The sequence below is a fragment of the Ctenopharyngodon idella genome, chromosome 1 (genome assembly GCF_019924925.1).
Source record: "Ctenopharyngodon idella isolate HZGC_01 chromosome 1, HZGC01, whole genome shotgun sequence".
In the NCBI taxonomy this organism is placed as follows: Eukaryota; Metazoa; Chordata; class Actinopteri; order Cypriniformes; family Xenocyprididae; genus Ctenopharyngodon; species Ctenopharyngodon idella.
Window position 1 is genome coordinate 28,107,203 of NC_067220.1, and position 144,179 is coordinate 28,251,381.

The 144,179-nt window shown below is 37.1% G+C and overlaps 1 protein-coding gene and 1 long non-coding RNA gene across 3 annotated transcripts; one reads left to right on the forward strand and one right to left on the reverse strand.

Moving 5' to 3' along the window:
• The first annotated feature begins 11,284 nt into the window (after nt 1–11,284).
• On the forward strand, nt 11,285–121,588 carry nlgn4xa (neuroligin 4 X-linked a). 2 transcript variants are annotated; one of them, XM_051908443.1, is made up of 7 exons: nt 11,285–11,647; nt 18,259–19,009; nt 39,377–39,436; nt 53,869–54,021; nt 103,921–104,106; nt 108,542–109,331; nt 119,016–121,588. In XM_051908443.1, the coding sequence occupies exons 2-7, from the start codon at nt 18,547–18,549 to the stop codon at nt 119,902–119,904; spliced, it is 2,541 nt and encodes an 846-aa protein (XP_051764403.1). In that variant the 5' UTR covers nt 11,285–11,647; nt 18,259–18,546; the 3' UTR covers nt 119,905–121,588. The 2 variants fall into 2 exon arrangements, with proteins under 2 accessions (XP_051764403.1, XP_051764411.1); XM_051908451.1 differs by lacking the exon at nt 39,377–39,436 and having other exon boundaries at nt 11,286–11,647.
• Nucleotides 45,796–61,065, reverse strand: LOC127520457 (uncharacterized). Its single transcript, XR_007932125.1, has 3 exons — nt 59,439–61,065; nt 58,878–58,981; nt 45,796–46,189 (listed from the first exon to the last, which is right to left on the reverse strand). It is a non-coding gene; the product is annotated as an uncharacterized LOC127520457 (long non-coding RNA).
• Nucleotides 121,589–144,179: the final 22,591 nt, after the last annotated feature.

The window sequence follows — 144,179 nt, forward strand, 5'->3', positions numbered from 1 at the left end:
CAAGAAAATGTCCCATGGATTCAGAATCCTGGACAGCACGTCCCTCCCTCCTTTAACTGATGAGTCTGTCCCATCCTTTTGGAGGCCGAAGATGCAGTCTAACATTCCCTGATGTGTCTTAATCAGATGCTAATTTTTTTTACATCTGACAGACTGGCCCTGAATTGACCCTTCACTCGAAAACATTACTGAGCAATCCTACTTTAACATATGTTGCCATCCACCATTTTTTAGACAAGCTTTAGCTCTTTTCTAATGTAAGTCTATGAGGGATCTGTATGTTTTGATTGTGTTAAACGCAATTTTATGAAAATTATAAATGATAAAACTCTTAAATGTGGTAAATAAATCTTTAGAAGTACATGCTGCGAATTAATCAGCTCTTTTCCAAATAAACATATAGAACATCAGTAGGGCACTACATTGTCTCCAATGTAAATTAATGTTAATAATTAAACACCATTTCATTTACTTATTTATTTAGGTCATTGTAATGTCAATAGTGACTGAGTAGCAAAGTTTACAGTACTATAGTAAATGTGTTGTAGAAAAAGTTCTGTTGTTACCTTACACTAATGTTATCACTTGCAATCACTTTGAAATGTGGCTTTTATCTTTTCAGTTGACTGTGAGAAGCATTTGCTTCTATTCTGATTTGTAGCAAAGTCCCTTTAAGACAAGTCATTTCACTCGGCGGCCATCTTTGAAACGCCTCTCGGGCATGCAAGTGCAGCTCCTATCTCTTTGAATGGGGAAACATCAAATTCTCCAAAGCTGTTTGCCAAGCTTTCAATTAAATTTCATATTTGAAATCACGAATGAAATCAGACAACAACTGTCTCACAAATTTTGTTTCTAAAGGCTCGAATCATGACAAAAAAAAAAAAAAAAAAAACGGTATTTTTCAGGCTGGGTCAAGCTAATGCGCATGTGCATGTGTAAAGTGCGTGTCTCTTGCGTCTCATTTCAGAGGCGCGCGTTTGACTGTTTCTATAGAAACCGGAGCTTCTAACGGCCGCTGCAGTGACGCGATGACTTTACCAATTGGCAGTTGGCTCTTATTTAGAAGGCGGGACTTATTCCGCCATTTTGCGTGTTGCACTTTTCTCCCATTCAAAACAGTATGAGTGACGCGTCTTGTGTTATTCTATAGTCTTTGTTTGTAGTCACTGCAGACATTCTATAAAGCTTGTTTCTATTAGCAACAGTAGCCAAGGGAGGTGGAGCTTACTGAAGGATCAATTCTCTTTAGATGGTCTGATACATGGGAGGTTGGCATGTAGTTAGTCTTTTAATAATGTGATCTCTGTAATACTTAATTTTAAAGTGTTCTTGTTACAAGTTACATGTACTAACTATAGTAATAACAGTAAATTAGTTACAAGCAACTGACACTAAAGCAAACCCTAACCCTATAGTAAATGCATGTTAATATTTAATATTACTCAGTGCTTAAAATAATTACACTGTACAGTGAAATAAAAATAAAAAATGTAAGATTAACTTTGAAACAATTTCCACTCAGACCTTGTTACACATTACATGTAATCCAGTAAATACTAAATTGTGCATAATTATGTGGGACTAACCAAACCCTAGTCCTTACCATTAAGTAAGTAAAACTTTCTACATTTTTACATTTTCAAAAAAAAAACAAAAACAAAAAAACATAATTTTGTATGATTGATACGCTGTTTTCTTCATGGGGACCAAAAAATGTCCCCACAAGGACAAGGATTTCAGATATTGCTATCTTTGTGGGGACATTTCGTCCCCATAATACAGGGTATACAGGGACCCTATAAACATAAACACACACACACACACACACAGACACAGACACAGACACACACACACACACACACACACACACACACACACACACACACACACACTTGCCCCAGCAAGCAAGCTTGTCAGATTTAGTTCTATCCCCTCCACACTGTGAGATGGAAGGGAAACAGAATGTGAGTCAGAGTGCTGTGTATTGCACCACAGACCTTCCCCTCAACTTTCTGTCCTTCAAAGGGCAGATTAGAAGATCCATACTGTGCACATTTGGAATTATTCCTGAACCCCTAAGACCTCAGCGTGTAAATCCAAACCCTGGCACTTGTACGGGTCAAAATGACACTCTCTGAGCATGTGTCACATTTTTCTGTCTGTTATGATGTTTGGTCCATGGGGTTTCAGCAGTAGCTGCCCCATTGTGCTGATCTGAGACCAGTTTTTTAAGCGCATTAATAACCTTTCAGTCTGGAATCCTCAAGAAACGAGGAGGAGAAGGATGGTCCTGGATAAGATGAAAGGGCAAATTGTTCCTAGAGCAACAAAAGACTATGGTCAGTCATGTTCATGAGAGGATATATATCATGAATTCAACATCAGTGGAAGCCTCACAGACCTTTTCATTTCCACTGTGGCAGAATTAATTTACTGTATAAACTTATACCTGGTATGGCTACCCAGTCTGGCATAAGACCAGTATAGGTTAAAGACCATCGGGGTTCTGATGAATGAGCATTATTGTATTTGTGGAATTCTGGTTCGGCCAAGGTTGATCAGTGCACAGATGACAACAGAATTGCATTTTAAGTCAGCTCTGACTTGTCCAGTTTCTCTCTTATTTGTCCAGACTTAGTGCATTTAGGTTAGGCATTTATGTTAAGTCTGAGTGTGTATGGTGCAAATACTAATTCAGCTTTAGGGACATCCATCCATCCATCATCTATCTATCTATCTATCTATCTCTCTGTCTGTCTGTGTCTAAAGACGGGGGTCAGTATATATGAAGAGTTCAGATGCAAAAGATATGAAGAGTTCAGATGCAAAAGCCTCTAAGTGCCGTCTGAAATTTTCTTCTAAAATGAACATTTTTATCAAGCTTGTATGTTTATGTTAAGTTATTTAACTTTAATGGCAAAGAAAGGGACCTATTAATTGCCATTAAAGTGAAATTACTGAACCTAAACATACAAGCTTGATAAAAATGTTCATTTTAGAAGAAAATTTCAGACGGCACTTCAGATGGAACTCTTCATATGTTGTATTTTTTTTTTTTTTCTTACGAAATTCAGAAAGGACAATTAACAGTTCATAATATTACAAAAGATTTTTATTACAAATAATAGTTGTTTTTAATTGTATACTCTAAAAAATGCTGTGTTGTTTCAATCCATGGTTGGGTCAAATATGGACAAACCCAACCGTTTGACCCAAATATGGGTATAAACAACCCAGCATTTTTTAGAGTGTATTCCTGACTTTCAAACTTTTAACTTGCATCCTGTTTTAATACAACATGATAAATAAAAGGTATATCCATAGAGAAAGTGAGAGCAAGAGAGTGAGACAGAGAGAAGAGAGAGTGAGAGATTGATTAAGATGCTTTACCTTGGATTTGCTGAAACCATTTTTCTAGCTGGTGTGTCACAGCCCTGAGAGCACCTGTCACCCCCGAACAACCTTGTGTTTGACCTGCCACATTTTTCTAGCTCCTCCTTCACTGCCTGGCTCATCTGCCTTGTTGTATTCATCACTTTGTACGGAGCTTCCCATTTAGACTTCAGGCTGTTTTCCACATACTTTCTTGTTGACCTCTTTGTTTCTAATCAGTGAATGCAGTTAATGTTGCATTAGGAGCTGGAGGCCTCCTTGCACAGTCTGCACTTTCGGTCTTATTCTCCATTGATTTTCTTTCATGAATGTATCCGTGATGCATTAATAGATGCTTTGCATTTCATCCTTTACTGGCCTTGACACCATTAATCCTGTCACTTGTACTTTTCAACTTGTATGCAGCTTCTTGATACCGGACTTCAGGTGCAATGCACATTTCTTTCTGCTAGGCAGGATTTCTTTGTCTTAATGTCGACTGCTTTCAGTTATTCTCTTGTTCAACTTACTATGGTAAGATTACTGGCAGGGCATATGAATTGTTACTGTAGCTCAAAAAGTAGAGCATTGTGTTAGCAACATCAGGGGTTTGACTCCCAGGGAATGCATAAACTGATAAAATTTAAAGGTGTACCTCAAATTGCAATGGATAAAATGACTTGCCATGTTTTCTTGAGCATATATCCATTAGTGAAGTTTGCCTGAAGGGTTTCATGTCTATCCAGATCAGAATCGGCTTGGTATCCCTAACACCTCGTGAAGTCACCATTATGATGATCTTGATTTGGCCTTCAGGGTCATCCTCCATGAGTTCCTGATGAAGGTCCGAAGTGTTTTCTTAACCTTAGTGCCAGGCCTTTAAGTATCTGTTTGGCATGAATCACTTGCTTTCCTTCAGTTAATCTGGCCTGAGCTTAATTTGGTTTGTCTGGTTTTGGGGACTTGAGTTCCTGCTCTTCATACCATTAGCTGGTGCTTCGAGTCATGTGGTGTCTTTCCCAATTCTCTTCAAATCCATTGTTCTTGTGCATTCAAAGCAAAATCAATAGTACTGTTCCTGTTATCAAACCAAAATTTTTTTTCTCCATCCCAAAAATAGTTTTCCATGGTTTTTTTTTTTTTTTCTTTATTATTAACATCATTTGCAGTTATTGCAGTGAGAAAGGGTGCTTCTGAGTAAAAATAGTTGTAGAGTTGATCTGCATCTTCTGTAAAATATTTTGTGAGATCAATAACAGGAGTAACAGAACAGAAAACATATGATTTAACTTTCCATTTCTGTATTAATGCTTGCTCTGAACCATTAACAATAAAATTATATTTTACTGTATATAGGCCTACTAATTTTTAACTTGAACCAATGTTTAAGCAGAGATAGTCATAATAAATAATATAAATAGCTTTGTAAATTTTATATATTTAAAGTTTCTGTATGAATTTGTAGTTGCATTATTTTATTTGCAGCTGTCTAAAGCTACAGCTATATATACAAAAAGGATTCTGTAAATTACTTTTATGAAGGGTATTTTTATGAAATCATAACACATTTTGAACATTTGTTAGAGTTAATTCTTTTAAAAACGTTTCTATAAATACTTTTTTTTACACTTGAATTAAAATGATCACTGTGAGAAATAAAATTACGTAAATATTTTCTGCTTTGAGGCTCAGCTGTGTTAAACAGCTACAGAATAATTTTGCCGTGAAGCACTGGATGAAAACCTATTTTATGTTCACATGCAATCGTGTATGCATATGTCTTAATACCTATGAGCGTATATGTGTGACTACCATGTGCAGATAAATGTGTTTTTGCCTGGGAGAATATTTGCCTGAATAATTTTGCATTCAAGATAGTGTGTTTATGCTTTTGGTATGAGTGCATTTGTCTCTGTGAGTGTCTTTGTCAGGTATGGGGAGCCAGAATCACCACATCTGTAAGCAGGTCAGTCTTTTGAAGCTCCTCTGATCCAGCACCGTTTTCCAAGAAAGTAGAACATACTCTCCTGACCTTAAAAATAAGAAGCACATACAAAATCTCAATTATAGAACTGACACACAATACTATATATTCCTTAAAATCAGTCAATAATATCAAAATCAATGCTATTACCAAAATAGTATTTGCATCATTTTTTTGGTTATGAAAAAGTAGATGCGTTCAATAGTCTGTTAGCCATCTCATTTGCCAATGGAAGTTAATATTGTTGTTGCATATTTGGCTGAAGGCAGAGAATTATGCACCCAGGTGAAATGAGAATAGCAAATATTAATGCTTCACTGTGAAAGTGTTACACAAAAAATGTTTTATTTATTTTCATCTGATATGCCTGATTGAACTGTGTCAACAAATTCACACGAGAGTCAGTGAATAAAAATTTCATGTCAAAATTGTTAAACATGCAAATTATGATACACAGTCAAATAAGCATGGAGTTACTTTCTTTTTCCTTTCTGAATTTATAGCTCATTCACTGACCATCTTTCAATATCTTATTAAATCCTTAATAAGGGGACAGGCAGACTATCCATTATAAGGAAAGAGGCACTCTTGAACACAAATAATATCAGTCTATAAATTATTAATGGCTCAGGTCAAACCACATCATCCTTATCCATCAACACGTTCCGTTTTGACATTGATCTTTTCCCCCCTTTGCCTTCCATATCTGTTGCCTCTGAAGGACAGCAACACTCCAGTGCTTATTTTAGCTGCTCTCTGAATATGGAGATCCTTTAGAATTGGACCACTCAATCTGTCCATCAGCCCTTGAGAGACTGGCAGATGTCACGGAGGATTCATATCAAAGATTGTGCATGGAAGTGCAATGTGGAGTGCTTCTGTCTGATCTGGGATGATTTAGACCCTGTGGTCAGTATTTGGGCAAGGATGTTTGGTGTGGGAAAGATCGTATCCTCTTTGTCATTGTGCACCTATAGCATTGACCTTTTTTTTAACTCCTTATGTCCATGTGAGTGACTGTGAGGTGAGCTATATATCACAGTCACTCATACAGTATATATTTTACTTATTTATTTATTTATTAATGCACATGTGTTGTTATAAAGTTGACATATTTGAACCTGAACTTTGATGGTATTATATTAATTATAATGCAGTTTCCAGTAAAACAACTGGTGCTAAGTAAATATAAAAGTAATCAATCAATCAATCAATCAATCAAATTTTTCAGTTACCCTGAGAGCTGTTGAAACATTATATAATGTTGAATGGTGAACAGGACAAAGGTACAAATGACAACCAATGTGATCTTTCATAATAAGGCTGTGACATTTCATCAAATTACGTTCTGCTCAGTCTCATTTTACAATAATGGAATTTTCTTGAAATTTGAATTTGACAATCATCTAATCAAGGCATATCAATGAATTGTCACACGGTTTTACCTCTAGTTAAATTCATAAAGGAAATTGTTGAGGAATTAATTCTCAGAAAATAAATCTTGTAGAAATGTATCAGGTCAGAGGAAGTTAATAAATGACTATTTATTCATGCATACATCAATATTTAACTGCCATATTAATATTCATTGAGACTAAGAATCCATATTTATTCTATAAATATAAGTGTATTAGAGATAGGGGACTAATTTCTCTTGAAATCTCATACTCAAGCACATACAGTGCTCAGCGTAAATGAGTACACCCCTTTTGAAAAGTAACATTTTAAACAATATCTCAATGAACACAAAAACTATTTCCAAAATGTTGACAAGACTAAGTTTTATATAACATCTGTTTAACTTATAACATGAAAGTAAGGTTAATAATATAACTTAGAGAACAATATTTTCAGTTTTACTCAAATTAGGTTAATGAGTACACCCCACTGAAAGTCTCTGGAGCAAAGCTAAATTTTAGACTACAAATGTCTAATTTAACAAGAATTCAACCATAGGTGAGTCTAATTATTCATTACACAGGTGTCCAGCAGACAGTTGACTATAAAAGGGTGTTAAAACCCCTTCTTGTTTCATGCTGTCAGCAATGGCACCACATGGAAGAGAAATGTCACAAGACCTGAAAAAGAAAATAATTTCTTTACACCAGAAAGGTGAAGGCTACAAGAAGATCAGCAAAGCTTTACTTATCAGTCAGAATACTGTAGCAAAAGTGGTACAAAAATTTAAAAAACATGGAACTGCAACCATCTCACAGAGACGTCCAGGTCGTCCACGGAAGTTAACACTTCGACAGGAGCGTCTTCTGATGAGAAGGGTTGAAGAAAATCGGCATGCAAGTTCACTGCAGTTACCTAAAGAAGTAGAAAGCCAAACTGGGGTGATTATTTCCCGTGACACAATTCAGCGTACACTGCAGAGGAATGGCATGCATGGGTGCCGTCCACGAAAGAAGCCTTTCCTAAAGCCCAGGCACAAAAAAGCCCACCTAGAGTTTGCCAGGGCCCATGCTGACAAAGATGAAGACTACTGGGACTCTATTGATAAGACCTAGATAAATGTTTTTGGACCTGATGGCTTCAAAACTGCATGGCGTCACAAAGGTGAGGAATACAAAGAAAAATGCATGGTGCCTACAGTGAAACATGGTGGTGTTAGTGTCCTTATGTGGGGCTGCATGAGTGCTGCTGGTGTCGGGGAGCTGCATTTCATTGATGGCATCATGAATTCACAGATGTACTGCTCTATACTGAAAGAGAAGATGCTACCATCACTCCGTGCCCTTGGTCGTCGTGCACTTTTCCAACATGACAATGATCCTAAACACACATCTAAGGCCACTGTTGGATTTCTGAAGAAGAACAGGGTGAAAGTGATTCAGTGGCTCCTGATCTGAACCCAATCGAACACCTATGGGGAATTCTGAAGAGACAAGTTGAGCATCACTCTCCATCCAGCATCCAGTCTCTAAAAGAAACTTGCTCAATCATCTTTGAAAAAAAAAAAAAAAAAAAAATCTTGAATATAAATACAATAAGTTTTTGAATTCTACCTATTTTCTTACTTAAACTAAACAAGGATGTTGTGTATTTAAACTCTCACTCTAAAGATGAACCTTTCATGGTTGGATGCACTCTAACACTGCACCTTTTTTCTCTACACCACAGCCAAATGTAATACGTAATATCAAATCAATACATACAGTGCTATATGTCAAATACAGAACATAAATTATTAAAGAACATTCGTCTCAGTCTCTCTTTTACGCTCATTCCTTCTGACAGGCACACTTCAGGTGTAAAAGCTGATATGCTATTCCATACTGCCCATAGCACTTGGCCAGTTCTCAGCAGCCATTGATGCGGGTGTCATGTCGGATACATCACGGGCTTTCCGCTAGACACGTAGCAATTGTTACGTGACTGCAGGATGCGGCCAGATTAAATGTGTAACTACATTTGGGGTCAGCAGGCACTAGACAGATCCCTGCTATTAGACTGAGAGGAGGGAGACAGTGTGGCAAAATGAGCTGCATTGACTCAGTTGCTGCACGAGAAGTGAGAAAATCTGAGAAATGAGAGAGGTGGAAAAGTTTCTCAGAAGGCAAGAAGCTAAATGCTGTTGCTGGGTTACTCAAATATAATAGTCAGTGAGTGAAAGAATGAGCTGGAGCCTCAGCATTGACTTGAAAACTACTAAGAACATTGTATCATTACTGAAATAACTTTTAACATCACATTTACTCCTACAACTCCTCATCAGATTTGTCTTACCCAAAAAACAAAAAACAAAAAAACAAACAAACAACAACAACAAAACCATAATCTTTATCCAGTGAAGTTTTTTACTGGTTGTTGTATTGGCACAATCTCTTTGAAAAGTCGTTTTCAGTCTCAGCCAGAGGCTGGAAATATTTATTTCCTCAGGCTTTCGCTGGGGAGACAAAACTATAAAGTATCTGGTATATGATTATGTTTTAAAAGTATTGTTTTTTAACAGATATGAAGAATAGGGAGTAAACAGTGGCAGGGATCTACTCACATTACACTCGCGTGGGCCCTCGGCTGCCATATGAATCCATTTGCTGCCCTGAGGCAACAAGCTTCATCTGTGCCGGGAGTTTGAACGCCTGGAGAAATGAGCGCCCATGGTCTTTGATCTAAGTCTCTCGTGCGTGATTGTATCTTTGCAATCTGAAGCACTTAGGCATGCTCGGTAATTTCCACTATAGCCCCAGCACCAAAGTGCATCAGCCACTGTTGGTAATTGCACCTTCATAGCTGCACAAATTACATAACAGATTCCCTTTTTAATCTAAATATCCAATTACAGCCGCATTCAGTAATAATAATAATAATATCATAAAACAAACTAGTTGATAAATGACAGAAGGTTTTCAAATAGAGATAGCCCTTCAGAAAAGGACAGTGTTCCTTGTCATCCTAAAAGTTTAATGCCAAACTCACAATATGAAGTCTGGTCATAGTAAATGTAATGTTCAGTGTCTGTACGTATGCCAGAAAAAGTAATATTTTCTGTATGTAGAGGGATTTTGTGTTTGTGTATGTTTAAAATACTCACTATGTGAAGTTTCTAAATGTAATTTAGGGAGGAGCGAGCCCATCTAATCTTCCAATCAACAGCCAGAGTACATAAGCAGCTGCTTACCTCTCTTCAGTCTCAGCTGTGCCAGCATCCGTCCACCTCCCCAAACTCCACCTCCATCTCAGGTACCTTGCCCTATGAAATCATATCTTATATTTATTTATTGTGGGGGTATATCAGAGCTCGAGTTGAAGCTGCTTCATCAAGCCCCTCATCAGTGGACAGCAAGCCAAATAAGCTAACCTAATACCTTAAAGATTATATAGGCAAACAAACTTGTTAAATATATATATTATATATATTTGCTTGTATTCAGCCTACCAGACAGGAGTATGCGAACATGCGGGGAGCACGTATTCAGAAAGTTGCAGAGTTAACCCCTTAGCACTGTAAAATTAGCCTAAACACCTAAAAAAAGGCATACCCTAAGTAAATTGCATGCTGTTCTTGAACCATTTGGAGTATATGCGTGGTTTTGGTCTCTTTTGAAAGGTATGTGTATCGCGGGTGGTAGTGGAACACTAACAGGTTAAGTATGATCACATTAGAAAAATTACAGAACAATTTAGCAGGCAAAATTGTCTACTGTCAGCAGTAGTGCAGGATTGTATGATGGACAGCTCACAAAGAAACCACTTTCAAACCAAGCAGTTTTCCATTGGTCAACATGGCAAATTTGTGTGACATGAACCTGATGTGAAATCTACATTGGGAAACTGTCACCCTGTGATTGCACCTTTAGAGTTTTCTCATGGAGAGAATTGTTGCATTTGAGTAGGACGTTGAAAATCAGAGCATCTGTAGGCTATATTTTTTCATTTCATGAGCGCTTGGAGTGGGGTTTCTCTCTACAGGAAGAGGAACATAGAAAACCTGGAGCGGAGCTCGAGCTTAGTAATTACAGAACAGTTTGAGTGAAGGGAAAATCTCTGTAACTCTGCTCCACTAATAAAGTATACACTGTACCAGACTGGTTTTCAATCTGTACATTGCTTGCTGATATGTAATTTTAATGTTTGGCTTCTTTTGTAACTATTTCCACTGGCAAATGAGAAATATACAAAATAAATGGCAATTTTTTGTTTGAAAATTAAACTACTTGATATTAACTGATTAAGATATTAACTGATGACCATACTGCCATGTTGGAATTCAGTACATCACTCATACTCATGTGATATTGCTTAAATCATGTCCAGCTGTAATCTGGAACATCTTAACCACAAATACTCAGCGATTATAAAGGTAATAGCAGCTGGTTAAAGGGTGACGGAGTGAATGCGGCAATCTATTGGTTGTAGGCATTGCAAATTTCACTCAGTGCAGTCCAATGGCAACTAGAGAGAGAGAGAGAGAGAGAGAGAGAGAGAGAGAGAGAGAGGCGCCTGATACAGCCTCAGTCTCTTTTCCTTTAATCTCTTTTTTTCAGTCAGTGCTGCCTCTTTCTATGGAGACAATCAGATTCTCCACAATTTACTGTTCCTCCGCAGTGATTTCAACGAATTACCTTAATCTATGTGGGTCATTTACATCAGATATGTTACCGCGTCTCTGTTGAACAGTCTCCGGTGTGCCACCTCTCTTTCGGACGGCAGCATCACGTTGGATTTTAACAGGGGCAGGACGGAGTTTGATTTTTTTCCCTTGTGTGGCACATACATTTTGACCGTACCTCAGGAAGTCGGGCGGCAGGACAGAAGCCGTACAATGCAGATACTGCAAAGGTAAGACAGGCGAGCAGTCGTGGAAGTTAAAGTATCTCTATTTTGTGCTTATACACAGTTGAACTGTTTGTCTGACGCCGCGTACACGCTTATTTCCAGCTGGTTCACAGGATTTTTTCCTCTTTCTCTTGCTCTCTGAAAGCTTAATCCATCCGGACGATGCAACGATTTTGCTTTGAGTGTTTAATTCGCGCCGGCTACACGCGCTGATTTGCATGAAAAAGGCTGACCGTACAACCTGTTTCAGTAGTTTTCGGGCAATACATTTTGTGTTTCGATTTCTTCGTCATCGAAATTATTAGTATGTTCTATAAAATCTTTTTCAGCTGTCCAATATTTGTGTTATTATCCACATTTAGAGTTTAAAAGCAAGTACACTGCATGAAAGAGTCTTTCATACGAGTCACAGTAAATAGGCAAAATGTACGCACTTAAACACTCAGCATAGGCTATACCTAAGAGGAAATGGCTTTAGATGGGGAATCGTTTGGCAGAACTAAATGTTTCAGGATAGCACTACTTACCTGTGGCTAACCAAAGCTCGGTACAGTGAGATGTGCTTCATGATTGTTTTCCTCATAGTACGTTTATAGCGGTGCACATCCATAGCCTATGCGTATTAATCAGTCACTCGGCTCTTAAATATGTGGCGGCGATAAATCTTTCGAGATTTCGTTTCTCGAAAGCCATAATATTGGATCAGGCTTTGAAAAAGGCGAGGTTACAGTATATTACTTAAAACACATAATATAGTCTCGATAAAATACAACATCAGTATGTGATGGGACACTTAGAAGGTGCGCTCAGATTGAAGAAGATCTGGTTTAGCGATATCGCTTGTTTTGTAACTTAACTCTCGCCTAGCTTTGCTGTTGGCTACAGACGAACTACATTCTCCCCAAAAGATGCGGTGACTCTGGACTTTCATCACTAGGACCACTGTTTCAGCCCAAGCTATCCCGCTTATGCAGCGGTGAGCCACAAGGTGGTACTGTGGACATCTCTTGCATGTGCGTGTTTTTGGGATGGAGTGAGGAGGGGAACTTGGGCCGCCTCTCGAACATTCGCACTGTACAACATTTTAACCTTGACTTCTGTCAGGATGCGCGGCAACTGCTTGATTGTCAGATTAAGTGGTGAAATAAGGTTCATAATTAGGAAGTGCAAACAGCTTCAGTCACTCAATAATACAGATCCCGAAATACATTAATTAGCAGTACTTTCAGAGTATGAAGTGAATTAGAAGAACTTATTGATGAAATGTTCTTTAGGTAGGCCTATGTAATTGTGTCCCCAAAGCTGAATATACTTGGACCTGTAACTTACTAACAAAAATGTGAACATTTTGAAATTGCTGTATATGCCTTATTGTAGGCCTATACAGCAATTTCAAAATGTTCAGATTTTAATTATGTGGGCAACTTTTTTATATATATATATATACCTATAGCAGGCCTACATGCACTTAAAAATCAAGTGTCCAGTCATTTCTACAATTTTTCGGCTACTTGGCTTCTGTGGTATTGTGGAATAGCAGATGCAGTATTGTACTTCATCTTGGTATTATGTTTTATTCCGTTTTTTCCCCCCTCTTCTTTTTCTTCAATGTAGCAAGTATAGATATTCTGACACTTGGAGTGTCTCCAAACTCTGAAAAAAGGAAGGAAATTTTGTTGTAGGTTTTGGTAGTATAATAGTATGTTGATAGGAAGAGGCCTGGGCGACGTTTCCCAAAAGCATCATAAGCCTAAGTTGATCGTAGCTCCATTGGTGGCAATGGTTCTACGATCAACTTAGGCTTATGATGCTTTTGGGAAACGCAGCCCTGGACTGATCATGAGCTTGAAAACATTTTGTTGGATAGACAATAGCAAACATACATTTTTGGCCTTTTTTACTGTTGATTTAAATAAGCCATATACAAATACTGAATGTGATGAAGCTACTTTTGAGTGCTTAAGCACAGAAATAATATATTCGAATTAAAAATAGGCATTGTGCTTTTTAAGAGCAATAGGCCTATTAATTCTGGTCTTACTTGCTGCAGTTTAGAGGTGCAGTTCAGTATACATTTCTCTTTCCTTCTCTCTCACTAGCTCATAGGATCAGTGGTTGGCTGTTGGTGTCAGAATTGAATAAATTTTCACTCTCTCTCTTTGCTTTCTGGAGTTCCTGTCCACACTCAGTCAACTGAGAGAAAGATAGAAGGAGAGAATACAGCTAGAGAAAACAAATTCCAGCTGACTTGCCAGCCCAGACGCCATGTTGAATAAGTCATAGCAGGTGCATTTGCAGCGGAATCGCACCACGTTTATCCGAAGTTCACTCAAAGGTCAAAGCGGTTTCTGTGCTTTATTTCTTGGTCTTTTGTCTATCGTTTGGACCGAATCGATACTATCTCCTTTGCGTCATGAGTCACTCTTTGAACAGTGCAATTGTTAGAGCCTCCTTCAAGTAGATCATTTATTATAATTAAAATGCAGAGAGAGACCCGGCACCTTCATTGAGATTCACGTGAGTTATCTTCAGCGATCACACAGGCAGTGATTCTATTTTCTCTCCTTTTATTCTCCTTAGTCTCATTTCTCCCTTCTTTTTATTTGTCACACTCACTCAAAATACGAGGGTGCATTTAAGAGAAGCGTGTGTGGTACATTTACAATGAAAATTCCAACCAATCACCTTTATCTAAATTTAACTGAGACAGACTTGGGGACAGTGCCACAGCTAAATACACAAATGCACATCCAAACACACATTTAACACTTTTTTATGCATTTACTACTAGAAAATGGCATAGATTTTTTTTTTATAATTAATCAATTGAGAGCATCACTAAACTGGTATGATATTTTTAAACTTTGTTTACTGTATTTATCCATTTACACATTTAAAATAAAATGTATCACAGTTACCTGTACTTGATGGCACTGAAGAAACTGTTAATTCCAAATGATTATATTTATTCATGCTCCAAAATTGTATGATTTTCTTTATTCTGTGGAGCGCAATATAAGACATTTTTAAATATGTCGCATTGAGTGTTTTTTCCCCAGACAATGAGGTCCAATGTTGTTTTGGACCCCGATGACTCTTTCATTGTGTGGACAAAAACACTTGGAAGATTTTTCAAAAAACCCTTAATACAGGTTTTGAGCAATATGAGGGTGAGTAAATTAAGGAACTTTCCTTTTTGGGTGAACTATCCCTTTGGGTGATAGCCAGTATGGACAACTTTATTCTTTGTTCTTGTTTGTTGCAATAGGGTATTTTGGCAGAAAGTGCTTCCATACTGAGCCTCTTGAATTTAAGCATTGCTTGAGGATGTAGCAATATTGGCATAATGTTATTGAATAAATCCCTCTTGGCTGGTCTAGCTGGACACCAGACGAAGAGCGCATATAAACTGGTGGATGTTACATAGCTTTTTGACTGCATTGGAAATTAAATTGCCAGCCAGACATTCAGACCCATCTGCTTCAGAGGACAAATATGTACGTGAAAGGTTTTCTGAAATGCCCATCTCAGTGTCAGGATATTTGATGATCAATGACAAAGAGAGAACTAATATATAATAACTAATAAAAACTAGGGCTTAGAAATTAGTAGGTCTATCACTTAAATCAACAAACACCTGATGGATAATGCTGTCTTAATTCTTAATCGTTTAAAATGTGATTTATTTTAAGTTTTCTCACTTTCTTTTTTTGTATCTCTTAAAAATGAAGCCATTGCAGCATGTACAACACAAGCCTTGATGTCTGGGCTAAATGATGGTTTTAATTAAAAAAGGGGGGGAAAAGAATAAAAAAAAAAAGTGGACTTAAAACTCGAAGGTGTCATGGGATGGGTCTTTCTCAGACTACCAATAAAGATCTTTTAAAGCATGTATTCTGTACAGGGACTCGATCCTTATTATATTCTTACTCCTTCATTAGATTCTGCCTTAGAGGAATATCACCTTTCAAATGCTCTTAAATCCCCGTAAATATTTAGCAGAATAATATTTTACAGTCATTTGCCATATCAGGGGATGTTTTCTACGTTGTATAAAAGAGATAATGCTTCCTTGTTGTTTGTTTTCTTGTGCTTTCATGTTTTCTCTTGTGACTGTCAGTGCTTAAAACATCCTGCTGTTGTAAAGCGTTCTGTTATGAAGTGGAGAAGTGGAGATAACCCTAATCCTTTTGTAATTTAGCATTGCTCAACACCAATTTAAGTTAATGTGACTGACTCAATGAGTCTATTATATCATCACTGCTTTGTTCGCACAATTAACTTTCCATGGGTTATGCTATCTACCATCTGATCTCTGCTGAAATTGCTTTTTGATATGAGGAAATGAAAAAGTTATATCAATCAATCTTAGATTCTTGAAGAATTATTTAGAAAGGCTTTAGAAATTACAATGTAGATAAGTGAGTGTGACATCTGTTAAAGACATCATATTTTGAAGCAGTTGGCAGAATGATGCCCTTTTATGACTTTGATTTTAGTTTAAATAAGAGGTACCGATTCAAGAACAGTCTCATAAGAAGCTTCCCCACTCTGCTTTCATTGACAGAGCTATTAATGGAGGGATCAGAGCGAACGAAAGAGTTCATCACTTGTAGATTTACTCAGGACTCAAGTCATTAAACTTTCCCTCCAGAGGCTCCAAGGAGTCCAGTTCAGTAATTTGAGGCAAATGTGCATGAACAATCCATGTGATGATCTTGTTTAAATGAATTTAAACAAATCAGAGCTGTGGTTTGTGCCGTACAACTGCGTTGAAGTTCAAGAGTATCAAAAGCACCAACTGATGAGGATCTTCTCAGTTCTTGTTTTCACGCCCACTCTCTTCCTCCTCTTTCTTGTATGTGGATGAAATGCATGGAGCCTTCATTATTCAAATTCACACGCAGGGTAGCATTTCTTGTGCATAATCTGCTCTCAGCTTTGTGCGCTTCTTCTGTTTGTTCATTCAGGTGGAAAGATTATCATTTGCTCAGACAATAAATGTGATGCAGACATACCATTTTACAATTCACATATATTTAAATCAGTGGCAAATTTGTATTCACATCTACTCCAATATATATCTCTAAGGAAATTTCTTTTGAATGCTTTTTGATTTATTCCAGAGGATCTTCCTGGAAAGATTCCTAGAAACACTGTGACCTTTAGTGTTTCCACAGCGAAAGACATTATCAAACCAATGCCTTTTGTGTCATTCATTCTTTTGTAATCCAGCGAATAGTTTCCTATTGCTAAATTCCCAAATTTGTACGTGAACAACAGACCAGAGTCAAAAGATAATGTATAAATCTGTTTGGATTTGTGTAGATGACTCAGTCAGAAACATGATGAATTCTACTCTCTCAACATGCTCATTGCCTTCATAATTTAGGCTATAATTGAATATGATTCTGAAGAGTATTCTGTAGCTCAAACAGCTGAGCATGGTGGTAGAGCAATGCCAAGGTTTTGGGTTCAAATCCCAGGAAATGCCTGAACTGTTAAAATATTTACTTTGAATGCATTGTAAGTTGCTTTGGATAAATGTTCCTTCCAAATACATAAATGTAAAATGTAAAAAAACAAACAAAACAAAAAACAAAACACATACATAGTTCAGAATTTGAAATTTCACAATGATAACTAATAGTCACAATGATAACTGATAACTTTCATTACTGTATCAAGCCATCAAAACACTTCAAAGTGTTAGATTGTTTTTTTTTTTTTGTTTTGTTTTTTTCCACATTAAGTGATGAGAAAGAGAATAATGTGTAGATTTGAATGATTTGTAGTTCTAAAATCATAACTGCTCAATCATAGAGCATGTTTCAGTCATAAATAGGAGGTACCAATTCAAGAACAGTCTGGTGGTAGAGCAATGCCAATGTTATGAGTTCAAATCCCAGGAAATGCCTGAACTGTTAAAATGTTTACTTTGAATGCAATATAAGTTGCTTTGAATAAATGTTCCTTCCAAATACATAAATGTAAAATGTAAAAAAAAAAAAAAAAAAAACACATCCATAGTTCAGAATTTGGATAACTGATAGTCACAATGAGCCATCAAAACACTTCAAAGTCTTAGATTATTTTTTTTTTTTTCTACATTAAGTGATGAGAAAGATAATAATGTGTAGATTTGACTGATTTGTAATTCTAAAAACATAACTGCTCAATCATAGAGCATGTTTCAGTCATAGACAGACAGTTTTCAGGCAAACAAATAGATCAATATATTCTAAGCATATGTTTTCAGTACAACTAACCTCATAAATGGATATACTATATTTTGTGTATACCCAACAATGCTATGCTAACAGTTATTTGAGCCTATCAATTTACCAGACCACTTACTTTATAAATCATGGCCCAGTGAATGGAAACGTAGAGTCATATTTCATTGTTTGAATCTAGAGTATAATGATGTCTAAGTGTTAGCATTTATTTGTTATTTGAGTCTATTCTTGTATGTTTTCTCTTTCAGTGCAAGGTTACCTTGGCATTCCCGATGCTTAATGCAAATCATGCATATTAATAAAGGAAATGGAATTCCTCTGTTTTTGTTTATGACAGTGAATGAAAATTTACAGGCTGTTCTTTCTTTCCCACAGGCAAACCAATAAAGGAGGAATTGAAAGGAGGGAATAATTACACCAGAGATCAGCTCAGGGAAAAAGTTTCTCGTCAGAAGGATAGCAGTTAAGAACGACAAAAATACAACTGAGATCCAGAATCTCCCTCATGGCTCGGGGGAATGCCATGATCGTTGATTTAATTGGTGGGAGTGCTGTCAATCATCTGTCCGTTGCAGCCTGAGGGCGGGTTTTAACCTTGGCTGTGGGAGAAGGGAGGAGTGGAGGACTGTGAATTCAACTAACTCTGCCAACCGCAGCTGGACCATGTCACGGCTCGGAGGAACTCCATGGATAACGCTCACCATGGTTCGTCCGCTGGCTACTCTACGCCTTTTTACCTGGATTGTGCTTGCGGCTGCTTGGCTAGCCATTACACAGGCCCAGCAGCACCCTATTGTCACGACAAACTACGGCAAGCTAAGAGGCTTGAAAACAGCTCTGCCCAATGAGATTTTAGGGCCTGTGGAACAGTATCTGGGGATTCCCTATGCCCTGCCGCCCACGGGGGAGAGAAGGTTTCAACCCCCCGAGCCCCCCATGTCCTGGCCTGGGATTCGAAATGCCACACAGTTTGCTCCCGTTTGTCCTCAGTTTCTGGAAGATCGTTTTTTACTCAATGATATGTTACCCGTATGGTTCACCGCCAACTTGGATACCGTTGTAACCTACGTACAAGATCAAAGTGAAGACTGCCTATACTTAAACATTTATGTTCCCACCGAGGATGGTATGTAATTTCATTTCTAACATAATGTTATGTATGTCTTTAATGTTTTCTTTTCAACAGATTTCATCATTGTTTGTTTGCTAATTAGGTTGTAGAAATGAGATCTTTTTTGTTGAGATAGATCATCTCAGTTGTTTTACAGCACAGTCTGTTTAGTTAGAATCATCACAACGTGACCTATGAAGATTTTTCAAGCTCAGCCAACTGAGAATTTCCAAATGGCTTTTTGCGTGTTTGTTGCTGACACTTGTTGCTGAAATTAGATTACTTTTTTTTTTTTTTGGCAAGATACCCCATCACATTTAGGTCATTGATCAAGCTCAAGATTATCAATTCAGTGTATACTAGTCCCCTATACTTTTTTTTTTTTTTGATTATTGTTAGCATCTCAAAATCTGGCTAGTATAAAATTTTCTTTCTTTTGGGAATAATTTTGACCTTGAATATTTTGGCTGGTGTATATCATCTTATGTATTTTTTTTTAATTGCTGTTAGGCCTATTTAAATTTAAACTATTTTAATAATTTGCAGATACAGTAGCACTCAACAAAGTTACTTCTTGGAGAAATCTCTCACAGAGGTTAAGTAGCCATGTTTGTATCTTCAAATTATTTTGTTTCATTATTATAACATCATAATGTTAAGATATTTTGCCATGGATGTCATTAGTCAACCAATTGGGGATAAATAGGGAAGCTACGAATCTTGCTCTTTATTACACAATGCTTTGTTACTTTATTTATAAATATAACATTTGGTAAATAGATTTATGTAGAGTGAATTCGGGGTTATTGGGACACTTTTTGTGATGACTGGGGAATGATTGGAGAAAAGATGACTGGGAAAAGTGTCACAATCAACCTGAATTCACCCTATTGGAACCTGAATTCTGGAATCTATATTGGAATTTGGAATAACTGGAATAGTAGTATATATATTCCATGATTCTTACCTGAAATCAATGTTACTCTATTCCCATGCATTCACGACTTTTGCTATGTGCAGTAAATTTCCAACAGAATGCGTCAGAATATTGTGACACCTCACAGTTGTGCTTTAAAAAAACCCTCCTGTGATGTTGAAATTCAATCCTCTTTTGTGTCGTACTGAAGATGGTCATCCCCTGTTAGCTTTCAAATGCCCATCATGCCTTGGCTCTCCAAATTGCCCTTTTCAAAGTCCTGTGTAATATGGGAACATCCTGGCATTTTTGACTCAAAGAGGGACTTGCTCTGCAGTTGTGCCGCTGTTGAAAGAGGATGACAGATATAAAAAAGCCCTTTCGTGCCATATCAAAAGAAAAAGCATGATGTTCAGGGCTTGAATGGAAAACCTGGATCACCTCTTCGTGATCTATAGAAAACAGGTTAGAGACACATAAATTCTCTGTTTTAGTTTCCTGCATCTTTTGTTAGCTAGATGCACAAAAGAGACTGCAGTCTGTTAGTGACGGAGTCAGCTTTATCTCTCAGTGCAGTTACGAGTGAAGGCTGTGGAGGTGGCATCCTGTTTTGTTGTGAATTAATCACAATGAATGCCTCAGCCTGAAGGGACGGTCTGGGTGAAGAGACAATGCAGGCTCCCTTCCACTCTTTAATTGGGAAAGCTAACCAATTTAATTTCTATTGAACTATTCAAAAAACCCATTCAGAGAAAAAGAAAGACATTGAAAAGAGGCAGTCACGACAAATCAGTGCTTGTTACCCTCATTGTTTATCTCAATGGGTGGACTTCTTTAACCTAACATCTGAAATCCAGTCTTGTTTTAAAGATAATTGAGATCTGCACGTAGAGTGCAAGTGGGGAACTGACACTTAAGATCATGTACTGTAATTAATCCCACTCCCTGCTGTTCCACAACCTGTCAGCCTATATATATATATATATATATATATATATATATATATATATATATATATATATATATTAAATATGTGTCCGGACTAGTTGACACACTATTTACTCTAGCGAATACTTATTTATTATTTATTTCTTGTAATTAATTTATTTTGGGATTTTTAGAAAAAAAAACAAAAAAACAAGAATAGCAATATATAGCCACAGTGATAGCGGTAAAATGTCTGCATATTCAAATATTCCTAATATTTCAAGACATAACATTTCTTAGTATTTATTCTTAGTATGTTACTAGAAATACTAGTCATAGTACTTATTAGTCTTAGTCTTATGTCCTACTTCACAAGTATGTGCAAAACTTGATTCCATCATTTGAGAATGTTCCAAATAACTTCAATGGAAGCAACAAAGTCTGTCCTTTTCTACCAAAGAGTTCAAATAATGTCAAATGTGCTTATTTGATAAGTGATCAAAAAGTGCAGAATCATAAGTATTTCTAATTTATATTAAGCCGTATTTCTTTTTTTTTTTCTTTTTTTTCTTTTTTTTTAACCGTAAAACTTTTTCACCTTGAAGTTGTTTTTTGAAACCCAGACTTTCAATGTCATCTCAAACTCCATGCCACTAAATATATCTCAGAATACATCTCAGAAACTGCTGATCTCCTGGGATTGTGACACACAACAGTGTCTAGAGTTTGCAGAGTACGAAAAAGAAAGAAAGAAAGAAAGAAATGAGATGAGTTGAGATCAGTTGGTGGTGATGCTGGTGAAATTGCTTGGTTTGGAGGAGAATGGCTAGAATGGTTCGAGCTGTCAGGAAGGTGGCAATAACTAAAATAACAATGTATTACAACAGTGCTATTCCGAAAAATATCTCTGAATGCTCACCTTGAACCTTTAAGTGGTTGGCTGCAACAGCTAGCAAACACAGCAGGTTCCTCTGTCAGCTAAGAACAGGAGGCTGAAGCTACAGTGGGCATATGCTCGCCAAACTGGACATTAGATGAGTGAAAAAAAAAACATCCTTTTGTCTGACGGATCATGATTTCTGATGCGATGCAGATGGTAGGATCAGAATTTGGTGTTAACCATATGAATTCATGGATCCATCCTGGTTTTTATCAACTGCTGCTGGTGGTTAAATGATGCAGGGAATATTTTCTTGGCACACATGAGGTCCTTAATGCCATTTGAGCATCATTTAAATTCCACATCCAAACTGCTGTGATCTGCAACCTTGTTGACCGTGTGCATCTCTTTATGGCAAGAGTCTACCCATTTTCTGATAGTTAATTCCAGTAGGATAACATGCCATGTCACAAAGACTGCATGTCATTGAGTTTAGTGTACAATGGTCTCCTGGGAACGGCATGAATGTGAATCAGCTGATGAATTTAGAGCGAATGCGTGATGCTCTCATGTCAGTTTGGACCATAATCTCCAAGGATCGTTTCTATAACCTTGTTGAATCCATTCCATGAAAATTTCAAGCCATTTTAGGGGCAAATTTGTGTTCTACAGAGTATTAGAAAGGTTTACCTAATAATGTGGCCAATGTGCATAATATAATTAATATGCCTCTAATTGTGATTGCTGTCTTATTTGAAATTTGCTGAGGATTTAAAACATAAAAGAAATTACATTTATCAACATGGTTTTTGTAAGGTGAGTCTTTGAGGTATCTGTAATACAATCACATATGATCATCTCTCATTTTGCACCCCCTCTGTGGCTATTAATTTGTTGCTGTCAATCGCCTCTGAATAATTGGCTATTTCTTTTGGTTAATGTGTTTTGTGTGAAACCTTTATTTGAGCTGTGGGGATAGTATCGACCGCTGGGTAATTAGATGTCCTTTAATGTTCAGCCAAAAAAAAAAAAAAAAAAAAAAAGTGTTCAAAGCTAGTGTAACTTAGTTCTTCATATTCTTCAGGTTGAATTATTAATGAATATAATGTAATGAGCTTCTGAACTAAGGGATTAATAAATGTGCTTCGTACATGCTAAAAATACAGATTCAACCTGTGTTGAGGAGAAAAAGAAAAAGTAGATTAATATACTATTGGGTGACTGGATTTTTTTAAGTGTCAAAATCTGGGCATTACAGGTGTAAAGGGTATCCCTGTGAATTTTTGTGGTATGCATTCATGCATATGCTCTTCCTCAACACATTCCTGTTTTATTAATGTTAATTTTTAACAAAGTTTTTTTTTTTTTTGTACTCTAAAAGGTTACTGCATTGAATTTAAATACACTATATTGCCAAAAGTTTTGGGACGTCTGCCTTTATGGGCACATGAACTTTAATGACATCCCATTCTTAATCCGTAGGGTTTAATATGGAGTTGGCCCACCCATTGCAGCTATAACAGCCTCAACTCTCCTGGGAAGGCTTTCCACAAGGTTTAGGAATGTGTTTATGGGAATTTTTGACCATTCTTCTAGAAGCGCATTTGTGAGGTCAGGCAGTGATGTTGGCGAGAAGGCCTGGCTCACAGTCTCCGCTCTAATTCATCCCAAAGGTGTTCTATCGGGTTGAGGTCAGGTTCCTCCACACCAAACTCACTCATCCATGTCTTTATGGACCTTGCTTTGTGCACTGGTGCGCAGTCATGTTGGAACAGGAAGGGGCCATCCCCAAACTGTTCCCACAAAGTTGGGAGCATGAAATTGTCCAAAATGTCCTGGTATGCTTAAGCATTAAGAGTTCCTTTCACTGGAACTAAGGGGCCAAGCCCGACCCCTGAAAAACAACCCCACACCATGATCCCCCCTCCACCAAACTTTACACTTGGCACAATGCAGTCAAGCAAGTATCGTTCTCCTGGCAACCGCCAAACCCAGACTCGTCCATCGGATTGCCAGACAGAAAAGCGTGATTCGTCACTCCAGAGAACACGTCTCCACTGCTCTAGAGTCCAGTGGCGGAGTGCTTTACACCACTGCATCCGACGCTTTGCATTGCACTTGGTGATGTAAGGCTTGGATGCAGCTGCTCGACATGGAAACCCATTCCATGAAGCTCTCTATGCACTGTTCTTGAGCTAATCTGAAGGCCACACGAAGTTTGGAGGTCTGTAGCTATGGACTCTGCAGAAAGTTGCCGACTTCTGCGCACTGTGCGCCTCAGCATGCGCTGACCCCGCTCTGTGATCTTACGTGGCCTACCACTTTGTGGCTGAGTTGCTGTTGTTCCCAATTGCTTCCACTTTGTTATGATACCACTAACAGTTGACCGTGGAATATTTAGTAATGAGGAAATTTCACGAATGGATTTATTGCACAGGTGACAGCCTATCACTGTACCACGCTTGAATTCACTGAGCTCCTGAGAGCGACCCATTCTTTCACAAATGTTTGTAGAAGCAGTCTGCATGCCTAGGTGCTTGATTTTATACACCTGTGGCCATGGAAGTGATTGGAACACCTGAATTCAATGATTTGGAGGGGTGTCCCAATACTTTTGACAATATAGTGTATATAGTTACATAGAATAGAAGTAGACAAAAAGTTACAAAGTATATAAACAATTACAATTTATGCAAAAGTATTTTTTTAATTAATAATCAATTCTGAACAATCAAATGTAAATAACATAAAATAAATAAATGCATTTTTTTCCCTGTATATTATGACAGTTACATGTTATTACATTTAATTCATTTTAATAATATTGTATTATCAAACTAAGAATATGGGTAAACTGTGGCCATAAAGTGAAGCACACGGTCAGCAAGGTTGCAGACCACAGCAGGTTGGATGTGGAATTTAATTGATGCTCAAATGGCATTAACACTTAGAAAAGTGAGAGAGAGCAGCAGTAAGTGTGTAATGTTATTATCATGGCAACCAAATACATTGCAAGCTGATTTGAAAAGATATTCTATGAGTGAAAAAATGTGCAAATCACCTTGCAATGACAAACATGACTTTCCTTCTCTGTTATTTCATCCTACTGCAGCAGGCATAGGGATTCCAACATTTCAGGTTGGAAGAATGGACACCTCTAACTATTTTACAGGCCATAGGTTTTTTGTAGGTTCACCATTTGAAACATTCTGTTGGCATTGGTAGACCTATTCAGTGAAATCTTGAATAGCACTGAAAATCCTTCTGTGACATTAAACAAAAGTAGGATTTCCAGTTATGAAATAGGATGTCTTGTTTTGTGTCGAATCTTGCATTCGGTTGACAGCTCTACAAAATCATAGATATGAACATTTAGCTGTTAAAATTGCTTTTGCGACCTCTGAATGAATTTCTCCTCAGTCTTGACATTAATTACATAATTTTATGTAAGCACATCAAGCTAATCTGTCTAAGCCAATGTAACCATAACATCACTTATGCAGTCAGTTATGTAATGCTAATGCTGAAATACTCTAGGATAGTGAATAAACATTTCTAGAATAGTTTGTGTACTTTAAGCACTAGTTAGAGTCACCTTTGGGTAATTTTCTGTACACCTTTATTTTTTAAGGTATTATTAAGATATTTCAAGGTATTATGTCTTTGTCCCAACTCATATTTTAACGTTCATTCATTCATTCATTCATTTTTTTTTTTAAATTTTTTTTTGTGTAGGAATGTTTTTTTTTAGTATTAGTTTTAGAATTAGAATAGTAGGATGACATGTGATACAGTGTAGAAACTGTGGTGCTTTGAAAACAGCATGTCTACTTATTTATTTATTATTTATTTATTTATTTATTTATTTTTTACGTGGTCCAGTGTCTCAACTTTTGGCTTAACCAATGGCATGAGTTTTACTGGACACTGGTCGACAGGAGCTGGGCTTAAGGCACAGTAGAAGTGTTTAGGAAACTTTTTTGATAACTCATTATTTTTGCAGTTCCCTTTTGAGGAAACTTCTATGCTGCGTCAGCTTCTGACGCTATAGGGGAACCTGGTGTCTGAGGAATGTGTACAGACATGCCGTTCAATGGCCGACGCAGTGCGATGGCATTGTAAGGTGCGCCCCAGCATTAAATAAGGGGCGTCTGAGTTAATTGTATTGTGTGCTAACCGTTTTATAAAAGCAATAAGCCCTGTGAAGCTGTGGTTTACAATTAATTAATAACAGCTAAGGGGCATTGTTAGGCATGACGTGGAGGACACAATACAAATATTAATTGATATGTATCAATGCAACTTTAATGAAGAAAAATCATTAAAGGCCTTCCTTACGCTGAAGAAAAAAAAAAAAGTCCCTGGCCATGAACAGCAACAGAAGTTACATTTATTACGGCATTAGATGGCGGCAAAGATTGTCTTTATGAGCGAGTCACTCAGGCACAAAGACTTTTATATTGAAACACGGAACAAGATGCAAATGACAAATGCTTTGACTAGTGCTGTCAGTGTCAGCAGGGCATGGGAAAACCCATTAAATGTTAAAAGGACAAGATCGCAGCTGATATTCAAACAGATTTTTTATTATGAACATAGGACTAACCTGAAGGAAAATGCTAAATCTGAATGCAGGTAATACACTTGGTCACTCGATATCTCTCTCACAACACTCTTCTACATAATGCAGTAAGCTTCAATGAACAAAATGAACTGAGAACAGACATATGTTTACGTTGCTAAGAGTGGTTGCTAAGACAGACGCAGCAACATACACACTCAATGGCGCATCGTGTATTATGTAATGCGGTCAGCTGTATGTTTTCGGGAATTTTACAACGGCTTCGAACACGGCTCAGAATCAAGGGCCGGAACTATCCATTTTATAACATGTCATTAGCTTCTTTGTCTTCAGGAAGCTGCTTGTTTGTGTGCTGTGTGAAGATAGGAGTGTGTGTAAAAGAAAGGATAGAAGGTAAGCAGAATATTGTGACCAGACAGTTCAAACACTGTGTTCCTCCATGCCTTCTTTTTTTAACATCTGCTGATGGTCACGAGCTGTGTGTTATATGTCTGGGAGTGGAGCATGCACGTTTAGCCCTCGAGGGGGGTGGATGCATTCATTGTGATGATTTGCCATCGAGGAAACTGTGATCCCAGCTGGCTCTCTTGACGAGAGAAGAGAGTCAAGCAGCTGAACCCCGCAGCTCTAGCCTTGCTTTGCTGAGGCACCGCATAGGCTGTGATCATGGGAATCTCAGATGTAGCTGGTAGAGGAGCGTGAGGGAGCTCCCCTCACCTCTCCCATCCACTTCATTGTTACCCATTCTTATGTCAGAAGCTCAGCAGCTTCTTCCGCGGAAAACAAGGACCCATTGCTCGCCTTATTGCTCTGATAAAATAGACGTGGTGTCGCTTATAACTCGTGCCACAGCCTGACTAGGCTTGAACTGCTCCGGCTCAAAACGTGACACTGCAGAAGGTCGTTTAGATGACCAATATCGGTGAAGTCATAAGTGTGCAGCTCCGTTGAGTTTTCCTTTTCTCCCAGACCTGCACATTGAATTTAGCATCCTCATCACTGAAGGCTCCTGTTTTCCCATTTTGCCCTCTAAACCATGTCAGATGACATTGAGGTTGGTGGGCAGAGCGTATGCGGCAGCTGGGCAAACTAGTGGCAGTACTGCAAGCTTATCAGACAGATCTGCTCAAAGACCTGGATCAAGGGGAGGGCTTATCCCCTAAGGCAGTCTCTGAACTGTGTATAGCCACAGATCTAGCTCTCCGTGCCACCAAGCACTTGACGCCCGTCTCTCTCGGGACTGTTTGGCACTGTCATTGGGGAGGTGATGGACAGGTTTAGAGGGGCGAGAATGCAATTGGCTGCCTATGGGATGTGTATCCCTTGCCGGGTTCAGGCCCCTCCTATATGGTCTATGTCCTTTCCAGGAACGAGTACCTAAGTTCCTCCTCTGAGGAGTGGGGGGAAAGGCACCATAATAGGAGAAAGCCACACCCAGATCGGCGAGCTATAGAGGGGAAGCAGTGAAAGAGGAGAGTGATTGAGTGGGGCTGAGGCCCCCTTTTCCATTCCTTTCAGCTCATCCTAATCATATGTGCCCTGGGAAGAAGAGCAAAATGCAAGCGTGGCTAAAGCGAGCTGTTCCTCTGAAACCCTCCACCGCCCCCAGCTCCACCTGCCTAGATCAGCTATGGGATGTCTATTTATGCAACAGCAGCATATATTACATATCTTTTAGCATGTCTATCTATTAGCAGTAGCAAATGCATACTTGCTCTGCAGTAGCAACAATCAACAGCAGCAATAACAGCGTAAAGCAGATCTAGTCCGCTAAGACCAGATACATTGACATTGCCATATTCAATAACATGCTAAAACTATTCCAAGTGTTTTCAGGACTGAACTTCATTTTTAAGCAAATAACTTTTCAGTCTTGCTGTGGAGTTCTGGTTAATGTGTAAAATATCTGTGAAAGGAACCTTGGTGCTCCAATTTTAGGTAAGAGCACAAAACTACAACATAAGGTGGTGGAACGTGTCAGAGCGATTACACAGCAGTGTGTAGGGCAGTGGATCTCCCTCCTCTGATAGGAAGTCAGATGAGAGGAAAGACAGGGGTAAGTGTCTTAGAGCCGGTCAACCATAGAACTTCACCGCTGGGTGACACAACATTTGGGGTCATGTGTTCATAGACACATTCATACACACTCACACAGACAAAATCAATCACATACACATATAATTTATTGCCCAATTATACATATACTGTATAGTGTATATGCACATGTGCATGTGACCACACAGTTTGTTGCACCCTACATTTCTGGGTCTTAAATCATTATGAATTTTCAAGTAGCCAGCACTAGTCAGTATGGAAGATTAGATGCAGATACATATGTATTGATCTGCAAGTAAGAAAATTTAAGTTTTATTTTATTACCAAAACTTGTCCTACACTATCAAAAACAAAATATATTGTGTGTTGACAGAATATAAAAACAGACATCACATAGGACTAAATGCGTAACATTTTAAGAAGAAAGAAAAAAAAAAAAAAACGCTATACAAAATACTAGTTTTATATAATTTGAACTGATACGGCACCTGGAAAGATGCATGGGCATTAGTTTGCGTTATTTTAATGTTATGCTTTTTTCTTTTTCTTTTTTGTTTTTTTACCTAAAACCTACCCCATTGAGACGGTGGTGTGGACATGTCCAAATCTAAGCTTTACATTGGGCTTAAACAGCTCGCCCTTTTACATCAGATTATTTTTACAAAAACTGACATTTGTGACCTAAAGATGAGTTTCATTTACAATAATAAATCCTAAAATTCCGCATTTGTAACTTGCTTTTCACACCATCAATCACGTACGCACTCAAGTTCCAATGATCTCCCATTCTTTGCTGATTTTGAGTCAGACTAGTGAATTCAGTGAATTGTTAATTGGAGACTCGCCCTGGTCAGCGTTTCCCAAAAGCATCGTAAGCCTTGCTTTTGGGAAACGCAGCCCTGACCAAATCATTTGAATCAGTGAGTTTAAGAACAGCTGCAATCGGATCAGTTCAATTCGCAAATGAATCATTTGGTGCAATTTGCGAACTGAATTCATTAAAAAGAATGTAGTGGAAAGTAAAAAGTACGATATTATGCTTTAGAATGTAGTGAAGTAAAAGTTTCTCCAAATAAAAATACTCTGGTAAAATACAGATACTTGAAAAATGTACTTAAGTAGTACAGTAAAAATATTTTATTACTGTCCACCAGTGGCTAAATTACTTGTACAGTCAGACAGATTGTGTGTAAGCTTTATGGACATATTGCTGGTGATGTTCTAAGAATAACCGCACACAAAGCCAAATGTGCAAATAAATTAGACTTATAATAAAAGAAGAATTTTGCATGCAGTAATACCAAAAGTCATCAATGCAGCTCACTTTCGAGTTTTGAGTATGACAAATGTTATGATTTATACATACATGCCAAAAAATGACTGGAATACTTGTATATAACAATCTTGAATCAGTTTCAGAAAGGTTGTGGAGTGGAAGACAATATCACCTGAATTCACAAATAACAAACTGGAATGACCTGTGGTCTTGCAGGGGTGCAATTTAATGTATTTGCATGGACACCTTTCTGTATTTTGGCCTATTTATAAAGAAATGTTAAAGATTACATTTTAAGTATGCATGAAAATGCTGTATTACTGATGTAAAACTGTTCTGGGTAGACTATATTAGTAGATGGGCTTTGGGATATTTTGCAAGCAATCAAGGTTTTACAAGTTCTTATACAGAAAAACTTTAATAATTCAGGGCTTGTATTGGGAGCAAAGGCATTTCTGTGGACCTTTTCATAATGCATTAAATCAGTTTAATTAGCAAATCTTTAATTATTTATCCTTTGATTCACATCATTAATAAGCATGGCCCATCTTTTTTTTTTTTTTTTTTTTCACCAGGTCCGTATTGGCATAGACAGTTAGCCTTCAACTTAATTACTGAGACACCAGGGCACTACAGGTGTAAAACCCTTGGGCTTGCTTTATTAAAAATCTGCCATTTCTCATAATTTTATAAGGAGATTATAAACAAAAAAATTAGAGAGATTTGTCTTATTCAAGGTACAGTCCTGGGCTGTAAAGATGAGGTGACATATCTCACCCAATATTTTTTTAGATTTAATAAATAATGTGGGTTTTATAATGATAGATTTTTCTTCTTTAACATTTCATCTCCTGGAATCTTGTATATTTGGCTATGTCCTTGACACAATCCCTTGTCACCAGAAATTGCAAGTCATTTCAAGTTGTGTAGCACAAAGAAACTGCCTCCCTTCTATTTAACATGCCAATTAAATTGCCTGAGGACCTGAAGTTGACGAAAATGTCCTAGTTAGCAATGTCATGCTTGGTTTGATATTTCAGTGTGTTAAAATAAGAAGTATAATTATTATTATTATTAATTCCAATCAGTAATACTTTAGCCCATGATACCTAGCCAGAAGTCACAACAAGATTATACCACTTCATAATATTTATGTTTAGTAATTCATGAACAAACTTTTATATGATGCTGATTTACAGATCATTATAAAACAGTTAGTTCCTGTCCTTGATTCTGTTTGGTCAATAGCTGTGTTTTATTCACAATAAAATACGGCTATGACCGCTTCACCCAATGGTTCTGACAACACCCTTAGCAACCACTCTTAGCAACGTAAACTGTATGTTCTCAATTGATATTGTTCATTGAAGCTTACTGTATTATGTAGAAGAGTATTGTGAGAAAAAGATTGAGTGAGCGAGTTTATTACCTGCATTCAGATTTAGCATTTTCCTTCAGGTCAGTCCTATGTTCTTAATAAAAAATCTGTTTAAATGTCTAATGTATTATCCTGTCCTTTTAACAGTTAAGGGGTTTTCCCGTGACTGACGGCGCTAGTCAAAGCATTTGTCAGTTGCGTCTTGTTCCGTGTTCACAACAATTCAGTCTTTTCAATGTAAAAGTCTTCACTACTGACTGACACACTCATAAAGACAGTCGTTGCAGCTATCTAATGGCGTAATAATGTAACTTCTGTTGCTGTTCACAGTCAGGGACTATTTTTTCCGGCGGAAGGAATGCTTTAGTGAAAGTTTACTTCATGAAAGTGCCATTGATACATATTTTTGGCTTTAATATTTGTATTGTGTGGTAACCGTTTTAAAAGGTAAAAGTTTGGCTGTGCTGTGCTGTATCGTGAATAAGTCACGGCTGAATGGGTTGCAGGCACTCCACTTCGCGTCGTGCCTAAGAACGCCCTTCAGCCGTGACTTATTCATGATACAGCACAGCCTCTCGTACCTTATTGCTTATGTAGTTCATGTATGTCACAGTATGATATGAAAATGTATTAATCAAAGCATTAATATAGATTAAATGAAGTAATGATCTTGTCTTAGTAAGTATTATAATGATATTGTTAATTTGTTGTTTGTTTAGTTAAGTGTTGCCAAATTACAGTTGCCAATTATAGAATAAATAATGCCATTTACAGGCTTGAAATGATTGAACTCTCTGTGTAAATCAAATGAAAAATCATTGGTGAATTTGACAGAATTAAAAATGTTATGCTGAACATTTTTGCATTGCCAATATACTTTACAATTTTGCATTTAACAGATTGTTTTCAACTTCGATATTCGGCAGGATTTAGGCACCACTGCATTAAATTTATTCTCATTTTACTGAATTAAAAAAACAAAACAAAACAAAAATAAATAAATAAATAAAAACAGTAAAAACTGTATATTTCTAAGCATTAAATCTCAAAACTATTTGTTAGTGTGGCATTTTTAGGGCCCGAGCACTGATGGTGTGAGGACCCTATTGGAATTGTTCCGTTTCTTATTATTATTCTTCCGCTTCTGGCAAATGAATTGCTTTTTTTAGGGCCTAAACATGCTCAAAAACTCATGATACTTGCGTATACTTGCGCATGCATCAGAAGTGGTGAAAATTTACATCTGTTATGGGCTTCAGAATTAGGTGTGGCAAAATGGCTCGATAGCGCCACCTACAAAATTCAACGAAGTGCCACTTACGCTATGTTTCACATACAGGTATGAAATTCGGTACACACATGTAACAGCCCAATCCCTACAAAAAAGTCTCTTGGTATGAAATCTGAAAACCAACAGGAAGTGAGATATTTTGAATTTTCTCTGCAAAATTTGTGCAGTTTTTGCCATTTCCATATGTTGTACTTTAACAAACTCCTCCTACAGCTTTAATCAGATCAACATCATATTTGGACAATCTAATCTAAAGGCCTTTTTTTGTAACGTTAAATTGCGAAGATCTAGACCTTACACTGGAGGGCGTGTCCATGGCGGCCTGACAAAGTTCGACGTTTCACCATGAAACAGGAAGTTGTTGTAACTCGGGCATACAGTACAATGTCCGATCTGCCCCAATCTTCATATGTTTTATTAGAGTCCTGGCCTGAAGACATCTACATGCCAATATTTAATTACAGTCAGGAAATCAGGCAACAGGAAATGTCATGTTTTACACTGTGATTAACTCCTTGTAGATATTTAACCAGATCAACATCATATGTTGTCAGTCTAATCTTAAGACCATAGCGATAATAAATATCAAAGATCTTGAGTTTTCGTTGAAAGGCGTGTCCGTGGCGGCCTGACAAAGTCTGATGTTTCGCCATGAAAGAGGAAGCTGTTGTAACTCAGGCATATAGTGTCCGATCTGCCCCAAAACTTCACATGTGTGATGAGAGTCTTGGCCTAAAGACATCTATATGCCAATATTTAGTTAGTCATAGCGCCACCTGCTGGCAACAGGAAATGGCATGCTTTGCATTGTAATTCACTCGCAGAAACACATTTCAATATGCCACGAAGTACTAAACATTCTAGAAACACATTAAATTATGCAACACTTGGCTAAGTGCTAATGTTTGCGATTAATGCCACGAAAGAGGAAGTTGTTTTAACTCAGGCATAAAAACTTAAAAACATAAAAACCCAAACTTTACATGTTTGATAATAGTCCTATCCTGAAGACATCAACACGCCAATATTCAGCTATAGTCAAAGCGCCACCTGCTGGCAGCATGAACTGTGGTGCATCAAAATGACTTTGCCATATTTCTCCTCTATTTATCTGCTTAAATGAATATCGGCCACTGTTTACAGTTTACCTAAGGCCACCGGGTGGCGGTGAGCCCGGGTGTGAAAAAGCTGCTTGCAGCTTTAATTTTTTCTTTTTTCTTAAAAAAATTAATGCACACAGTTAATGGTTTAGCACTAAACATGTATGACAAACCAATATGGGAAAGAGTATAAATTAATTTAGGTAAAGTTTTTGGATTATGCATTTGGTTATTTTCGTTCATTGTTGGTGTAAGTTTTAAGGTTGTATCTTAAAACCCCCTGAGCAAAAAAAGAAGAAATAACAGTGACAATAAGAGGCCAAATTCAACATATAACAGATGTTTACTCCATGATCAGTGGTTTACTCAAAGACAGGCATTATTAAGCAGCACTATGAGATCCAGTGGCATGGCAAACAGAAGAAGAGTTAGAAGACTTTTCAATCCACAAAAATCACTGACATTTACGATTTACTTTAATAAAAATAACTGTTAAATTATTATATTATATGTTATGTTATATTTTGGCAGGGATGAGGTATATTTAATAATGCAATTTATATTGAACAAAGTGTATTTATTTATTTGAATAAATAAACTTACTTTTTTAGCTTGGTAGTGAGGAACCATACATGGTTTTAGCTTCCATGATCCACATGATTCATGTGTGTGTGTGTGTATGTATGTACACCTTGTGTAGAATTATTAGGCAAGTTGATTTTCTAATCATATTTTTTTTTCCAAGCACATTTTACTAATTCCAAACCACATAAATCTTAATAACTACTATTAATTATTATTTAATCATTTATAAGTGATATATAATTGTTCATGAAGGATGGAAATGAAAAATGCCTTATATTCAGGTGTGCATAATTATTAGGCAGGTTTTCTTTTACAGGCAAATGAGCCAAAAGAAAGAAAGAAAGAAAAAAAAAAAAAGATTTAACTCAGACTGAGAAGTCAAAAATTATTAGATGCTCATGAGAAAGATGCAGTACTAAAAATTGCAAAGTTAAGGCATGACCAATGGACAGCAAAACGCTCATTGGGTCAGCAGGGTCAAACAAAAACACAAAAACAGGTGAAGAAGAAAAGACACATGTTAACTGCAAAATAATTAAGAATTAATTTGAAGAATTAAGTGTGAAACCATCAGGAACTCTTTAGGCTCCAGTGCCACCATTTTCCAGAACTACCTGGAGTCTCCAGAAGTGCAAGGTGTCAGGATCTTAGAGACTTAGGTTAGGTAAAGAATCCTAAAAAATTATCCCCACTTAATAAGAATCACAAGCTGAAGTGTTGTAAAATACATGAATACTGTTTTTTTTTGTAAAGGCTTTATAGACAGACAGATTGAGAGTGACTCTTGAAGGACCAGCACCACATCCTCCTCAGTAAGTTTTTGAAGATCATTTTTATTCCACATCTGTAAGATGGACTTTTCAGGATAGGAGATGGACTAAAAATGAACTCCCACACCTTACTGCCAGATTCTAGAAGATAAATTCTGTGCCCTGCGGTTCGGGTCCTGCTCTTGCTGAGGCGAACAGGAGACTGAGATCATGGGGATCTCAGATGGAGCTCGCTGAAGAGTTTGAGAGAGGTATAATCTCTTGCGTGCTTCAGCAGCTGACGAGAGTGAGCTGCTGGAAGAAGATGTGTTGTCTCTTACATCTTCTGATCCAGCAGCCAATGCTCTGCTGGCATCAAGCCAGAATGAGCAGGAGGAAGTTGAGATGACTGAGCCTTCTCAGCCTCCCTGCCCCATGTATGTTGAGCTATTGGAGGTTATGAAATGCGCTACGGCCAGACTTGAGCTGCCGTCAAGGCGCGAGAAGGAGCCCCTTAAGACAACATCTCACTTGAATAGCAGGGCATATGTGGCATCAGGTCATTCTGGGGCTGCATTGCTCACTATGGCAGTGCTTCAGGCTTATCAGGCTGACTTGCTGAAAGACTTGGACCAAGGTCAGGGTCTTTCCCCTGAGGCAGTTGCCAAGCTGCGCCACAGATGTGAGCTTTGTCAGGTCTCCTCTCATTTTCAAGAGTCATTTTGCAGAGATCTCCATTCCCCGTAGCCCGGACACAGAGTGTAGCTTGGAGTTGTAAGGCTCTCCTTTGGGCCTCCTCTATCTAGTTAGTCTTCAGGTGTGGTATGGCTGCTCCTCTTTTTGGGGAACTCTTAAGGCCTCCGCTCCTTGGAGCTCCTTTGAAAGGTTTCTCTGTGATTTCTTTGTCTATGAGTAGTTTTAGTGCACTGGACCTCCTCTCACTGGGAGAGTCGTTTTGCTGAGGTCTGAGTGGCGCTATTAGGCGATACTTGGAGTTGCAGGCCTCCTTATGGCCTCCACAGTTACTGCCCTAGGGTTGAGCCAGGATTCCTCTTGGTTCAGAGAGTCATCCTGCTGAGTCCCTTGCTCCCCAGAGCTCTAGGCATGTTTACTTCTGCAAAGATTGGTAGTTCTGGATGGACGTACCTCAGGTTGAGCTAGTTTATAGTAACTAACGGCTCCCTAAAACTCTGCAATTTGGTATCAGGTTGTAAAGCTCTTCAGGAGCCTCCTAGATAAATTGTCCCAGAGCTTGGCCAGCACTTCCCCATGGTTGAGGTTTTGCTATATAGAGTGCTCCGCTTCTCTAGCATTTCAAGAACTGTCCTTGCGGTCAAGCATTTCTTAGTTCTCCCCTCAAAGCCTCCTTGATAGTCCTACTTTAGTAGAGCTGTTAAGTACTCCCCTCTTTGAGGGTCTCTACATAGAGTACTCGGCTTCCCCAGAGAGATTTTATGCTCTGTAGGTTTTGGAGTTCCATCTTTGGGATGAACAGTGTCACTCCCCTTGCTTGGAGGGTCATTATGTTGAGTCTTGCTCCCCAGGACGCCCATCTCAGGAATCCGATGTGTTGTGGTTATTGCCTTCATTGGAGGCCTCTGGTATGAGGTTTAGAGATTCTCTTAAGCAGGCAGGTTGTAGGCTGACTAGATTAAGATGGAACGAAGTTGGCCTCCCTGGAGGGTTTAAGGGTTGATGCTTAGATCCCCTTGAAAGTGACAGGCTAGGAAACCTTTTCATCCCTGGCCATACTCCCTTAAAGGAATCTTTCTAGAATCATGATTCCAAGCCATTGTGCTCTGCCTGGGGTCAAGTCCTTCCGTTTGGCCTTGAGATTAAATGGTGAATGGTGAGACTGTACTTCCTCATTGTGGCATGTAGCTTGGGCGGTGGCCGTAGGAAGTACTGTCACCGACATTGAATTACTGGTGTGCACCTTTGGGGAATTCAACTCTGGCAATCAGGACATTTGAGTTATTTTTCTTTTGCTTAGTCACAGCCAATATAGAATGCATTCCCCTCAACATGGCAAAGCGGGCATTTGTTCCCCATTAGCGTCCTAAGACGCAGTGTGAGCTCCCATTCGGAAGGGAATGTTTCAGGTTACAAATGTAACCTTTGTTCCCTGAGAAGGGGGACGAGACACTGTGTCTCGTTGCCATGCTTCTGGGCTGCCTGCATGGTCCCTTCAGATGAAGAATGGATGACATGTTCTCTAGGCGTATTTTTATACATCATGGTCACACTAGTAGTGACGTCAAAGGCTGTTGCCAGCCAATACGATTGCCGTGTTTCAACACGTGCTTCAGACATCGGTCACACTGAGGTGTTCCCCATTAGCATCCTAGGACGCAGTGTCTCGTTCCCCTTCTCAGGGATCCAAGGTTACATTTGTAACCCGAGACGTTATAGGGTTTTACCAACAGTTTGAGGTTGCAATGAAGTTAAAAGATATATATATATATACACACACACACACACACACATATATATATATATATATATAAATATATGGAAACACTGAGTTTCTGCCTGTTAACAACTAAATACAAAGTAGAATCAAGGGTTGTAGAGTATTACAGAATATTTAAATGTTTACCTGTTAAAAATATGTTTTTTTTTTAAACATTTTACAGATGTCACTGTTGTTGTTTATGTAAGTGAATTTATATATACTCATATTAACCTATTCCCAACCCCTATCTGTGTAGAACTTGGCACAGCTAGCACAGCTGTCCTTTGTTAGTCTGAAGCCATACAACGTTCACTTTTGTGGCTGGGAACACATAAAGCTGTACCATAGCAGAGCTTTATATAATACAAGCCTCTTTAGGAGGGTGGTACAAAAGAAGTCATTACTCAGAAAGAACCATGTAAAAGGATCTGTGGTGTTTGCCAAAATTCATAACAGTGATGCAGTGGTGATGGGAAAGATTTAGAGTCCAGGACAGAGCTGTTTAGCAAGAAGTCAAATATATCTGTGTGGTGCAAACCTAACAATACACACTACATCTGCAATGAAATATGGTGGTGGAAACATCATGCTGTAGGGCTACTTTTCATCAGCAGGAACAAAACATCTTATTACAAGAAGGAAGAATGGAAGGCACAATGCAGAGAAATAATGCAAGAGAATATTATTCAATTTGATATAAAACTGAATCATGGTGGTTCATCTCTGAGCAGAACAATGAATCCAATACGATGTCACATAACCTAAATAAAATATCTAATTGAGGGGATTGACATATGCTAATACATTTTGAGTACCAAAATACAGTTTTACTGTAGGATTTGTAATTTTGTAAAATCACAGACTTTGTGAACTGGTATCTCTGCAGGAAAGCCACTCTCTCTCTTAATACTTGACATTTACTGTTAGGGTCATCATTCACAGAGGAAAGGAGAGTGAAAATGCAGACTAGCAAGTTAGCTAATCATTGCGCATCCAACTGTATCATGCCAGCAAATCCTGTTTTTAAATTCAGCACAAAATTGCACAGGTTTTATTTATTCATAATTTTTGTGCTAAAAATATAAATAATAATAATAAATCCAATCAGCTGAAAAAGTCTAGCCTTTAGGCTGAGACTACTGTGATGCATTATTAAAATCATATTTTGTGCTAAACCAAGAAAATAAAGAAAGAAAGAAAAAAAAAAAAAAAATGACAGAAGAAGTGTATAATTATTCAGTATCTGTTCCGTAATCACCTCTTGGCAAAGTTATTACATATGTTGTTCTACAGTCCAACCTCATAATCCCTGTGGTGCAGTGCTTATGACCTGGTATGGTGGGTGTGTTGTTCACACTCTAGTGATTTACATGCTACTTGCTTTTGTTTATACAGCTTGACATCCCACAATCCTCTGTTAACTGAAGAAATATTGGAACCTGCCTGATCTCTCAGTGTGAGCCAATGTTAACACAGTGCTGTATATTTAATGAGCCAAGGTCATTTACAGAAAGAACTGATGCTTATTTTGCATTTGATAAGTGTTTTTTTTTCTTTTGTTTTATATTTTTTGTGACATAGATACTTTATTCTTCCCCCTCATTTACAGAACAAAATGCAAAACTAATCAGCATTGTTTTTATTTTATAGTAGAAAAAAATAATGTAATTATCTTAAAAAAAATACAGTATTTATTAATTTAGAAAGCCCTAATAATTGATACCCAATGTGTTAGAATAATGGTTCTACCTGATTTATTTACATTTACATTTAGTCATTTAGCAGACGCTTTTCTCCAAAGCGACTTACAAATGAGAATAGTAGAAGCAATCAAATCAACATGAGTACAACAGTATGTAAGTGCTGTGTCATGTCACAGTTTCATCAGTAAAGTGCTCGTAGCAAGGTTGGGGTTTTTGTTTTTGTTTTTTTTTTTTGGTTTTTGTTTTTTTAAATATATAAGCAAATGTATGGAGAAAGAATAAAAAAATCGAGAAAAGAAAGCAAAATATAAATTTAAAAAAAGTGCTATATTACTGGGTCAAGTGTTGACGAAAAAGATATGTCTTTAGCAGTTTTTTGAAAATGGCTAAATTTATATAATAATGATTTTGATTTAATATTTAAGCTGCTGTTTTAAAATCTGTTCCCCCATTTATCCTCTTTACTTTTCCCCTGTTGTTGACAGTAGGAGCCAACACAGTCAAAGGCGATGAGTTCACCAATAATGAGGGTGGCGAAAATAAAGGTATTTTTTCCCATCTTTTTTCCATTTTTTTAAAATAAAAAAATTGAGATTCCAGCCTGAAACTTGCATGAAAGCATTTTTTTTTTTTTTTTTTTTTCTGTAATGAATTCTAATTTTGTTTTTAACTTTTTTGGCCATTGAAGCGCACCATCATAAAGCATATCTTGGACCCCTTTTTGACACCTCTTTCCTCTTTGGAGATTCCTAGCACAGAGCTGAAGGGCTTTGTGAAAAGGCTAAAGTTGCCTGTGCAGAAAATTCAATAACAACCATAAAATAACACTTGTTCTCACATAGACATTACCTTCTCCCAGTGCTGCAAAGTGAAAGACGGTTGACGAAAGTCTGCATGCTTTTTTTCTTCTTCTCCGCAAAGAAATTATTAAACAGTCATGTTTCCCTCCTTTTTTCTCAGTTTTGCTATTGTTTTTCCTTCATTGCCCGGTGAAGCATGAGCACTAACCTGTGTTGTTTTGACAGTGGAAATCTGTTCATTTGTAACTCCTGTCAGATGCTGGGTTGAAGAAACTCTTCTTACTTTAATATTAATGGCTTGCTCTTTTGCATCCCATTAGACTTGGACAAATAGCACTTTGTAAGACATGATTCATTATAAGGTGCTGAGAAAGGGTAGAGCCGTGTGAATGAAAGCAGTGAAGTATGTTGTATACGTCTCAAAGCAACATAGAACATATGGTAATTTAATTGATCTATATTGGGCACAGGATGTGGTGTTGACTTCAGGTTGTTCTTGACACATCTGATAAATTGCTGCAGTGGATCTCACTGTGGTTTGTGGCTGGCGAGGAGTCAGCTGTCATGATCTCTGAATGATGTGTGTGATCATTGATTGCTGCTGTCCAGACTTGTTGTTCTTTTTGATTGCCCTCTGATACCTGTATCAGTATGGAAGAGAGCAAACATGTGTCTGTAGCTAGCTGGGGAAATACTACAAAAAACATTTTCGAAGATCTTATTTTTGCTCTTTTTCCAGGTTCAGTAGGGCAATAATCTGAATACTATTGCTATATATATATATATATATGTTACAGATTTTGTTGAAATAGCTCTTACTCTTCCTGTGAACTGTGTAATCACATTATGTTAACAGCATAATCTAAGTGACGGTTTTGAGATATATTTTTCACAGGCCCTCCAAATAGGATGATAGGGTTCCACAGAAAATAAAATTATAAAATGTACTTTTTGGGCTGTGCAAGTTAAAAGTTACCTCAACGGAATAGTTCAGCCAAAAATTTAATTTCTGTCATAACTGTGATATTTCTCAAAATATCTTTTATACAGGTTTGGAATAACATAAATTTGAGTAAATGAATGATCAAACTTCAGGAATGAGCAATCCTTTTAACTCAGCTTTCTAAAGATTATAATGTAGTCATGTGCTGTATAGCTTAAACGTGTTACAATGTTTCGTTTTTTTTTTTAGGGAATGATGCTAACTTTTATCTAGGGCTGTCCTCGACTAAAGATTTTTCTGGTTGACTAGTAGTCGTTCATTTTAAGTGATACTCGACTAATCACATGTTTATTAATAAACCATATAAATCGTAATAAAGAGCCTTTAATGCCTTTATAGCCTAATCAGCACTCAAGTGCATGCATCAAGCTTGGCACAGCTCACCGGCAGACTTTTCGTCGACTAACTTCGACTATTAGGGGGCATCCCTACTTTTATCTGATTGCATTATCCTAAAATATCATACCTGACTATTAAAGAAAAACAAAAAAACAAAAAACAAACATAAAACATAAACATGTAACCGTGGGCCACTGACAGATTCTGAACGTTTAGCTAATACAAAACACTGTGATATTCAAGCTTGTTTCCGACACTGAATAAAAAAAATAAAAAGGTGACTACTTTTTATCTTACATTTTTTTCCAAGTTAAAAAGTCAGAATTGTGAGATATAAATTCGCAATTGCGAGTTATAATGTCCAAATTGCGAGATATAATCTCAGAATTGTGATTTATAAAGTCTGAATTGTGTGATATAAAGTTGCAATATCGCAATTCTGACTTTTTTTCTCAGAATTACTAATTTATATCTTATATCAATTCTGAGAAAAATGTCAGTCCCCCCCCCACCCCAAAAATTGGACTTTACAACTCACAATTGTGAGAAAAAAAGTCAGAATTGTGATATCTCACACTTCTGACTTTAATTCTCGTAATTGCAAGTTTATATCCCGCAGTTCTGACTTTATAACTTGTATGTAAACTCACAATTTCAAGAAAAAAGTCAGAATTGTGAGATAAAAAGTCACAATTATATTTTAAATTGTTTTATTTCGTGGTGGAAACAAGCTTCCATACTTTGAGGTGTTTTCTACCTGCCAGTCATTTGTGCTACTTTTCTCCTGACCACACGGTGGTACAATGGTATAGGGTGGGGTTGTGAAAGAAGGCGCTTATCTAATTCACCCTTCACCGGGAGTTTGATTGACAGGCGATCTGACCAATCATAACTCTGAATCCGCCATTTTGTACTACAAACAAACCAAACAGAGTTATTAGATTAACGTCGGTCGACTCATACTGTGTACTGTTTATTGACGTTTTTCCATGGTTGAAACAACATACCTTCCGATGTTCATTCATGTTTATCTCGTGTTGTAACTAGTGGGAAGAGATGATCGATTCATGTGCCGCTTCAACTGAGGCGCTACAGCGATCTGTCACGACACATTAAAGAGCCACAAAACGGTATTTATTGTTTACATTTCTTCAAAAATGACAAAATTTGAAAGTTGAGACTTTCATATCAAGAGTAACCTGCTCTGTCTTGTTTGTCGGCGTGTTGTCAGTGTCCCCTTTGCTCCGCAATGCATTTTTCACTGCCTGAGAACATGATGTGTGGCATGAGAGTGCCCATGGCTTGTTGGACATAGCAACAGTAACTAAAGGGGACTGGTCTTTGCGAACACTCAGTTAAGTGTAATTTAAAAGATAGCTTACAGCACATTTAATATAAACTTAAAAAATACATTTAGAAAAAAAAAAAAGTTTCTCATCTTCTGACAAATATTGAACTAGTTATTAAAGAAAAATGTAGAATAAAAATATCTGTTATATTATAAATAGCCTTGGACTTTAGACTGGGTGATCCAGATGGGATATTGACATACGCCTAGATAATCTCTGCATTTTTAAATCAGGCTACTTTAAAAAAGTCTTGAGTCTTGTAAGTACCTCCACCAAACGCTTCTTGTGCTGAAGAGACGAAGATGGTGTTTTCAGAAGGGCAGGATCGATGCTCTCTGTCTGTGTGAACATCTGCAGTGGCGATGAATTACTCTTCCTGGCTCCCTTGAGGTTGTACCTATGCCATAAGACTCCCCTGCAAAATCACCCTACAGCAATGCACCAGCCTCCGCAATTTCCTGCCACCTTTAAAACTCACCCAGAAAGACTCTTTAAATGCATAGAAATGAAAGAGAAAGCTAGTCTGTCTGTCTGTAGTTCCGTTAAAAGGATGATGCTCTTTAGACTCAGTCTGTACAAAGAAAAAAAAAAAAAAAGCTTTCGCTTGAAAATGAATGAGTGAAAGAATATCACTTGTCAACCATGCCTTAATTGGTTAACATGGGTTCTGAATGGAGGGCCTACGGCTTTACTTTAAACAGCTTTATTAAAGGTTGATGTTGAAAGCTTACATTTGAGACCCAGTAGCAGTACATGAATATCAAATACGTTACATGTCCAGAAGCCACAGTTGACTTCAGCTTGATGTGAGGCCAATAATTGTCATGCAATTGTCTTTAATGATATATTACAGCAATGTTTTTGCTTGCCTGCCACTGTATTGCTGTGCATTACAAATCTGTGTTACAGCTGAACAGACTAACTGAATAGCTCAGCATTGTACAGACTGCATGGCCATTAACAGCCATCTTTCCCTACTAACACTTGAACAGATTATCCAGAAATAAAGATTCTGTCGTTATTTTCTTACCTTTCGAAACCTGTATGACTTTGTTTCTTCATTTTTTTTTAAAACGTTAAGAAAGTAATGTGTGAATATATTTTATTATATTTTATGTATGTATGTATGTGTATATACAGTCAAACCAAAAATTATTCTGACATTTTTGATATTTTTACTTGTGGGTAAGGACACTATAGTTAATTTATGTAAGTGAGGATAGCAAAATAAACTGTGACATATTATACTCAACTGGTTTCAACATTGATGATAATAATAAGAAATGTGACTTGATCACCAAATCAGCATATTAGAATGGTTTCTGAATTGTAACACTAAAAAAAATGTAATGGCTGCTAAAAAAACAGCTTTGCCATCACAGGAGTAAATTATATCTGAAAATATTTTAAAATAGAAACCAGTTGTTTTAAATTGTATTAATGATTTCAAAAATATTACCATTTCACTGTTCTTTTGATCATAAAAATGCAGTCTCGGTGAACATAAAAAAGAAAAATCTTCTTACAAAAACATGGAGAAAAAAAAAAAAAAATCTTACTTTTGAAAGGTACTGTATATATAGTGCTTTTGTGTCCATTTTGAAGCCTGAAAGCTCTGTAGAAGCTTTAAAAGAGTGGATAGAGCAAGCAGTATCTCCTTATGTGTTGCACAGAAGTCATACGGGTTTAGGAAGACATGAGGGCGAGTAAATGATGACAGAATTTTCATTTTTGGGTGAACTATTTCTTTAATAAGAACTGTTGAGTCTAATGAAGAATTCAGCTCTTTCTCTCTCTCTTTCTTGCTCTGTATAAAGATGAGTAATGTGTGCAGTGCCGTGCAGCACATGAGGGAATATATTATCCTCCTCGGCCTGTCCTGGCAATGATGAATGTCCAGGGTGTGTGCACTGCGGAGTCACCCCCACTCACTCTCTCCTTTCGTTCCTTCCTCCCTCGCTTTTTTCTCTATCTCTCTGACACTATCGCTCTCTCTCTCTATCTTTCCCTTTTATTTTATTTCTGTCTTTCATGTTCTCTCATCCTCTTTACTGACCTCTCCTATCCAGTTCCATGGATAAAACAAGAAAGTGAACTTTTATAATGTCTAAGCTGTGAAACTCTGGCCAGGATGGTGTCAGAGTGCATGCCTAAAGGGCCGATCACATAGGAAATGTTCTTGCATTTACTAGGGCTGTTCTTCTATGTAAACATAGAAGCAGGGCCGTGCACAGACATTTTGGGGGGCAGGTGCTCCTCTTATAATTTATTGATGAAAAGTAAAGTTACATATTGTTGATCGTCTTTTAATTACACTATACACTGTTATACCAATTAATTGAAATCAGTATAAAAAATCCATCTTACAATTTATTAAAATCCATTTACACTGCAATTGCCTAAATAATGTTATGAGATTAATGTTCTAAATATAACATCTTGAATATAGAAATATAAATTGTTGGGGGGGATGAATACTATTAATTGTTTTTTTGGGGCAGTCGTGGCCTAATGGTTCGAGAGTCGGACTTGTACCCCGAAGGCTGTGGGTTCGAGTCTCAGTACCAGCAAGAATTGTCGGTGGGGGGAGTGAATGTAAAGCATTCTCTTCCATCCTCAATACAAACGACTGAGGTGAGACCCTTGAGCAAGGCACCAAACCCTCAACTGCTCCCCAGGCACCGCAGCAAAAATGGCTGCCCACTGTGTGTGTGTGTGTGTGTGTGTGTTCACAGCTCACTGCTGTGTGTGTGCACTTGGATGGGATAAATGCAGAGCACAAATTCCAAATAAGGGAAACCATACTTGGCTACATGTCACGTCACTTTAACTTTCACTTTCACTTTCATTAGGCCTATATATGAAACTAAAACCGCCAGTAGGTGGCGGCAAGTCTTAATAAGTGAATCATAGAATCATTCATTCAACCGATTTGTTACCATGCAAACTATGCATCCTAAATAGTATGTGACATTAGTCATTTTCAATACTATTTAGGAGGGATAGGGTGGATAGTATGCACATTGGGATGCAGGGTTAGTGTCCATTGACTTTATGAATGGATCATTGAATCCTTGACTCGCCCAGTCTGTTCAAAAATGGTGAATCATTTAAGAACGAAAAACCACTGTGTGTTTCTAGGAGACGCAACTTTTCGTCTTCGTTTAAAACTATTTTTGTTGGCAAAATTGAACAAAAACAGCCATGCGATATTCTACCAATATCTGCATGAGAACCGTTTCACCGTTTCAATCACTCCACTGTCAGCATTCTCACAGCCAGTGTCATGGCGGATGAGCAAACCCACCATATTTTTATAGATACTACTGTTATTTTATAATAAAATGTAGTTTTAAAAGTTTTTTAGGCGAGAACATAGTTGTTTAGACCTCAGATATTCAATTCAGTTCCATTCACATTTATTTGTGTAGGGCTTTTCACAATACATATCGTTTCAAAGCAGCTTTACAGAGAATGCATGTCAACATTGCAATTTAGAGTAATCTGTTATCAGAGTTGGCTGTGTCCAAATTATGTAATTTCAGAAATGTACAAATACAAATCACGCAGTTAGCTAACAATGTATTAATTTACGCAATGTATTAATTTAAGGCAGAAACAATCAGCTCATGGAAGTAATGAATACATGTTAACAATGATTAGGATATATAGGAAGATTTGGAATGGTGCATGTTAATCCAGAGTCGCAGGGGTTGGCGCCGTCTCTTCACAGGTGTTGGTCATCTGAAGTCTTCATAAAAGGCTGGATCCAAGCTGATGTACTCTAGTGACCTCGGGACAGGCATCCTGAGATAAAACAGAAAAGAAAATGTAGAATAATTAGCGTAGCTGCTGTTCTTAACATTAAGCAAAGATAGTCATAGAAATGCGATTAATATGTAAACATTGCTCCTAATTGAATATTAGTTTAGACGCTTTCGGAGATGCGAGCTCCAGGCCGTCAGCGACCGTTCAGTGCTCATGTACCCGCAGAGAACAGCTTCATCTCAGCCAGTCCTTCGGGAATTTGCTGCTGGCCCTTATGTAGATAGTTTTAAACAGGAGGATAATTCGTTTTGGGTTTATCAAACTGGCAATCTTTGGTCTTATTAATCTATTACTTGTTCCAGAGCTAATAGATTTAGCTTAAGGGCTATATTAAGTTTCATAACTTTGTATTTACAGTCCTGTACTAACTAGAGTGCTGCTTTTGTATGTTTTACTGAACAGTTTGCTTGTGTTTATTTCCTATTTTACTTTTTATACTGTTATAATGGCTATTGTTGTTAATTTAAATATTATTGAGTCAGGCAGTCGCAAAGCCTTTTATATTGAAATGGACTAAAACAAGGAAACAAGGACATTGTTTTTACTTTATACATCTTACGAGACACAACTGACAAATCCATTGACTAGTGCTGTCATGGGAATGTCTTAAAAGTAAAAAAAATAAAAAATAAATATATATATATATATATATATATATATACCGCTATCCTCAGTGGACATTCAAACTGATTTTGTGAATATAACAATAAGATTGACCTGAAGAATATCAGGTAGATGCAGGTAATACACTTACTCAGGTGATCTCTCTCTCTCATAATACTCTACATATTACAATGTGTTTCAATGAAGCGACTCAAAGTTTCTTCGTTACTAGTTCTAAAGTGACGTTTCAGAATTGGTAACAGAGGCTTGGAATCAACTGTTAAACTGTCAACTTGAGATTTGAATCCGTGGCAGAAGGAAGTAGTTCTTCACAGAAGAGGGTTTTTAAAGACACTACTTTGTTGTTCTTATTTATTTACACACTTGTTCCATCAAACTGTTGTATAAATGCAATGCCACACTCGTAGCCATGCAATATGGCTGTATATCAGCACGCTGTGATTGCCTACGGCCGAATCACAGCCGTGCTGATATACAGCCATATTGCACGGCTACTCGTGCGATATTGCTCATATATATAACATACAAATTTTGCATGGACTTGCAATAGGGAAAAAAAAATAAATAAATACTATAAAATCTGTACACTTTCATTCAGTAAAAGTTGTATAAAATTAACAGCTTTTCATTAGACATCTCATATAGATTGTCATGAGAACGTACAAGCTAAAAGTTAGCTCAAAATGTAGAGCACTGCATTAACAACCTGAAATTCATGGGTTCAGTTCGAAGGTTGAACTGAAAAAAAATGTACACCTTGATGTACTGTAAGCTTCTGCCAAATGCATACATAAATGAAATAATTGAATTGAAGTTCAACTTTTAAAAACAATGTTTAGTTCCATTCCACTGCGTCTGCAGTAGCTGTTTTTTAATGCAAGAACTCGCTCTGTGTGAATGGCCTGTAACTCTGTCCCCTCCATCATTCCCAAGAGCCCAAATGTTTGCCAACTTTGCAAATTTCCAATACCAGTTGTGTTTCAACACACCTGGGATGCAAAATATGCATAGATGTGCTGTCATCTCAACTAACAGCCCATCCAATGAGTTTTGCTGTGAAGAGCCTTAAGATCGGCATCTACTCTAGACAAGTTCATGGCAGCACTCCATTCTCATAATGTGTTTCTGGATTGTTCTCCTTCCAATAGCTGGGGCGATGTAATTGTTTTCTTGGAAAGAGCCCATAAAATCAGTACCTAAACAACTTCTACTGGGTCAAGTTTGTCAGTTAAGATTCTCCATAATAGAGGTTTCCAATTTTTGTGGGTGGTATGCTTTTACCAGCGTTGGTCATAATGGGTACGCTTGCTATTTTGGGTCAGGTAATCCTAGACCAGTGTAAAAGGGTAAAACATCAACACAATGCTTGTGTAACATCTCCACTAAACTAGAAGCCCTTGCGCAGCTATTAGTCTGCCTGGTTGAGAGGCAGAGTGTTAGACAGGAGGTTCTGGCCTTGCTGATGGTCCAGTGCAATAAAGGCGCTGCAACGCTGAAAGTTGTACACCAGCAAAGAGCTGCAAAATAGATGCACTCGCATTAGTACACTGCCTGGCGCCCACTCAGAACCCGACCGAGATTAATCACCTGTCACGACGGGTTGTTTTCCACCTCTCCCTCTCTTTCTCTCTCTCTCACTGTTTTCCTCTCTCTCGTTCTCTCTGTTTTCCTTTGCGGGGGAGAACGATACACAGACTTGCCGTTAATTCTGCTCGCCTGCCCACAGGCGCTGTAGGATTGTGCCAGCAATGCAGCAGACCACGCTGTGTGTGTGTGTGTGTGTGTGTTTGTGTCTATGTGTTTGTGCACCACATCTATGCAGTTAATGAAGCCATATGCAACAGAAACCAATAATCAAAGTACAGTGAGGTGGCTTTGGCTGAATACCAATTACTCAGGGTCTTACGCTGTCCCCTGTTGGACTCCACTCCAGTCTGAGAAGCCAACAAGGGCGTTTCTAATGCAGGTATACCACTCCCACTGAGAGGAGGCTGTTTGCAGTGAGTATGTTTCTGGAGGTGGATGCAAACAAGCACACATACTGAATGTCATAACCCCTTTTTGATGCCATTAGCTCTCATTCCATCAGCTGTTTTGAGCGGGCTGAGGAAGCTATTTGAATAAATATTAGTACACATTGCTCTACTAACCAACAGTGCAAACCACAGAGCATTAAAACACACTTAATTAAAGATGCACACTGATTATTCACCCCCAAAAAACTCTGTTAAGGCTTGTTTGTAACCAGTAATTTTATTCTTTGAGGAAGCTTTGAATAATTTTTCAGTTGTTAAGTATATAAATGGTTGTTTCTTCAAATGTGTTCGCTTTTGGTCAGGCGAACTATTATAAAAAGTTTTCTTTTCTTTTTTCTTTTCTTTTTTTTCCTCATTGACATGATTATCTCCTAGTACACTAAAGTTTGAAAAAAATGATCAGGGGTAAAATGGAAATTGGGCAACAACTGTGGAGAAAATTAATAATATATATATCAATCACTTGAGTAGTGCCATAATCACAGCGTGCTGATATACAGCCATATTGCATGGCTACGAGTGTGATATTGCATTTATACTACAGTTCAACATCACAACTGTGTAAATAAATAAGAACAACAATGGAGTGTCTTTAAAAACCCTCTTTTGTGCAGAACTACTTCCTTCCGCCATGGATTCACATCTCAAGTTGACAGTGTAAAAGTTAAGCCCAAGCCTCCGTTACTAATTCTAAAACGCCACTTTAGAACTAGCAATGAAGGAAAGCTGAGTGGCTTCATTGAAGCTTATTGTATTATGTAGATAGAGTATTCGACGTATTGAGAGATAGAGATTGACTAAATAAGTGTATTACCTGCATCTGATAGCATTCTTCAGGTCAATGTCCAGAATATTACATCCATTATAGAAAAGTTTGGAGTTTGAATGTCCACTCCAAAGCGATCTTTGTCTTTGTCTTTGTCTTTGTCGTTTTAAAGTTAACATGATCAACAATAGCCATTATAAAAGACATAAATACAAGCAAGCACACAATTAAATAAATTAAAAAAAAAACACAAGCAAACAATTCAGTCAAACAAAGTAAAAAAGTAGCACTCTAGTACAGGATTGAAGTTAAATATAGCCTAACTATAAAGTCATGAAACTTAATTTTCCCCTTAAACCAAATCGTTTTGCTCTGGAACAAGTAATAGATTAACAAGACCAAAGATTGCCCGTTTGATATACCCCAAATTAATCTCATGCACTATCTACATAAGAGTTAGCGGCAAATTCCTGAAGGACTGGCCGTGATGAAGCTGTTCTCTGCGGGTACATGAGCGCAGAATGGCCCCTGACGGATGGCCTGGAGCTTGCATCTGCGAAAGCGTCAAAACAATCAAAACGACAATTGTAAAATAGGTGCTATGATTATATATGAGTCACCTGAGGTCTAAATAACTATATTATTTTCTAAAAAACTCTTAAAACTACATTTCGTGACATGACAACAGTAGCATTTATAAAAAGATATGATGGATTTGCTCGACTCCCATGACAGTCGCCGCAAGCGGAGTGATACAAATGATGAAACGGTTTCCAGTGCTGTTACTGGGGGAATATTGCACGGCTCTCAGCCTATCAGATTCGAGAACCAGAAAGAACTGTTGTGTATATATATATATGTATATATATATATATATATATATATATATATATATATATATACACAGTATCTCACAGAAGTGAGTACACCCCTCACATTTTTGTAAATATTTTATTATATCTTTTTATGTGACAACACTGAAGAAATGACACTTTGCTACAATGTAAAGTAGTGAGTGTACAGCTTGTATAACAGTGTAAATTTGCTGTCTTCTTAAAATAACTCAACACACAGCCACTAATGTCTAAACCGCTGGCCACAAAAGTGAATACACCCCTAAGTGAAAATGTCCAAATTGGGCCCAATTAGCCATTTTCTCTCCCCGGTGTCATGCAACTCGTTAGTGTTACAAGGTCTCAGGTGTGAATGGGGAGCAGGTGTGTTACATTTGGTGATATCGCTCTCACTCTCTCATACTGGTCACTGGAAGTTCAACATGGCACCCCATGGCAAAGAACTCTCTGAGGATCTGAAAAAAAGAATTGTTGCTCTACATAAAGATGGCGTAGGCTATAAGAAGATTGCCAAGACCCTGAAACTGAGCTGCAGCACGGTGGCCAAGACCATACAGCAGTTTAACAGGACAGGTTCCACTCAGAACAGGCCTCGCCATGGTCAACCAAAGAAGTTGAGTGCACGTGCTCAGCGTCATATCCAGAGGTTGTGTTTGGGAAATAGACGTATGAGTGCTGTCAGCATTGCTGCAGAGGTTGAAGGGGTGGGGGGTCAGCCTGTCAGTGCTCAGACCATACGCCGCACACTGCATCAAATTGGTCTGCATGGCTATCGTCCCAGAAGGAAGCCTCTTCTAAAGATGTTGCACAAGAAAGCCCGCAAACAGTTTGCTGAAGACAAGCAGACTAAGGACATGGATTACTGGAACCATGTCCTGTGGTCTGATGAGACCAAGATAAACTTATTTGGTTCAGATGGTGTCAAGCGTGTGTGGCAGCAACCAGGTGAGGAGTACAAAGACAAGTGTGTCTTGCCTACAGTCAAGAATGGTGGTGGGAGTGTCATGGTCTGGGGCTGCATGAGTGCTGCCGGCACTGGGGAGCTACAGTTCACTGAGGGAACCATGAATGCCAACATCTACTGTGACATACTGAAGCAGAACATGATCCCCTCCCTTCGGAGATTGGGCCGCAGGGCAGTATTCCAAAATGATAACGACCCCAAACACACCTCCAAGACAACCACTGCCTTGCTAAAGAAGCTGAGGGTACCTAAACCCTATTGAGCATCTGTGGGGCATCCTCAAACAGAAGGTGGAAGAGCGCAAGGTCTCTAACATCCACCAGCTCCGTGATGTCGTCATGGAGGAGTGGAAGAGGACTCCAGTGGCAACCTGTGAAGCTCTGGTGAACTCCATGCCCAAGAGGGTTAAGGCAGTGCTGGAAATAATGGTGGCCACACAAAATATTGACACTTTGGGCCCAATTTGGACATTTTCACTTAGGGGTGTACTCACTTTTGTGGCCAGCGGTTTAGACATTAATGGCTGTGTGTTGAGTTATTTTGAGGGGACAGCAAATTTACACTGTTATACAAGCTGTACACTCACTACTTTATACATATATATATATATATATATATATATATATATATATATCAGTATATATATATATATATATATATATATATATATATACATACAGGGTCTAAAACTAACTTTTTGCCACACCTGCCAATGGCCAGTGAATTTACCAGCCAAAACTATTTTTTACTAGAAACAAAACAAAAACAGGCATTAGGCAGTAGTAGATGGTGTTCTTCTGCTTATAAGCTTTGCAGCTTTGCCGAATGCCACTCTTGACCAAGAGGAACATAAAAGGCTGACTTGAATATGCTTAAATTCATTTGGATATACCTGTGGAGGAATGTTTTATGGAGGGATGTGACCAAACTGGAACGTTTTAAGACCAGGATACACTGCACAATTTTTGCAGTCCTATAAGATCATTACAAATCACACTGTGCGACATGGATCTATTAAACTTTGGTACGACATGCATGTAGACTGTACGATGATGAAACCTAGTGAATCATAGGCTACGATGCAAGTTTCTATAGAAGAATAAAACACTAGTGGTAAACAAAAAGACCATGTTGAATCACACTTTGGCAGTTGTACTTTTTATGTTTGCTGAAAAAAAAAAAAAAAAAAAGCAGCGAAAGAATAAGGGAAAAGAGCTTGAGGTAAGCAGTTTAAGTTTTAGCGCCATGTCGCCTTGATTTCAAGTCGCATTTTTATTGACTGGTCAGTAGACGTAGGTCGTAGCAGCAAACGCACTGTGCGCTGATCATGCTGAATTTCTGACACTGTCAGAAAATTATCATAGGTTTGGTCGCAAGACCGGGAAAACAGCCGATTTTGAACCTCTCTCGCTGTAAGACATAGGACCACCATCTCCATGGTCAAATATGGAGGTGGTTCAGTCTTGTTATGGGGGTTCTTTGCTGCTGCAGGAAGTAGAACAATTTTGTACACATATGTTTAGAGACAGTTTTATTTTTTTCATTTTTCATCAACTTTACATTCTTGGAATCACTCAAATGTGTATTAATAAACTTTGTATTATAGTTTACTGATGCCTTTGATGAATTGTTTTCATAAAATTTTGCTCTCAGCAGCAAAATGTCTTGCAGGTTAAGGGGGTTGAATAATTTTGATTGCACCTGTATATGTGTTTTACATCAGCATCAACCCCTGGGACATAACATTTGAAAAGAAACATGTGTATCTTTTGTTGTTTACAGCTTATATATTCATTAGTATTAATGTTCAGCCTATGAAGTAAGCACACTCGTCTAGAAACGCTCAGTGTGTTTTTATTGTGACTAAACACAGGGACACATCTGCATCTATATTAGATGTCCTGTTCAAGACCATTAAATATCTGAGGTGAAAAATCTATAGTCTGGTAAGCCTGCCTGCAATTTGTGAATTGCTATCAAAGACTTCCTCATCCTAGGGCTTCATGTCTCCTGTTTTATAATCAGCCTCCTACACGTGTACTAATCAGAGGCTTTAATCAGAACAAGAGAACCCCACAAATAACCAACTCATCTGCAGCAATTACGGACTTCCCTGTGAATGAGCCACATCTTGAGGTGAATCTTGCTGAGGTGGGATTAGTTTCAATGAAAATGCAGCTTGGTAATGGTATAAAGAAGCAATTTAATTTGAGATATTTGTCTGAACTTGCCATTTGGGATTGTACTATTGGATTTTCTTGTCAAAGTGTAAAGCCTAATGTGTTCTACTGTTTTCTGATAAAAACTGTCAGTACTTTTGTCAGGCCACTATTAGTTGGACAAAAAAAAAAATTGTTCAGTCATCCAACAGATATAAAATGTTTTCGGATAATTTTAATTTTTTCTTCTTGCAGACATCCATGATGAGAATGGGCTGAGACCTGTTATGGTGTACATCCATGGTGGGTCCTACATGGAAGGAACAGGGAATATGATTGACGGCAGCATTCTGGCCAGCTATGGAAATGTCATCGTGGTGACCCTGAATTATAGGCTGGGAGTGCTGGGTAAGTCATTCGTTTTTCATTAAATGGTGGATGGTTTTGATTACAGAATATCTTGCTGACCCCTGTTTTATATTCAGCCTCCTACACATGTAATAAAGATATACACATGTATTAAAGAGGCTCATGATCTTGTGAAGCTGAGGGTCATAGGCTTAAAAGTCACAGAATTTAAAATGAAGATTTCAAGAAGATCTGGAATGTTGTGTAATAGTTTTAGTTTTTAGTTTTTCAATCCTTCAGTTACGGTCATAAAATGCAAACATAACATTTATGATTTACTTATGACTCTTTTTCCTGTTGGAGCTGCACGATTCTGTATAAATTGAGAATCACGATTTTTTGGTTTCAAATAGAGATTGCAATTTTCTTACGATTCTGAACAAAATAACATACACTGTATAATTTACTAGAGGTTCTGACGAAATTTTAATTGCTGCAGTCAATTTAATGTTTAATTAATTTGAATGAATTATATAAAAAAAAAAAATGGGTTGAATGAATGATTCAATGACTCACTGATAAGACTTGTTTCAGTACACTGGATGAATCAGCGTTTTTGAACAAATCTATTGAATGAATGATTCGATGACAAATACTGTACATTTTTTAACAGTCACTTGTCTCCACTTATTGTTGTAACAATGTAATCAATACAAACGCTATTTAAAGTGCCAAGTTACTTTCAAAGGGTGATTTACTCTATTTCGATCGCTTCCGTAGACATCAGTGTTTATATCTGAACTATAACCTTTTATCCTGGTACTTCTTGATAATTTGAATATTTGAAACACAGAAATAATGATACTGTGTGGTTGAAAAGATTTGTGAATCTATTTATACCTATACATGATAAATACTTTCTCTGGGTCAGCTGCAGCACCACGGCAGATTTGAACGTTCCGGTGTGATTTTGTCAAAGGTTTAATAGACATAGGCGAATCGCTGTCATTTAGGAATAAGATCGCATAGGTGTTTGAATCGAGATCATGATCTTTTAACAATTAATCTTGCAGCTCTAGTTGGAGTTGAGTTGAGTTTCTATTTTCAGTTTAGTTGCAGTTTAATATTATAGTATTTATTAATATTTTGAATTAGCTTTTATTTTTATATTTTCAGTTCTCTTTTAAATTGTAGTTTAAGTTCTTGTACATTTTGTGTTTTTGTAATTTTTATTTTTTTTAATTGTTATTTCTGTTTAGCTTTAATTTATTTTATTTCAATTTAGTTTTAGTAAATTCAGTACTGCTACTTAAACACTTTTTATCACATTTGAATACAAATAACTGAAATAACATTTTATTTAAGTTATACATTCAGGCAACATTTCAACTTTTCAATTAAGTTTTTCATCTAATATTTATATTTTATGTAATTCCAGTTTTATTTTAATTAACAGAAATTATTTTTAATAATTGACCTCATTAAACAATGATTATTTCCCAAATGTGGGGAGGTCAAATTTAGTGCTTTTTTAAAAGCGAGAGGTGAATGTTGCTACGCTGCTGATCATCAAATTCAGAATTTGTGCTGTATAATAGATTTTAAATAATAATAAGTTTGGATTTCATATTCCTCTTTCATCTTTCATTGCTGGACAGTTATGGCTCAGTAGGATGTAGGATGGTTACATTTCATTTATGAATCTCAAGTCTTTATGACTGTTACTTCTCTTATTGGCTGCTGTGGGTAGATATTAAAAAGGGATCATTCACAGTCTTCCACTTCAGCTGTTCTTTCAACTCGTTATCAGCTACAGCTCTATGTGAGGCTGGTTATATTTAGATGTGTTGGAGCCAAGGGGAAAAGGTATAGTTCTACTTGGAAAAGTATCCTCTGCAGGAAAAAGACTGTTGGGGGAAGTGAGGAAAGTGGCAGAGAGACCGAGGACAGGAGTGAGAGAGTGTAAGTGAGGCCTTTGTTAAACGTGTTTCTGCTTCTCTGCCTGACATCACTCAGCATGAAGGTGATGGAGATAGTCTAAAGTGTCTGGGCTGTCTCAATCTTTATGGAGAGCAGTTTGAAGCATGGTGGCAGTGAAAAGCAGAGCCCTAGATGGAGGGCAAAGTGAGATTGGAACACATTCCCAAGCATATAAAATTGCAGGATCGTGTCCCTTTTGTACCCCCACTTCAGAGATCGAGGCAAAAGTAATATTTTAATACCTCTGAGGTATCTTGGTGGCAGCATATGTGTGTGTGTGGCACTGCACAGACTGCTGTCTAGTTGGCCCATGCCCAGTCCGCCACCAGTGAGACACATTTCGTCTCAGCTGTTTTTAGACCTGGTGTTGTAATGGCTTTATCCAGCTTTTAGACACATGCTCACTGATTAGCCAAGGATGAGAGGTACATTCCGGTGTGAAAATACTGTTTGCAGAAAGCCATGCACTGCTCTCTAGAATTAGCTAGTTGGACAGTAAAAATTGCTGCTGAACATATGTAGACATATTTGAAATAGATATAGTGACAATGTGGTATGCATAACAGGGTTGTTAGTGGGATAATCATGTGGGAATTATTACGACTGCATGGCTATTCATTTATAATCATTTTGAATAGGCTACATGGGCATGCATGTGTACGGATGTGCATTTTCCTGTCAAATTTGCATCTGTATTTGTGTGTGTGTGTGTGTGCTTTCATAGTAATTGCACCATCTGCATTGGGGCACATGTGGCCTGCCAATGATCCAGTGGAGGCTGTTAGATTGAACTGAGATGTCTCACTGGCACATGACTCTCTCTCTCTCTCTCTTACATGGCAACGTGAGCAGACTGCTGATGTGTTTCATAACACAGCAGAATGGGTCTGTTTCTGCACTTAACATGTTATCACAGCGCATTATGGAAAACTTAGTTCTAATTTGGCATAATGAGGTATGTATGTATGCAGCATTAAATGTAGAATCACAATGGCTGTGTTTACACAGCAGCATAAAACAGTTGTCAGTCCAGTTTTCAAGTGCTAAACAGTTATGAATGAGAGTGTCAAATGCATTCAAATAGACTCTCTGATGACAGAATTTTCAGTTTGGTGAACTAATCCTATAGTTCAACCAAATAAATAAATAAATAAAATATCATCATTTACTCACCCTCATGTTGATACAACCTGTATGACTGTATGACCTCTGACAAAAGAAGATATTTTGAAGAATGCTGGTAACAGTTTTTGTGAAGATCATTGCATAAAAAACGTGCTGAGACATTTTTCAAAATATCTTCTTTTATGTCCCACTTGTAACCGAGTGATACCCAGTGTTGGGTGTAACACATTACTAAGTAACGCGTTACTGTAATTAAATTACTTATCTACTGAAAAAGTAAAGTAAGGGATTATTGTTCCTTTTTAGGTAATTTAATTACAGTTCCTTATAATGTACTTGCATTACATACTGTAAATTAGTTCAACAGTTCTGTTTAAATCAATATTGAATTTAAAATCTAGATTTGTCGTCTTAAGGTAAAAGTGAACGCTGCCTCTTTAAAATCGTTAGCTGCAGTGCAGTTGCGCGTGAGTTCGCAACTTCGCACTAGTTGGCTTGCGTTGTCTGAAGATGTCAGCAGAAGCGAGTGGCTGTATTGAAGAATGGAAATATTCCAATTAATTCACTTTTTTCACACAGGTAAGCAATGACATTACGGTAAAATGTAAGCTATGTCCTAGGGAGAAAAAACTGCGCGCGCTCTCTGAGAGACGGTGCGCTCTCAAAAGCACACATACATAGCCGCCTCTCGCGAGTGTCAAATTTTTGCGGTTTATTGCACATAAACGTTGAAATACACACAGTTATGTCAAAATGCCTGTCTTGGCGTATATTCGCGTTGGTTATGTGAATGTGAACAGCATGTATAACAGCATATTGTCTCCAACCATTAGGTCTTAGTAACAGCAGCCTTTAAAACATGCTACTGTCTACTATTGGCTGTCTGTATTATAAATGATAATCAAACAACAAAAGAAAAGCTTTAATAAGGATTAATCTATACAGTTATGACTATGCAGAGTTATTTTATATTTGATTATTCAATTTCTGTGGTATTTTTACTTTCTACTATTAGACCTAGGCTATCTGAAAAAAATATATAGCATTGTTTTATTTGTATCATTATATATTTTTACCGTGGTATCGACTTTGGTATCGAGTATTGTGCACTTTTGGTGGTATCGGTACCGACTACTAGATTTTTTGTATCGTGACATCCCTGTTTGTTACTAAAAAAGTTTTAAGTATTATAGTATGTTTTAATAAAGCTAAAATGTTTTAAAAAGCTATAAAAGGCTAAACTATTCCATGTTTGACTCATATTTAAATTATTAAAAGAGTTTCCTTTCTATTGTCTCTCCGGTTAAGGTTTATAGGGATTTTAAGAAGTAATTAGTAATGAATTGAATTACTTATTGAGTAATTAAATTACTTTTCAGACAGAGTAATTAGAAAAGTATTTTAAATACAACATTGATGATGTAATTAGTAATTAGTAATTAATTACTTTTTTGAAGTAACTTACCCAACACTGGTAATACCCAAAGATCACATTTGATTCCGACTACCCCAACGGTGTTTTATACCCACGGAAATAATTTAACACAGCAACACAAGTTCAATAGCCAGTAAATGAAAGAAGAACAGAGACATGACCTTCAAGTTCAAGATGTCTAGACTTTAGGTCAAATATTAAAATCATAACCCACCATTCTTAATAATATAGGATTAACCAAGCCTGTGGGAGGAGGGGAAAGAGTCACTGGGCCAGGGACCCACAGCCTTAAGAGCACACACCACACATGCACTGATGACCAAATCATCAACCAACAACTTTAAAAAGGTGTAGTGAATGATGCAAATAACTCTACATTCTCAAACCGATACCCATGCAGTGCAGGAAATCTCACGCCACATGCAGTGAAGGAAAGACCCGGATGACCCCAGTGGAAAGTACTCCCAAGCAGACTGGCTCCTAAAACACAGAAAACTTACATGTTTCACAACACATAATGTAGACCTCAGCGGTTGGTACAAACTGGACTCAAATAGTAAAATCAATTACAAAAATAACCAATAAGAAATCACTTCAAAACAAAAACAACAAAAATCAGTATATGACCATAAACTTAAAGCTCGTATAGCAAAAATAAATCATAAGCAAACCAGCAGGGCCTAGACATCAGAGGTCCATATGCATAGAACTCCAAGCAAGCAGAAAAACAAAAACATAAATACAAAACAACTTTTTACAATCTTTAACAAACTAAATTAATGTATAAAATACAAATCAACACAAATAAAACATTTGTCACGACGCAGATCCAACACAGTGTTGAAAACATTCAAATACACTATCCTTTAAGTAACCCAATAATTATACATAAATATTATCACTATAATAAACCTAACCATCTAACACACACACATACCTCTGGCATAATCTGAGAGTGGAATGAAAACTCTGCGTGATAGAGTGGAATAGAAACGCTGTGTAATACAGCTCGTTGCTATAGGCGAAACACGGCGTCCACAACTTAGACAATAACCATACTAACAGCCCACGCGCTCACACTCTTGCATCAGGGGTTACCTCCCTACAATTAACACAGAATAAACCATGTAAAGAAACAAAGTGTCCCTGTACAAACTCTTACAGCATCTAAACAAATGCCATGCTCATACCTCGCTATGGCACTTCAGGGTCACAACACCGGAAGGAGACGGAAAAGCGTCAGGAAGTTACGCAATCTACCAACCTTTGCGCTATTTATAGGGCAAAATAAATACATATGCCCCACCCTGTACACCATCCTTATCCACTCAGTCACACACTGAAGAAAGAAAGTCATACAGGTTTCGGAAGACACGAGGGTGAGTAAATGATGACAGAGATTTTTCAATCTGTAACCATAAAATTGAACTGCAGATAGTCCTGCAGAATCGCACTCTGGCTTTTATCAAACCAGCCATTAAAAAAACCTTCCCAAATCACCCTCTCAGTCGTTTAACAGACAGTAGCTTACACTAATAGACCCCACTGCAGTGGGTCAATCTCCGCAGAGCCTTTATCCTATTCACTTCTGTCTCTGTCAGTCTGTCTCACCACAGCCTGGAAGGCTCCTATGGTTTCCCAGAGGCCTGTGAGTAGAGTCTCCACAGCAGGGCAAGGACAGGCACAGCTCAAGGGAGGAAGGCCGATTGGACTGAAATAGTTGCATGAGGGAGGAAGAGAAATAGAGAGATTAGGAGCGACAGACAATGAAAAACAGAGGGCTTTTTTGGGTCACATTTTAAGCAATAGTAATATAATGGCATGGTAATAATGGTGAGAATGCGCTTGGGTGTCTGTGGGCATGTCATGCTGTCTTCAACAGCCAGAAGGCAGAGTTGTTTGTTGTTGTCTCGTGGTAGCTCTAATGACTTTGCTTTCTTTTACACAAAAACAGAGAGGAGAGGTGATGTAAGGTAACAGCAGGAGAGGTCAGTGGAGGATAGCTGCAGGTAAATGTGTTGAGAGTTGAGAGTGGACAGGAGTGAGGATCAGACACTGTTGAGTAGATAAAGATAACATGTCAACACAAGGAGATGAAGGGCTGAATCCACATGCAGAAGAGGCTGCCAGAGATGTTAAGAGGAGAGACGACATGGAAAATGGGGAATAGAACAGAGAAACTGTTTGTGTGGCAAGGAGTGGTGTAGAAAATAAATTATAAAGGACATTAGAGCTGTGGCCTAGCGGTGTGTGGAAGTATTTAAAACGTGTGTTACAACTAACCCCGCGTTAGTTTGTGCCCTGTGCTCCCCTATATTTGGCGCTGGTTAACTGTGTCTACGCAAAGGCGTTTATTTTCAAGACGAACAGCTCGCCGGCGCCACCACTGCGCAATAGGCTACCCACAAATTACCGTGGGACGGCGGGTGATCATTTCATACTTTCTGAACAATGGTAGCTTATTTAATGTATAAATTAAGATATATGTCCATAAAAAAATGGCATTTTCATTCAAACTGATTCGCAAACCAATTTAGACAGTTTTGCCAACTTGTTTGATCAAGTCTTTGAACAGAATCGACTCAAAAGAGCGATTCATTTGTGAATGGAGCATCGTTCATGAAAAAAAGAGAGCGCGCTTGGAATAAAGTACGCATTTCTTAACATGTACAGTATTGCATTAAAATAAAGTAACGAGAGGAACGTCGCCCAGCGTAGCAAAGTAAAAGTACAGCTTTTTCATTACAAATGTACTCAAGTTAAAGTAAAAGTACCCACATTTAAATCTACTCTAAAAAGTACAAATTTTCCAAAAAACTACTCAAGTACATGTAACGAAGTAAATGTACTTTGTTACTACCCACCTCTGCACTTGAAAAGTGTTTTGCGTTCCCCCAAGAAACTATGCGCTCGCTCACAAAGAACACAGAAGTTTTGCGAGAGAATGCAAAAGTTTCTTAAGGGTAAGGAAAACATTTTGCGAGCGAACGCAAAATTTCTTGGGGGAACGCAAAACATTTTGCGAGACAATGCAAAAGCATTGACAAATATTTTTTCCTACTATCTCATATTTTTTTCCTCCACAATGTTCCTTTAGGAGCTCTGTATTTCTCTACTTTATCATTCATTCATTCATTCATTTTAATGAAAATGACAGGATGGATGAGGAAGGAGGTTTAGATTGAGAAACTGAGGAGATTCTTCAAAGCGTGACACATGAAGCGCATACAGCGCTGTTTAACATCTTCCCATTACAATCAGCTCAGAACACAAAACAATAAGCAAACAAGCTCCTTCGAATGGCACTGATGCCCAAGGTAGGTGAGAGGGCTGATTTATCTGTATCAAAAGAATAAAAACAAAACCTAATTAAAGACAGATCAAGCCCCAACTGACGTTTCTCTTTTAACGCATACACACCACTAATGGCTTTTAGAAACGCAAACCTCTAGGATTTATATAAATGAAAAGAATCCTCTCAGGATGATGCAAGCCCTCTTGTAGTGATTATTCAGACATTTTGAATCATCGTGTCCCTGTGAGAGGGTCTGGCAGCTCTGATAAGGAAGGCTACCTTGAGAGCCACTTGTTGAAATTCCTCCATTTTGTAATTTTACCTTGTTGGACATTAATCTTCCCAACATTAAATGGGCTTGCTGCATTTTTTTTTTTTTTTTTTTTTTTAATAAAATGGTTTTTGAAAAAAAAAAAAAAAAGCTGATATGGAATTAAAATCCTTTTGTCTTTAGTCATTGTTCATAAACATTAAGCTTTTACAATAGATTTTGTCTTAAGAACCTTTAAAGAATACAGACTGAAATGTTCAGCCCCTATTCTGCCCTTATAAAGTTTGGATGTCTATGCTTATATTCTCTCGTAAAAGGTCATTGTCATATTACTTTAAAGCCAATATTATACGAGTTTTTTTTTCTTTTTTCTATCTTAATATATTTTAAAATGTAATTTATTCCTGTGATGGCAAAGCTTCTTCATTTACTCCAGTCTTCAGTGTCACATGAACCTAGAGAAATCATTCTAATATGCTGATTTGATGCTCATGTAACAGTTGTCATTATTATTAATGTTGAAAACAGTTGTTTTGCTAAATATTTTTGTGCAAAACATGATGGATGATTGAATAGAATGCCATTTTCTGTGTTGAATTTTTTTGAATTGCAGTTCATTAAATTCCAAATCACACTGCAGTTCATGGAAACTTTCTGGGGTGCACCGCTAATTCGAATAACTCAAATCTGATAATTCAAATTACTCATGGATTGTAAGTGAGCCATTTCTTACATTCTGAGTTTTGTCCAGCCCTGCAATAACTAGATCAGAAAGTAGATCAAACAAATTGTTGTTTACAGACCTGCAGACATTAGTAAACATTCCTCCTCCTGTCATCTGACTCTCATCTCAGATATGTGCCTGGCATCATATCTCGACACAGAAACAGGGAGCTCAGTTTGACCTCAGAATGGACCTTCTTCAAGAACCAGATGTACTGGAGAGATCTGGCCTTGTGTTCACCATAACTCCAGATGGCCTGGTCCCTTTGAGAGGAGGAGACCTCACTGTGTTGATTGGTTAATCCTATAAAAACTGTCTGAAGTGCTGTGGATGGCAGCTTGTCGCTCAGGGATGCAGTGTGCTGGGGCACAAGAGGGCAAAGGGTTAATATGAATCTGGCTGCTGCCTCTCCAACTGGTTAAAGCCTTGTGTTCAGTCACGCTTACCCTGTTTTGGGCTGCTGTGCCGGGGGAGAACGCGGAACTCTTTGCCCTGCACATGTTCAGATGCTAATGTGTTGTTTGCCTGTTTTTGTTTTGAGCTGCAGTGCAGCAGTGCCACGGGATGGAGGATGTAATTGCAGAGGACATTAAATCTTGAAATTACAATCGCATCGAGAGTGTTCACAAAAAAAAAAAAAAAAAGAACCAGGGAGAAAGATAATGAGGCATAACAGGAAAAGTCATGTAAACATGCAACGACATGACCTTGACATGAACAATTTAGGGACATTAAATTGTTTTATTTGTGTCAGTTCTAGGGGCAAGTGCAGTGGAACCGGTGTGTGAGGTTAAAGAGGGCTCTCATCTGCAAGCTACATGCAGCCAGTTAAAAAATTATTTTCTTTGTCCGATTCTCCACCATTCTCCACCATTTTTGTGTGGTGTAAAAAGCAATACCTTTGCTATCGTTCAAAAGTCAGTAAATTGTGGGATATCATAGGCAGTGATTTATTTATTTATTTAATTTGAAAGATATTAAAGGGTCATTTTTTGAGATGTGAACAGATATGTACAGGCTGCACATCAAAGAAAACACTAAAAGTAATAAAATGGAAATTGGTTATTTTTTACGTTTTTCTGAGCAATTTGCTGCACAATGGTATCGCTTTTTACAACGTCGGACACATAATACTAATTAATATGATTAGCCTTTTGCTTGACTATGTTATCAAACAGCTAATAATGTGTTGCTATTGTTACACGACTCCCTTTCTTCAGTTACACAAATGGTTATAGTTATAGAGCAGTTATAGTTAATGATATGCTAAAGCCCGCTGGCACGTTGACGTGATTGGTTAGAAGGTAGTTTGTGACGTATGAAACACCAGAGATTTTCAAACCGCGATTTTGAAACTGTCTTTAGATCATAGCAGTTTTAAAGAGAAAATACTCAGCAATGGTGTTGACTTATGAATTTGCACATGGTTTGTCTAAAAGCATATAAAAAACACCACATAGACATATAAACAACATTAAAAACTTAATTTTCACCACAGGGGGTCTTTAAGAAACAAATCAGCATATTAGGGTAGGCTTGTTTGACTTAATGCAGCACTGCGCAGTCCAGTCGGCGGCTGACTTGAAGCAGTGCATGCCAGTTAGAAATTTTGATCAACTCGAGACAGTGCCGACACCCCATCACTTTGACGTATGCCATCAAATACCACAAGAGCAATTCGAGAGCGGATGGCTGACACAGCCATGGCAGTTTCTCCAGAGCGGCTGCACAGGCTCTGATCACAACTGTTTCTTGATTGGCCGGATTCACTGCATGACAACGATCATGTGTGTTTTGAGTTTATTCTGACAACTTCTGTTCGTGTTTTTATAACAGTAAAAGCTCTTTTTATGTAATCGTAATATTATATTTGTGTAATGTTTATCAAAATAACACTGATAAAAATATATAGACTCACTTTATTGGTATTTAAATAGAATTGACTTATGTTGAACTTTATTCTTGTACAAACAGACACTGTATTAAAGGCACAGTATGTAAGATTTTTGGATTAAAACTATGTTGTATATTTTGTTGACTTGTGTACATTATGCCAAATGTTTCCAAGAATGTTTAAATCCAGAGAAATAAGCAATTTTAACTGAGACACGGACTGTGTCCGTGCGTCGCCTATTTATTTATTTATTATTATTTTATTTTTTGTAGAAACCATGGAAACACCAAAGACACTTTAATATATTATGTGTTTTATTAAACAGGTGAGCGACTGTTTGGATACATTCATCAACAGAAAACTAGTCATTGTTATATAGCTCAACACAGTAAGTTTTATTCTTTAAATCTTGTTTTCTTGATTTACCGCGAGTCCCATGTTTTTTGTCTAATATCGCTTAGCTTAGTGTGCAACTGTCTCATAGTAGCTGCCGAGTGAATGCACATATTAGCATTATAAGAACTCTCAACACACAAATGTATATAATATGACAAAACAGCACTGCATTACCCCACATTCGCATGACTGACCGGAAGAAGCTGAAGCGGTCGTCTGCGGCATAATAAAAGCTCCACTGCTCTCGAGCCATGTGCCGCGCTTGTCTCTCATTAGAAATCGCTCCAGCGGCCTTGTTTCGCTCCAATAGCTTTCAGCCCCACCCTGCTTAATACTACAGTAATGTTAATAAATTTTTAATACATTAGCTCATCCATGAATATGATTTCTGCCCGAGTTTCCGCGATGATTCCACAAAATTATGTTGATTTCGCGAATTCAATTTTCCCGAGTTTCTCCCATGGTTCCGTGAAATTAAGGCATCAAGCTATGCATTTGTTTTGGATAAGTGACCTCTAGCGGCAAAATATACATATTGTGCCTTTAAGCAGTACAAAAACATTTAATTAATTTCATCTGTGATAAAGTATGCAAACACAGTGTGAGAATCACTATGGGAAGCAGAAAGTGTCCAACTTCACGTCTTCGTTTTCAGCTCCTCCCTGACTGTAAGCGGTCCCATCAGTTACTTCCAGCCGCAGCTGAAGTCAAACACACCTAATGGTTTCTGAAGGCTCATGTGACACTGAAAACTGGAGTAATGACTCCAGAATGACTAATTAGACTCACATAAAATTACAACAAAATGGTGAATCCAATGTGAAACCTATATGGCTAAAGTATGAACTTCATAAACAGAGATGCGCACAGTGTGATTTCAAATTCAAAGCGCACTTAAAGATACTCATCATGGTAAGTTAGCAGATTCAGTGAAAGCACCAAATTTATATTTATGCTATGCATATACTTTCTACGTAAAGCGTCTTACCATAAAGAATTGATTCGGAAGTTATAAAACTGACAGATAAACAGGACATGAAAGAGACTCGGGGAACAAGGTGACAGAATGTCAGCTTACTGTGAAAGGACCAGCAACAGGAAATCAAAATGCAACATCCATTTGAATGCATCAGATCATCGTCGTTGTGTGTCTTGTCACGTTTGTGTAAAGCATGCTACTGTCATTTCCCACAACCCCAATACCAACACATACTGGGTTTGATGGCTTGAACTCATCCAAACATCTGCATCAGTATGCAGAAAATGTATAGTGCATGAACAGCAACAGCAGAAGGGTCTAGAGACAATCTGACTGAAAGAAAAGCCTTTTTGGGATTGTGTCATGGAGATGATGAAAATGTAACTACCTTGGCAATGCTGTTGCTTTGCTCAGCAAGTCTGTAATGCAAATACAAACACGATTCCAAAAAAGTTGGGACACCATACAAATTGTGAATAAAAAAGGAATGCAATAATTTACAAATCTCATAAACTTATATTTTATTCACAATAGAATATAGATAACATATCAAATGTTGAAAGTGAGAGATTTTGAAATGTCATGCCAAATATTGGCTCATTTTGGATTTCATGAGAGCTACACATTCCAAAAAAGTTGGGACAGGTAGCAATAAGAGGCCGGAAAAGTTAAATGTACATATAAGGAACAGCTGGAGGACCAATTTGCAACTTATTAGGTCAATTGGCAACATGATTGGGTATAAAAAGAGCCTTTCAGAATGGCAGTGTCTCTCAGAAGTCAAGATGGGCAGAGGATCACCAATTCCCCCAATGCTGCAGCGAAAAATAGTGGAGCAATATCAGAAAGGAGTTTCTCAGAGAAAAATTGCAAAGAGTTTGAAGTTATCATCATCTACAGTGCATAATATCATCCAAAGATTCAGAGAATCTGGAACAATCTGGAACAAAACATTGTCGGTGAACACAATCCACCGTGCCATTCGCCGTTGCCGGCTAAAACTCTATAGGTCAAAAAAGAAGCCATATCTAAACATGATCCAGAAGCGCAGGCGTTTTCTCTGGGCAAGGCTCATTTAAAATGGACTGTGGCAAAGTGTAAAACTGTTCTGTGGTCAGACGAATCAAAATTTGAAGTTCTTTTTGGAAAACTGGGACACCATGTCATCCGGACTAAAGAGGACAAGGACAACCCAAGTTGTTATCAGCGCTCAGTTCAGAAGCCTGCATCTCTGATGGTATGGGGTTGCATGAGTGCGTGTGGCATGGGCAGCTTACACATCTGGAAAGGCACCATCAATGCTGAAAGGTATATCCAAGTTCTAGAACAACATATGCTTCCATCCAGATGTCGTTTCTTTCAGGGAAGACCTTGCATTTTCCAACATGACAATGCCAGACCACATACTGCATCAATTACAACATCATGGCTGCGTAGAAGAAGGATCCGGGTACTGAAATGGCCAGCCTGCAGTCCAGATCTTTCACCCATAGAAAACATTTGGCGCATCATAAAGAGGAAGATGCGACAAAGAAGACCTAAGACAGTTGAGTAACTAGAAGCCTGTATTAGACAAGAATGGGACAACATTCCTATTCCTAAACTTGAGCAACTTGTCTCCTCAGTCCCCAGACATTTGCAGACTGTTATAAAAAGAAGAGGGGATGCCACACAGTGGTAAACATGGCCTTGTTCCAACTTTTTTGAGATGTGTTGATGCCATGAAATTTAAAATCAACTTATTTTTCCATTAAAATGATACATTTTCTCAGTTTAAACATTTGATATGTCATCTATGTTGTATTCTGAATAAAATATTGAAATTTGAAACTTCCACATCATTGCATTCCTTTTTTATTCACAATTTGTACAGTGTCCCAACTTTTTTGGAATCGGGTTTGTACTTTAACTTTTCTAACTTTGCTCTAACCAAAAGAAAAGCCTGGTGTTTATTCTCAAGGCTTTTGAGGAGACAGTATTAATGTTAGGGTTAATGATGTGCATGAAACTAATTTTGTCCTATCTATTTTTTTTTTTTTTTTTTTTTTTTTTTTAAATAATGCATGGCTGTTGATGAACATGTTAAACCAGCCATCAAGAAATCCTGATTACGGCCTAGGATCAGAGAAATCTTTTAGAAGCTTACAGTTTTTTATGATTATTTACACACTAAAATTAAAAACAACACACAGTTACTGAAACTCTACACTCAAGGAGCAAAACCTTAGCCCAGATCTGCACAACTATAAGCACATTCTCAGCCTCACACTTTTTGCAAAACACTACACACACTTCTCTTTAGACACAGAAATCTAACATAATGTCACTTCTTTGCCATTTCAAGACACTGTTTTACAAAATACCATGCCTATAAATCATTTGATCAAACATGGCTGTCAGGTGTGCAGACACTTAGGCTGCTTAACTGTAAACTCAACAATCAGGTGCAAGTACTATAAAAAGGAAAAAGGTGAGTTTATGTGTCTTCAACAAAATGGAAGGCAATGTTGCAGTAAGAGGATGAGGGAGAAACATCATTGGCCACAGAGCTATTTTGAATGTCCCAGGACAAACGTGGTGGTAACATCACAATGTATGTTGCAATCACGCAGAATGGGGTCCTCCACCAGCATGCCAACTTAGGCCTTACAACACGGCCCACATATTCACATTTTAGAAAGACTACACAAAATCGCCACAGCAGAAGGCCAAATGGATGCAAAGCAGATGAGATTGTCAGCCCTATGTCAGGATATGCCTCTTTCAAGCCATGGAGAAGGTCTGACCGAATTGATGCAGGGTCTGTGCAAGGATCAATTCACCATTCAAGAAGATTCTTCCCTCGTTGTCTTGCATGAGAGGACATCGCCTGTGATGTGGATGAAGTGCTATGGCCAGATCCAGCTAGGCCAAGAGATGATGCTTAGATGTTTTTTCTATTTTTTTTTTTTTTTTTTTTTCATTAAAAATCATGCTTTTGTTTTGTCTCCACAAATGTTTTTGTTTGTGTAATATATTGTATTTAGAATATGCTCTGATTTTCAGTGCAAAATGTAACCTTTGGAAAGGCATGGATGTATTGAATGGTTTGACAATGTGGTGAGAAATAAATATTTTCATCAATGTGCAGTACTGGTCTTGTGATCTCTTACAAATTGAAGCACTTCATTCAAAATATCACAAACACATCTCAAAAGCAAACATTTGTCTTACGCTGCAAACACCTTTGCCATAATATTCTATTTTTGGATATGTCATATACACACAGTTATTCTTTCATGAGCTCCTATGTACATTTCTGTACAAGATTGAAAGTAATTGGCAGAGAGATGTTGAAAAATTCACAGTAAAAATGAAAGCAAGATTGAAACCAAACTACTTTTTTTTTTTTTTTACTGTAAGCATTTGTATTTGTGAATACAAGATTACACAGAACGAAATAAATGAAATACATCAACCATATGTAGTTGGACAGAAACAATGGTTGTGTTTGAAAATGGAAATCAAGATACTTCCTGTTAGATTTTTGTGTGTTACATAGAGAATTGTGTGTTGTGTTTTGCAAAAAGTGATTTATGAAATTGAAAACTGAGTCGAAGGCTGAGAATTAGTGTATGGTTTTGCAGATTTGGTGTGTGGTTTTGGTGTTTGAATGTCAGGTTTCAAAAATTGTGTGACAAGTAAGGATTTTGTGTGTAAGCAGTTGAAAAAAAAAAAAAAAAAAAACTGTAATATTTGAAAATATTTTGTATAAAAAAAATGTAAGCCATATAGTACGGCTCAACAAAATTGTGTGATATAGCCAAAAATATAAAACAGGAAATGACATCATAGTGAGGACCTCTGCAGACTCTCATGAATGGGTCATGGTCAATAAGTTGCTTGGAATATATTATTTGGCCTTTTTATGACAAGTTTAGTTGAAAATGTCATGTGGTAATAAATAAAATATATATATATTTTTTTAAATGTTTTTTGAAAGAAAGTTTTTCATTTATTTATTTATTTTTTGGGGGGGGAAACATTGATATACAGTCACGTATTCAATGTGTAAAGAAAAAATATGTTATTATTTATTTCTTCATGTTTAACTGATGGTTACACACTACTTAACATTGGTCACTTCTTGTTGTCAGAATTTGTTATCCTCTCTTTCTTGTGAAAATACCTGTAAAATAATGTTAATTTTGCAAGCACACAGCTTGCCAAACAACCAGCCCTAATAGCTGCTAAAGTGTGCCAAGTGTTAAATTAGTGCCAAGTGTTAAATAAACTGCATTTGGCTAGTTATGTGAAAAAAGATCCTCTTTGTTTTCCCTGCAAAAGGAAGGGACAATAGCAACACAGTGATGTAGTGCCAAATGTACTGTTGCACAATATTGCACATTTTACCTTCCTATGGAAGCAAAAGCTTAGTTTGAAAACCATGATATTCAAAATGCAACACATTTTTTTTCTCCCCCTTCTTTCAAACCCTGCAACTTTTCACTTCATTTACTTTTGAGTGAGGACCAGGCTGTGTTAAGAGCCTTATCTCTCCACAGGATATCTTGTGTAGCTTCAGATGCCTACCACTTTTACATCAAAGGTTATTCTCTTTATCCAGTACAGATACTTAAGCCTCTGTCAGAGGACATTACTTAAATGCTCTTATCAAGACATTCTCACATTTGTACAGTACATCCTATAGGTGTTATGGAAATGAAGGTAGAGGGAAATGTGATGGGCTCAGCTGCACTTGGCTGCTGTATGGTCATGTGATCACACCATGAACTGAAAACGTGCAATGTTGTGAGTGAGGGGAATTACGGATACACTGGAACAATGTGACTTGATGAAATATGAGTATTCACATTGAATTAGATGATATTACCATATGAATTGTTCTAGCTGTACATATAGGGGGAAAACAGCAGGGGTGTAATGCTTATTATTTTATATTGCATAGTGAAATATATAGCTATTTTGGAGCATTAAGAATGTACTCTGTAGCAGACATTTTAACATAGTTAAGAATTAGGAAATTACAGTGGCAGATTTTCATTTTGTCTTCATTGAAGTTCTCCATTAGCCTATTGGCCTGACATGCATAAAGCAGATTAACATGGATTATGCTATTAGATGTATTGAGATATAAAAGGAGTGTTAATATGCAAAAAGGCAGCTTAAACTAAATAGAAATGTAGAAAATGTCACAAGTAAAGCTGCTTCTTGATTTGCTGAAGGATGTGTTTTTTCATGTTTCAAATTAGTTCTTAAGGTTAAAGGTTTCAAAGATACTGCTGTTTTCACTCTAATTAGAATGACTGTCATGACAGTCCTCTTTGACATCACTTACCTTATCAACATAATCATCATTTAGACCATCATCCCTAGTCATTTCCTGTCTTACACTTTTGGCTAATTTTAAATTATGCATAGTGTTTTGATGTGGGGGTCTGATTAGAATTCTTGAAAAATGTTTTAAATATGCTGTTAACAGACATATAAAGGAACGTTAATGGTTTGACACTAATTACTGGATGATCCCTGCTGAGAATGATTTTAATTACATGAGCTTGGATCCGATTAAGGCCTTCACTATAGTCAATATTCAGAATGTCAACATGAGCAGCACATATAATAAGCTCCTTTGAATATGCCAAATTCACCCCAGCTATATGTGCAATGCAATGTGTTTAAATGACAGTTTACAGATTATGGCGGGGGTCTGGAGTTTTAAGTTACTGAACAGAGAAAACCCTAATTTGGTGCTACTTTGTGTGGATTTTCCTGAACTTCGGAGTAAGTGCACAGCTGTTCCTTGATGTTGCTTATTTTGCAGATGACAGATCAAAGGCTTTAGAAATTCTTAAATATGCATATTCACCTGTATTGGTATACATCTTATGTTTGTCTGATGACTAAGTGTGAACTTTAAAGTAATTTTAGGGCTTGGATTTTTTTTTCAAGCCCTAGTACTCTAAAATTAATCTTGATAGAGTATTTTATATCAGGCTTTGACCAAAGACCATACTGTTAGATGAGTGCTTATTACTGTCTGTAATTGTACGTATGAGTAGATTTTGTGCCACAGCTGTTCTCCTGATGATGTTTAGAAGAGACTAAGGAAATCCTGTAACAGCATGCCTTTCCCTATTTCTGCTTCAATCCAAATGATACACATGAACACAATTTCATCCACCATGCTGTGATGAAAGACAAGAGATCTAATTTACAAGCCGTGAGATTTCATGTGTAGGGACAATGCTTTGGGTCACACCATTGCTCGGTTTGGTGTAGTGTTTAGTTAATCCATCTGCTGGCTGTTTTTTAGGCCAAGGGCACTTTGTGGATCCTTCAGAATGAATGCTTGAATTATATTTGATACCAAGCTGTTCACTGAAGCAGGTATCTGCCCGAGGAGCTGAAACTGAGACCTGTCAGAGCAGATGTCGTCCATCCATTGCAAATCTTAGATAAAGAAGGAAGGAAAACAGAATGTAGTGGAACGTAGAGCTTTCTAGCAACTCAAGCTGAAAGAGAGCAAAGTCTAAACCCTCCACGTCACAAATCCTTTACTCTTCTCTTACATATGATTTTATAACATATGATGTCTGAACACTTAAAAAAAGGAGCTGGTGCCCATCAACAAGTTTTCTTCATTTGACAATGTATTTATATTTAAAGATCATGCATGTCTTGTGCTGTGCATACATTTAATCGTTCTCCCAGAGAAGCATTTTAGGCAGTAGTAACTGATGCTTTGACATTTAGCAGGCTTCCATCTTAAAACTGATGCCATTTTTGTTATCTTCAGAAAATGGGCATAGCATTTGAAAAAAAAAAAAAAAAAAAATAGAATAGAATAGAATTTTTTTCAAGATGAAAGCTGATTAAAGATTAATAGGGCTCATTCACTGAGCATTCGTACACACAGTTGTGTGTGGAATCTGCCTACGAACATTTTCGTGTACAAATCATGATTCACCAATATCTTTTGTACTAAAATGTATTAAGTTCATGCAAAAATGTAGGAACAACTGAAACCACATGTACGCAAATCACATGGTCTTATAATTAAGTTAAAAGTAAATTTTATTTATAGATATTTCATATTTAATATATATGATCATATATAGGGAAAGAATAAGAATATACTTATTTATAGAAAGATGGTATTTATGAATGGGAGAAAGTGCAATGCGCAACATGGCGGAATAAGTCCCGCCTTCTAAATAAAAAAGCCAATCTCTGCCGTTAGGCTCACGATCACTAGCTGGAGTGCTCTGGTTGTCCACCAGAGGGCACTCCACTCTTGTTCATTGCCATTCACACATGGACTACAGGTGCGTTCACGCCATATTGTAATTGCTGTAACTACGAGATTCTGGCTCGTAAAAAGCGTTCACGTCCTCGTAGAGGTCGTAATTACAGCTTGTAAGCTGGGAGTTTTCTGAAAGCTCCCATACGTAGCACGTGGCCGCTGTACCACCTGACCGCTGTAGATTAATTTAGGCGTTGATAGTGGTGCCATAGAAACACATAATTCCCAGTCAAGGACGTGAACAGATCCGAATACAGCATCACATGTTGTCTTCTCAAGATTCCGGTAAATATAAGGTAGTGTGAACGCAGCATACATCCCCCATTATCCTCTGCCTGGTCTCATCATCACTGAATGTCTACAGCTGTGTATCATTAACTTGTTACAGCTATGTAAACCATGTTCACTCTGTCAGTCATTGCTAAGGGCCCGTCCACACGGAGACACGTTTAGGTGTATACGCAAAAAAAATTATCGTATAGGCGTTTCGTCCAGATGGATCTGGCATTTTTAGAACGTGAAACCGCTATTTTTTTGCAACAGGGTCCCAGAGTGGATAAATCTGAAAACGACGCCCTTGCGTTTTCGTGTCGACCCTAGTCAGACACCACTTCGTCACGTAACAGCAACAATAGTGGACTACATGCTTGTGTTCATGCTGCAGAAGCTACTGAGCCTATTAGCTTTACTAAAAATAAGCTTTATTTCTAAGTTCGTATACAGCGCGCAAGGTTATGCACATGCTCCAAGTCTTATTCTTTGTTTTTAGTGTATCTCTGTGGCAGAATTACAGTGCCACATACTGATATGGCATGTATTACTACATCGTTGTGAGTTGGTTTCAGTGGTTTCGTGTGTACGCAGATATTTCTTGAGACGAGGGTAAAAAAAAAAAAAAATGGATAGGGAAAGCTCTGGCTTCGTGTGGATGTAGCCTAAGTCTTGTATGCAGTGTTGCCAATTTAGGGATTTTGTCACTAGATTTAGTGACTTCCCCGTCCCTTTTGAGACTTTTTTCAAAAGTTTAGGGACAAATCTAGCAACTTCTTGGACAAACCTTATCTAGATTCTTATTTTGCTCACTGAGCTCTATTCATATTTATATAGATCAATGAATTTTCCATTATGATGTCATCTAGTGACATTTAGCTACCAGTTTTAGCTACTTTCAATTGAAAGCAATTGGCAACACTGCTTGTATCTGTCTATACTGCATTTCTGAGCATTCTGCATTCTGGTTTCATGTCTCTTGGTTTTTTGGATTCATTGCCTTTTCCACTGGATTTCTCTGTTCTGCCTCTGCCCGGGATTCTGTTGTTGTTTGGACTGTTTGCCTGTGATTTGACCTTTGCATGCTTTGTGGATTACAATTGTGGATTACCCTTCTAATAAACACTGCATTTGGAGCCTTAACCTTCGTATCTCGGAGCGGTTTCGTGACAGTTAGAAGCTCTTGTTGCTATAAAAACAGCTGGTGTTCTCAAACACGCACTCACAGTAGTACTGCGCATGCGCATTGGCTGGTTTGGCCTGAAAGATAAGCTTTTTTTAACACTATTTGAACATGAGAAACTACATTTATGGGACAATTCATGTCAGATTTTGAAATATGTTATGTAATTGTAAGTTCGGCAGGTAATTTTTGAGATTTCAGCATCATATGTTTCAGAGTGACGAAAGGAAAGGTTGTACAGAAAGTCTTTATATGGAGTTGGTTTGGTTAACCTCAAACATGTAGTCGCTCATTTAGAATACGCCATTAACATTTGAGCAATGTTATGAACAAATTCATGTGTGCACACACGTGATTTAGGCAGACATTTATTTTTATTTTTATTTATTTTATTTTTTTTTGTGAAAAGTTCTCCTGTGCATACAAATATGAAATAATCCATGTAATTATTAGTAAATGAGACCCAATGTCTCCTTGCTTTTAGGGGCTTACAGAGCCATAAATCATCCACCCATCAAAACGACAGATTTGTTAGATTTATTCTTATTTAGTCTATCTAACTGAATCCAGATATGTTAAATAGTTTATTGGGGTTTTGGTTACATAATGATTATATATACCATTTTATAAGTTATGTTCATTTTTAAAATAAATACTCAATTGAGTATTGAGTTAGTAGTTGAGCAGTTTTTTTTATTTTTTTATGCAGCGTGAATCTGCTGTTGCGGCTACACTGCTGCTTTGCTTGCATGCTGCATATGCATGCAATATAAAACAGGTCTTACATAAGCGCACAAGAGAGAATAAACTTATACTCTGTCTAATTAACAAGAGGACATGTAAATTAATGTGCATATAGTTTTAGATTCCCCCAGTGCTTTAATAGAAATTAGGATTTGCATATTTGCTAATGAATGTCACAGTAAACAACTGTAAAGACTTTGATGTGGAATCATGTTCGTCATTTGCAGGATTAGTAATCTTTTTTTTTATTTTTTATTTTTTTATCATGCATCTATTCTGTGATCAATGACTTTGCGAATTCTAATTAATGATGAGCACAGATAAAATTGAAAGGACTACCAAAGGAAAATTATGTTCTTTGTAATAAGATCACAAAGACATAACTGACACTGTGACAGAGAAAGTCACATACTCTATAAAGAGTCAATTTAGACATTGAGTGCATATGTGAAATGTGTTATTTGCCTTTAAATTTCTAAAAATGTTGTCTTGCATCCATATTGTATTCATAGTAGTTCTCTAAACTGTAATTAGTCTGTTTTATTTGACTGTGCAAAAGTGCATTATTAAAATGCACATCAGGAGATAACAGCTATATGTTGTCATGACAACAATGATTTATTTGTATTTATCTGCACTGAATAAAAGCATAATGCCCTTTATTCATGATTGTAGAGTTGCATTAAGGAAAAAACAATTTGTTTGATAACCAGGTAATTTTTTATAATGATTATAATGTACCTGTACTACTCAAGCCAGCTCTAGCATAGCTAACACATTAAAAATTACAGCAGCCACATTTTAAATACATTGGAAAACAAGCACTGTTGCTCAGTGCTTGATTTCTTTAAGTGTGTGTTAATACATAGTTAATTTTAATAAGTTGTTCAGCATCCACAGTCATAGTGACGTGAAAACGAGGCAAGCAGCCACAACACTGTCGTTAAAGTGCCCAATGATGCTGCCGAGACACAGATTGAGTCTCAAGGGTCTACTTGAATGTTGTAGTTAAAGGGGACCTATTATGCCCCCTTTTACAAGATGTAAAATAAGTCTCTGATTTCCCCAGAGTGTGTATGTGAAGTTTTAGCTCAAAATACCCCACAGATAATTTTTTATAGCATGTTAAGATTGCCACTTTTGGGGGGTGAGCAAAAACGTGCCATTTCAGTGTGTGTCCTTTAAATGCCAATGAGCTGCTGCTCTCGGCCTAAGAGGGCGGAGCTTCAAGAGCTGATTCTCCAGTGTCAGGAGTCAGTCAGGACGCACTATAATGTCAGAAACTGCGAATATATGCTGCATGGAGATAGAACAGGTATAGTTTCGTTTAATTACGGTTATAACTTATATTGTCTTCTTTTTTTATCCACTATATTAGTACAAGCTTGTTTACCGATGAGGTTTATAACATTTTTTGTACTTCACACAGAATATGAAGAGTCTTCACTCTAGAAAATCACTGAGAGCTTAATAAAACACAGTGCAAGTGTGGATTAAAATGTTATCCATAAATTCTCTCTCTCTCCCTTGCAATATCATCAACATACATAGCGAAGTACACAGAAACACTAGTTACAACTAACAGTAAACAAATATATAAAGACCTTATGCCTTTTCGGGTGGTGCTTAATAAACTGGTAAACATTATATCCGTAAATCAACTCCGATGAACTGTAATAAAGTGCTCTCACCTTCATTACTGCCGTATCCAGTATCACTCTGGAGACTGTAAACTGGATCACGAACAGTTTGTACTGATCTATCCTTGAGTAACAAATTTTTAGCACAACCTCTGTTTTGTATTGTCCCTTTGTATTGACATTCGGTCACAAAGCAGTCCGGTGTGAAATGATTCGCACAGACATAAACAAATTTCGGTAGAGTTGAGGGAGCATTTTCTTCGAAAACAAAATTAATCCACCTCGTCTTCAGCGGCTCAGATTTCGGGAGTAAATTGAGAGAGCTATGTGGATTAATCCATCCAGCTACAGATCACCTAAAACGTTTAGGAGACATTCTCGTCAGTGCAGCAATGGCGGACTGTGTATAACTCGCTGTGAACTCGCTCAGGGCGGTTCTATGTTAAAACGGCAGTGTCTGTCAACATTCGTGGGCGGGGCCTGTGGCTAATGTGACGTCACATTGCCAGGAACCTGCAAACGGCTTGTTCTGAGACACTGCTTATGATTTATGGGGATTAAAAAAAAAAAAGAGTGGTTGGATTGTTATCATTATAGGGTGGTTGTGTACACATACTGACAACACACATTTATGTCCAAACACCATGCAAAAGTGAATTTTGCATAATAGGTCCCCTTTAAGGGAAAACTCTACACATACAAAAAAAAAAAACTGACAGAGAAATTCAATATATTATACAAAGAATACACATTTGTACTATTGCCGTGGCTCACTGGTAACATGCCTGCATCATTTGTAGAGTGCTAGTGTTTTGTGTGGAGCTTGGCCTGTGTAAAGAACTCCAGCTTGTTGATGAAGAGGATTTGTTTGTGTTTTGACATGGTTATATATTTACTTAGTATTGATCTATCCCTAATGTGTCCTCTTCACTCCCCTCCCAGGGCTGCATAAACCGTTTCTATGACACAACAAAGAGTCTTAGTGGCCAAGTACTTTCTACTAAGAACGAACTCTATCAAGGACCTTCTGCCAGACAAAAGAATTAGAGACAAAACGAGGCTAAATGCCATCACTAATTGGTGCCATCTTTCATATTAGTGGATCCATACTGGGCCATTAAAGTTACTCTTTAGCTTGGGTTTTGGTGGAACAATAAAAGTTTATTTCTTCGTAAAGCAACATTTTATTTTGGTAATTTGTATTGAAGACTTTTGTATTTGACAATAGTTTTTAGCAAATTAATTTATGAAATATTCATGAAGTGAAAATGCATTCAAAATATTTATTTATTTTGCAGTTTAATAATCACAGACTCTAGTCAATATCACAATTTGAATTTGATTAACTGTACTGCCCTACTTTTGATTTGTTAATCTATAATTTGCCAAATTCTGTGACACATCACTATAGAGTACATTCTGTGATTCTGTCTGCATTTTCAGCATTGCTGAAATCATAGGGCCCTACATGTAACATCCTCTAACACCATAGTAATAATGCTCATGGCATGTTAACATATTATGTAACTTAAATGTCACTGTGCACCATCTTCACACTGCCTTTGTCACTGCCTGACTAATGCTTAATGTCAAAGGTGAAGGAGAAATGCATCATATACTGTCTTTAGGTTCTTCTGAGCCTTGAGGTAAAGACCACCTGTCTTAATGAGTACAACTGACTCTGACATCCATCATCGACACTGACAGAAAAGCATTTCCCAGGCGTGATGTTCATCTTGTGAGTGAAGGATAGTGGCCTGTAAGGGACAGCAGACTTCATCATGGACCTGTGTGGTTACCACTAAAGTGCTGAGGGATGTGTACTCTCACCACTGAAAGCATCTTAATGTATGATGGAGTGAACTGAAGATGCCTGAAGTTTAAAACTGAAAGTTATTTTGATAGCCTTTGCTGGTCTTAGGCACTGGATAAAGGTTAAAGGACTGGATAGATCCACTTCCTACTGTTTGACAAAACAGGGCCTAACATTGGAGCTAAAAGGACACATGCAGCTGTGGTGCCCAAATGAGTGATGCAGGTTTGAGTCTGGTTTGCATTGTTCTGTATGTTGACCTGTGTCTCTGTCCTCAATAATTTCTTGTTACTTTCCATGCTATTAATTTAGACCAGTTTGTCTCAACCAGGACCCAGAGGCTTTAGCAAACTTCCAAAGAGGTTGCAGGAAGACTTAGCCCTTTATTATTTTCGTGGCGACGTGCCATGCTTGTCACTTGACACACCGCAGCCACAGTGCTGTATGACTGATGTATCGCTTTTATTTATTTATTTTATTAATATTCACAAACGTCTTAACTATATCATGGACTATCTAATGTTCTGGTTCTCAAATACTTGTAAGTGAATGTATTTTGTTGTTTGAACACCTTTGTAATGATCATATTAGTTGTTCTGTAAGGCACGATGGGCGCCGCCATGTTAGTTTGCATTGCAATTCAGATAATGGGATCTGTCAGATTTGCAACGTGTAAATTCATCCACTTCTTCTGAAATATATGAAAGGATGTAGCTGCTGAACTAGGAGAAGAACAGAGTAAACTTTATAGCTATCTACACAATGTGTATCTGATATGAATAAAACACGTAGTCAAACTATATTTGAAAGGATTGTTATTTTAGTAACACAATACTGTAACACATTACTTTTAAAAGTAACGTTTCCCAACATTGTCAACGATAAGCTTTCATTTATTCATGCATGCATAGCAGATATGCTGAACTGTGAGGAAGCTACCTGGAAACTGTAGCTATAACTGCTCATAAAAAAAAAAAAAAAAAGAAGAAAAAAAAAGTAGTCCACCATTACGAGCTTGCTAACAAAAAGTAGCTCACTATATTTAAGGCTATTACAATTTTTAAATATAGTATATATTAAACTATTAAATAATTCATAATTTTGCAACCAAACACTATTTTTCCATTACAAAACCATTGAGGATCTCGATATATGTTTCAGCATTACATTTGAAGAGTTGCAAGAGATACTTTTCTTTCTTTCTTTCTTTCTTTCTTTCTGTTCTATAGCTTTTGTTATGTATATGTACTAAATAAATAATTACATAAATAAATAACGTGAACAGCATTTTAATTTAAAAAAAAAAAAAAGAATGAAATGAATCAGTGAATCTTGCTACACTAATACTTGGAAAAAGTAACTTGTAACTGGAGAACCTAATATAAAAAGCACTGAGGTACAGCCAGGTTACTGGAAATAAATATTTTTTTAGTGTCACTACTATTAGTTTGATAAACCCCAACACTAGTAGCACAGCACATTCTCTCTAGCATCGGTCCTTATAGATCAGCATAGATCTGGCTGCTAGCAACAACCATAGTTAATAATGCTGTACTCTATATGCAGACGTTGGAGAATCGGGCCTGTTGTTTGCCAGCTCTTACAGAGAGTTGGGTGTTAGTAAGAGAGAGCACAGTGTATTTGTCAGATGGCATGGGCACGTGGGCTTTGCTGCCCTGCGGATAGCGACCTGGGAGACCCTGATGGATCTGATTGCCATGCTTTTGGAGGACAGATGGCTTGTGTTGAGGTGATGTGTGTGTGTGTGTGTGTGTGTGTGTGTGTGTGTGTGTGTGTGTATGTGTGTGTGTATGCACTGACAACAGGGGGATTTAATTCTCTCTGACCCTGATCTCGGTTAAGCAGTCTCCACGTTTTCCCCTGTCCGAGGTTGTTGGAATCCTGGGGATGACAATGTGTTCTTTTCTACTGTGATATATGTGTTTTTCTCTTCTGTTCAATCCCAGAGTATTTATGGAGGCCTGTTTTTGCCTCTGTTCTTCCCTGCAGCTTCTGGTCAAGGGCAAATTCACATTTTATTAGACATTAAAATGAAAAAAAAAAAATCCCTCACATGTGTTTTGGGAAATCAGCCTTCATTGCAGAGTTTCATCTGTGGCTCTCTTGACTCAGGGATACTGATGAAACCTGAGTAAAAGGTTTTGATCAGAATTCACATTCATGCTTTGGGACAACATGCAGTGCAGGCCGTGTTTTATTTATGTGCAGGATGAGGAATCAGACTCATGTCTGGGTTTCTGACCCATCCCATAACAAGCGATGAGAGGAAGTATTCTGAGCTGGCTAATAGAGAAACTTCTAGAGAGAAATATAGATGTAGCTCAAACATACACTACATCCCCCTTTCCTTTCCATCAGTGTCACATGTCTATTCTTCAGCTGAGCTGTCATTGGCCACCCGTAAAACACTGGTGCCCTTCACCTGAGTGACCTGTCATTCTGAATACCCTCCACCCCCAGACACAGCCTTGATTCCTGTGTGACAGTTTAACGATACATCAGAGCAGGAAAGACCTTCATGAGCAGAGAGTGTCTGGACTCCATCACCCAAAGGGCCCCTCATCAGTCTCCCACTCACTGTTGATCCTTGTTCAGTCAAACTGAGTAGACTGGACACCTGTCTTAGAATGAAGTATGAGACAGACAGAAAGCAGGCTAAAGATGATAGGTAGAGAGGCATATGGGTATGGATATGCTGTCCAACAGAAGACAAAAAAGAGCAAAGACAATGAGAGAAACTGAACAGTATAGGACAGGAAAGTTTTAAAAGAAAAGTTTACCCCAAAATTAAAAATTCTTCCAGGTCATGCCAATCTAAACCCTTATGAATTTCTTTCTCCTGGATAATTAATTGTTTTTGGCTATACACTGAAAGTCAGTGGGGTCCAAAATAAACAACATTGAACACCACTGACTTTTATTGTATATCTAATGGAGGCTAGATAGAAAAAGTTGCAGTCTTCAGAGTCCTACTTGCATGCCTCACATGCAGGCTGATGCGGTTTAAATCCTCCTCGGAGTACCAGTTATATTGCCCCCGTAACCCAGGTGGGAGTGGGGTTTAGGGAGTTGAGTGTAAACGGAGTTCAGCTAAATCTCACTCCCCTGGTCTCAAGAGGCATACTAACAACTAATTCTAGAGGCTGTGGCATCATTGTTAGTGTGCCTGTCTCCCATGTTGGTTGATGGTGATATGAATCCCGCTCATAGTGTGAGTAGGACCAGTTACATTGGCATCGTGACCAGGATGGTAGTGTGGTTTAGGGATGTGAGTATAACAGAGGCCAACTAGGAAGAGCTGTAATGGTAAACCTCACTTCCCTGGCCTCAAGAGGTGCATTAGTGACTGAGGCTGCGGTCTTTAGCGTCCTTGTTAGCTCGCCCCTCTCCCAGGCAGGTTGATGGTGGTTTGAATCCTGCTCAGAATAGTGTAAGTAGTACAATTTACATTGGTTTCGTGACCCAGATAAGAGTTAGGTGAAACCAGAGTAAAAGGGAGGTAGGTGTTACGCTTTTATTTTCAATTAAATGTTTTATTAACAAACTTCGGGAGGAACATATTCAAATGGTCTATCCAATCAGCACGAGAGGAGGCCTATATATATACTTAACCGGCTGACCTATGTTCCTCGACAGTTTTCAGCATCCCTCCACCACCATGACTCCTCACTCTCGGCTGGTTACTATCCCAGCCAGGGATACAGGGGAGTACTCTAGGTTTGGGCCAAATTCCGAGCTCGGAGCCCTCCCCTTGAACAGCATGCCAAATACGCACTCTATCTGATTATTTGTAAGTGCGAACTAGTGAAATGCATATGTAACGGAGGCCAGCTAGTAAGAGCTGTGCAGATAAACCTTACTTCCCTTGCCTCAAGAGGTGCACTAGTGACTGATTCTAGAGGCTGCAGTCTTTAGCCTCCTTGTTAGTGTACCCGCCTCCCATGCCGGAGACCTGGGTTCGAGACCCGCACAGAGCAGAGCGAGTAAGACCTGAGGGGTTACACACAGGTTTGGAATTCCATTGGGAATGAATAAATGATGACATAAAATTCTTTGTTGAGTGAACTCTTTCAGGTACAATGAAAATTAAAAGGACATTTTCAATCACATGACACATACAGACCCTGCTCTTTTTGTCTGCATGTTGCCATTAAAATCATAATTGCTTTTGTGTTTTTGTGAGCAGTTTGAAGTTAGAAAGAGTGTTAAAGGTCTGTCTAAGATGCTCTGAGCACTCCATCCTGTTCAAGAATGTGTGTTTGAGCAGAATACCTCCTGACGCAAATAGCCTATTGTTTGAAAAGGTAGGTAGCAAAAATTATGCTGCCTTTTAAGATTTCATTTTGTCCAGACTCTAAAGAGCCATCGCATGTATCCTTCACAGATAAGGAAATGCCAGAATGCATTTCAGTGAGCTCAATTTCCACTTCATCCAAGAAGAAAAGGACAAAAACTCTGAGGAAAATAATAAGAGTATTTATTCACTACTAAATAGAAAATAATTAAAAAAAAATAGTAGAAAATACTAAATGCACCAAATTTCATCCAAAATGTCAGCTTGCTCTGTTTTTTTTTTTTTTAATTATTGGATTAGCATCAGCTATTTGGTTTCGACAGTAATTGTAAATCACGTGTCTTGTGTGCATGACATGAACAAAGTTTGGATGATTGTTAGTGACCATTAAGTGTTGCTCCCCAACAGGAGTTTTTCAGATCAGTCACTTATGAAGGTAATTTCAGTTTCAGCCTATAGACAGTAGACAGGGAGGTATCTCTCACTTTATTTTGGAAGATATAATGTGTCAGCTCTCACACAAACAAAGAAGCTGAGTGAAATTTGTTGGTATACTCATGTTTGCTCTCAGAGCAGTGGAAGTCATGTCACAAAGAGTGCTAAGAGCTCTTCCTCACTGATAATAAGCCATGATAAGCCAACAAAAAAGTCAGACTCAGAGCCAGGGGACATACTGTTATTGAGAGTTATTGATTCACTGAGAAAGAATTGCACCTACTTTATTATCCAATTCACTTAAATTCACTTTTTTTAAGTGAATTGTTTTTATTGAGCAAGAAAACAATAAAAAATTATCAAAAATATCAATGTATTGTGTTTAAATATCATTTTGCATGACCTTATTAGCCATACTGAAAGCGACAATACACTGTGTTCCAAATTATTATGCAAGTGACATATCAGTAGGATTTCAGTACAATAAACTTTTATTTTTTCTAAGAAAGTGTTTGTTTGTTTATTTATCCATGTATTTTTAGATAACTGGTATCAATCTCAGACAAAATAGTTTGCCAGGTACTTAGGTAAATGGAACCCTACTTAAAGATGTTGTTCCACATTATTAAGCAAGTCAGTTCTCATGCAATATGGGGAGGAAGAAAGATCTCTCTGAAGATGAAAAGCATGAAATGGTGCAATGTTGTGCAAAAGGCATGAAAACAACTAATATTGTGTGAAAACTGAATGGAGATTATTGAATTATCATAAGATTTGTGAGTGATTTAGAGCACAGCAGAACTCGGTCAGATAAAGGCTTATTAAGGAAAGTTCCTGTCAAAAAAATTAATTGTATTAAAAGGGCAGCTATAAAAAAAAGCCGGTGTTGAGCAGCAAACGGGTATTTGAAGCTGCTGGTGTCTCTGGAGTCTTGAGAACCTCTCCATGCTGGCTGGCAGTGGGTTTAGAAATACATGAAGACTCATTTTTAAATAGTTTTATTCACTGACGAATGCCATACTACAATGGATGGTCTAAATGGATGGATTTCTGGATGGTTGGTGATTGGCCACTACGTTCCAACAAGACTGCGATGTCAGCAGGGAGCTGGCGGGTGATGATTTGGGCTGGAATATTGGGAAGTGAGATGTAAGGTCCCTTTAGGGTCTCTGAGGGTGTCAAAATGACTTCTGCAAGATATGTGGAGTTCATAACTGGCCATTTTCAGCTATGGTATAAAAAGAAGGATAGTGCCTTCTGAAATACAATGCACTATGCACTATCCCATGCTGAAAAAAAAAAAACAAAAAAAAAAAAACACAGCAATAAAACTGTTTGAAAATGTATTTCTACACCCACTGTAAATGTTTTTCTTTGTGAGGTTTGGTTAGTGGTGGCTGAAATGCAACTTTACACATAACTGCCAGCCTGCATGAAGAGGTTTTCAAGACTCCAGAGACACCAGCAGCTTCAAATGCCTGTTTGGTGCTCACACTGCCCACACTGGCTTTTTTTTATAGCTGCCCTTTTAATACAATTAACATGTTTGACAGAAACTTTCCTTAATAAGCCTTTATCTGACCGAGTTCTGCTGTGCTCTAAATCACTCACAAATCTTATGATACTTCAATAATCTGCATTCAGTTTTTACACAATATTAGTTGTTTTCATGCCTTTTGCACAACATTTCACTTTTCATCTTCAGAGAGATCTTTCTTCCTCAACATATTGCATGAGAACTGTGACTTGCTTAATAATGTGGAACAACATCTTTAAGTAGGGTTTCCATTTACCTAAGTACTGTACCTGGCAAACAATTTTGTCTGAGATTGATACCAGTTATCTAAAAAGACATGGATAAATAAACAAACAAAAAACACTTTCTTAGAAAAACTAAAATCTGAATGTTTACTGTACTGAAATTCTACTGATATGTCACTTGCATAATAATTTGAAACACAGTGTAGATGATTCACCTCAAATCTTGAAAATAAATTAAACAAAAACACAAACTGTGAACTCAGTGTGAACAAACAAGTGTATTCTATTACAAAGATTGTTTCAGTCAGTATGTATGTATTTTTAATCATTTAAAAATGGTGTAATATTTATGAATTTGATTATGCACTTATCCATTTTATTGTGTGTGCAGTGCACTTGCAGAGAGACTCCGTCCACACTATCTTCTGATTGGCTGTGATTTTTGATTGATTTTCCTTGTGTCTGGTGTGGACAGACCAATTGCTTGTTGCTGGAATCTTATTGCATCGTGTCTGGTTAGGACACGGTGTTATAATGTCACAAAAGGTTTCTATTTCAAATAAATGTTGTTTATCCCACTTTATATTCAAAAATGCAATTAATGTTACATTACAGGTTTAATTACAGCTGTAATTACATGCAGGTATTGTTTAAAATGAAAGTACAATGTAAAACATGTATGTACACAATAAGTGCATTGTATCAAGTGATTAATTTAAATGTAAGTACATAGTAGTTAAGGCCACCTAATATAAAGTGGGACCCGTTGTTCTTTAAACTTTTTGTTCATCATAGAATCATAAAAATAAAAAATAAAAAAGACACTGTGTTGTGGTTTCCACACTTCATTAAGCAGCAGGGCCATTTTAAACTGATAATAATAAGAGTCTTCTTAAGTACTAAATCAGCATATTATAATGATTTCTTAAGGATCATAACTGGAGACTGGAACAAGACTGGAATAATAGCTACTGAAAATTCAGCTTTGGGGTTTTAAAAAAAAATATATATTATAGAAAACAGTCAATTTAAATGGTAATTATATTTCACAATAATAATTATATTTCGGCCTAATGAAACCTGTAGAAATTGAAAGAAAACAAGTTGACAAAAAGACTGAATCCTGTATTTGGTGGAAATAGAGCATAATAAGCGATTTACAAGCAATTTTTAAAAAGCCGGTCATTTTTGACTGGGGACAACAAAGGTGTTACAGGGTTTTCAACACAGAGTAAGGGTTAAGCCCTCAGTTCCTTCAGTTCTGTGTTTTATGTTAAAGGTTATGGCTTGTTGTGTTGACTCTCTAATTGTTTGGAGTTCATTAAGAGTATCGTTCTTTCGTCAATCTGCGTCACACATCTTCTTTGGGATTTTAACTACATGGCAGCCATGACAATAGCCTTGGTGAACATAAGAATTTTCTTTAAAAAAAAACATAACAATCTTACTGATCCCAAACTTTTGAACAATAATATGTGTCTTGTTTCTGAACAAAAGACAGTATATAGGACACTGGAGATTCATACTGGCATGCATTAGATGTCTTTTGCCATAGACGCCTTGAAATAACCACATTCAGTGTGAGAAAATAGATTTGAAAGGGGGGAAAAAGAGAGTATGTTAAGAATATATCATGGTCCAGAAAAAGACATCATCTATCAAAATATGTCTATCTGACAATGGCAGAATGGCAGCAAGTGGAGCAGAAAGAGGACTCCATCAATTACCGCTGAGGTTTTTGCTGATAGATGGGGAATATTTTGTCCTTTACAACATCATGCCCCTGAAGCTTATCCTACTCTCACACAATGCTGCCAGAACTTAGTCTAATAGAGTCATATATTAAAGACTTACTTATTTGTGCCTCGGGGGCCAAAGATAAAACACCTACCCGTGAGGGGTAAAGATTCAACATCTTGCAGTGGCTAATTTTATAACCGTCTATGGAAATTAATTCATAAATTTATGAATCCAATTACATTCGCACCACAAATTGGTGTGACTGCATTGGAGTGCAGTCTGAGGTCTAACCACCTCTTAACTCATGCATTCGCACACACACAAACATAAACTTCCTCCTGAGCTTGCATGAGAACTTATTAAGAGTTATGCACTATACATTCCCTCAGCTTTAGGGCTATTTTTTACCGTAGGATCCTGCAAGCCTTGCAGTCCTTCTCTTAGGGGTGTCAAATAGATTCTAATTACCTCGGCAGAATTAAATGAACATACGCTAATGGATCATGGGAGGCATAGCCTGGCTCCAAGGATGTGTAACCAATTGCACTCTTCACGGTTCAGAGGGACTAGAGGAGCTGGAGGACTCACTTCACACCAGACCTTCTGTATGTATTACCTCACTATATCCTTTTAAACCCAACGAAAGTCTATGAGGATTTTACTCAGAAAGAGAAATAAAGAAAGAGGGAAATTGAGAAGCATATGTCATGCTCTGTGTGGGGAAGAGCACTGCAGTTTTTCAACCATATGATATTTGATTTTTCTCTCCAAGAGAACATTTTCCTTGAGTCAGTCTGAAGTCTTCATGCATTATTTTTTTATCAGCACTTGAATGTGGGTAAGTTTCATAGAAAAACAACATTTTGAGCAAAAAGCTGAGAAAATTGTGTTTTTGTCAAAAAAAAAAATACATCCGGATCGGATTCAGAATGATGATTAAAACATTGGAGCAGATCGCGTCCATCAACACGGCCAAACCTTGCTCAGTCCTATACTTCTTCCTGGGTCGACATTTCATTCAGTAGCGTTAGGCAGTTTTGATTTATATGCTGTTCAATTTTTGATGATCGTGTTATTTTACATTAGCATAAATAATACTTGTATCGCTTGTTTCTGCTGCTTCTTCGCCTGTGTTTTGATTCTGTACTCTTTCAGAAGATCCGTAATAGCGCCCCCTAATAAATCATAGATTCACTGCATAAAGCTTACCAAAGATATAATCCCCTATGCAACTTTTCCTGGAATTCTGAGTATTTAGCACAAAATAGAGAGTTCAGCACACAACGGTATTGAAAGAGAGAAAGAAAGATTGTGGCGCATTATGGAAGGCCTGTGAGAGGCAGGAATCCTTGCTTATATGGACCTTGAATGACTTAAGGAGGGCAGTCATCCAAGTGCACTCATCTAAAAATGCATGCAGTTCACTTTACAGTGTGCCAGGCTTTACGATGAATAATGTAATTTGATCAGTGAACCGGGGTTTCGTTTCATGGTACTTTGATGTTCAAGGTACTACTTTATTATTTATCCCTTCGTCTGTACATATTTAAGGAATATACAGTGGTGTCCAAATGTCTGAGTAAAATACACTGAAAAATTATGCAAAATAAATAATCATGGCCTCCTAATCATTCCCCATATATTTAGGCTTCATCACTCTGTCTCCTCTCCACCAATATGATGGAGTGTGGTGGGCGTTCTGGCGCACAATGGTTGCCGTTGCATCATCCAGGTGGATGCTGCACATTGGTGGTGGTTCAGAAGATCCTCCCTTCCATATGTTCCATATTGAGTGCTATATAAATGTAAAGAAAAGTGCTATATAAATATAACAAATTATTATTATGACTCAAAATATTATGCTTATAGTAGAATTTGTAATGAAACAAAGTAGAAACAAGCTAAACAGAAGCATTTTCAGAGGATGTCTAAGACTTTTTGATCCTTGTATATATCTTAAAAAAAATAAAATAAAAAAAAAAGTAGGAAAATGCAGAATAGCTGTGGAGAAGATAAGTTACTGGAGCATTTTCCCTTGCAAAATTGTAAACTTTTATACAGCAGACAGACAGCAGCACTGATGGTAGAGAAATAGACACTTTCCGAACTGCACAATTCTCACTAAATAAAGAACAGATGGTGCTTTCACAACACATCAGACAGACTCCCTGATAATTACACATGCTCATTTTAATCACTCAGCCTCTGCGTTTCGTGCTATAGGTGTGCTGGAGCTCTAATTTTTTTTTTTTTTTTCCTGTTACACCATTCGACTGACACTTACATCTTCATAAAACCAAGTTTTTATTTATTTATTCGTTTATTTATTTATTTTAGATATAATTTAGACAATTATGTTTTGCAGACAAATCTTTAATGGTCACAATAGACTCACAAAGATGTTGATCCAATGCTGCATTGATTAGTCTTGAAGAAACATTAAGACAGATTGACTCATTTGCAACTGAGTCAGGAAAGATGGTCTGCTGTAATACTGAAATGTAAATAACAAACAGGAAGGCTCAGAAACACTTGCGGCTAGACAGTTACCATAAGTGGCGTAATTCTTTATAAAACAAGCAACAGGAATGGTATAACTTGTGCTTATATTTCTTGCAAAAAAAAAAAAAAATCTAAAAATCTGAATTTCTCATTTGAGACAGTCATAAATTATTTAAATCATGCAGTGACATCCTGCAAGCGTATCATAAGAATAGGACCTCAGGCTTACGGCACAGTTCTACATTAAGTCCAAAGTGACAGACTGAATCCTGTTGTTTACTCTGAGCCAGTGGCGTGAACCATTTGATTAAAAAATGTATATAAACATTCACCAAATATTGTGCCAGATTGCAGTTTATGTAATCACAATGAGAGGAAAGAGGGAAGAAAGAAAGAAAAGGCCGAATGGTCGCAGTGAATTCGAAGGCAGGATTGGTCAGAGACTCGTAATTTTAACTGTAAAAGACTGTAAAAAAATGCAACAGTAAACCTGTTAATTGGTTAACAGTAAATTCCCGTTTTATAAAGAAAAAAACTGTAACCAGCTCTAACTCTAACCTTACATTTCATGTAATTTTACAGGAAAATACTGTTAAATGTACCATTTTTTAACCCTCTACAGCACAGCGTTGCCCTCAGGCAACGGAAAGTTTTCTTAAGGCCCTGTGTTTAGTAAATTTTTCTTTAAATGATTACAACCAATTAGAAAGGTTGAGAAAGTACCCAAGAACAGTCCAGTAAGGTGTGGGAGTCACTATCAAGCACCATTTGAAGGTGGGATGTCCTGTTCTGACACATGGTCACAGGAGCACATGGTGTGAGAATAAGGCAAGATTATTTGCTTTAGTAAACTTATTTAAAATGACATGAACTGTACATAAAAAAAATATGTGTGTGTGTGTATGAAGGTGTAGAGAATGTTTTTTTTTTTTTTATTTTGCATGTTCAGAAGTTCAGTTTTTCTTTTCGTTACCTCAGGGCAACGTTGTGCAATAAGGGGTACTTTTCGAGGATGTTTTGGACAATACCTCACATTGACAATAATGTGTTATAAGAAGGGAAGATGCAGGATTCCTGGGTGTGCAGGAACACCCAAAGTGATGTGCAAAAATTGTAACATACACCTGTATTTCACAGCAGAGAAGAACTGCTTTTTGAAGTTTCGTATGGAGTGAATTCTTATTACATTAAGTACATTATATGACATGACACACTACATGATACAAGCCTTTGCATGTATCAAATTCAATATATCAATGTCTTTCAAGTGTTTTTCCCTTAATGATTTCTTGACATTTTTTGGAAGAAAAAAAAATAAAAAATCCTCTCTGAGCATTGTCTTATGATAATTTTCTTTATGATTCTATACCATTGTTGCACAACGTTGGCCTGAGGCAACGAAAAAATATTTTTCCATTTTTTTTTATCAATATGTTCCCAAATGAACCAAAAAATGATGTGGAATATATATATATATATATATAAAATATAGTAGTATGTTTTAGACGGTTGTAAGAATGCATATTTTATCACCCTCATGAGCAGCCTGCTCAGTGCAGACTGCAGACATTTCAGAATAAGAGTCACAGTGTATTTCGGGATGGTTTATAATTATTATTTTTTCCTGGTCATTATTGTTATTTTGTTTACACAATAAACTGTATTTAATTTAATTTCTATTGAATTCATAGTAAACTACTTTATCTTCTGTCACAGGAAGGAAAAACTAAGAACATTATTTGACACATTATTCAATATATTTTACAAGTATAAGGGTTATTATAGTTAACCTAACCTAAAACCATAAAAAAAAATCTGAAATCGTTAACTGAAATAAACAATAAATATATATAAAAATGTAAACTTATTTCATTTCATCTAGTTTCTAAGCTTTAGCTTAACCTGAGGTATTACAATAACAAACAGAAATAAAAACTTATAGACATTTAAAAGCAAAAACTAAAAGACATAAACACACAAAAAATGACTAAAACTTTTAACTAAAATTACAATGAAAGCAGAAAAACTAAAAATCAAATCTAATAAAAATTTTAAACGAAAACTAAAATAGTACCTCAATGATAAGTGTTTCAATCCCTGAAAAGTACTGAATTTTGCTCTTTCGTGTCTTTTTGCACTTAAACAGTCAAAAACTGTCCGCTTTGGCGTGCAAAGTACAGTTGGGTGAACATAAACAGTTTGGGGAATATCAGATGTACCTATATCAGTGTATAGGATCTGTGTATTGTTAGAGAAATGCTTAATGCATTACAATTTAACTAAGTTAGATTACTACTGTAGATTTAGTCGACTAAAATCTTATGATATTTAGTCAACTAAAACTAGACTAAAACTAAAACAATTTCCGATTACTAAAATATGACTAAAACTAAATGGCATTTTAGTCAAAAGACTATGACTAAAACTAAATAAAAGTTTGCTGTCAAAATTAACACTGGTGCCATCAACATGTGTGCAGTAGAAAGAACAAATCAACTTATAATTTACAGTGAAAAATTCTGATATTCTCAGAATTCCCTGTGTGACATCACATTTGATGGTTTTTAATTTTAATGATTGTGTTTCTTCTTAGTTCCCTTTCAGTCGGTCATGTTCAACGTCACGTCGAGTGAACCGACGAATTGGGATCTCGCTTGAGAGACCAATCTGCTTTGAGTGTAAACTAAACGAGCCAATGCACATTGGCATTTGGGTTTTGCATCTCGCACTCCACCCCGCAGCATGGTGATAATGCCACGCATATTCAGCTTTTCGCTTCAGAGCAGTTCTATTGTTTCAGCTTCCAGCTGTATTGAGAGTATTCTACTATGTGTCTTCTTTTTGGGAAGCAGCCTTTGTGTCTGTGTTGGTGTGACAGCGCTTGCAGCGGTGGTCGCGAACTCCTCAGTTCTAACAAACAGCTGTTTTCACAGCTTCTCCGGAGAGTTGCGCCTTCTGTGAGTCTGCTGTTCATTCAGCCTGAGAAAGGTTGCTTATCTTTTATGAATGTGAGAGCCACAACAGGTTGCACTAATTTCTGTTTGTGTTCTGTGGCCATTTTCCGTGTGCGCTTCAGCGCCAGAGAGAGCTTTATTTCCCTGAAAGCGCAAATACGGGTGTAACACTGTGTCTTTTTAACGATATTATTTTACCCGTGTGTTTCTGGATGTGGTAATTTCCTATCCTCATTGACGGCCATGATCAATGTCTCACATGCCTGGGCATAAGCATGTTGAGACTGCGTTCGTGGGTGGCTCATGTTCTCGCATGAGAGCATGACCACGTCGGCACGCTGGTCGCTTCTCGCCTTTCTCATAAGGGCTTGCGCTTCTCAGCGTGTCGTGTGCCGTCGAGCTGCTGGCTAAAGCCCCGGTTATATTTTCTATGTGCGCGAGTGCACAAGGGTCCGCTAGGGTCCACGTCACGTAAAAAATATTCATTGGAGGGTGTACGCGGAGGCTTTTTGTGGACATCCACGTCCACTAGGCTACAAAAGCACCAACTGCGCATACGCTGGAAAATCGACATGGATGTTGAATATGACATTACAATTCAGAGACAGTAATATTGTAATGTAACTAATTACTTTCAAATGACAGTAACTAGTAATATATAATGTATTACATTTTGGAAGTAACTTGCCCAACTTTGCTCAGGAGGGACCTAGAATTTTATTCAGATTTGATGTCGATCACTGCACCAGAGAGAGGATTGTTATGCTCTGAAAGTGAAGATGATGCTGAGCGTCCCACTGTAATGGTGCATGCTCAGGCTGAATCAGATTCAGGGTTGACAACCATGCTTTCCCGTATAGAGGGGGCGTAGCGCGATGCGTAAATCGCCTTGCCCCGCCCCAGATGTGCATGGAAAACTTTGGCAGTATGAAAGCAAATTGGCACCAATATGGAACGCCAAAAGCTGCATAAAGTTTTTTTTCCTCTCTCACTACCCTCGATGGTGGGGCTACCAGTGGCACTGCCGCCTTTGCCCTGCATGCGATGGCCACCCTGCAAGTCTACAAGCAAGCACTGATAATGCACAGGGGTAGTTCTGAGCTGGGGTTGATGCAGGAGGCTAGTAGTAAAATGAACGACTAGTAGTCGTTCATTTTAAGCAATTAGTCGACCAATCACACGTTTATTAATAAACCATATAAATCATAATAAAGAGCCTTTAATGCCTAAATAGCCTAATCAGCGTTCAAGCACACGCATAAAGCTTTAATGATTATGAATGCATTGGGGAAAAACAGCAAGGAAGACCGCTTTAACATTTTAACAATTAATTGATAAACTAGTGTTTTCTGTATTTTCGGCTGCAGTGATGAAGTTGACGATGCTGACTCGTCATCTTCGCAGTAGTGGACGCGCCTATATGCACGTTTCGTATGGATTACATAATCTGAGAATATTTGTTTTCCATTTGAATTGGTTAATTTAAAAGTAGACATTTTGCTTTCTTTACATATATTTTTCATGTCTGTGAGGCAAATTTACATGGAGTTTCGGTTCTTTTTTTCTTTGCTCAAGTTCACAGAGAGAGACGGCAGAAAGCGCACCCTGTTTGCTTTCATTATTTTACAAAAGCACAACATGTTGTTATTATGAGTGAACACAAAGAAAAGTAGAGTCTTCACAGATTCAAAATATGTATTAATCTTATCTATATACAGAGTATTTTAGATGCAAGTGATTGCATCTGCGCCTCCATGTTAGCTGTCATGCAGTAAGCACACTACTTTTCAGCCTTCACACTCCGCACAAACACTTGAATAGCGCACATTGTACAGCTGATTTGGACACACTTTGGAACCGCACAGGTAGACCTGTTTGCCTCGCTGGACACGTTGTATTGCCAGTTGTTTTACTTCCTGACCGGGGGGACCCTTGGCACGGATGAACTGGCACACAGCTGGCCCCGGTGCCTAAGCAAGTATGCGTTTCCCCCAGCGAGCCCTCTTGCACAGACACTGTGCAAAGTCAGGGTGGATGAGGAGCAGGTCTTGTTAGTTCCACCGTACTGGCCCAACCGGATCTGGTTCCCAGAACTCATGCTCCTCACGACAGCCCCTCCCTGGTGCATTCCTCTGAGAAAGGATCTACTTTCTCAGAGGCGGGGCACCCTATGGCACCCCTTTACAAGGTGCCTCTATGCGTTGAAATGGAGCTTATTCATTGAGTGGTGTTCTTCTCACCGAGAAGACCCCCGGTGATGCTCGATCAGAGTTGTGCTTTCCTTCCTGCAAGAAGGGTTGGAACGAAGGCTGTCTCCCTCCACCCTAAAAGTGTATGTTGCCACCATTGCCACACATCACGATGCAGTTGATGGTAAGTCTCTTGGAAAGCATGACCTGATCATCAGGTTCCTTGGGGAACTGATCATCCATCCTCCTTGCCCTCACTCTATACCCTCTTGGGATTTGCTCTAGCTTTGCTTTGTTCCGTCTGCGTTTTGCGCCTTTACATGGACCGAACGCAGAGCTTCAGGACCTCAGAGCAGCTCTTTGTCTGTTATGGAGGCCAGCAGAAGGGAAAGGCTATCTCCAAAGAGAGGATGGCCCACTGGATAGTGGATGCAATCGCCTTGGCGTATCAATCCTAATGCATGCCTTGCCCGCTTAAGTTGAGTGCTCACTCAAGTAGAAGCGTTGCTTCTTCCTGGTCGCCGGCGCATGGCGCCTCGCTGGGAGACATATATGTAGAGCTGTGGACTGGGCGACACCCAACACTTAGTGTTTAGTGTTAAATTTATTTTTTTCTTGCATTATGATTATGCTTAAGGTTTGAGAAGATTAAGATCCTTCATTTGAGCTGGAAGAAATAGTATACATATAAATACTACTACTATTACTACTACTACTATTATTACTACTATTATTTATTTATTTTCTTGCACATCTTTCTCCCAGTATGTGTAAAAAAAAAACTGCTGCTGCAGACAGGCATAAAAAATGGACTTTGTTTACTTGTTAAGTCTTCAAATACACAGATAAAGAAACTATGCAGCAATGTCACATAAACCCTTTAAGGGGCTTCTTTATCAAACAGAAAAAAAAAAAAAGGATTACTGTAAAAGCCATGTGTTTATCGCTTTGTTTGCTTGGTACTCTACATGAATAACAAAGAATACAAGACATGATTTATTCATGTACATCTGAGATCTGTGCTAAAACATAAATGCACATTTAACAGAGATATACATTTTTATATATTTAAGTAAGGAGCAATATGAATCTCAAAGTAACAGTATTTTTATCAGTTTTATAACCCATCATCGATCACAATCAGTGGAATAAGAAAAAAAAAAGATTTTATGTGCTGTTCACTAATAGCAAAATACACAGTATTTGAGATGCAGTGAGTGAATCAGAAATTGTTTGGTGGTTTTTATGCATCATGATCATCGTCTTTTACCAATTAAAGTTCAGTGAAAAATTAAAATTATAAAATTATTCATAGTCATGTGGAGGGATTTCTTTCTAACACAAAAGTATAAATTTTGAGTGAAGTGCTATGTGTTGTTATGGTTAATAGTATATAGTATATATTTAATATAAGTCTTCTGAAGCCATATAATAGCTTTGCATGACATTTAACTCTTTCCCTGCCATTAATTGAGTTTTCCATCATTTATGACAGAACGCTTCCCCGCCATTGACAGACTTTTCTGGCAATCCATATTTTCACTGTAATATGGTAGGAGGCGTAATCTTCTGAAAGAGTACAAAATCTCTGGATCAAAACACAGGCGAAGCAGAAACAAGTGACAGAAGCGGTATAGGACTGTGAAAGCTTTAGGGATGCTCTCTGTCTGCTCCATCTATGTTTTGATCATCATTTTGGAATCCGATCTAGACAAAGTCTCTGAATTTTTTTTTGATGAAATTTACCCACAATGATGTGTTGATTAAACAAAAGAATGCATGAAGCTAGATATTTGTCTGTTTTTTTTTTTTTTTTTTTTGATATATTGCTTGTTCAGATATTCATATAACAAAAATATTCTGGGGCCATGAAAGTTTAATGCTGGCACAGGCTGGCAACTTTTGGCCGGCAAAAAAAAACAAAAAAACACTGACTAGTTAAAGGATTTGTGCACCCAAAAATGGAAATTCTGTCATTATTTAGTTACCTTAATGACTTTCTTTCTTCTGTGTAATGCAGAGATGATATCTTGAAGATGTTCAAAATGTGTGATAATATATTTTATATTTTACAGAAGAAAAAAATAAAATCTTGCTGGTTTTGAATGACTTAAGTGTGAGTAAATGATGACAGAATTTTCATTTTTGGATGAACTAACCCTTTAAGTCTTTATTCACTCAGAATCTGGGTTGTTAATCACTGTGACCGTATCATTGACTCAGTGAATTGAACTTGAGATCCGGAACATTGCATTTTGTGAACTAATTAGTCAGACTGTTTTTGTGAACTGGATCAACCGATTCATTGATTCATCTGACTCAAAACAACTATATTCATTCTCAAACCAGTTATAACTACTTCTCTCTCTCATAATAAAAAGAGCTACATTCACTTTCATTACATTGAAAAAAAGTATCCAATATATTCTTCAAAAATTCAACTAAACAGGAGATTGAGGTTTAGTGTGAATGCATTGATAGGAGTTGATGGACTGAGGTTAATTTCCCATTAGGCCTAATGGTGATCATTATAACCGGCACCTGCACCTTAGATGTGCCAGACCAGACTTCATTACCGCTCTTCTGACGTCATTCTGAAACAAAGACAGTGACCAATACCTCGACCTCAGTTGAGCTACTCCAGAATGTTCCTCTCACTTCTTCTTGGAAAATTAACATTTCATCTGAGAGCCAAAGGGATTCCAGACAGTGAGCACAATTAGACACTATTACCATCAGCCTGTCAGAATACGGCCTTTCTTTTCATTTATTCTTCCTTTCTCTCCCCTCTTTTGCATATTTTGCAAAAAAAAAAAAAACACATTAGTTAATGACTGCAGCTAAATATACACAGGGAAGCCAAAAGAAAGATTTGGCATTAAAGACAAGTTTTGATGATTGTGGCTGTTATTATGCAGTTATAATATTAGAGGGTGTCATCACAGAGAAATGAAATCAATGTACATTATTTCGCTCACAGTTATTTTCTTAGATGTGATGTAGTTAAGATAGAAAGCATTCCAATCAACTTCTAGCATGTTTAAAGGTCTTGACTAAAGCTATGTTTATGAAACTAATCAATAGTCATATAGAAGTACCAGGTCATTGACGAGCAACAAAGTAAACAGAGCTATTGCAATACTTTTAATAAATCTACAAAATTCTGAACTGTCAGGTTTTTTTAAGATTTAGCTACAAGGTGTTTTCGATTCATGCTTCAGCTCCCAAAGTCATTACAAGGACAAAAGCTGGTTTTTGATATGTGTGTACAGAAATATATTTATTAAATAATAATAATAATAACCAAAACAAAACAGTACATCCCCGATGGGAAATTTGGTTTTGTTTTCAAGTATGGCAGTAACATCCTATAACAGAAAAGCAAATACGATCTAATACATTTTGCAGCATAATTTGAAACTTTTGATTCAGCCTTGAGATTACTAATACTCTTATCCTTTCTTCTCCTCCCTTGAGGTTTATCTGTATAGTTTATGGTTGCCTACATCATCCATCCTCTTACAGGCCAGCATAAAAGGTACATAAAAGATTATGTGACTGTGTTACATTAAATTCTGGAGGTTTAGTTTTGGCTGATTGCTTAAACTAAAGCTGTTGTTGTTTATTTTTCACACAATAGTTTAATCCTTTGTTAACTTTAGTGTATTAAAGGAATCATTCATCCAAAAAAGAAAATTCGGTCATTATTTACTCCAAACCTGTATGATCTTCATTATTTCGTGGAACAAGGAGATGATCTTCTGTGGAATGTAAAAGACGATATTTTGAGGAATGGTGGCTACAAAACGGTTTCGATTCCCATTGACTTCCATTGTATGGACAAAACAATAAATGGGAACTGAAACTGTTTGGTTACCAACATTCTTCAAAATATCTTCTTTTGTGTTCTGCAGGAAAAAGAAATGCATGCAGGTTTGAGGGTCGACATGTGGGGGAGTAAATGACAGAATTTTTATTTTTCGGTGGACTATGCCTTTAACTTCTCCTTTTGCGTTCCACAGAATAAACATGCTCTTCTATCCATTCTAGAATTTTCAACCATTTATTATTTATTTATTTATTTGTACTGCTCTTATCAAGTAAACTACCCTGTCATGCTCTTAGGTTCCCTGTTTACTTTACTGATCCCCTAGAAGTCATAACCGTCAGACATATTTGGAAATTGTTGCTATAGTGTATAACTGTGCTGCTTAAAACCGCGGTGGTGACATCAGCATGAGCGCCCTTACCTTCCATGCATCCTGCTGAGGTGTGTTTAGGATGCAGTTGGAAGTGTTTTAGCGACAGCAGCTTGCTGTGAGCCTGGCAAGATCTTTTTGTCACTGTCGCTCAGCCTTCTGATCTCTCCAATAGTATTCGGAGGGGTGACCTACATTTCAACGTGCAGCTCTCTCTGGCTTCACCATTTAATACAGCAAAGGATTAGTGAGGGTCTTACTTTAAACAACATACCGGGAACCGCATCAATCCTTGTTGAATGTTACGGAGTGTCAATCCAAACACTAATACAAAACTGTCCAGAACATGTGGGCAAGTAATACTCTGTAAAGGAAAAAAATTAAGTCACATTAAGCTTTAGAAGAAGCTCATCTATCTTTCTATCTATCTATCTATCTATCTATCTATCTATCTATCTATCGTCATACATTTATAAAGAAAAAAAAAAAAATAGTTGTTTAATTATTTATTTTTTTTTCCTTTCCCCAACCTGATTTTATCTCACATAGGGCACCAAGTAAACCAGGACTGCCAATGCCAATCATCACTTCCTTTACAGAGAGAGATCTTTTGTTTTGAGCAGAGTGTTGGTTGTATAGAGCAGAATCTGTGTGTGTTAAGAGAGTTTGAACGTGTTAAGAGTGTTAGAGACTGTGAGTATTGTTTGTTTGATTTGAAATTGTTTGTACTTGAGAAACTTTGTTATATTTGACCCATTTGCCTATTTTTGACGCTGAGTTTGGATTGCCCTTTCAAATTTTGGTTGCCTGGTTGTATATATTGTAAATACTGATTATTTGGGAAAGTAGGGAGTCTGACGCAATTTTTGTTTATTGTAAACTGTTTGATCTTTGTTTTTTGGTTAGGGAGTTAGGTTTGTATATTGTATTTTCTTTTCTTTTGGGTTAGGGTTTAGGAAAGAGGTTTTAAAACAAGGAACTTTTGTTTGTTATTTTGGCCCAGTCAGCTCCTGAATCACAAGTCCCAACTTTAAAGTCAATAAATTTATTATTGTTCAATTTCATTACATTTCTCAGAGTTTTTCATGTTGCACGCTTTCCCCTAGACGGGGCGTAACAGTGCATGATGCGCTTGTCAAGCTTTATGGATTTATGGAATATTCAGTATTTCTGGCCCTGTGAAAAGCTCCTGACTTTCTTATATCTGCAATGTCTGCAGCAAAACACATTGCTGAAGATACAAGTTCAATGAAAATCTTTTTTTTTTTTTTTTTGGAGATCAACGAAAAAGTGCAGAATTTACATGCCGGTCGACTGTCCCACCGTTATTATCAGCATTTTTATTGCAGCTTTCGACTGAATGCCTTAAATCCAGGCTCTTTTTATGGTGTACCATGCCACAGTGTGTTTTATTTTTATTTTATTTTATTTATTTTTTTACATTAAAGAATCAGTGTTCTATTTAAAATTGTAACAAATTAATTCATTGTCAAATTATTGTTTTTTTTTTTTTTTCTTTAAACCCCAGTTAATTGCATTCAAGTCACTAGATGTTATTATTATTCCAGCCTTTTCTTTTCCTTTTTGTTGCTGTTGTTTTTACTCAGTTCACTACAAATGTCATTTTAAAATGTTTCCTGCCAAATCAAATGAAGACTTGAAGACATTTAAAAAAAAAAAAAAAAAAAAAAATCAGTGAATCACCATCATGAAAATGGATATTTTTTTTCTGTAATTTTTTCTCCATGTTTCCTCTGTAAATTTTCTACTTCTTTAAACACATTTAATCACATAGAAAAAGTGACATCCTGTTCTGTCCTCTTTGTAAGAACTACTTGAAAAAAATATACAGTATATTTTAGTATACAATATTAATTCCTAAATGACTATATATACACATCAATCAACGTTTTTTTTTTTTTTTTTTTCAATTAATTTGTGGTATCTGTTATTCTGAGTTAGTAAGCAGCAATAAAGCACACGAGAAAGAAGTAGCAAAGTTAATTCATAGTTTACTCATCACTTCTGTTCTCCATACATTACACAACAGTTCAACCTTCCTATTAAAATAGTAGTCCACAACAAAATTCACTTATGAACAAAACATAATTGTTTTAATCTATTAATAGACCTAACATTTGTATTAATTTTCTTGACTGAGCAGATGTCTTTTTTTTTTTACATTAAATCATCAGTCTTCTATTTAAAATTGTAATTAAAAAGTAATTTGTTCAAATTATTGTCAAATTATTATTATTTTTTTCTCTAAACCCCAGTTAATTGCATTCAAGTCACTAGATGTTATTATTCTTCCAGCCTTTTTTTTTTTTTTTTTTTTTTAGATTTAATAAATGGTCTTTTTATCTAGGATTTTGAATTGGTAAATTAATAGTATGCTTAAGTACATCAAACTTTTCTTTAAACATCTGGAATAAATACAATTTTCCTGATATATCTCATTATCTCCCTATGGTCCTTTTCAGTATTCATTCAGTCTAGTGATAGTGTCCCTAGGCTTTACTATGTCTACTCAAAGATTCAGACTTAGAGGTGGTCTTGAGTAACACATTATGAATAGACTGTTGTGAAACCAGGGCTGTGTCCGAAATCACCCCCTATACCCTTAAATAGGGCACTATTTGAGGGGACAGCCATTTGTAGTGGTGTCCGAAACCATAGTGGACGATGTTGAGTGCATTCATTCAATCCCACAATGCACTGCAATAACGAGTGTACAACCGATGCACGCTCAACTGCTAGAGAATACCCATAATGCACTGTGAGAGTCACGCGCTGAATGAATTCTCGCGTCTCGCCAGGAGATGGCGCCCGCAGCTGAATCAATCATCCATTCATTTTCAAAGCCGCGCTGGTCCAGTATAATATCATACAGGTTCCTTTTTAATTGATCATTAAATCGTTTAATTAAGGTTTGTACATGCTAGTTTTCATGGCAGAGTTTAACATAAATATTAATTCCTACTGGAGCTGCCAGTTTGCTACATTTCAAATAATTAAACAGCAAGCACAAACTATGCAAAATCGACAGCCCTTCCGGCGCACTCAGTGTCCGAATTCACTCACTCGTTTCATTCACTCCTTCAAGTGGACTATATTAGTGGAGTAATGTAGGGAATAGTAAATAAGGGCATAGGGGGCGATTTCGAACACAGCACAGGTTCAAAAATAGAAGAGACACAATAGTGGACAAGGTGCAATATGCACCAGGTGTGCCTCATCACACTGCCATTTCATTTTGTTGGCAAGTGCACTGCAATCATGAGACTGAATGAGGGCTTGCTGTAGCATCATTGATGATTGTATTGAGGAAGGATTCTTCACAATCTGCATGCTGACATATCTTCCAATACTTTCTAGCAGAATATATCTATTAAGGTTACAGTATAAATTCTATAAATTTGTACATTAAGATGAATTCAACTGATATATATATTTTTTTTTCTCACTGTGTCATGATGACATTCTGTATGTGACCATGGCCTTAGGTTATCCAGTTGAGCTACAGTACCGATGCTGTTCAGGGCTTTGTAATCCCTCTCCCACATCAAGCCCCTTCTGTGTAGGCATGACCAACTGGATCTGTCCCTCTATCAAAATGCCACAGTGGCTAGTTTTGCTTCCCTTGCTTCTCATCCTATTTGTCCAGGGCTGTCTGGGACCAGCCCCTAAGCGGGTCTACGAGGAAAGTGCCTTTGCCAGAGGCCAGGATCGGAGATCCAAGACCGGGCAAAGAAACAGAATTGACACCCTTGAGGCTTTTCTGGGTCTTGCTAATGGATTTAGGACAGTTGGCTAATTTGTCAACCTGTTTGTGATTTTGTACACATTGACAAGCTTGTTAAAGGAGATTGGCACACAAACTGTAAGCCGATGGGAGCAATGGGGTTTATTTAAAAGTCTTTGAGGAAATATCTGTTGCTGTATGTTGTTACTTTGATGTGGTGTCTCTTCAAATAAGAAGTGATTTTGTCAAACAAAGCCTAAAGACAAATCACCATTAAATGAGAAGGGACTGCCCTCCTTCAGCAATCCAAATGCTAATTTTGATTAGAATCTAGCTTTTATCCACACAGAGACCTCCGCAAAAATGCCATCAAGCCATCATTTTTATGTCAATTGAGTGAATTACCCTTAATCCAATGGAAATATAGGCACCTCCACATTCAACTTTAAATGAGTAGCCAAATTGCATCAATTAACATGGAAGTAACCTCAGCCTTTTCCATAAAGGCGGTCGAATAACCCTATTAGAGTCTAAAATGCAACCTTGAACTATCCTCTGTTCCTTAACAGCGTGTCTCTTGCACCCGAAGTGGTGCCTTTTTGATTATTTCTTCACAATGATGACTTTAGTGAAAGGGTGGTGGGACAGATTAGGTCCAAAGGTAAATAATGAGACGGTTTCGAGGGCAGCCATTAGTGCCCTTAACATGAAGTAACCGTAGCATGCCATTAAGAGTCTCTTTTTAGAATTCTGTACTCGGCCTATTCAGATGTCAAGTGCGATGATTTTTGTGCGTACATGTGTTTGTGAGTGGGGGGGGGAGGTGTCAGGCAAAAGACAATTAGAATGAAAACAAGTTTTAATCAAATGGCTCACAGATCCCTAAGAAATAAAAGGTTATAAGAAAATAAAAAAGGGATGGGGAAAAAACACTTTTTGTCAAAATAATGGATGTTAATAAGCATTACTTGAAAGTAAAAATTTTAAAAGCTTTTTCTGTTTTTATTTTTATTTTTCTGAAAAATGTATTTATTTATTTTCTTGTGTGTTTGTTGTCTCACTAGGGTTCCTGAGTACAGGTGATCAGGCAGCCAAAGGGAATTATGGGCTATTGGACCAGATCCAAGCACTCCGGTGGATCAAAGAGAATATCCAGGCTTTCAAAGGCGACCCGAAAAGAGTGACTATATTTGGATCAGGAGCTGGGGCGTCCTGTGTAAGCTTGCTGACCCTGTCACACTATTCAGAAGGTAAAAAGCATTTTGTAATAGACTGACAATTAGACGTAGTACAGTTTTATTATTTAAACTATTTTGTTGGAGCCCATTTCTGACCCAGAGTAAAAAATAAAATGGGGAATTTGAGATAAGGTAATAATGAAGTCACACTGTGAGATATATAAAGCTGCAGTTTGTTGTGACAGTATAAAGTTGCAATTAAGAGATATTAAGTCAATAACAAGAAAGAAAGTCACAATTGTGAAAAATAACATCAGAATTTAAAATAAATAAAGTCCCAAAGATATGAAGTCCCAATTATGTAAGGCTAATATATATCCAACCTGTTGTTTGAGTTGAAATATTTTATTAGCTCATTAAATGCAAAAGCTGATGGTATCAGCTGCATTTGAATGAAAAGAGAGATAGCAAGTCCGTAGTGTGATTAGAGAAACATGAAAGAGGCGCTGGCCTCAGATATCGGGATGGGTCATTATACAGAATTGCTATTGATGATGGTCATAATCTGGGAATTACTGATCCTGGAATGTCACGAATGATCAATCAGAATAAAGTATTTCAGAGAGCCATGTAATAAGAGACATTAAATAAGACATTTAATGCCATGTAATAAGAGAAATTTGGAGCATTTGTTTTGGAACAAGATGTGTTTTCTCTTGTAGATTGGTTCATTTAGGCATATTTAAAGATGACAATCAAATTCAGATCTGTACTAAACAATTCTACATGTGATCTCTGCCCAATTGAAGACAAACTCTGGAGTGGTTTGCATCTGGTCAGATAGCAGTTTGATCCAGCAGATGAAAGAACCAATATCTTTATGCATGAACTCCACTGTATGAAGGACAGCACTGTTTGTTTGGCCAACAGACTGAATCAGATAACATGGAGAAAAGATGAGGAAAAATCTGTACACTGGCACATCATTGCAAATCAATCAATATGCACCTCTTTATCTGATAATACCATCTAATTGCTCTTTTGCTAAACAGGTGCACTGAAACATTGATTCATTTATGCCCAGACTCATAAATACATATTAGTAATGATCATTAGAAACAAAGCTGAGTGCTCAAAATTTTATACAAAGCACCCACATTTGTTTACTACAAAAGCCACCAATTCAAACCTCTGCAAGAATATCACAGCCCTTATGAGATGATGTAAAATACATGGTGTGCCTTTGTTACAAATACAAACTACCCCACTGCCAGGGTAGTAGAGTAAGTTGTAAAAAGACCAGAAACAGAGGCCACATTATGCAGTATGCTTCAAAAATAGGTTTATTGAAACAATCCATAAGAACAATCCAAAACAATGCCTCTTTCTGTGAATGACCATAACTTAAATCCACTTACTGTTTGACTCAGGAGTTTGTGTGTGTGTAAATTAGTATACTAGAACAAACTTCTTTAATGGTATTTATGCTTAATGAACACTCAACCCTAGTGTACGTGTGTAAAGAACATATAGGCCTAACAAAAAACACTGTCAATGTTTATGTGTCTATGTGTAAATATTATCAATCACAGTCACAGTGGTGAAAAATTGATGTTGTTAACTCTTGATTTTGATTGCAGGCTTGGTGGGCCCAGAAACTACATAGGGCACATTTTAACCACACTTCTTTTGGCTTAGTTGCCAAATGGCTCCATACAAAGAATTTCATTCAACAATTTCATTGTTTGAGGTCTCATAATCCTCATCACTTTTTTTTTTTTTTTTTTTTTTTTCACAACTGATCTGACTGTCCTGCCTTTCTTTGAAACCTCATCAGTTCCTTTAAAAAAAAAAAAAAAAAAAAAAAAAAAAAAAAAAACACTGGAAGGCACACCTCTATCGGTCTTTCTTTTTCATTGTCTAGGCATTCTGTAAAATTATTAAAAATGAACTGTTCTTAATTGTATGCAAGGGGTTGGTTGTAACACTCACTCCTGTCAGCCAGTGTTTAGCAAGATTTATTAGCATTATGGTTTGAAATTAACAGGTTAAATATGCATCATATTTTGCCTGAGAAATTACAGTTTAATCTAATATAGGTTAAATGGTCAAAAAAGTTAAATGTTCTTACCAATCTGTTTTTCTTTATAAAATCTGCATGTACCTATTTCCAGCCTTCACAACCATTCGTATAGGATCAGGTACGAATTGGGTAAAAGCTGAAATGATCATAGGATTCCTAGCTTATCCCTGATTGGTGGAATTGACAGTGTTACAACTCTCCACATGTTAAAACCATACCAGGTCTCCCCTACATTAAAATAAATAAATGCTGTATCTGTTAATATTATGGACCTGAGCTAACATGAACTGACAATGAACAGTTGAATTTGTATTAACTAGCATTAACAAATGATAATAAATACTGTAACAAATGTAATGCTCATTGTTAGTTAATGCATTAACTAACATTAACTAATGAGACCTTATTATAAAGTGTTACCAAATTTTGCGCTCTCTCTCCTTTTTTGAGGTAGAATCTATCTTTTTGTACCAGTATTTATCATTTACATTTACAACAAACACATTATCCCCTCTCTTCTCTGTACTAATATTTTGTAGGATCTCTAAGAACCAAAAGTCCTTGGTCCCAGTGTGCCTGGCTGCATGTCATTTTCATTGTAACAACAACCCCTACAAGGCATTCATCTGGAACTCAATTGTCCCACTATAAAAATAGATTTTACATTCAATGTCCAGCCTGGCTAGATAGCAGACGAAATCTAGTAATGGATCAAATGACCTCTGGCTACAGTTACTCTAACACTAACACAACCCCAAATAAGGAAATGCTATATTTGATCAAAATAACAGGACAAGATGTATAGTTCTCTCCTGGTGTTCCTGTCTAACAGGTCGGCCATGATTTATGAATGAATTACATAATGTAAATTGTGAAATAAGCGGAAAGGCATTTCTTTTCACTTGTTACTCCTGCTGTTCATCTGAGCCCTTTGTCTTCACATACATGTTAGGCACTCTAAACAGTGTAATGGTGTACCATTAGAAAATGCCTTGAGGTTTTTATCTTTGCCATATACCATATATGTACACGCCACAGTTTATCATTAGCATTTTTTGCAATGCATCTTGCAATGTATGCAATAAGTATATATAACTAACTTCAGTTTAATGCTTGATACTAATAATAATAATAAAAAGAAGAAGAAAATAAATTAAGCAAATCAAACATTCTTCAGCCACTTGTTAGCAACCATCTTTTTCAAGACACATAACAGTGTTGAAAAGTCACAGGTAGGGTAATACTGATGTATTTTATCTCATAGAATAAAACGTGTCCTGAGCTTGTGTTAAACATGGACCTTATTTCAGCTATCAAAAACCCATTCAAAAAACCCATTGACTTCAGGATGATAGAACTGGAAGTGCTAAAATGCTAACTAGCTTCTGGGTTTTGATCTACAAAAATGCATCATAGTTCCACCACTCTGTTTTTTGGGCATTGATATTGATATTTTTAATGCTCAAATACATTTAAAAGCTCTAGACAGTACTGACTTTTTTTCCCTTGATTTTTTTTTTTTCCCTCCAGTTTTTTAAATTCTATACTTGAGTGAAGGCTATTTTTCACTCTGTGTCAGTGCATCAGAAGCCTCGGTTCAGCCTGGTGAGATCCGTGCCCTAAGGTATTGCTATTTTCTAGGACACAATCTGTGTCAACGTGTTATGGCCACGCCTGGCTGAGCTGATAAAGGTACAGCATCAAGGCATATGCATATTAGTTGGCATCTATATCAAGCACTGACTGATATTACTTACCCATATAACAATATGACGGGATCAAAATAAATAAATAAATAATAATTACAGAGCATTATATTTTACATCCATTTTTTAAAGTCCTTTTTTGGCAAGGTCCAACTAAAGTCTTCAATGAGACATTGTATTATAAACTATGAAAAAAAAAACAAAAAAAAAAAACTTTTGTTTCTTCAATTTCATTATGCTCATGGTTTTCCTTCAGTTCTCACTTTGAATAATGTTAAAGGGGATAGTTCACTAAAAAATGAAAATTCTGTCATTTACTCAGCCTCATTTCATTTAAAACCCATTCAAATTTCATCTTACCTCTTTAAAACACAAATTAAATTAAATTTATATTATTATTATTTTTTTTTTTTTTTTTTTTTTAATGAAGGATGGTGGTGATGGTGATGGGGTAGCGATGCTCCGGTTTCTCATTGCATATGTGTTTAGCGGTGCGGCACTCCGATTTCTCGTTGAGCAGTCTGCCCCCCTTGCATAAAGCACATCAAATACCAGTAAATGGAAGCTCAGTCATGCTTGATGCTCGAGAACAAACCTCATTGGTTCTTGTGGAAGCTCAAACGTGCTTGTGGCTCACTTGCTTCTTGCACGTCAAGCAATTATCATTTTATTATTATAATAATTGCTGTTTTTTTTTTCTACTTATTTTTATTTTCAGATTTGTTTCAGAAAGCAATCATCCAGAGTGGGACTGCTCTGTCAAGCTGGGCCGTCAACTACCAGCCAGCCAAATACACCCGCATACTAGCTGAGAAGGTGGGCTGCAATATGCTAGATACTATAGATCTGGTGGAATGTCTGCAGAACAAAAACTACAAGGAGCTGATTGAACAGTACATCACACAGGCCAAGTACCACATTGCTTTTGGTCCAGTTATCGATGGTGACGTCATCCCTGATGACCCCCAAATTCTGATGGAGCAGGGAGAGTTCCTGAACTATGACATCATGCTGGGTGTCAACCAGGGTGAGGGTTTTAAATTTGTGGATGGCATCGTGGACAGCGAGGATGGTGTCTCTGCAAATGACTTTGACTTTGCTGTGTCTGATTTTGTGGACCACCTCTATGGTTATCCCGAGGGCAAGGATACGCTCCGAGAAACCATCAAGTTTATGTATACCGACTGGGCTGACAAAGAGAACCCGGAGACCAGGCGAAAGACTCTGGTTGCACTCTTCACTGATCACCAATGGGTGGCGCCAGCGGTAGCTACGGCAGACCTTCATGCTCAGTACGGATCTCCAACATACTTTTACGCGTTCTACCACCATTGTCAGAGCGAAATGAAACCTAGCTGGTCAGATTCAGCACATGGAGATGAGGTGCCTTATGTGTTTGGAATTCCCATGATTGGCCCCACTGATCTCTTTAACTGCAATTTCTCCAAAAATGATGTCATGCTTTCAGCGGTGGTAATGACTTACTGGACGAATTTCGCTAAAACAGGGTAAGTTAAAGCCTTTTTTTCTGTTCTGTTAATTAAACATATACACTGCATAACTGAACTTAAGCTCCAATCAGATATTGTCAGATAATGCAGAAAATTATTTGAAACCTTAACACTTTTCATTTTTTTTTATTTGTCAGTAACATAATACCCCCCCCACCCCCCCCCCCCCCCCCCCCCCCACCCCCCCCTCTTCTTATTTTTTTATAAGAAGAGAGTATGAATACACACAAAGTTTGAATACATGAAGTAGGAATACATATGGTTAAGAAAGATACAAAATGGTACTTTTTTTTAACCATATGAAACCATCATGAATGAAAAAGGTTAAATTTCTGAGAACTTGGCAAATGTTTTAAACTACATTTTTCCTTGTCAATCATCTGCCACAGATCATCTTTTTAATGGTATCAGACCAGCTTTTAACTAGCCTTGAGTTATGGGGTTCTTTCTAAACTTTTCCCCCTACAGCATCACTGTAATCAGGGCAAGCCCAATTCATCCCAAACCTCCTTCAGATATAAGTGACTGGGGCCTCACACTTTCAGGGCTCCATTCACAGTTTATAGGCAGAACAGCCTTTGCTGTTTGGCACCACTCCAGCTGATACCTGTGTGTCAGGAGATAGATTGGCAGGCTCATCAGTACCTCACGTCAGGCTGCTCTCCCTTTGCTGGCTAAGTGTTTCTCTCAGTGCGAGTACTTTAAAACAGAGGAGGAAAAACGAAAGCAATTTCAGCAGCACTTGGAGAATGCTCGCTTTGCAAGAGAGTCACTCCAGCCTCTGGTAAACACTCCAGTGGTGATATCAGCCTCTCTGAGTGTTTCCAAAAAAAAAAAGGGTGAATAAATAACGTGGAGGGAAATATGCAGAATGTAATGTCTCATTTGTTGCCTTCATTTGTTGCAATGACTGTCAAGCTTGGATGCTCAAACTGGAGAGAGCAAGACATGGGTCATTAATGCTATCACTGAGGAAAATTAACATACACTGGTGCTCTGGATGTCAAGTGGACACATCTTTTGCAATGCTGGCTTTGTGGATTTTATGTGTTAGATATATTGTTCACGTACATATTATTACACATCAAGAGCAGACCTGAGATAAATACCTAAAATGAATAGATGGAAATCTTTGGGTGAACCATGTTGTTCCAACCTGGTATAACTTTTTTGTTGTTATTAGGGGTTCAAGCGCGTAGCGCTGAAACTCTATTGTAATTGTTACATTTTCCAAGGATTAGCATTCTTTCCTAAAAGTGATCGGGCAGACCAAACCGTAAATTGTAGAGACTTGAAACTTTGACAGCTGGTAGTACTCACACCGCCTACAACGTCACCAAGGCTCACCCGATCGGCCTGACGGGGGCGCTACAGCGGTCAAAAGTACAAAATGGCTCATAACTCCTGAACAGTTAGGCCTAAGCTCAAGTGTCTTGAATCAAGCGTCTTATATCAAAAGTAAGCGTCGCCTACTTTTGCGAACTAGTACTAGGTTTTCTAAAACAGTGCAGAAAGATTCTCTGGAGTCTGAATATCAAAATATCAAAAAAAGTTGAAATTTTTATTCACAGTTGCTAAGGGGCGGCAAAACGTTCGAAGTGGGCGGGGCCACTTTAACTAAAATAACTATAACTCGTGAACGGAATGAGATATTTTCACCAAACTCGGACCATTTAAAACATTCGTACCACATGGTAGAATTCCTCATTCTGAGCAACTTTGCCTCTAGGACTGCCGTTGTCCATCGAATCGAGATTATTTCAAAAACCAACTTTGGCAAACTAGTCCTAGGTTTTTGGCTCAACCTCGATAAAACCACTGTGGCACAATTCTTGGGACTCTCTTGGTCAAAAATTATCAAAAAAGGTTGAACTTTGGCCTTTGGATAGGAATAGCAGGGTCGTTTGAGAAACAGGCATGGCCAAATCTACCCAAAAGCCTATCGTTCCTAAACAAAAACTCAGAACTTCATTCTAACAATCATTACGTGAGCACATGCAGCACATGACTCTAAAGAAGCATGCATACTTTTATGGAAATCCAGCAATAGGTGGCGCTATAACTGTTAAAAAGCTTTAAAAAACATATATTTCCAATGGTAAATTGCCTTTATTGGCTGTAAATGGTCTTTTCCTTCTGTGATTTAACTGGTTACATGCTTGCTAAATAAAACATAATACTTTTTTACACATTGGCATAAAGGCTTTAAAACGCTTGAACCTCGATAATTGCTGCTTGCAGCTATATTTATTATTATTATTATTATTATTATTATTATTATTATTATTTTATTTGGCACACAAAAGAAAATGTTCACTCAACTGTTTTTGTCCATTTAAAAAAAAAAAATATATATATATTTATTTATTATTATTTTATTTATTTATTTATTGTATGGGCCTACTTTTGTGTTCTATGGAACAAAGTAGTCATGTATGAAACAACCTGAGGGTACATTCTAATTACAGAATTTTAATTTTGGGATGAACCTTTCCTTAAAACAACACACTAAAAAATGTTAAGTTGAAAGAAACCCAATTTCAGCCCAGGCTCATTACAACAACATACCTGTAGGAACATTTTTGCAAAACGAAAATATGTAGCGCCATTTACGTTTCGTGACAGTTTCAATGTGAAATGTCCACTGAGTGGTGTTAAAACCATGTTCATTTTTTTTTTTTTTTTTTTTTTTTACGAAACAGATGAACGTGAACATGGAACATGGTTTTATTACGTTACTTTTATATGTATCACCAAAGTTCTGATTTGAAATGTTCAGTGATTGGCGCTAAGCTTAATGCTCCATTACGTTTTAAAATAACATACCACCAACACGTAATCATGCCATTTTAGCTTGTTTTTGATCTCTCATCTTTGAGCTCTTTTATCGTGAGTGATGTTTCACAGGATTCGTATCCAAGGCTTCCGCATCAAAAGTACAATTCCGTACCAGTTGAGCTACCGAGCAAGCTTGTTATGTCAAAAAAAGTGAAACATATGGAGCTGGTTAAGCGAAGCAAAGTCCAAAATGTATTTGTTTACAAATCATGCACTTTCGAAAAAGTGTTTTGAGATCATAACATAATATTGTGCAAGGAGATGTGGAAACAAGTCTTTATTAAGCCGTAATCTGACCCTGTAATCATAGCTGTGTATGAAAACGATTAAAAGAGCTTGCTGTTTTACTGCCTCTAGTGTTCATTTCTGTTGGAAACTGCAGTGATATGTACATATTGGTACGTATTTTGCGTTTTGCAAAAATGTTCCCACAGATTGTTTCCATGAGATCAGGTTGCCCAATTTGGGTTGTTTTGCAACCCATAGCTCAGTGAAAAAATGAACAAACCAAATGTTGAGTTTTGCATGTTGACGCATTTAGCTGACTGACATCTTTTCCCTGTATATTGTGTTGCGTAAAATACTTACAGCTGACCCTCAACCCAGCATTAAGGTTGAAAAAATTGCCCAGCATTGAGAGTGAAACCTCAGCAGAGGTCTGTGTCTCAATTCCACTGTGTGTTTTAGAGGAGTAATACGATTATTACCTCGCTTTAGTAATATCACCTTGTTGTGCTACGAATTAAATGAAGTGATGTAAACGACTCTTTATTTGCCACTTCCTGCCTGAATGCTTGTGCAATTCAGTTGTTTATTGTTACTGGTTAACACAGCAGTTAGCTTTACAAGCAATGAAATATTGTCAATATTGTGCATTACATTACAAATGATGATAATGGCTCTACACAGATATTAGTTCCAGGAAGCGTAAAAGAAAATGTGGAGAAATTACTATTCCTAGTTATATTTTGCACACACCATTAAGTTGATCTCTTTAAGTAAATGTATTTCTGCATCATGGAATCACACCGTTTGCCAAATTCTGGCTTGGGGAGTCAAATCTGTTAATGAAAGTGAAAATCAATATGGATTCCAGGCATTACAGAAGTATACTCACTGAATGAAATGAAGCATAATGTTCCCTGATGCTGTCTAAGGATACAGTGGATTTAACCATGGAAAATGCTTTTGTATTCAAAAGAAAGTACCATTGGCTAGAATGTGAACGCTTTGAATACTAGCTTGTGAAGACTGTACACTTCAGGCAATAATTAAATAATATGAGCACTGTTTTGTTAAATATCAGCTTGGCTGTGATTTCGCTATAGGCATGAGGCTGTACAGTATGTAAACTTTTCAATGTCGCTGAGCAAAGCACAGACTGGCAGCTTGTCTAGAATGCTGCAAACACAGACAACTGGAGTGATACAAACAGTGAAGCATCACAGTAATGTACTAAATACCCGAACTGTTGGTAGACAACATGTCCAGTCAGAACTGTTGTGTAACTGTTAGCTGTTCCAACATTTGAAATATTATGGGCTGAATGAAACAAGTAAGTCTCTGCTTTCTAATGATACAATCAGTGCTGGGTAGATTACTTACAAATTGTAGTCTGTTACTGATTCCAAATTACATGACAAAAATTGTAGTTACACTGTAGTAACGTAATCCATTATATTACACATTTAAGTTAATATAATCTGACTACTTTTTATTTTTAAATTACTATTGACCTAACTCATTTTTCACATTGATTTGAATAGGGTAATCTGTACCATATTGATTTAAAAATACAAAGAGAAAGAAAATATATGCCATTCTTTGTTATCAATAACATAAAGTGCATTAAATAATACATAACGTCAGGGTTTCCCAGACTGGGGTTTGTGATGGAACTGCTGAGGGTTTGTGAGTTTAATGAAATTAAACATGATTAATTAAATCATAAATATTTAAATAATTTTAAAATAAAAACAATCAAAATAAAATGCTTAATAAAAAAGATTAAATATTTTATGTTTACCTACATTTACATTTACATTTATTCATTTGGCAGACACTTTTATCCAAAGCGACTTACAAGTGAGAATGTGCAAACATGTTAGTGCCATTATACTAAATAGCAGCACTCCCAGAATGCCAATATTGCCAAAATTTTGCAGAGTTTATTAAATGATGTACCTGTGCACATCATAATTTATATTATTATTTTATTTTAAAATAAAACATGTTCCCTTATAATCTTTAATCAAATAACATTAGTTTGCCCTTCTCTTCTCTGATGAGAACACTCTCTCATTACATATGGACGCTTGGTTAGGACCCCTTGGCGTCACTTTTTAATGCACAGCGTACCACTTTAGCGTAATTTTTCGATGTGCAGGGTACTCCATTGCTTTCAGCTGTTTGCCTTATGCGTCAGATTAAGACTCATTTAATTCTTTGCGTGCATTTGTAAAAGTAGAAATGAGAACCAATACCATTTCGCAATCAAAGCTGACAGAATGCTTCTTCTGCTGGCAATTTTTGAATGCATGAACAGGATCTGAGCTTTACGTCAGATGGAGACAGTGATCACTTTTGGGTCTGTTGCTCACACAAATCATTCATTTGGCCTCGGAACATTTGCAATATTTGTACTTTTTGAATCAATTGTGACTATACTTGTATCTACCTCTTATATTCTGTGTTTTATATTATATAATATACAAATGTTTAGGTGAAGGTTTGGGTTACATGCTCAGAAATGAATAGTAAATAGTGTAGTGTAAATAAAATTATTGTAGCTGTTTAAAATAAAAATCATACCATAACATAAATGTCATAATGGCAAAATTATAATGAAATATATAATTACATCATGATGATACAATTTTTATGCGCATTGCTAATGTGCATTGACACCAAAAGTTTCTTATTGCAAGCAACGGAGTACCCTGCACTATAAAAAAATGATGCTAAAAGGATATCCTGTCTGTTAAAAAGTGACACCAAGTGGTCCTGACCAAGCGTCCATATATGATGAGTTGGGAGTGAGAACATGTGAGGGCTGAAAAATAGCCAGACAAGTTTTAACTTTCCTCTTCCAGCAATCTGTCACTCACATGAAATGATTGCAGCAACTAGCAAACAACAATGATCCATTCAATTCCTGATGGACAAAATCAAGCCATACATGACATTTTTTTACTTGTCCAATAAGCTATTTCACTTACATACACATCACAACAGGAAAGAAATGATAAACATAATTTTCGTTTTACGTTGACTTTAAAATGTTCAGTTTTTCTATTTATTTTGCGCACAGAGTTTCAGTCCCCTAGAATGCACCTAACTGTGATTATATAAGTGATAAAAGCAAAGTGGATGTAATGGGAAATATGATGTACACTGTGCCACTTTAGTGAAGTGCTGCTCTTATCTGAAATACAGAAATTGAGGAGCTGTAGATTGGCTCGGTGGGTAAATAGCTCAGAGCATTGCTTGCTTTTCTCAGCTCTGAATTCTCTGAAAGAGTCATTAGAATTGTTATTGCTTACATTCATATGCCGCCATTATCAGAGGTTAATGCAAACAAATGAAATACCATTGATTGCTTGTAGCTAGATTAGATTGTTGATTCTCTTCTGTATATACTTGCAGTGAGATGGTGCCCTTTTGTGAATATTATTTGTCAAGGGGAGGGGGGGGGGGGGAAGTATTGTATTTTCACCATATCGCAATCCATAATAAACAAGATTCACCATCAACGGCCTTCTGTAACACAGAGATATTTTTTCCTGATGTTTCCTCATGTCCCAAACATCACATGGCATCATCATCTGTTTGAAGGAATACTTCACCCAAAAAATAATGACAGTTCTGTCATTATGTTTACTCGCCCTCACATTGTTCCAAACACATATTTTCTTTCTTCCATGGAACACAAAATTGGCAAAAGTCATGCAATTACAATTAGTTATTGGAGCTTTCAAACTTAAAAAAAAAGTGTCATAAGTCCTTATTCACTTTATGAAAAATCACAGAAAAATCATCTTTTGTGTTCTGCAAAAGAAAAAAGAGACATATGGGTTTAAAATGTCATGAGGGTAAATTATGACATAATCATTTGTTTGTATGTTTGTTTATTTATTTATTTATTTTCCTGACTATAGCTTTGTTGTTAGTTCCTTTTCCCCACATTGGACACATCATTCCACCATTATTTTTTTTTTTTTTTAAACTGACTTATTAAATTCAAAATGAAGCATTATACATTAATTCATGCACCCTTGGAAGCATTTATAAATTCATTACCTCACTTATTTAGTACTGCTTATTTAATCATTTTTACTCTTTTATTGTTTTTGCTCTTATTGTCTGAATAAGGGCTCTTTTTTGGTTTCAATCATGCACATGGCCACATGGAATGTGTATGATTTAGCCCTATGATTATACATGATCATAGTGAGTCATACGAGTTCATTTCACTCAAATATTACTGACGATTCATTGTACTTAATAGAAAAGTTATGTGAACTCAACTGATTATTTTAAGAAGAATTAAAACTGAACGACCTGACAGACAACTAGTTGTCGAGTTCTGTTCACACTGTGTAGGTTTTCCGAGAATGCAGTTGAGTCCTGAAAATTTACAGGTGTGATTTTGGTAATACTTTACAATAAGGTTCATTAATTAACAATAGTTAGCTACATTATTTAACATGAACTAATAATGAACTGCACTTGATGTTAATCTTAATGTTAATTTCAACATGTACTAATACATTATTAAAATCTTGTTAACATTAGTTAATGCACTGTGAACTAACATGAACTAACAATGAACAACTAACGTTAATGAAGTTTAGTAAATACAGTAACAAATGTATTGGTCATGGTTACTTCATGTAAGTTAATACATTAACTAATGTTTAACTAATTAACCTTATTGTAAAGTGTTACTGTGATTTTGTTTATAGAATGTGGTTGTCACTCCTATAAATAACTGAACTGTGTGTGAACGTAATTGTATTAAGGCCTCAAATACAGAACCGACAACCAAATTCTGCTGCTGTGTGAATGTGGCCTGAAAAAAAGAACCCTGCTAGATTCACCACGTTCACCCAGATTAACACTCTTCTCTATGGGACGCCTCACTGCTCTGTCAGACGTGCATTCCACCTCGATCCCCGGCCTGCCAGGGTTGGATTAACCATATGGGCATTTGGGCATGTGTTCAGAGGCACCATGTCTAGGGTGGGTACGACCACATTCAGGAGGGCATAAATGGCCATATAAATTTTTTCAAATATGCACCTCAATGGCCACTTGTCTTTTAGGGTTTCTCTACTTCCAAAGTCCCCTGCTTGCACTACATGTTTCTTGATAATTTTGTATCTAGCCTTTTTTTTTCTATTGTCCCCACATACATATTGAAGCAAATGACAGAATAAAGGTAAATTTGTCCTCATAAGTCCTTAAGGTTTAAGTTCATGCATTCAAAACCATGTTTCTCAATACTTTTAAAACCACTGCAAAGTCTATTTATTTATTTTTTTTCTGTCATACCAAATTGTTGTCAAAATATTTGCGCTCTGCAAAGCTAGGTAAAAAGCGTGATGACAAAAGATGACTACTGAGGCCACTTTTATAAACAAACAAATTTTGAGCAAAATCTGTGGAGAAGTGAAGCTATTGCTTCAGAAACAAACCTTGACAGTGCTAATGCACTCAGAGAGAAACGGCGGCTCAGTTTTTACCACCTCATCTCCATATTTAGAAAGCTTTTATGTCCAACTAGGTTGACTGCTACTCCCAGACTGAATAATGTGTAGGAGTGGTAAATTGGCTTTCCGGGTAAAACCTTTATCACTAGGTATGTTCTTTTTTGTATCTAGGAAAGCTATACCAGTAATGACTGTTCAAATACAGATCAATTTTGTATTTTTTAGTTCAAGCCTGTCAGTTATGAAATTGTGAGCAGAATTTGCTTTGTTATGAAACTGAATGAAAATACCGCTGGAGAGGCATCATAACCTAGAACACTTTGAGGTCATGAATCTTTGTATACGATAATATGTAGGCATCTCTATGTTATCTATTAGGTTCAGTAACCTAAGTTTAAGCTATTAATATAGAATATGTGTGCTCATAAACACATTTGGCCAGATGAGAACTGCCTCCCTGAATGAGCCTGGTTTCTTCCAAGATTTTTCTCAATTTCTGTGACCGGAGTTTGGGTTCTTTGCCACTGTCACTTTTGGTTTGCTTAGTTGGGGTTTAAAAGATACTTATTAAAATATTTTAAAGATACTTTGATTATTGATTCAATTTGACTTCACTGACACTATTGAATGAGAACAAAACTTAAATTGAATTAAGCTGGATGATGACACCACTGTTTTCTGAAGATAGCTGCATTATAGCTGATTTGATTGATGAATTTTGCTGAATCAACTGAATCAACATTGAACTTACTTGAGCTGAATGATAACACTATTGTCTTCTGTAGAGTTGCTTATAGCTGAATATAAATTCACTTTATAATTGACGAGTGTTACACAGTTATTGAACTGAACTAACATTGAGCTGACTTGAACTGAATAATCACACTATTATCTTTTACAATGGAATTTGAATTTGTCTCATATTTGATGAAGTTTGCACTTGATGGTTATTTTCCTGTTTATTACTGTGAAGCTGCTTTGAAACAATCTGTATTATATAAAGGTTTATATAAATAAAGGTGACTTCAATTACTCTATAATAGAACAATTATAAAGCACACACTTGTGTTGAAAAAGCTTTTTGCTTCTAAATTGTCCGGCAAAGACTGATGTTTTTTAATTCTCGTTTTAGGGATCCAAATCAGCCAGTTCCACAAGACACCAAATTCATCCACACAAAGCCTAACCGTTTCGAGGAAGTGGCCTGGTCTAAATACAACCCCAAAGACCAGCTCTACTTACACATTGGGCTGAAGCCAAGGGTGAGAGATCACTATCGTGCGACTAAGGTTGCCTTCTGGTTAGAGCTGGTACCTCATCTTCATAACATCAATGAACTTTTTCAATATGTCTCGACCACGACTAAAATACCTCCTCAGGATACTACACCATTCCCGTACACTAAGAGACTAGGTAAAACATGGCCGTCCACCACACGTCATCCTGGTGTTCCTCCCGCCAACACCAAACAAACTACAGACCAGCGTAAAGGCAATGATCTGGGAGACGACTCAGCAGTGGTTATCGAGACAAAACGAGATTACTCTACTGAGCTCAGTGTGACCATTGCGGTGGGTGCATCTCTCCTCTTCCTCAACATTCTGGCCTTTGCAGCACTCTACTACAAGAAGGATAAGCGTCGACACGAATCCAACCGACGAGGGCCCAGCCCGCAGAGGAACTCTGCTCCAGCTAATGTGGCGGCTAACACTAATGACATAGCACATTTGCAGAGCGAGGAGCTGATGTCACTCCAGATGAAACAGCAGCAGCTGGAACATGAGCACCATCATGAGTGTGATTCTCTACAAGCCCATGATACTCTTCGTCTTACCTGCCCGGCCGATTATGCGCTTACTTTGCGACGTTCGCCTGATGACATCCCGCTCATGACGCCAAGTACCATAACAATGATTCCTAACTCTCTGGCTGGAATGCAGCCCCTGCACAATTTCAGCACTTTTGGAGGTAGTCAGAACAGTACCAACCTGCCCCATGGGCACTCCACCACCAGGGTATAGCTTCTAAAAGATCCCTTTCAGAACTATAGGACATGGTCTGCTAAGGCATTGGGGGTTAAGGACCTTCGTTTGTCATGGCAAACTGTGCTGACTTTGTTCCACTCTGAGACTTATCTTGGTGGATGAGATGTTATTTTCCTATGAAGCCTTCTTGCAGAATATATCAGTCAAAAATGACCTACTTGCGAAAAAATGAATGTTACTAAAGTAATACTTTATTTGGAGCCAAGCTTGATAAGGGCAGGGGACTTTACACCAAAAGAAAAGAACTGTTTCTGAAGGACTTTTTTGCTTGCATAGACAATATAAACACAAACGACAGAGAGGTTAAAGGATCTAAAGAAGCTTTGTATGTGCCATAACATATGTCATATACCAAGAGCAACAATGAGAACAATATTATTATGCGAGAACTATATTTCAGACAAACACATTAATATTATTTTCTGAGAGTGTTGTCACATACTGAACATATGGACTGATCTCAAAAATCCCAGCCTGAAATGTAATTATGACAAAATTTGTAAAGGTGACAAAATGTAAATACTTGTGAGTCAAATACAAATATTAAAAGAATTACAAAAGCTTTTATTGTTGTTTAGTTTAAAATATGACTATTAATGAGCTTACGCTTTCGTTAAGGTGCGTGTAAATATATCAGTCATTATCTTTTCTTTTTCTTTTTGAAATCATGTCTGTGCTAAACAGCTTTTACAACCGAAAAAGAAATACAAGAGAAGACAGCATTCTTATTCCAAAGCCTCTAAATATCCATTTCAGTCATTTGGGTGTTCCTTTGTCCCAATATTTGATGAATATTGCATGTTTGACTGCTGCTTTATATTTGATAACCCCATACCGTGACCCCATACAGATGTTAAAAATGAAAGACTGTTTCTAATTACATTACAGAGCTGGGTGAAGTTGCCTATTCAAGCTGTTCAGAGACTAGTTATAACGTTTTCCTCATTTGGGGGTTTGATGAAGGAGGGTGAATTGGATTTAAATCAGAGCAACTTCTACCCACATCCCATTTATTTTACCTGCATAAATATGTTTTTTTTATTTTTTATTTTTTATTTTTTTTATAATTATTATTATTTTTAACATGTATCATCACTGCCTGAGCTTCAGATGTGACCAGCATTGTATAATTAAAAATATCTATAAATAAATAACACAGGCAGTGGATTTGGGTATCTATATTAGTTGGATATGTTTGTAAAGAAGTATATGTTAGATATTTCTATTCGTATCATGCTAGCAATATGTAAAGTATTGTGCCAGGCTTGTGATATTTTGGGTTAAAACATAAGTGAATGAGTGTACATAAAAATAATTATGATTATTATAAATAAATACAAAAAAAAAAAAAAAAAATAACCCTGATATTTTTCAGTTTTGCATCCTATAACAAAGATGTTGAAAGCGCAAGAAAGAATTTAAAAATAAATTAATAAATTAGTTTATAAAGTTACATTTGTATATTAAATCAGTTCATGATACATGTTAGCCCTTGGTTCTTGAACTGTCAGTACAACAAGGGTCAACTGTAGGATTCTAAATAATAGTTTGTCTTATATTGTTTGCAGTTTTTGCCTTAAGTGATAGATATTTCTGGCTGGACACCTGTATAAATTTTTTCTGCCGCATTTTTAATAAAATATCACAGTATTTTCTAAAACTGTGTCTTCAGATTTGTTTCACTTTGATGAAATCTAGCACCCAGGATGACGATAACAATGTGAAGCTGTTTCCTTTCACAATAATAGCACATTTTAGCAATGGTAAAATTTATTTCATTTTAAATGAAAGATATACTTGCCTTCTTATAATTGATAATTCCATTCAAAGTGTGTCCTACACTGTTTTGTGTTTTAAATTCCAGCATGTGGTTAACTTGATATTTAAAATCTGTTCTTAAAAAAAGTTCACAATAATGCCAATCAAATCCAAATCACTTAGACAGCAGTAGGGGGCAGAAAACTCACTTATGCTCCCATTTGTTTTCTTTATCTTCCCTCCTATAACATTCTAATTTAAGAAGTACAGCCTTTCAAAGAGACATAGCATAACCTTGTCTCACCAAAAAATCCTACACAAAACAAAATCATATTTTTTAGTCACTGGCTCCTATATCAACCTATGACAGCTGAGAACAAATAAACAAACATGAATGCCTGTTATTCAATTTCCATTCACCCCATCCCTCTTGACAAGTGATGTGAACAATATTTCTCATTAACATTCTATGAATATACAAACAGCTCTGCTGTTCTTGTCCTCTATCCTTCAGCTTCAGTCAAGTCTCTTTTTTTTTTTTTTCAGCCAGAAGTTTTTGAGTAACATTGCAAGATGCACACACACATTTTTTTTTTTTTTTTTTTTAACGATTGGTCAGCTGTGCTGCAGGTAGTCCACAAATATTTTCCCTACTGCCAGTCCATGTTCATTTGCCAGAAAAATCCTCATATTCCACTATTTGCACTTCTTTTTGTTCAACAGCCAACTCAGATTTTGAGATAAGACAAGAAGGGATTTAGAAACACATGAATTTGTAGAGCCTTTCCTTTGTCTTAAATTGGTAGAAGTACTCTATTTGTGATCAATTTGTTGAATAAATCACAAAAATTCTGTGCTTTGTGCACTGCATTGATAGAGGCTAAAGTGAAAGTTGTCTTAAGCAATGAAGCCATTTGAAGCTTCTGCCTTTCAAACGTGCCACAGACCTCATTTAAATATTGTGCGGGAAACAGAAATCCGATCGCTTATATCCAGATACATAAGGCACATAATGTGAACACACGCTGTGTTCTGATTGGCCTATGAAAAAGGCCATGATCGCATGTTAATGCCAAGTATAAACGCAGCCTATCGGATCTCAGTGTATATACATTTAGAGAGCGACGTCATATAAATCCCCCCCCAGTCTTTCCGCGTGACTGTCAAAAAATAACGGGCAGATGCAGTTTTGACAAGAAATTAAACTTATTTGAACTTTATAATAAAAGCCAATCTTTAAAACAGTTTATTTAGACTTACATGGTACCGTGTGTGTCGTTTTTCATTTTAATTCTGCAACATTATCTGAACAAGGTGATCGCCTGTACAATCACAGTCATGAGATCTTAATGAAGAGCTGCATGCTGCTTTGCCAGAGGAATAATCAAAATATACATTGTATTTTTTAATGTTTTAATTGTTGTAAGTTTTTATTGTTTCAGCATGTTTATTAATCTCCCATTTCTGTCAGTATAGTCATTGCATGCTATAACCTTGTGCTCTTTATTTCTTTAATACAAAGGTGTTCAGATTCCGCTGTTTGATAAGCTACATATTACACATACAATATAAATGCTTGCACGCTCCTTTCAATCATGAAAGGCATCAAAATAATGGAATAATAATCTTTTCATCATACAAGATTAATGTTGGGAAACTTAAATTGGTAGAAGTACTCTATTTGTAATCGATTGTACTTTTGTTGAATAAATCACAAAAAATCAATGCTTTGTGCACTGCATTTGATAGAGGCTAAAGTGAAAGTTGTTTTACGCAATGAAGCCATTTGAAGCTTCTGCCTTTCAAACGTACCACAGACCTAATTTAAATATTGTGCGGGAAACAGAAATCCGATCGGTTATCCAGATACATAGGGCACTTAATGTGAACAAATGTAAACGCGTCGTGTCCTGATAGGCTAATGATCACAGTGATCACATGTTAATGCCAAGTATAAATGCAGCCTTTAACTCAGTTAAAATGTGGAATAACCAGAGGTAACCATCTAACAATTCAATAACCCCAAATATCACCAGTTTCTCAACAGGGATTTTTGTAGCATGTTTCATTTCCTTACTTAATTATTGTATATGCCATAGACAAACACGTAAATGAGGAGAGCAGGGTGAAGTGAGAATAAATCAGTCTCGCTGTTCTTACTTCATTGAACTCTCAACTCAGAGTTTATCAACTCTGGCAATCTAGCCATTGGAACTTCAGAACACTATATTAAATGCTAAATTGTTTAGTCAAAGCAACAGACTTTGTGATTGGTTACGATTGCTGGTTGAGACAAAAAAAAAAAAAAAACAGACTATACATATGGAACTTAAAGGCACTATATATCAAGTTGAGCCTTGTATGTTCCCCATAGGAATCAGCATGGAGTGCATCTAGAGGTGCAATAAATTGGTTTGAAATTCTGCCACTCACTTTTATTGCTGTTATTGATCTTTCCTAAAATGATGTTAGTAAATTAGCTTTTGATTTAAAACTGAAGTGACAGGAGAAAAATCAAAAGCTTAAATAGTTATTTGCAGTTACCCAGGCGTGATTGAAATCCCTATACATTCCATGGGTTACGTTGAGTCTTTCAGGGATCGAAAGTCAGACCTGGAATTTAATAGATTCTTTGGACCTAGTAATGTTTGAGGGCACAATCTCTCAGCAAAGAGCAGACTATGACACTTTGAGCCTTTGTACTTTGCACTTTTCATTTAATAAATACTTTTAAAAATTAAATGAACAAGCTACTATTGTATTTCCCTGTGCCTGTAACAGATATTACATTACTTAATTAAAAGAGCAATAATGAAATTATAAGCAGCTACAAATAATAATTAGATATAAAGTATGTGTGATTTATTTAGAATTACATAAATCTTATGTAATTACACAGCAATTACATTGTAGTTATGTTGTAATTACATTGCAATTCCACCAAATTACATAAACTATAATTTACAGTGTGACATGAAGAGAGGGGCAATTAAAATAAAGAAAATCTTTTTATATCCATTTATAATAACTATCAGATTGACATCATATCCAATAGAAACAATTTCTACTGTGAAGATAAAAATTCAAATGGGGTGTGCAATGGAGCCAATATATGTATCTGTATCTGTTACTTGGATAAAACCAGAAGTGGGCAGGACTTTGACAGGAAGTTCGTAAAATCACTTGAGAAGCCCATTTTATTACGTTAACGGTTTTCATTAAACAGATATGCCTTGTATAACTAAAAAAAAAATATTTTTAATGATGATTATAAATTTTCTTTAAATATATTATAATTAAAACAATACTAAATGTTAAATAAAAGAGTTATATCTTATTTGATCTTACTCTTGTTAAGCTCTTATTTCTAAAAGACACATAGAGATGGCATCGCAGCTATTTGAAAACATTTAAATTATAGACATATTAAATAGTAGAAAATGTGTATGATGTAGTATTTTAATTTATATTACTCCTGGCAGGCTTTGGTTTCTGAGAGACATGGCTACTGATTTGTGATCACTATGCTCACATTATTTATAGAGTTTACACTCATTCACTTCACACACTTATTATTGCATAGTGATAGATGTATATATAGCTACAATATCATGCTATGCCCTGGATCACCTATTATACAGCAAACACGAAAAGTGTCTGCCGAATAATTTTCCTATATTCGGTAGAATTCATTAATCGTTTTGAAGCCATTATCCATGCCTTTCTGAATAAGGTATTCAGCTTCGGGCACATCCCTACCCTCAAACCACGCTTATTGTTTATCAGAGGCAAGAACAGCATGAGAAAGGAGGAGTGAGTGGGCCTGAATATTCTTGACTCAACTGGAAGTTAATTAAGCCAGCTCCAGCATTCCATCACTCTCTCTGCCCCCTGTCTGTCATTCATGCGTGGGCCCTTCTAAGCAGTCATTACCATGGCATATCGATCTAAGTTGTGACAAGGTAGCCATTCAAAGAGGAGGAGTGTAAAGGGAATGGGTTATGGTAAGGGAATGTAAGAGTGGTCAAGGGTATCCGTAGATCAAATATATGCAAACAGATGAACAAAGAAAGTTACCATTTACTAAGAGTTTTGAGGTTTTTTCCCCCCCTTTGAAGAATATTAATTCTACACAGCTGTGTCTTTCTCACTCCAAAAAAAAAAAAAAAAAAAAAAACCTCTTTCCCAATTCTTCCCTCCATCTTATGCACTTCTCCTTCTCTAAACACAAATTAAGATTCAGGTAAATACCTCTGCATCGAATTCAGCTGATTGCCTTTGCTCCCTCAGTGGCAAGACCTTAATAGATGAATATGAAATCTTCTGAGCCAATATATATGCTGAACAGTTAAGTGGAGAGGAACACTCATCTGTGCCGCCCTGCCTGAGTAATGAATAAAGTGCGGAGGAACTTTCCCTCTGTTTTCCTTTCCCTGTTTTCCCTATTATAAATAACACACCATCAACTTTAACTTTTAGAGTTAAAAAAAAATCATGTTTTCATTCTTACTGGTGCTCAGTCTCTCTTTACGTAAATGGATGACTAATTCCTCCAGTGTAGTGTGAGAAAGAACAATGAACAATGAGACAGTTTGTCTTCTGAGCATGGCAGTCTCCATCTTAATAGACAAGAGCCACAACACAACACTGATCATTAGCGAACATGAGTGTGTTGGAAAACTCCAGCCTGCATCATTCATCTGAGGAGAGTAAAAAGGAGGCAGGAAACTGCAATGCAGGCATCAGTAGAACAACAGTAAAACTCTTAGCAGAGGCTTGAATGAGGCCTTTCATGTTAGTGCCTTCTTAGGATTACTTGCTTAGCTTTATTCTTCATTTGTAAGTCACTTTAAATAAAAATATTAACTCTCCAATTTGAAATAAAAATTCTTTCATCTTTTACTGATTACTTCAGATTATTTTCTTTTTTGTTTCCCCATTTGCGGACCAAAACACATGGACTATATTTCAAGTCTTATGAAGTAATGCAATGCGAGGAATATACAGATATTAAAGTCTACAATCACTGATAATCACATCCTCTGGTATAACACTTAAATATTGCACTCAAAATTATGCTTCCACAAGATACATTACGTATGAAGCCCATTTTCACCACATAAGAAATAAAAATAAATGCTTTGATAAATCATAATTATGACATTAAAAGATAAAATTATGAGATCTCATAATTTTGACTTGTCATAATAATGACTTAGTATCTCGATCATTTTGACTGCTTATCTCATAATAATTAATTTGTATTTCATAATTTTTCAGAGTTTTTATCTGATAATTATAACTTTTTATGTCTTAAGTATAATTTACCAAAGCATGATTTATGCTATTTCAGGTTTGACGTCAGTGTTTTCAAATGGCATTGGTTCTCAAAAATATCGGTAACACTTTACAATAAGGTCTCATTTGTTAACATTAGTTAATGTATTAACTAACATAAACTTTTGTTACAGTATTTATTAATCTTTGGTAATGTTAGTTAATAAAAATACAGTTGTTCATTGTTTGTTCAAATGAGTTAGCATTAACTGTTAAGAAATATAACTTGATTTTAATAATGTATTAGTAAATGTTGAAATTAACTCAAATTAATAAAGGCTTTATTCTTAGTTCATGTTAACTAAAGTAGTTAACTATAATGTTAACTAATGAAACCTTATTGTAAAGTGTAAAATATCTATAATATAACTACACTATATCATATAAATATAATAAAACGTTGTAGTTAAAGGATTAGTTCACTTTTAAATAAACTGTTGCTGATAATTTACTCACCCCCATGTCATCCAAGATGTCCATGTCTTTCTTTCTTCAGTCGAAAAAAAATAAGGTTTTTGATGAAAACATTCCAGGATTTTTCTCCATATAATGGACTTCAATGGACACCAAACGGTTCAAGGTCCAAATGACAGTTTCATTGCAGCTTCAGAGGGCTTTAAACGATACCAGACGAGGAATACGGGTCTTATCTAGCGAATAAGATCGGTCATTTTCGAAAAAAAATAAAAATAAAAAAAAATAATACAACTGTATATGCTTTATATAAACAAACGTTCGCCTTCTAAGTGTCTCCGCCAAAACCGCATTTCTGTATTCTCCAAAAAGCATACGCTGTATGTCCTACGCCTTCCCTATTCAACTTACGGAAAAAATGTAACTGGCGCTGCGTTCGTTCCGTAAGTTGAATAGGGAAGGCGTAGGACATACAGCGTAAGCCTTTTGGAGAATACAGAAATGCGGTTTTGGCGGAGGCACTTAGAAGACGAACGTTTGTTTATATAAAGCATATACAGTTGTATTTTTTTCGAAAATGACCGATCGTTTCGCTAGATAAGACCTTTATTCATCGTCTGGTATCGTTTAAAGCCCTTTGGAGCTGCACTGAAACTGTCATTTGGACCTTGAACCGTTTGGTGTCCATTGAAGTCCATTATATGGAGAAAAATCCTGGAATGTTTTCATCAAAAACCTTAATTTTTTTTCGACTGAAGAAAGAAAGACATGGACATCTTGGATGACATGGGGGTGAGTAAATTATCAGCAAATGTTTATTTAAAAGTGAACTAATCCTTTAAATGTCTGTGTTTTGCATCATGCAAACGTGATAATATCAGAAGACTGTTGAGGCTTTGATGGAATCCTCCGAACTGAGGTGATAATGTCAAAAGAGCAATGATGTGAAGGATAAAACAGTGATATTTCCCTTATGAGACTGTTCTGGATTGAGATATTTTCATTTTAAGTTTATTTCACATAATATCCACCACAGGCAGATAACTTTTGAAGAAATCACAGTTTTGGGGAAACTTGATTTAAGGTTGACATAATTGAGACAGATTGAGTACATTAGGTCTAGTGCTATTGATGCACAATGCCTTCCTCATGCTGTCCAGCTCTGTCAGCTGCTTGACTAAAACACTGTATTTATAGCAGAAAAAATAATTCTGTTTACATAAAACATATTAATAATTAGTAATTCAGCTGTAGATTTTTAATTATATAATGATATCCGTCAATGACCAGTAATAATTTAATGTAATAATTTTTAATAATTTCAGGTTTGTTGCCATGTTGATCACTGTTGCCTTTTTGTTATATGCTCTGATGAAATGGAGATGATTCAATATGTATTTCTTATGACTTCATCATTTTCCCTCTCTGTTTTGTTTTTCTTTCACTCTATGTTTATCTCATACAAACAGACATACACTCGCATATACGCAGCATCCCAAAACAAGAGGCTCCCAATTACAAGTTAATAACATACTTCATTATTTCTGTGCTGCTTGGTACAACATGTCCAATTGGCAACAGCTTTCAGGGACCTTCTGGTGAAAAATCTCCACATCAACTGTAAGTTTTCATTGGCTTGTTTATAAATGGATAATTAGTTAAGTGATTAAAGGATAAAGGATTGCCATCTTTTGAGATTCTTTCATGCATCTGTATCTAACCAGCATAGGATATTACCCCCATGATGTTTTGCAATCAATGTTATTAACAGTCTCAGTGTATGCATCAGTTCAGGCTATTTGTAACTTATACTGTATTTAAGTATTATCCAGTTCCACCACCTCATAATCAGGTTTAAAGGAGTTGATGTTTAATAGGCAGACTCTGTATTTCTCAGCTGAATAACTAAACGAGAAAGTAACTTCAGCGTAAGATGGATCCTGTCATGATTCTTGAAATCTTATCAAGACAAGCTGTCAGGGAGAAATGGAAAATAATTCACACTGAAGAGTTTGGCTATTGAAATCCCCCCTCCTTCTCTCTTTCTCTACTAACGGTATGATGTCGGGCTCTGTGTCCCCTTGGAAAGGCATTTCCATGGTTACTGATGTAATATGCAATCTGCCGCTAGCTAAGTGGACAGAGAGGAGGCAGCATGATGAATGATGAGGTCTAAACGTTGACATGTAAAAGCGGAAGCTTATCACACACTCAAAAACTCCACAACGTAACCAGCATGAATAAGTGAATGAGTATAACACTGCAACACATATTCAACAACTTCTAAACTGATAACTCAAGCAATCCATTACATTTACGGAATTCAATAACTGAGTATAAATCTATAGAAATCCATAAATATATAAATAACTGTCTTCATTTATTGACCCTCAAACCCTATGTCTGTCTTTCTGCCATTGAAGAATATACTGATTAATCAGTATAAATCAATTAATCAGCCAAACGCTCTCATGTAATTTCTGTTTCATTCATACTGGAAGCAAGAGGGCGCCCTCGCTCAGAAAGTCCAAAAGTGAGATTTATAAAAGTATTAAGGCAGGAACACACCAAGCAGACGCCGATGAACTAGTGGCGACAATAGCAGACTGCGGGGTTGGCTCACATTGGCAGCGTCTGGGTCCAAAGTTGCCCTGATACACCAAACCGACGCTCGACAGCCGACGGCCAAGTAGCATGTCCGTTCTGCACCTGCGTAAGATGAAATGCCTTTCCGTACCAGCAGGTGGCAGTAGCTGAACAGCCAATCAGAATGATCAGATGGCCCGACGGACCGACGAACTCTGACGCCGATTCAACATGTCAAATCGGCCTAAAAAAGCCGACGAGGACCAACTTCAGCTGACAGTGCAGAACACACTGAGAAAATTTAGTTGGCCGACGAACAAAAACATGTGATTTTTTTTTGGATCACATGTTACTTAAGGTGTGGTTATGAGTACATCAGATGACCACTTCCCCCTTCTCCTAGTTCAGGGCACCAGTCAAGGTCTTTTACCTTGGCAGTATGAGAATGCTCCCAACAGGGGCTTTTCCTTCATTTAGAATTAATATAAAGTGGTCAGCTGATTTATTTGAAAGATTGGTGAGATTGCCAACTTGTAGAGCCCCTTCTGTATTATCAGCACAAGAAAGACATACAAGTATAATAAAATAAATTGTATTAACAAAAGATAAACAAGAATAACTAACACAACTACTAAATGAATACCATGAATGATAAAGGAATAAAGTACATACGATACATAAAATACAAGTGATTTAGTTGGGTGTGGCTATGGAAGAGTTACGTTATCTTATGGAAAGATAAACTGTTTCTCTGAAAAAAATAATGTGGAGAACCTTATTATGCACCAAACAAATAAACGAAAGATTATTAGCTAGCATCAGCTATATTACATCTAATGTGAATTAGAAAATCATATACTGATAATGTACACCAATGCCAAGGTCTCTGGAAAGAGGTTTGCTTAAGTGATATTTACGTTCCACGTGGTTGAGTCCGATGACGGTGACGTCTTCCACTGGTTGTGCAGGGTGACAATGCAGTGGGGAGAGGAGCCGGAATCAGTTTCAACATGAGGCTCTGAGTGATGCTGATCTCCTGGAGCACCTAAGGGTCCTAAAATCTGGAACACGCAGATGAGGCCCTGGCGTACGTGCAGAAGGTCCTTAATCTGGAACACGCAGACGAAGGTACCTTGAAGTGAAGGTTTGCTCTGAGCTTAACCTTGTTGCAAGTGTTTCTGTGTGTCTTTTGTCTCCCTGGGCCAGACACTCAGAACTTTGTCAATCCGCTTTTGTCTCTCTGGAATCGTCTCGCTGGACGAAAACTCTGAACATAGTGTTTGTTAATGCCTCTTCCCTTACTGGCTGGAGGCTCAGAACATGGTTGTATCTGTTGCTGCCTCTGTAGATTCAGATCATGGAATCTGTGGTTGTCTCTCTGGATGAACCAGAGGCTCAGAATGTTACGATGTATCTGTTAATGTCTTACTCGATGGGAGACTCAGAACGGCATATCTGTTATGTCTCACTGGGTGAACGGGTACCTTTATCCCTTTCCGATGAGGAGGAGATTTGGCGCTTCTCCATTCCAGTGTTGCGATTGGTTGCTGGCATCAGAGGGGACACACACAGTGTGGCCCACCCTTCTTTCCCTTGTGGAACTCATTTGCATAAAGCACAAAGTTGGAACAGTTTAACCTGTCTTTAATGTTTACCAATGCACTTCTCACTTTCCAAACCACCACAAGAATTCCTTTGGCAATATTCTAAACAAATAGAGACCAAACATGATGGAAAAAGATTGAACTGTCATGCATTCATTCATTTGTACATTTACAGCTGAATTTGTGTAAGATGTCGCACTACAAATAGCTGTCACTGAGAATACTTATTTCTATAAATAAGTATGAAATGGATGTGTAGTTTGCGTCAGTTTTAAGGTTTATCAACATAGTTATGAATGGATTTGGAGGGATCACTGTGATCTCTCTTTGTTTCACTCACTGCTGCTGAGGTCCTGGGGAATTTTTTATGGCAGTCACTGGCCAACCTTAGGAATTACAGTAGTCTCTAGATGGGTGAAGGGCAGAAACTGCATGTGGACCAATGAGAAATTCTGTCCTTCCTGGGCTTGGTACCAGAGGTCTTCTTCTTGCTCTCTAAGAGGTGTCTGGATGTTGTCCTAGCATCTTTATCTGATGGTGGTGGACAGTTTGTTTGTGTTAGTCCACCAAGATCCAATCAAAATGTAGCAAACCTTTGTCCACTTTTATGGACAGAGAGGGGCCCGGTCATAAACTGGGCCCTGGAATTTGCTGTTCCCTACAGTTTATTAAATGTACTCTACTGCATTTAGACCTCGCCTTTGCCTGTTGACTCCTAACGTGATAGATCGACTGACCAACAAATGGATCTAGCAGGAATATGTCTTCTCCTCCTCCGCAGGGCCAGCATTCCCTCGAGGACCATATGTGTGAGTTTTTGGACCTTGCATACCGCACTCATTTCCCAGATAACTTGATTTCTTTCTTTTGCTCTGGAATTAATGAACCGCTAAAAACACAACTCTGTAATAATGGTCCCCCGAGTTTTTGGACTATGCCCTCCAGTTGAGTGTGTCCCCTTCACTATGGGTGAAGTGGATGAGCCACTGCTGTGGTGGTCTTCCTCTTCACTGTGGGGATCTATAGGCCCATTTACTCTGCTGAGGAGGTCATCTGCTCCACTATGAAGTTCTTCAGTCCCATCTTCTCTGCTGTGGTAGTCAACTTCAGCACCTCAGTCCTCTGTCATATACTCCCCATGCTTGATTGGACTTCTGTTGTATTTCCTGTGCTAGTGCCATGTTTGTAGTTCATTGTAGTTTTACATGTTGATTAGTCTCCCCAGGTGTTATATAGCCTCGTGTATATATATATATATATATATATATATATATATATAATATATACTCTTGTGTATATATAGCCCTTGTGTTTCTCTTGTGATTTGTCAGTTGATGTTTGGAGTTTCTTGTGTTCTGATGTTCCTGCATTTGGTGTTCCTTGTGTTTTCCCTGCTTTGGACTTCTTTCAGTTGTGTTTTAAACAGAGTACTCTACAGCACTTAGATCCTCACCTTTGCCTGCTCACTCTTAACGTGACAGTACTGGTCATCCTTTTCCATGCAAATTTTTCAAAAATGACACAAAAGTACATATCATAAATGTCATAAATCATAAATGTCATAAATCATTAATGAAGCCATTCACTAGCTTTGTTTCCAAAACAGCCTAGAATTCAAGTAGTTATTCACTGTAAACAAAATCACTGAGGAAGTTAATTTATAGTTTTCCTTTTTGTATCATTTACATTTTATTTGGGTTTTGCGAACTTCATCAACTGACTCATTTATATTATAAACAGAAAGTTTATTCATTAATTAGACATCACAACTTCCCTCATGAATACGTCAAGGGGAGCTGTCAAAGTTATCAGTGAATAATGACTTCAGTTTCATTAGGTGCCTTACACAATGCTATAGTTTCTTTTCAGAAGACTTAAAAAACAGAACCACCATATACTGTAGAACACTTCTAAGATTTTTTTGGTGCGCTTTTGTGTCATTTTGTAACTTGACAGCCCCACTCACTCACTTTATTCCATTTAAAAGAATGGATTTTCTTCCAAAAATTTTAATTCCAAAAATCTAGTACAGAGAGTTCCATGGAAGAAGGAACATCATATAGGTTTGGAACAACATCAGGGTGAGTAAATGATGACAATTTTATTTTGGTTTGAATTATTCTATTAGGTAGTACACAAAGGCATTGTTTTTTTGCACTGATTACTCATTAGCTGTGAAAAATAAAAAGATTTTAATATAATGTTTTATATTCAGACCTAGCCTGACCCTGTGAAATGCTTTTTGTAAAATAAATCATTTCAGTTAGAATTCCTTAAAGGGAAATTTCAATTCACTTTTTCCTTTTCAGTGCTGCTGGGACACTTAATGGCTCCTCTCAGCGATTTGTCAAATTCAAAACATTAGCCCTCATTCACAGCCAGAGCTAAGCTGAAATCTAATTCCTCTTAATGGCTGGCTGTGCATGCACTACACTGTTAGCAGGGAAGAGGAGCAACAAAACAGAGTAAATGTGCTCATCGCTCTTCCTGACTGTGTTGATTAGATTAAAAGCTGTAAGGCTCCCCTATTGCCTCTGATCCAGGACCAGCATTCACATCTAAAGTACTAACCTTACTTCTTATGAGGCAGACTGTAAAACCAATCTGAGATCAGTGTGAAAGGGTAAGTTAATTCCAGGTTAAGTGTTGTCTCTGCTGGCATTAGTGGTGGAAATGACCTAGTTGGACATGGAGAGAATGGTGATACACAGTCATACGGAGTTCACTCTCAGCAGCTGGGCAGCCAGCTGTGATTCTCTAATATGCTCATTTTTCTAAATGGTTTGCTTCCCATCACCAGCTCATTTGACTAATGTAAGTCAATTACATGGACACGAACAGCCAGTGCCATCAAAGATACAGCGAATGACAGACCTTTTTTTTTTTTTTTTTTAAACGAGAAATGTAATAATATAATTTGAAGTTGCTCGAATTTGTAACAGATGTAGCACCATCTTGCCTCCTAAGCCATATTTGCCATGGAGTGCTTCCAGCTTGTTTAGCTGGATGATGGGGGACATGTGTGCAGCGCTTAAGCACTATTAGATGATTGCTATTGGATATTATTGGACAGATCTATATAGGAATATTACAATAGTCTGTAGGAGCTGAGCAATCATACAGTAAGAGCAGTTTATGTGACATCACCAGTATGAAGTACTGTAATAATTGTACAGGCATGGCCATTTACTTTGCAGCACCTATCTTTATCTCAATTAGAAAACTTCCGTAACACTTTATTTTAAGGTGACGTAGTTACATGTTACTACATGTATTTACTATAGTAATAACAGTAAATTATGCAAAATTACAAGTAATTAACCCTAAAACCCTAACCGTAACTCTATAGTAAGTACACGTAGTTAATTAATATTACTCAATACTTGAGTAAGTACAATGTATCTATGATAAAATAAAGTGGGACAGAGGGACTCATTCTTTTAGTGTTAAATCATTAGCCTGAGTCTTTAATAGACATTGCAATTAGTTGGACTGATGCAGCAAGAAAGCTGTGAACACAGTTGACAGTTCTTGCTATGTAGGACAAAAGGGCAGAGAGAGATTATTATTTTTTGCCCTATCAGAGAGATTATTTTTTGCCCCTTTCACCAAGGGGATGAAAAGACAGCAATGATTTATAGGGAATCTGAGGGATGACACATGCCGAGCAGGGCAACTTTTTTAGTGGCCCAGAAGATGCAACTGAAATTGGGTTACTCACAAAATGCAAAAGGCTTCGTTTCAGCCTTACAAACTCAATCAGTCATCCTATCCCTGGAGGTCATTTTAATAACGCCACATGACAGGGATCTCTTGCCAAACAAAATGCAATCTCTATACCTACTCTTTCGGGAATTTCGAAAAACAGCATCGTTCGAATAGTTGGACTGTAATCTCTGGCAAGATACAGAGTGGAAAAAAGAGATTAGATTTAAAATGGCAGACCATCTGTGTAATGTTTTATTACAGGATATCAGTGATTAGATAGATAATATGGTTACAGTTATGATCCAGTGACCTGTTGTGGACATCTGGAATAAGGATTTTTTTTTTTTTTTTTTTTTAGTGTAATGTAAACTTATATATATTCTGGGTGTAGGGCATATATGGAACACCATTAACCTTATACTTTTGACTATCAAAAAGCAACCCTAATATATAATATTATAATATGTCTATATATTTTTGTGTAGCATATAAAAAAAAAAAAAGTCTCATTAAGTTTTTAGGTCCCATTTTATTTTATTTTTTATATTTATTTATTTAATCTATTTTGTTATTAGCCCTCAAATTCACAGAATGTTTTAGAATCTCTATTAAATCCTACTGAGCAGGGAAGGCAAAAGAGATAATGCTTCCCTCTGAAACTTCCTCTGTTGATGTTGCAACATTACATTAGAAAAATTAATAGGTTACACACTATTTGATCTCACATTTCATAATGTTTTTGTACTGTTTTCTTTCTCCAAATGTATTAGCAGGCACTGCCACTGTTGCATCTTAACCAGTCTGCTACAGCTCAAGCCCATAGCCATGTTTGATTTGTTATTACTTTAAACAATGGCAAAAGTTTATTTGGTCCCACTTTATATTAGGTGGCCTTAACTACCTGTACTTATGTGCTAACATTTAAATTAATCATTTGATACAATGCACTTATTGTGTGCATACATGTTTTTACATTGTAGTTATATATTGTTTTTAAAAAATACCTCCATGTAATTACATCTGTAATTAATTTCTCTAATTAAACTTGTAATTACACTGTTGACCCATCCCTTACCTTAATCCACCCTTTAACCTATCCATACCACCAAACCTGTCCCTAACATTACCCGTATCCCACCTTAATAGCAGCAAAAGTGTTTTGCAATACAATATGAACACAATAAGTACCTTGTACTTATTTTGTTGATGTAAGTACATAGTAGTTAAGGCCACCTAATATAAAGTGGGACCATGTATTTCTTGAAAAATATTGAAACGAGGTCACTTCTATTTTATCTATATATGTCTTATAATCTTCATTAATAATTATATTTATTTCAGTAGCTTTATAGCATTTACTGTTAGACTGATTCTTTAATACAATGTTTTGCTAGAATCGCTATATCATATCAGTATCAGTATTTTTTTTATTTATTTTTTATTTTTAAATTGCAGTGTTTGATTCTTAAAAAAAAAATAATCTCTGCAGTATCATATCCCTCTATGGTGTATCGTTATTTATAAATGACGCAGAGAAAATTGCATTTAATATACAATAATAATAATCAAAAAATAAATAAATAAATAAATAATTTTTAGTATTTGTCACGTTTAGAGTTTGTTTTTCATCAGTTTTCATGTTTTTCCCTGTGTAACAATTGAGACAAATCAGACACAATTATTTGTCATATTTAACAAATAATCTTTAAAACTCACTCTGAGACCTGCGGGACCCTCCCCCACAGGCCAGCCCGTGCAAGGGCCTCAGTTACCATGGACACAGATAAGGAATTTATTGCCCCGAATAATGTTTCCACAGTGGAAACGCAGAGGCAAAGAGACCCATAGCCCTCAAAACAGACTTTCCTGCATGAATTTATAGATGAACTGATCTATAAATGAACATGCATCCCAATATATTGGATTTATGATCATGACTGTTTTGTGTAGTGTCTTTTGGATGATATTTTTCTTATATTCATATTTTATGATAAGAACCAAAGGTTAACGTAAACTAACCTATACCAAGTTTGGTGCCTATGAGTTTGCATTTTGAAGATTTAAATGCTTGTGTTAATGATATGTTGATACCTGCGCAACATATCAGTATTACAAGAATCTTTAATAGTTTCTTCTCCATCTGTAACCAGTCCAGTTACATGCACACAATCCGTTCAAGACAAAGGATTGTAAACTTTCTTGTCGGGAGCTTATGTATGATTGGTCCACTGACCCAGAGTAGGAATGGCCAGCAGCATAGGTCAACCCTCAGGGGTGCAACTTCTCCCGGAGCTTAAAAGCCAGCACACAATGCTCCTCCTTCTCTCTTGCTTCTTCGACGGACTGACGCCCTGCAGGGCGGCCTCTTCTTCCTGCACCACAGCAATGTGCTCATCTAGAAGAGTGAAAGAACTCTTTCCTACTAAAAGTCAAACTAACCATGCAAGTTTGTCATCGTTCCTTCATTCAACGCAGAAGACATTGATTGCAACTTCAGCACCATCGGACTGAACTCTGAGGCTGAGGCCTAATGCAAGTACCGTACAAAATACTAAATTGCTCCTAGTTAGTTAAAGTTGTGAACATCCTTTGTTACCAAACGAGCTTTGTAATGAATACTAATTAATCTTTTCTGGGTTTTGGCTTCTCCATAGCTCCATTTCCTGTCCCATTTCCATTTCCTGTTCAACTCTATCATTGCTCATTTTACCTATGTATGTGTGACCTGCGTGCATGTATGTGTTCGTTAGTTTAGTTATGTGTTCGTGATTTAGTTAATAAAACTTGTGCACAATACATATTTGGTTCTGACTCCCTGTCTTCTGATAACTTGTCTCTTAAATGATTTAGATCCTATTACCAGCTTTAAGCACTGTAGATGCTAAGAAAGAATTATTTTTCTATGGCCATGAAAAATACCCTTATCTTAGAATTAATTAATAATCAATACTGAGTGTTCACAGAATGAACTGATTGATTGATTGATTGTAATTTTAATGTAGCTACATCAAGTTAATCTGATTAACTGATTCAAATATTCATAACTAAACATAATTAATAATCATAATGAATTATGAATAATTATTAATATTTCCCCTTTGAGCTGATTCGCTACACCTGTCTTCAGTTACTTACTCAGTTTTCTAGTTTGTTAATTGTTTCAGTTCTCCTTGTGTGCCTGCCCGTTTGTCTCCTTGGTTACAGATTAATTAGTGTCTTCAGGTGTTTCCTGTTAATTAGTCTCATTTGCACCCTTGTTTGCTGTATATATATGCTCTTAGTTTTAGTCTGTTCTTTGTCTAGCTTTGTTTAACGTTATGTGGTGTTTGTAGTTTGTTTTTCTTGTTATTTTCCCTGTTCCTTGTTTGGATTACACTATTAAAAGTTCTTGAAGATATCTCCTTCGTCGTGCATTTGAATACTACAACCCCACCATGACAGAAAGCTAGACCCCAAACAAAAACAGAAGACTGGACCTTAAAACAATGATCCTGGCTGAGGACCGCCTGTGGGGCCTGCGGCAGAATGGTCAGCCTTTGGAGAGGTATGTGGAGGAGTTTCTCGAGCTTTTCCATCAGGTGAGCTGGCCTGACGCCTCCCTTAGTGCGTGTTTTCTGATGGGACTGGATGGGGATACAATACGTTATAGTGAACCAGCTTGTTATTTCTCTCTAGTCGAGTCGATAAATCGTGTTCTTTATTTAAAAGTTTCAAATTTAAAAAAGTAGAAGTTAAAGAAAAGGAGTGTTATCCTCATCCAGCCCCATCAGAAACACACTTGGCCTCACCAGCTCACCCCACGCCGGTGCCCTCCACATACTGTTCCAATGGTTCCGTCCATTTCTGCCTTTCTGTGCTTCCCCATGTCCGAAGATGGGGTTCCAACAGTGCTGACCTGGGAACCAAAGTTGCAGACCCAGCATTTACATCTGTCAGGTCAGCGCTGAAGTCTGCCTCCCTTCCTCCATCTGCAGGTCCTAAGACCATCCAAGTCCTCAGTCCAGTGATCAAGATGGCCACCATTCCAGAGTCTAGTCCCAAGATGGCAGCCATTCCAGAGTCACGTCCCAAGATGGCAGCCATTCCTGAGTCATGGCCTCCTGAACCAGCGCCACACTGGTGGCTCCCTGAGCTGCCAGCACCACCCTGGGCCCCAGAACTGCTCGCACCTCCCTGGATCCCTGTACTACCGGTACCGCCCTGTATCTTGGGGTTTGGTTAACTCCATTCCACGCCCTCCTCCAGAGCCCCCACCCTCCCTCCGTCTTCTGTTGGACTGACCTTATACGGCGCGAGGACGCGCCTTTTTGGGAGGGGGTGTATTGTCACGTTTAGAGTTTGTTTTTCATCAGTTTTCATGTTTTTCCCTGTCTTCAGTTACTTAGTCAGTTTTCTAGTTTGTTAATTGTTTCAGTTCTCCTTGTGTGCCTGCCTGTTTGTCTCCTTGTAGTCCTCTCCTTTTTGTAGTTTTTCTGGTTATTTTCCCTGTTCCTTGTTCGGATTACACTATTAAGTTTTTTTTAGTACACAATTTTTAAATCCAATAACTCAAATACCAAAACATCTGTGTGTTATGCATAAATGACAAAGTCCTTTTAGGGGATGGATTTTTTTTTTTTTCTTTTTTTTTTTTTTCTCTATAGCTGCACTGTTAATTACGGGCAGGCAGTATAATAGCCTTTTTGCCTGTGTTTTAGGTTGACATTAGTAAGTTTTATAGAAGACAGTGAGGAAAAGCTGTACCTTTTCCAGAAAGTATTGATGATAGTGACGGCAGTGCATCAGGAAATAAGGTCATAGTAAAAATAGAAAGAAGCTGAAGATCAAGGAGGCTAGAAGCATTTTGGTACATTATCCTATGCCAGTTTGGAAGATGTGATCCATACTACAACCAGAGGTCAGGAAATATGCCACTGCCTATTGGCCTCACTACACTGACAAGCAAATGCTCCAAACTAAACAGGTCAAGATCGAGTTTTGTGTGGAAAGTGTGGGCTACACTGAAAAAGAAGTCTTGGTTGATTTTTTTTTACTTGTGCTACAATCATTGGATACATTTGGACTTCCAAGAAAGAAACAATGTTAAAGATCGTTTTTTGAAACATGTTTTCACTATTTTCCAGGCAGTGAAGTTGCATCTGAATTTGTGTCCAGTTTTTGACGTTTTCACATTCACATATGATAAAATGGAATGTTAAAAAGGCTTTTAGTGTTTTTTTTGTTTTTGTTTTTTTTTTAAAAAACACTGACCTTTTCGCTACTTTTCAGTTAGTGAAAATGCATTTAAATGTGTGTGAAGTTTTTGCCAAATTTGACAAAAAATAGTTTACCCTAATAGGACAATGTCAGTTATAAATGATGAAGGTCAAAGGTCAGATGTACAAAACAAATTTTGGAAAATGATTTTAGCTATAAAGTCATTAGTTTTTTTTTTTTTCTTCTAATTGTGATTCATAATTACTCCCATAGAGGGATATATATAAACAAAATGGGAAAACATTTCTTGTGTAAAACATAATATTATAGTTATGTTCTATAAGTCACATTCATATTGTTTGCAAAGCAGTACTGAAAGAGAATAAATTGCAGAAGCTCTGCAGCATTTTAACTATTTATGAGTATGGATAGACTTATCTCAAGACTTATTCTCAAAATCTGCTTTGCTCTCACAGTGGTTTCCCTCATGTTGCAGGATAACATATCATTAACCTGTTTCTCTTTGCTCACATGTATCTGTTGGTTATTTCTCAGCCTGTTCTGTGCTTTGCATGTGCAGGAACAGTACCTTCCTGCTTGCATATAGACACAGCCATTAGCTTAGTGTTATTCAGTAATTTCAAAGCAAAAGGTTGAGGCATAGAATAAGCATGGGTAAGGAAGATATGAGATGTTAGTTGCTGTACAAAGAAATCTACAATGCACACAATGCAAAATCCTAAGTAGGAAAGCAAACTCATTTTGACAAGAGGTAGGATGCTGAACAAGGTGTTTAGATTGCTGTCGATATTTCAATGGAAATGTCAGAGGGAAAGTCAGGCAGACGATGAGAGAAATCACAACTTAGTGAAAAACTAAACTACACCAGGCACACTACCCTTGTTTTTACATAGCACTTGCTTGCTTTTTTACTTTTCATGCTCAGCAAACATCATAGTATAGTACACAATCATAGTATAAAACTAACAAGATCTGATTGAACATCATTAATATTGATATTTCCCTTTGTTTGAAGAGCCATGAATTATTGATCTTAATCCCCGTTAGCTGGTGAATGGGTTATAATTAATACTCGGTCAGGGTGCCTTTGATCTCAGTTCTGTAGAAAATGGTTGTTTGTGTAAAGAAATGTATTAATTTATTATGTGATTAGTGCCATAGGTGTCTGAAGCTCATGACAGGTACAGGTAGGTCTCAGCCTCAGACGTCACGCCCACGGACCGTTGGCTGAACGTCTGATGCATATGGCAAACTTATCTGGAAACACTTCAGGAGTTTTGAAGTCATCATCTGGTTGGTTGAATTCTACAGGATGTCCAGGAGATGTTTGTGTTGCATTCTTTAATGGTCTGCCTAGAAACAAATGCCATGACGCCAAACCCCCTTGTAGAAGAAGAACACTGTCATGTTTATAAACTGTGACGACGAGCGCTTACCAGGATCAACTAAACGCTGGATTTTCCAAAGTATGTGGTTCCATTGTTGCAGTAAACTTGCACAACGTAGCTGAATGAATAATTTATTAGATGCACGTGGTCTGTTATTGTAGGGACATCAACTTTACATTTCACGCCCCTAAACATGAAGCAAAACAAAACGAACTGTGATTGGTTGCGTTATATGTCAGTCAAACGTCCTCTTCGGCGGTCCTTGGCCAATGAAAGCCAGCGATAGAGTCCAGACCTTCTGCCGTCAGTCTGAAGGTCTGGCTACGTGAGACTACATGACAGACTGTGCAAGTTGCAATACCATTCAAAAGTTTGGGGTCAGTATGATTTTTATTTATTTTTATAATTGTTTTAATTGAAAGAAATTGATACTTTTATTTAGCAAGGATGCAATAAATTGATAAAAAAGTGAAACTAAAGACTTTTAAATTCTTACAAAAGATTTCTATTTCATATAAATGAATGTTCTTTTGAACACTCCCTTTGTCTGTGCTCATAGCATTCCAGACAAGAGTATGGGAGTTGTGCAGAGTGAAAGCAGAGCAGAGTTGTGTGATTTAGCTTGGAGCAAGGAGCAGGTTTTAGTGTTGGTGCGTTCTCTTGCTCCAAGATCGCTCAGAGCAAGTGGGGAGCAGGAAATGGAAAACTCTGAGTGGAGATGGAAAAGCAGGGTGATTACAGAATGCTCTGAGTACTGAGGGAAAATTGCTGTCACCCCACTCCACATAAAACTCAGTCAGGCTGTATGTCGCTTTATGACATAGAAAACTAGATATAAATATAAATATAAATATCTAAATATAGATTTACATAAGTTACTCCCTATTAATTTTGTGTTTATAGAGCTGTTGTATCTACACTTGCAGTCATGCTGCATCATGATATTAAACATGTATCATTTAAATAATGTTTAACTTTCAGATGTATCTTTTGACAGTCATTTTTTTCAGTTTGAGGGGGTAAAATTTTAAACAATTTGAACTGTTGTCACACAGTTGACGTAATGAATGCAGTGCAGGCTTCTGTGTTTACGTTCAAACGCCGGCTCAGTATTGGCCAATGCTGTACACATGATCAGCATGACTCATGCACGTGTTGCTGACGCAGGAGCTGGCCAATAATGAGTCGGTGTTCTGACGTAGAACACGGAAGCAAGCACTGCGTTCACCATGTCAACTGCGTATAACGACAGTTCAAATTGTTAAATAAAGTTATTTTTGTTGTGTTTTTGCACACAAAAAGTATTCTCGTCGCTTCATAACATTAAGGTTGAACCACTGTAGTCATGTTGACTATTTTAATAATGTCTTTAATACCTTTCTGGACCTCAAAAGGTGCAATGATGTTGGTGCCAATGTGTGGTTCAGAAACCCTAGGATTTCATCAAAAATATCTTAATTTGTGTGCCGAAGATGAACGAAGGTCTTATGGGTTTGGGACAACATGAGGGTGAGTACTTAATGACAGAAATATAATTGTTGGGTGAACTAACCCTTTAAGGTTCTTTATTTTTATTTTCTTATCTTTCATATTTTTATACAGTACTTTGAGTTTGCTGCATAAGTAAATGTCATTTGCTTGTAATGTGAGCATGTTGTAGTACTATGATATAGTACTGAGTACTCCTGGGCATCTTTCTCCTGGTGTTTTTCAAAGTCAGTAGAAAGAGTAGAAAGGTCTCTTTAGTGTCCTAAATTATTGTAACTGTGACATTAATTGACTATCACTTGTAAACTGCCTTAAGGACTGTTCCAGGTGCATGTGCAGTAATGTTTTATGGTTCATTGAACAAAAATGGAAAGTAAATAAATAAAACCCTTACTAAAGTAAACACTTTCCAATAGATCTGTAAGGCTAATTTGGATTTAACAAAATATTGAGTTATGCGTCACAATCCTGTATATACTAAACTCATTTATAAATATTTAAAAATTTAACAGTGAATGCACATTGCTCTTAAAGAGTTGTCTTCCCTGCTGTACCAAATTTATTAATATTGCTCACATAAAAGGTTCAACTTCACACAGTTCCTGTCAGCGGAGTCATTAACATCTCTTTATGGAAGTCAAGAACACATATGCGTTCTCCGGTCCCTCTCAGAAGATTAGTCGACTCTGTATCAACAAGGTCATACATAATTATCATGACTGCAGTGGTGCTATGCATATTTTTAATGACA

What these genes read in the sequence shown, in the direction of transcription:
- nlgn4xa (XM_051908443.1), top strand. Translation starts at nt 18,547, where the DNA reads ATGTCACGGCTCGGAGGAACTCCATGGATAACGCTCACCATGGTTCGT. An exon ending in TGAGGGTGGCGAAAATAAAG is followed by an intron (nt 39,437 to 53,868) that starts GTATTTTTTCCC and finishes TTCTTCTTGCAG; the next exon opens with ACATCCATGATGAGAATGGG. An exon ending in ACGAATTTCGCTAAAACAGG is followed by an intron (nt 109,332 to 119,015) that starts GTAAGTTAAAGC and finishes TTCTCGTTTTAG; the next exon opens with GGATCCAAATCAGCCAGTTC.